At 39.3% G+C, this 108,204-nt stretch overlaps 1 protein-coding gene across 1 annotated transcript; it reads right to left on the reverse strand.

Moving 5' to 3' along the window:
* Positions 1-14,947: 14,947 nt before the first annotated feature.
* Rasef (RAS and EF-hand domain containing) lies at positions 14,948-102,148 on the reverse strand. The gene is made up of 17 exons (XM_004653073.2): positions 101,832-102,148; positions 54,607-54,753; positions 52,754-52,844; positions 43,724-43,819; positions 43,506-43,583; positions 39,283-39,398; positions 36,032-36,100; positions 33,882-33,966; positions 32,369-32,454; positions 27,779-28,019; positions 27,359-27,496; positions 27,111-27,258; positions 26,104-26,185; positions 24,664-24,778; positions 20,856-20,975; positions 19,283-19,359; positions 14,948-17,003 (listed from the first exon to the last, which is right to left on the reverse strand). Exons 1-17 carry the CDS (start codon positions 102,146-102,148, stop codon positions 16,901-16,903), a joined length of 2,109 nt encoding a protein of 702 aa, XP_004653130.2. The 3' UTR covers positions 14,948-16,900.
* Between the last annotated feature and the right edge of the window lie 6,056 nt (positions 102,149-108,204).

Genomic DNA, 108,204 nt, shown 5'->3' on the forward strand with positions numbered 1-108,204 from the left:
GTATTTTCTATAATTCTTATACCCCAAAACGAAGATTAATAAATTATTCAGGATAAATTCTTTTGTGAATTTTTACCAGTAAATATACTACTTTTGTTCCTTTAAAAATGAAGAAAATGAGCCCTACCTAAGAGTGAGCAGTGACTAAACCTGTAGAGCTGCAAACTGGGCCATGTGTGCCATCCTGTGGTGGGAGCTTCCTTGTGTAGGTCTGTAGCATTGCCCAGGACTGCTGGCAGAACCACTTAGTCCCAGACTGCAGCTATGAGGGTGGCTAAGATCCAATATTTGAAATGTGAGCTTTCCTTTTAGTGCATGACTTGGCCAACTCTGTCTAAGGGAGCACAGTGCTCTTCCACCTGAGGCAGCTGGGAACTGACCAGGTTACTCGAGAGCTGCACAAAACATCCTGGTCTCATGTTACTGGCTTCTTTCGAGAAAGGAAGAGTCCCCTGTGGCAGGTAAGGACACCAGCTCCAAGCCAATCTGGACCCCAGGCTTGGGGCTGTTGGGACCCCAAGACGTTATAGTCATTCCTGCAGACAGCTTGCTGTTGGTCTAGATTTGGTTAAATCTGGCTATAACAGGGGGAGATGCCACCAAGTCACTTCCTTCCTCATCTTTTCTTGAAGTCTGCAGGACCTTACCTTTAGTGTTCTTACTTTTATTTTGTGTTTCAAAAAGGTGACCTTCTAGATTCAGTTTATCTAACTCAAGAGTCAAACAAAAGACAGGTGGTCAAAAAGCTTCCTACACACTGGGTGCCTGTGGTCCTCTACTGCCAGGGGTGGTGTGACTCACAAGATAGCAAAGCTGGTTTCTGTTGCCATGGGGTGAATGCTCACCTGAGGCTTCTCCACAGTTCACTTTCTGCTCCAAGGGAAACTCCACTTGGAGTTTTGGAAAACATTGATCATGGGCCAATTTTGATTTCAATCTTTATCTTGCCAATTTTTGATTGCTTCCAAGCTCAGGTCATCATCCTCATCTAGAAATGCCCCCACAGAGATGGTATTGCCATGTTTCTTTCCAATGCCAAAAGGAGAGGCTCTTTCTTGAGAGAGTTTCATTTCCTCTTGCTTCTTGCTGAATCTTTTTGTCTATTTCCTCCTGGGAGAAGATATTCTTCTAGCCTTTGCAAGCCATCCTGGGAAGACAAGTCAACAAAACAGCCTAGAAACTCCTGATATTCAATCAGAAATACCTAGCTCGTGAGCTAGTTGTCATCTGGCTCTCTCAATGCCCATGTCGGCCTCTGGGCCAGACTTTCTGACACTGTGGACTAAGACAGCTTTCTCTCGAGGTGGCTTTTCAAACTTTGCAAATATCTTTTGCCTTGGATGGACTCAGGGGCTCTCCAAAGACCCTCAAGGTTAGCACAGAGTCTCTGGGGATGCCACCACATTCGGCATGTGGTCTGAGGACCACAGCTCTCCAGTGACCAGAGAAGTGTCTTCTGCTCTCAGAGGTGGCACATAGAAGTGACCCATTGGGTATTCTTTAATATTCTGATTTAGTTGCGTCTTTCACAAGTTACCTCTTCAGTTGTTTAACCATATTTATTACTTGGGTTTTTCACAATCAAATGATGTGAAGAAAGCCCATTGATCACATCCACATTCCCAAATTTACAAGCAAAATGCAATGATGAGATGATTTTCTTTTAATTACCCAATAGGTTGGGCTACTCTGTTTCCATAATAAAATTTAAATACCTTATGTTTGGGGTCAAAGTAGAGTCATCTATCCTAAGAGGAGTACATCTGTGACATACATAACTGCCTAGTCTCAAGAGGTGACTTGTGATTACTGTTTCTGTCAGAAAAATAAATAAGCACATGTATGTGTGTAAGCCTACAACCCCCCACCACACACACACAGTAGGGGTGGAAAGACACAGACAGACAGAGTAGATAGCACCTTGCAAAACAAAAGAAATTCCAGTCTGTTGTCCACGTCTTTGCTTTATGAAGGCCCGAGTGAGCAGCTCAGCCTCTTTCTATGTCCTGGCATGCCACACCCCGTGACTTTTCCCATGCTTGCTGCCGCAGTTCAAAGTTGCACTGTGAAAAAGAGCTAGGCGAGCCTTCAGCAGCTGGGTAGCACTTGCAGACCCCCATTCTTACCCCTGAAATCCTCAGGCTGTGGCCATCACTCTCCAGGGTGGTTCTGTGGCATGCCTGTACTCCACAAATCCGATAATAGATGTCTTGTTCAAAATCATACCATTCTCACCATTCTCAGAAGTAGAACCCAGTTCTCCTGTCATTCAAGGGGTCTTCATTCCAAGTTGACACTACTTTGCATGGCAAATGTTTCTCTGAATTGCACTTATTTTTCAGTGGACATACAGAGTTTTAGGTCTCATTATTTCATTTTTAAACAGTTTGTCTTAGTTGATTCTCCTCCCCCAACTCTCCATCCTCCCACCTCTTCTTGGATTCCTCCACCCATTTTCTATTTACATGTCATGTGCACTTTCACCTTTCCTCTACTCCCTTTCTTGTCTTCTTTTATCCGCTCTTGGGTCACCATGCTAGCTCTTTATGTTTTAAGTTTTAACCCATGTTTGCCTATACATACAAATATTACAAGATAGGATCAACATGAGAGTGACCATGCACTTTTGGGTTTTCTAAGTTTGGGTCATCTAGCTTAACATAATTCTTTCAAGACACATCTATATTCCTGCAAATTTCATAATTTAAATTTTCTTTATTGCTGAGTAAAAGTCCATTGTGTATGTACTACATTTGCATTATCCATAAATCTGCTGGTGTTGGGGAGGGAATATCCCCAAGTAAAATGGAGATGGGGACTGGTGCTAAATCCATCGTTTTTTTTTTTTACTAAGAAGAAGTTTCTCAATATATTTTCTCTGCTTCTACAAAAATATTTTCAGAAATTAATTCTTAAATTTTAACAAAGACATGCTCTGTGATATGGTTAATGAAACAGCAAGCTATCATTGAGTCATAGGGCATTTCACTATGATAAAAAAAGCTATGAATTACCCAAAGCAAAACAAGTCCAACTGTGTGTCTTTGCATGCTACTTCAAAGCTATCCAATCATCAGAAATCAGACTTTTTAGGAAAAAAACAGCAGGCTACAGAACTGAGGCCCCAAGAGTCACTTTAAGCCTCTCATAAATGTTCCCACCCCAATGGCAAACTTTGCCCAATCAACATTTCTAATGGGAGGGCAGAAAAGCCTCTAACTACAACAGTGTGCCACATGATGACCTACTTCTTTTGATTGCATTTATCTTTAATGATCATTTCATTCTGATGCCAATCCAACCTCTGTTGCCAACCAGGAAACATGGAGGTGAGCTGAAGCCTGAGGTCACACTGCCACCTAGTGCAGCTGGTAAGGAGTTGGTCTCCTGCTATCAGAGGAGGCAACTTTGAATTTAAAACAAGATTTTCCTTCTAGTGCATGCAATTGGGTGGAATTCAAATTATTCATCCACTGTCTATTAAACAAAATATATAGTGAAACAAAATATTCGTAAATGTAGTGAAAATTCTTATTGTCTTCAAATGAGAACTCTTTTAAAGAATGTTTCCAAGCTGCAAGTGAAGAAATGCATTCTCTTTCATTACAAGGGTTAGATTAAATTTGCCATTTGGAGTGAATTCACAGAAATGGAAATCCAGTGTTACAAAAGTCTGGATGAGTCCATATGATTGAAGTTACAATCTGATTACAAATACAAAATTTACTCAGAAGTTGAAATCAAAAGCACCAGGGAGAGAAGGGGCAAGGCCAGCAACAACTTGTACTCTTATGTTCTACAAAAAAGATTTAACCATATTTTTGATTAAAAGCCATTATTTTAGGACAAGCTCAAAAATATTGTTGACAAGACTTTCACTTTATCCTTAGTCAATGCCAACTTGTTCACAAATACAAAGCACTTTAGTAATCAAGAAGAATCTGCATTTCATGATAAGTTATTTCAAAACTGTTAATTTAGTGAACACACATTGTGGAGGTTTGATTTAGGTGGCTCCCATAAACTTAGGTTTTCTGGATGCTAGGTTCCCCAGCTGATGGCATTTGGAAATTAAAGCTTCCTGGAGGTGGTGTATTGTTGGGGGCGGGCTTATGGGTGTTACAGCCAGTTTCCCCATGCTAATGTTTGGCACACTCTCCTATTGCTGTTGTCTATGTGATGTTGGCAAGGGGGTGATGTCTACCCTCTCCTCATGTCATTGTTTTCCCCTGCCATCATGGAGCTTCCCGTAGAGTCTGTAAGCCAAAATAAACCTCTTTTCCCCCCCCCATATGCTGCTCTTGGTTGGGTGATTTCGACCAGCAATGCGAACCTGACTATAACACACATGGTCAAGGAATTGATAGCATAGGTAGTCTTTGAGAATATAATGATGTTATTAACCACTGTTTTTGATAAGAGAAGAAAAAAATATTTTATTTGAGAAAGAGATGCAGGAAGAGGGAAAGAAAATGGAGACACCAGGGCCTCTAGCCACTGCAAACTACAACAGACGCATGTACCACCTTGTGCATCTGGCTTACATGGGTACTGGGGAATCTAAGTTGGGTCCTTACGCTTTTCAGGCAAGTGCATTAACCAATAAGCAATCTCTGTAGCCTGAGTAGAACAATTTTTTGAGACAAATTGTGTAAGATCGGTACTTTCTATGAATCTCCTTTTTCATAGGGAGCCAATATGATGGATTCCCACTTGAATATATGAACATTCTATACCACAGACCTTTGTTGGAATAATTTCTTTAAATAAAAACATATGTGTAAAGAACAGCAGAACAAAGCCATAAAACAAGGGGGAAAGCATTTTTCAACACAAACTCTTACTACCCACACAAGCACAGAATCTAAAACTAGATAAATTCATACCCTATTCTTTAAGAAATGTCTTATTTTGATGGGCAAAACTCCCCACCATTAAGATAACTGTTTGCATTTTAAATACTAACCATGGTTCTAGCACTGACAAAGGTCTTGACTCATATAGTACTCAAGCAAGCTTATGTGGTGAGTCATACTGACATGGGCCTCCTTGAGTGAGTTGGAGCCTTATCTCAGCTCTTTACATGGGCTTAACTCAGGAATTAGGGTGCTGGATTCTCAACAGTCCCCAAAGCTCTTCTATCAAAGGCTCTGGGTTATTTGTCTAACAAATTCAAGAATGGATCTCACACCTAAGTAGGATATTTTAAAGAGGAAATTTACTGCAGAAACAAAGAAAGTTTAGAGAAAAGGCTTGTAATAAGTTTATTGAGAAGTAAAAGCAGCTAAAGTTTAAAGAAGCTCTCTGTATCAGCAGAGAGAGGCCCTGAACAGCTTGCCAAGTAGCACTGTGGATCACAGGTTTATATAGTGAAATACAAAGTAATTTGATTGGCCTAAAGGAAAGCCCATCAGAATGGATAGGGCCCTCAGTTACATCTGGAATCATCCCTCCCCTTATCCTCTTTCAGATATCACACTGAATGGGCTCCCCATAGCCCAGGTCCAGGCCCAGGCCCAGGGCCAGCAAAGCTCCTTAGTAAAACAGCTGCTATATACTTCCTTGAGAAGATGCTGCAGAGAAGAATAACCCATGCAAGCTAGTTGCTCACATTCTGCTTATCCCTGTCACTAAATGTGCTCTCCGTTTCTTTTTATTTTTAAATATTTTATTTTTATGTATTTATTTATCTTACAGAAAAAGAGGGAGACATAGAGAGAGAGAGAAGGAGAGAGAGAGGGAGAATAGGCACGACAGGGCCTCAAGCTACTGCAAACAAACTCCAGATGCGTGCACCCCCTTGTGCATCTGGCTAACGTGGGACTTGGGTAATGAAACCTAGGTCCTTTGGCTTTGCAGGCAAATGCCTTAACCAATAAGCATTCCCCCTGCCTGCATTTCTTTTGATGTTCTGTAAATAGTGGAGAGAAGAGAGACAGAGCCTACAAATGAGCTAGAAAGAATGTCTCTGGTTCTGACTAGGTAACAATCAATACGTGAAACATCTGATAATTGTCAATATAGATGGGATGGAGGAAGAAACTAAAACTCATGTTAGGTTGTGTAAATTGTCCACGGAGACAGAATTAGAAAATTAGAACTTCTCTGCAAGGTTTCTCAGATTACTATGTAACAATACAGGGTAGCAGTAGTCTTTGTCCCAGTTCAAAGATTCTTGCACTGATAGAGTCACTTCTTATGTAAATTACGGACAGGGACATAATACCCCCATGGGGGAAATTGTTACAATATAAGATGCAGGAGACCTCATTTCTTTAATGTAGCATGCACAGGCATGTACAGACTACATAAAGAGTTATAGAATATATTTCTGGTAGTAACATTTCATAGGGGAAGACAATTAGAAAGTGTATCTTTAAAAAATATATAGAGAGAAATGTATCTATAAAGGTGGGATAATAAAAAAAAAAAAATCAAAGGTACTGAGGCAGATGTGCCCAGGGTAGGTCTTTGGGGCCTGGGGCTGCCATGAGGTCACCTAGTTCCCCTATTTTTCTCTTTTTTTAGACGTAGGAACTTCTTTGGAATAAGAATTGTTCAATATTAAATTATCAACCATTGAGCAATTTATTTTAAAATTGTGTAACCCTACTGAGTATTTTATGAGGTTGAGGTTGTAAAATAATCAGATTAGGTTGTACCATGCTATGAGGATAACCTGTTGAAGTGTCCACCAGGTCGAGGTAGGATGGCTGCCACCATTTGATAGGTGCAAGCTGCCTCCTTATTCCTGCTTCTGCCAGTTTTGATGTACCCTTCTTCATTCATTTTTCCAACTGTATTCTAAAAAGTCATAAAAACGAACACATTTTCCCTAGGTATACATTTAGATAGACATTTATTACCTTTTGCTACTTGATTTCTTCAGGCATCTTCATTCTGAATCAATGTGCAATAAAAAAGTCAAAATAAAACCCTAAGTACCACTGCCATTCTTTAATAATTCAAATGCTGGCATTCAATTTTCTAAGACTAATCTCAACTGCCAGAATCTAATGGCTATTAATTTTTTCTTTCTTCTTTGTCTATCCTGAGATTGACCCCTGCTGCAAAAGTGTAACATGCAGATGTCATCGTTCATGTCATTTGTCCCCTGTTGCAGCTCTGAAGGACTCTACTTGTAGGTGGTTTAGGGATCACTGGAGTTGCTGATTTTACTAGTTGGCTGTGAGATGAGATACTAGCTGGTGTGAACTGTGGCATATTGTTGCAGTCAGGTTCGCATTGCTGGCAGAAATCACCTGACCAAGAGCAGCTTTAGGGAAAAAAGGATTTATTTTGGCTTACAGACTCAAGGGGAAGCTCCATGATGGCAGGGGTAAACAATGGCATGAGCAGAAGGTAAACATCTCCCCGCTAGCCCAGAATATACATTCATATCCATCTCTAGCTCCGTGGACCTTCATTACTCTACCAAAATCATGCTGACTAAGAGACCTGTCATGAGATCCCTTAATTTAATATACTAAAGTAGCACCAACATTTATATTCACAGAAGAAAATCAGAGGCAGTTTGAGATAGGATCATACTGTACAGCTTGGCTGGTCTGCAACTCACTGCATAGAACAGGCTGGCCTCAGGCTTTAGATATCTTCTTTGCTTCTCCATCCAAGTGTTGCAATTCTAGGTAAGTGCCATTGTGTTTATTTCTCACAAAACCATGTTATGATGGAGACCATAGCAGATTTGAATAGAGAAAAGGACTTACTTCTGACTGGAGATTAAGTTCAGCTGCTGGTAGAAAGAAGTCTCTGAACTGAGGTATGTGGGATGTGCAGACTGAAAAAACAGGGTTTCTATCAGGAAGAAAACCCTGAATATGAAGGTGTCATTGGTGTGCTATTTCAGAAATGTTAATGAACAAATTTGTGTCTTTTCACAATGCCAAAATTTATTGAACAATGATAAACTCACAAGATACAACAGTTTTACTGGCAGTAATATGCCAAGTAGTTCCAGTTTTCTTGATAGACTTGGCCAATAAAAACACAAGTTCCTTCCTACCTATCTTAATATTAACTCAGATCACATCTTGCAGATCACACAGTAAATATGTGTGTGTGTACATTATATATATATGTTATATATATATAATATATAATATATATTTATATGTTTATAATTATATAAATAATATATATTTATATATTTATAATTATATATATAATATATATGTATATTTATAATTATATATAATATATATATATATATATATATACACACATACATACATACATAGATATAATGTATATTGTGTTATAGAATGGCTGAAGAGGAGCAAGAGAAAGAGAACTTGATGTAGTCTCTGAGGTGGGCAAGTAAGACAAAACCTAACAGGAGGCCTAGAAAAGCTGCTATCTCAGGGCTGTTTTGGGCCACAAGTGGGTTTAAGCAAAGCTGCAGAATTGAGTCCAGCTGCAAAGCCTAAAGGGTAGGAATTGGTCCAGATGAACAAATAGGTAGATGGAAGGATAATAGATTTAGATGAACAAACCAGAGGATAGGCAGAAGGCAATTCAAGTAGCCCGTGTTAACAGCAAAGACTAACCTGAGATAAAGCCCCTGGAAGTCTTAATTTCTTTGCAAGGCAGTCCATAATACACATGACACACACACCAAGTTAGATGACAAACAGATGTGACTGTCACCAATGTGATGTTAAGTGTCCACCTCCCTTTATAGGGATCACATGTGGGACATACACACTTAACTCAATATGGTGTATCTGATCAGTTTTTAAGCCTTATTTTCCTGGTATGATTTTAATACTCCTGTGTGACCTAAGTCATAATTTTCATTGATAAATGTATAGGGTGACACCCTTTCTACTCCCAGGAATGTCATTTATCAGTCTGTGCAGCATAAGTGGTACTGGGCAGATGGTGCCATTCACTGTCCACCCAAGTTTTCCTCCACCCTCAAAAAAGACTTAAAAGCTGCTTGTAAAAATGCAGTCCCTCATGGCAAGGCATAATCTAGAAAAACAAAATAAAACAGTTTTACATAATATAGAGTAAAGTAAAGCAGGATACAACCTAATCTTAACAAAAGGGCTGGAGGCAAGACAGTATGGAGTGTCTGAGTCAAATAGATGAAATCAGTGTACACAGGCAAAGGCCTTAGTCCCCAGGGGACATACGCTTTCCAGGTTCCTTATATAAGGTTCCTCATATACATTTAACAGTACCACATGGGTGGTTGCAGGAAAGGCAGTATCCTGAAGAAGAGACAAATCAGCTTTGACTTGTACCAGAACTGGATTGCAGTTCCATTCCAAGAAAGAGATGTGGTCTCCTCACCTTTTTTTTTTTTTTAATATTTTTTGTTCATATTTTATTTATTTATTTGAGAGCGACAGACACAGGGAGAAAGACAGATAGAGGGAGAGAGAGAGAATGGGCGCGCCAGGGCTTCCAGCCTCTGCAAACAAACTCCAGACGTGTGCGCCCCCTTGTGCATCTGGCTAACGTGGGACCTGGGGAACCGAGCCTCGAACCGGAGTCCTTAGGCTTCACAGGCAAGCGCTTAATCGCTAAGCCATCTCTCCAGCCCTCTCCTCACCTTTTATGGGTCATTTTCATATATTGTATATTTCCTTCACATGCACAGTTGTAATTCATGTCGCTAGACTTCTTCTCAGCATGTTCTTTCATATTCTTATCTATGGAGAGTCCGCCTCTATTTCCTATGTTCCTCTCTCATGAGGAAACTTCTTGTGTCTGTGAAGACTTTAGGAGAAGTAACAGAATTTGGATATTATGTAAGAGTTCACAGGTTTATTGCTGTAATACCAAAACCAAATATTTATCTCTATAATCTCAATTCTACATTGAAGCTCTTTTGGGATGGGAAAGTCTAAACACACACACACACACACACACACACACACTTCCTTAACAGAGAATACTATACCCAGAGTTTTAGGGCAAAAGCCTAGACTTAGGCACCGACAATAGGAGAGGCTCAACCACTAGCCTCAGTGCCAGTGAAAGAGATGAGTCTGAGGGCTAAAGAGAAGGCTTAGTGTTTAAGGCATTTGTATGAAAAGCCTAAGAACCCAGTTTTGATTCCCAAGAACCCACGTAAGCCAGATGTGTATGGTGGCACATGCATCTGGAGTTTGTTTGCAGTGGCAAGAGGCCCTGGTGCACCCATTCATTCTCATTCTCTCTCTATCAAGTGAATAAATAAAATATTTAAGAAGATGAGTAAGAATGAAAAGCAGAGAGGAGGTGTTGCCATGGAAGGAAAAGCAGATAATGGGGCCCAGTAAACTCATGACCATCTTCAGGGTACTGATATGAGATTCAGGTTTAAACAGAGAAAGTTCTGAGAAAGAGCAAGGACGCTTGGTAGTCAAGCATGCCTGGCCAAGGGTACTGTAGTTCATCATTTATCACCTGAAGTTCTTCAAGGTACTGAGGAAGTCCTTAGTGCTGACATTGCTGGGGGCACCGCTCTGCTTCCAACAAGGTGAGGCTGCACCCTCACAGAGGATTGTTCTCATCTGAAAGTAACCTGCTTTGGGAAGGTTTGGTCTTCCTGTAGTTCAAGGTAATTGAAAGTTTAGAACTATGACAAAGTCAGGATCCTGGCAGGAATGAAAATATTCTAGAGAGACAGTTATGCCTCTCCAGTTATCTCCCAGACTATTAAAATAATAGCCTTCAAGAAATTGAAATTTCCCCTTGAATCTCGTGCTGGAAGAAGCATAGTACCATCCAGAAGCAGATCTTGTCTCCTATACAGTTGGCAATAATCACTCTACAGGACAGGCTGGATTTTGACCAGGACAGCTTACTTATGTATACATCTTGGCTTTTATTTAAACCTGATCTCATATCAGGACCCCAACAATGGACTTGGAAAAAAATGGAATGGAACTTGGAGGGTTGATGTCCTTTAATCTTACTTTTCCAGTGTGGCCAGACTGAATATTATCTCCTCTCTCAGCCTTTCATCATTGAGAACAGATGACCAAGCTCAGCTTGTTAAGGCTGTTAGAACCTAGGATTTCACCCAGTAACTCTAATAACATTAATTTCTATCCCTCCATCCTTGAGCAAGGATGGAATAGCTTAGTAGACAGGCACTCCTTCAGTGGTTAGCATGCCTATGTAGAGTCAAGTAGGAGTCTGACACAAAGTAAAAGACACAGACAAAAAAAAAAAAAAAGAAGAAGGTGGAGATGCCAGGCTCCCATTCTACATTTAGTCACCTGGTGGGCCCAAGTGAGGAGTTGGTGCTTTTGAGTAAAAGCGGGTTCTAAGTTCCACTTATAAATCAAGGCAACTCAGGGCTCAGGTCCTCTTACCTCTAGGAAAGTAGCAGCCAGCCTATTTTGCACCTAAATTTATGTATGTTCTGGCCTTTGTCTCATGGCTTTCTACAAATTTCAAGATGGAAACCAATGGCAAAGATAAAATTGGACTTCTTTGCCCCTCCCCTGAGTTTGCCTAAATGGTAACCCATTTGTCTTTACCAATTTCTGTTTCATAATTTCTTTGCAATATGAGAAAACTGAGGTGGCAGGTTTAAAGACCTAAGAAACCATTAAGACCACCAGTTTTTAGAACAGTATTCAGGAAATAGAAGCTCAACAAAGTTTGACTGGATCAGTGCATGGACAGGCAGGGACTAGGTTACAGACATCATTAGACACCATAAGTTGTTTGGATTTTCTCTAAAAAGCTAAGTATCTGTTTCATGAACAACTGAGCACAGAGAGGTCTATGGCACATTTGTGAGCATTTATTTTACCCACAAAATCACACTGAATTGAAATTGGACTCCAGTCCAGTCTGGGCCACATAAATATAAGCCAGGAACCAAATCTTTAAGCTTTGTTAAAGCTTTGTTTAAGCTTTGTATTTAGAGAACCAGCAATCTGGAAAGTCAGAGAGAAATCTGCCCACCCACATACTGTCTTGGTAGCATCCTTTGTACAGGACCGGAACCAGACAACAAATATGTAAAAATTTTCAGTCTTATTTCACTTTCCCTTACTTATCAAATACATTTATTTATTTATTACAAGAGAAGGTGTGTTGGGGTATGCACCAGGGCCTCCTGCCACTGCGAATGAATTCCAGACACATGTATCACTCTGTACATCTGGCTTTTTGTGGGTACTAGGGAATCGAACCTGGGCCCTCAGGCTTTATAAGCAAGTGCCTTTAACCACTGAGGCATTATTCCAGCCTCCCTTCTTATTTTTTTAAATTTATCTACATGCATACTTTGAGGTATTCATGCTCTCCTTCCACCTTGGTTGAGACAAAGTCTCACTTTTTTTCCCCTTCCTGCTAGGAAGACCAGATTAGCTGTCTGTATCTTTGGGATTCTGCTGGCTCCACTCCTATTGCTATAGGTGCACTGAGCTTATAGACACAAGCGCCATTTTTTGCTTTTGGCTTTATGTGGCCTTGGGATCTGAATGTGCTAGCCGGGCTGTGGAGCAAGTGCCTTTAACTATGGAACTATATTCCTAGCCCTAGCCTTTCCTCATTTTAAGTTGCTCTGAGGTATTTTTGTTAGCCCATTATCTATTCAACAATCAGTACTATTAAAAGTTCCAAGCACTGTGCACACAGAGGGAATGTGGCAGCAGACAAAGTAACTTAGGCAGGGCCATGTGATATGTCTAATTACGCAAAGAGAAGGTCAATAAAGAACTATAAGCAATGAGAACAGGAAGCCTCATCCTAGTAGGGTTCAGGGAAAACTTCCAGAGGCATTAGCTAGGAAGCATGGGATGTGCTTGAGACTGAGTCCCTGCAGTTAGCTGGAGAGCAGGGGAGGAGGTTGAGAGACTGACTGCCTGGAGTTAACTAGAGAACAGATTAAGAGACTGTCTAGAGTTAGCTAGAGAGCAGGGGAGGGAGGTGGTTGTGAGACTGTCTACCTAGATTTAGCTACAGAACAGGGGAGGAAGTTGAGAAACTGATTGCCTAGAAGTTACAAGGAAGGTCAGAGTACATCCTGTTACGCTTCACTGATCCTAGGTACCAGGTCTCTCCCTGGCTTCCTGCTACCCTATGGCTGTGCCAGGCACTCAGTCTTTTCTTGAATGACCAGCTTGGTATGACCAGAAAAGACAACTGCAGCATGCAGCAAAGGTGAAGTCTCATGCAGATACACCCTAGATGACACCTGCTTAAGAGTGCTCACAGTAAAGCCAAGGAAATCACTGAAAGGCCAAAAGAAGTACATTTTATTGAATTTACAAGGCACAAAATATTTGTAGTTCCTCAGACATTTGCACTGCTTTAAATTTACACCTTACAGTATAAATGGGTTGAAGAGAAATAAATAGTATAAGCAAACTATGGCTCAAACTATGAAAATATAAACATGATAAATCAAAATCATCACAATGATTCAACTTTCAGATGCCTACTGAATATACATATATGGAATTTCACACACACACACACACACACACACACACCTCAAAAAGTTATTACTCTGAAACCAATCACTGCATAAAAATAAATCTTTATCCTTAACTTCAATTTTATCTTCAGAGAAAGGTGAACAGCTTAGATTTATGAAAAATCACATCTAGTATTAAATAATCAAATATCACATATATCACATAAAGTATCAGGTAGAAAAATAAATTATTAAATATAACAATGCTTTAAGTTACCAGTGAAAATAATGCCTCCTTTCCCAACAGTATTTTCCATAAGAAGTTAAAACATTTTTCCATGTCAGGATACAAAAAATAGGGGTGTAGTAAAATTGTGACTTTAAAAGCTCTCAAAGAAAATAGAGACAAGATGAATTACAAATACAGAAATATGCAAATGTATCAAAGTAAGCTCAAGCTGAAAACATTGAATATTTTTGTCCTTACTGAAAATACTACTTAAACTTCATAATATCATCAAGAAATCAAAATGGGATTTCTCAGCAAGGCAGCTAACAAAACGGTGTTTTTTTTTTGTTTTTTTTTTTTTTTTTTTGGTTGGGTCTCACTCTAGCCCAGGCTGACCTGGAATTCACTATGTAGTGTCAGGGTGGCCTTGAACTCATGGAAATCCTCCTACCTCTGCCTCCCGAGTGCTGGGATCAAAGGCATGCACCACCATGCCCAGCTAACAAAAGTATTTTTATTGACAAGTTTATTATATGTACATAATGTATTATGATCATAATCCCCTCCCATTACCTTCTCTTGACTCTCCTCCTCACTCCCCTTCAATTGAACCCTTTCTGCTCCCCAATTAGTCCTTCTTCAACGTTGATGCCTCTTTCTTATCTTTCTCTCTATCTGTGTGTGTGTGTGTGTGTGTGTGTGTGTGTGTGTGTGTGCACATGTGTGTCCTACTGGATTATATTAGGATACCCTGTATGGGTTAGGTGACATTTCTTTAAACAAGTGTGGATTGTGGATTGTGTTGCCAAAATATTTATGTACCTTCGGGTCACTGAAGATGGTTCGTTTGTTCTCAAAGGCACTTAGGTAATTTCCTAAGGCAACTTGAGTGTGTTGTCAGTGCAATACAGATGGAAAGACCAAGACAGCACATTGGTATTAAAGGTAAATTCTTATTTACAGATTGTAAGAAATACAGAGAGGCACTTTGGAAGAAATAAAAACAGAAACCCAGCATGTGTGCCATTTGTCAACTACACTGAGGCAGACCAGCAAAGGAAATGCCTTTGTTTAACCAAGTCACATGACACAAAAATAATAACGATTCCCACCTCCCATTTGTTTTGATCATTTCTCCCAAGGAAGGCTTTCTTTTTCGTCAGAAATGTAATATTTTTGTCTGGAACCCATAACCAGAAAATATAAAACATTATTTGTAAGTAGAGTTACTGAGACTCCAGTTTTCTAGTAATTCCAAATGTCTTCACTATGGAAAAGAGGCAAGCTCTGAACATTAAATAATAATGTGGCTACTTTTCATCTGTGTGCACCATGTATACATTTAATTTCCACTTAGAAACGAAATGAAACATAAATAAATGTAAAGTTTTCTCATAAAAATGAAAAGCATAGAAAGTATTGCCATAAGGAATTATTTTAATTTAACAAAAAGACATGTTTGGGATTTACATCATATAATAAATAATAACTATTCTTTATGTAAACTACTTGAAACTTGGACCTATTTGAACCCAGGTATATTTAAATATCATGCTACAAACAGCCTGTTTCAGGATACAGAAACTCTGGTACTTCTGGCCCACTTTGGGTCAGGCAATGATGCCATTAGCTGTTATAGACATCTCAGTGGGGAAGTCTTGGAGACGCTGTAGGCCCTAGGAGGAGTGCAAGACCAATCAGGTCAAGAGTAATGAGGTGTCATAAGTCACATTTTCCAAAGGACTCTGAATACTTTCTTAAAGGGAAATTTCTCCTTTAGAGACTTCATTTTCCAAAGCAATGCATAACTCTTACTGTTCATTGTTTAAGGAAGTTAAGGCTTAAAGTTAAGGGAGGAAGGGACTGGCATTATATTATAGATTAGGCTAAAGGGTGGAAAGGTGTGAAATAACATGAACATTTTCATTTGGAAAAATATTAAATTATTGTAGGTACCAGTAATATTTTATGAGGTAATTCATACTCATAAAAATTTATCCTTTCAAAGGACATAATTCAGTGATTTTTTTTTAGTTTAGTTAAAATTACCACTAGTTTAAGTCTAACATACTTTTGTCATCCTCCAGAGAAATCACCTGTTCACTAGCACTCACTGCCAATCCCTCTTCCCTCAGCCTCTGGTGGTCACTAGATGGGCTATATTTTTGTGTCACTGTACTTTCAGTGGTTTACAGGTTATACATGCTTTCATTAAAAATATTCACACAAAATTTAAACACAGAATGAGCCTTGTAAATATCTTGATATTATGAATTATTCTCTTATATGCAGTTTTTTAAAAAACATACTTTCTTTATACATAAAAAATAGAGGAAGCTCTCGGGAGTTTAAATGAGCCAATAAAAAATAACAATCATTAAAACTGATTTTATTTTCAGTGGACCCTAAAATGTTGCCATTTTCCCTCAATTATGTTCTGTTCTTACTTCTGAAGTAGGAAAAAAAATAAACAAATTCCTAAGTGTTAAAAGACAGGAATCACAAAAGTCCTTAGTAACTGTGGGTCACCAGTTGCTTAAAGTACTATAGAATCTGAGAGGCGAGGCTGCTTGTTTTCCAGAGTGGAAACACATCTAACACCTCTAGTTTAGGTAACAATAAAGCTGTCATAGCAAATGAAAGTATTCATGCAATTTCACACTGCCCATGGTTTAAAAGATAATCTATAATATAATGTCTATCTCTTCATCCCTAAGCTGCAAGTATTAATTTCCTTAACTAATGAAAGAATTAGTATGCTCTCATGCTCAACAGCTTAAGCAAATATTGTTATGGTTGACTACTTAGCTACCTCAAATGTAGGCTGGTGACATTCTCCAGATCACTAGGCTAATTAACAGAAACATTAGATAACTCTTTCACACAAATGGTCTTGTGACCGAAATTTTAATTAAGCAGTGTCGTGGGGTTAACTACAAAAGTCAGTTATCCCATGAATCTAGTTATGTCAGTGATTTCTCTTATAGCTTCAAGATGCATGTGATTGTATTTTTTCATGTGATTGTATTTTTGTCACATTAACAATATTAACACAATATCTTTTAAGATACCATAAGGACCAGAGTCCCAAATAGCACATTGAGATATACCAGAGAAGACCTGAAGTTCTAGAGGGATGGAGAAGCACAGCTCAGATTTGCCACACGGTGACTCTTCACAACCACTGTCCATCAGATGCACCACTCCATTGAGTACCAAAGCCACAAAGTCAGTATTCTGGAATGAGAACTTTGTGGGCTGAGGATAGTTGGGATTTAACCATTGCAACAGTTCATCTGTACTGACTTTTTGGAACTAGACCCAACTAGACTGGTGATGGATTTGCTGTCATCCTCTTCTGTCCTTTTCTTTACTTCCCTGGGGATGAGGAAAAGGATTACTCAGATGAAAAAGCCACAAATAACTTTGTAGAAGTAAAAATGCCAATGTTGAATATGTGCATGTGCCATGCACACATCACAAGCACATATAATAAATATTCTACTAATGCATCCTCACAAGCCTCACATCACTCTTTTCAATAAGATCCAAACAGCTTCCTGGCTCTAAGCTTTCATTTTATTCCCTCTAATGATGAGGCAAACATTGTTAAACCTTCACATAGATATTAAGGAGGAAATAGACACCTGTACTTTTTATCTGGCCTCCAGTTTCTTTAATCCACCAAAAATGCAGACATGTTCCATTTTGAGGAAATTAAAGATATAATCTTATATATCTAAGACAGGTCTAAGGGTGGTAAAAGTAAGCAATCTCAATAAACATTACTGCTTGCTTGACAACTTTACTTTTATAAAATGTATAATTATGTATCTATAAAAAAATAAAACAACTGCTTGATAATGACTCAGACTTATGGACAGATTTAATTCCAGGAGACTCAGCTCTTGCTCTGGGCTGACATATCTGATGTGTTATTTGTACTTCTTCAATTTTAGGCTATTTCTCAATTAAATCCCTGTTATATTGAAATCTACTATAAACTGTTAAGTCTGGTATTCTGATGGTGGCAAAGTGATTTACCAAGGGGTCAGTGGTTATGAAAGACAGACTAGAACCACTATAGGAAAATGGCATTTCTGGAAGAAATTTTGTCTGGGGATTGAGAGGTTTTACAAGAAAAGCATAGCAGGTTACTGCTAATGAACAACATGTGGTCTTTTCTGCAATGCAAATTCTATCTCACTAGTTCAAACTCACAGTCTCCTAGTTCACATTTTAGGATATTATGTGGTGAAGGGACCATTCTGGGAGCTAGGATGAGCCATGAGTTTTAAATAAAGAACAATTTGTTTTGCATAATATGCAATCTTCTAAAAGGCTGGAAAACTTTTTAAAGTGATAATTCTACCTGTGGAGCCAATCACATTTCCATTTCTGAGTCCTCTCACAAGCAAATTTGAATGCCCAGCATCAATCAGTCTTCAGGTATCTGCTCTATTTATAATTTTTATATTTAAAAAATGGCTAATAAAATTAAGAGGCCCCCACAAAATCAAATGTAATAACAATTTCTTTAGAAAAACTGATAAATGATTCACAAGAAGTTTGTTTAAAGAAATAACTGAGTTGACCATTGCATAGTTAAGATGACTTTATTATCAGAATGCCATTGTACACGAGTCACTTAACAAAGTAAACACAGCTATATTGTAAATGATGCAGGACAACCAGTAGCTCAGATGGGACCAGATGGTGAGAAGGCAAGCAGCAAATACCTCTCCCATCTTTATGATGCTGTAAAGAAAATTGAGCCCATACTTTGGGTGTGACCAGAGAACTCTATCCATTTAACTTAAGATCCCATAAGACAAGTGAGAATTAAATACTGATTCCACTGTTCAGTGAAGTGTAGGCCATTACATATAAAATCATAGACTGCTAGTACTGGAAAGAACCTGTGCGCTCACTCTATCCAGCCACCTTCTTCATTATACATATTAGAGATGTCCACAGTAAAGCTAGGACTTGTGGGACTCCATGGTTAAACAGGGCTCAATTTAAAAATGAACTTTATTCTTTGAGTTCTCTTCATATCATATAAATATTTCATCTTTTAGAAATGAACTTTGAGAGGCTATGAAGAAGGTTCAGTAGTTAAAAAAGAATTGAGCTATCCATTTATGTACAAATTATCTAATAATATGATTTTCAGTATAATACACATGCCAACACATGATATTACATAGGAAGAAATTTACAGAATGATTCCAACAGCCATATACAGTATACAATTGGCTATGTTGGTTTTCTTTTCCATATTTACTCAGAAAAATGATCACATGAATACTTAAGATTCATAATACTCTTTTGTATTTAAAATCTGGCTCCTGGAGATGAGTCATGTAAGTCAAATGTTTGCCTTTGCTGGTGACAGTTTACACAAATATCAATTATACTGTAGATACACTAGTTTTGTTTGCTGAATGAAGAATTGTCCCAAGTATTCATGGTGATCAAGCAGAATCCCCAGTTTTAATATTATACACATGAGTTGTGTCTAGTCTACGATGGACAGGATCATGTCCCAAAGCAGATACTGTAACTAAATGTTAGAATCAAGGAATTTGTCACATCTGTTTACTAACTGAAAACTCAATCCTGCACCATTTTCCAAACACAATGCAAAACTTTACCGAGCAAGGTGGAGAACAGCTTCTACCACATTGGAACCATCTTTGGCACTAGTTTCACAGAACAATGCTCCATAGGTCTGTAGAGAAGTATACACAATTAAAAGATGCTTTTGGTTAGATGCCGTGAAATTCTCATTATCAGAGTAAAAACAATTTTCCTGTTGAACATACTAAGAGTGAATAATAGCTCAAAAATTGAATTCAGAGTTTCAATACTCAAAAGGAAAGAACCCCCAATCTCACCCCCCCCCAAAGAAAACAGTCTGAGCTCTAGGCATGATGATGGAAAATGCCTATAATGGAACTTGGGAGCTAGAGGAAGGAGGATCAGGAATTCAAGGCTATCCTCAATTACATAGCAAGTTCAAACTCAGCCTGGAGATCTTGTCTTAAAACAAACAAAAAGTCTGGACATAGCAATTCTAAGATTGTTTGCTTGTAACAATCAAGTAACTGCTGACAAAAGTTCTCTTAAAGTAATCTGAGAGAGATAAAAATGATGGCTTGAAGTAGCCATTCACACAGAAAGTAAACAGCTATCAAAGGTGGGTTGCAATCCCAATACTCAGGAAGCAAAGACAGGAGGATTTTGAGTTCAGCAGCACTACACTTGGGAAATCAGAGTGTGAAGACCAAAACCAGCAGTGGCCAGGCATTCTAGGTCTTAAAGTACCTGTGTGGAACAGAACCTGGCACATGAGCCACACGAGTTTAATATCAGGACGCTCTCTCCCAGGAGAGAATACAAGAATGAGCCTCTGACTTATTCTCTGATCTTTACTCAGCATGTTGGGAGTATCTTTCATGTGGTATTGCATTTCACTGTCTACTTTAGATGTTTATGGTATTCGGTTTACATTTCTGAAAATTAAAACTCAATTTTCCAAGTTAAAATAGTAAAGTGAGACTTGTTTCTGAATCTCAGGCATACATGTCAGAGTAACCTTTCTTTGCCAATATCAATATCAAATCAGGATGTCACTGGGAAAACTCGTTTGGCTCTGGTGTAAACATTTCCTTGTTGGGTAAGAAGCAGCTAATGAAGCCAAAGTTTTCAAATGTAGAGACAGTGACAGGAAGAAAGCACTGCCCACACTTACAGTTAGCAAAGGAATGAGATTAATTATGAACAAAGGCATGACTCCTCAATAATTTCAGACAATTCTCTTCAGTCATACAAGACTACAATACATTCTACCCTTGGCACCCTAAGGAGTCAAACCCAACCTCTCAAAAATAACACTCAATCTTTCCTTTCAACTCATATCCTGGATAAGGGAAAGATTCCTGGGACTGAGAGAGGCTGTGAAGGAAGGTGAGAGATTGTCTGTCTCATGTTTGCCAGTGTCAGTCAAAGAGCAAAAGGGTGATGAAGCTATCTTGCATTCGTGAGCATTTCCTCCTTACACTTGAGCTGAAACCAGGAGATCTAATATAGAGGAAGGACAGATGCCCCATCAGAAAGGATGGAGGTTTGTCAAAGAACATCTTAAGCCAAAGTTGCCAAAAATGAAATGCAATGTCACTATTCCTCTATGACATCCCCTATTTTGGACTCACTGTCACCTCTTACCATGGCCAGTTTTTCTCCAATATACCCTGGGACACATTTCTGTCCTGCTGCAGCAGCAGTGTCACGAAGATCAGCTTTATTTCCTATCAACATGACAGGAACAGTCTTGTCGGCTGCATCCTACCAAGAAGGGAAAAAGTAGGCATATATCAAATAATGACTGGTTATTATGACAACAGTGACAACAATCAAAGAAGCTGTCATATTTTCCAGTCATTCCTGGATGTCAAATGTTACAGAAATGTAAACATACTTTTGTTGCCTTCACAATCCTTTTTAGTCAAGTTTGAATAGAACAAAATGTAATTAATTATCATGGTCCAAGTCTTACTGCCAGTTGCAATAATTTAAATGACCCACATTACATTTACAATAATATCTCAAAGTATCTCAAAATGCAACTATAATTTCCCCTCATTTGCAAATGATAAAACTGAAAATCAGTGAGGTAAAACAATAACATGTAATCCCCCTGCAAAATAATACAAGCTATTGCTAATCTCTTAGTTGCCCACCTGAACTACACGGTAAGACCTGTTGCTAAAGATATGTTTCGGTTGCAGGACACTGAGGACTCAAGTAGAAATTGAGTTGGAACCCTTCTCCCTCCTGGCTAGCTGTCATAGTGATGCAAAGTGTTATGCAAGCTGCTGAGAGAGAAAAAAATGTCAATAATCTTACCTAGTAGTGGATCTTGACAGCTACATAATTGATCAGCTAGGCAAGATGTACCCACTGGAGCAATATTGGCATAACTGTGAAAGGGGTAACCATCTGCTACCTGATTGGATTTGAGGCCAACTTCATGGGAGCAATTTCATGCATGTTACTAAAAGGCTAGTTTAAAGACTATAGATGGGAAGGTCAAAAGGCCTGGGGGCAGAGATCTACTACTGCCATTTAGCTAAATGGACATGGTGTATCCATCAAAATGTCCTCTAAATCTGTACATTCATACCCATAGATTAGTGGTGCTCACACTTTTGATGAAAGAAACTTCTTTTCACAGATGGTGCTAACTAATAGACACAAATCTCATAAAAGTGCTAAGAATATGTAACTGTTGAGTACTAAGCACTAACTGAGATATATCTAACATCTTTATTGTGCTCTCCAAGGTTCAGGATACATTGTGGAAGAGGAAATGGAAAAAAAAGTCAGAAGCTGAGAATGGGGAAGAGTGCTATGAAACACTGTCTTCTGGATATCAAATGGCTGTTGTATTTATGACTTCACAGTAATTGTCATTACCTGAACAAGACTTGCATAATACTGGGACAAATGAAGATTTTATCATGGATGATGTGGAAAAGAGAAAAAAGACATCACAATAAAAAAGAGATAATTGGAAAGAAGAGCTTCTTGAGAAGAGGGATGAGTGAAGAGGAATGAGAGAAGGACAAAAGACAGCAAAAGGAGGAGATTTTAATGTGTAAAAATACATTATGCACATGTGTGAAAAGTGCTAATAATAAAGTAAAAAGTAACAACAACAACAAGTAGAGGCCAGGGCCTGGGTCCAAAATGACTGTACATCTCCAATTATGCAATGTGCCCTCCTTGAGTAGCCAACAGGGTAAAAAGTGCTGGGATTAGTCAGCTCCATAACAAAGGAAACATGTTTCCTAATTTCTTATCTCTAGAGCACTGCACTCCAGTATGCAACTAAGATGCATGACCACAGAATTTTATTTGACTTGAGTGTCATATGTTGTTTGGCAATTTCCTCTGCAAACAACAGTGATTCTAAGTTAAGGGTATTATACTACCCAACGTGCAAATCACAGGTCATTCTTTAGTTAGCATGACAAAACTGAGGTCCATATGCTCCATGCTTACTGCTCTCTGGTTTACAACAAAAGTAAAACAGGTAAGTCCTCTGTTCTACAAACACAGATACCTCTCCTGTAGGGGTTACACGTGTACCTGAGAATTTCTTTCTTGTCATTAAGGCTTACATTGTGATTCTGTTATTTACTCTAGTGATTTACCAAAAAAAAAAAAACAAAAACAAAAACAAAAGAAAAGAAAGAAAGAAAGAAAGAAAGAAAGAAAGAAAGAAAGAAAGAAAGAAAGAAAGAGTTAATCAGGAGGTTCAATCTGAGCCCTCACCCACACTAAATATTAAGCAAATGCCAGCAAATGCTATATACTCTCTATACCTCAGATTTCTCATAATATGTGAGAATGTTTCTAAACTTCTCTCTCAGACAAAAATGATTATAACATATTTTGGTGGTTTGATTCAGGTGTCCCCCATAAACTTAGGTGTTCTGAATGCTAGGTTACCAGCTGATGGAGATTTGGGCATTAACGCTTCCTGGAGAGAGTGTATTGTTGGGGGTGGGCTTATGGGTATTATAGCCAGTTTCCCCTTGCCAGTGTTTGGCACACCCTCCTGTTGCTGTGGTCCACCTTCTGTTGGCCATGGGGTGATGTCCACCCTCTGCTCATGCCATCGTTTTCCCCTGCCATCATGGAGCTTCCCCTCAAGCCTGTAAGCCAAAATAAATCTCTTTTTCCCAGAAGCTACTCTTGGTTGGGTGATTTCTACCAGCAATGTGAACCGCACTGCAACACATATGAAAAATTTCATCAAGTAAAAGTATTATATATGGCTGGAGAGACTGCTTACTGGCTAAGTGCTTGCCTATGAAGCCTAAGGATCCAGGTTCAAGGCTCAATTCCCCAGGACCCATGTTAGCCAGATGCTCAAGGGGGCACATGTATCTGGAATTCATTTGCAGTGGCTAGAGGCCCTGGCATGTCCATTTTCTCTCTCTGTCTGTTACTGTCATATAAATAAATAAAAATTAAAAATTAAAAAAAAATTATATAAATGTGAGTAACTTTTGTTGCACTTATAATGATTTTAAGATGTTTTGGTAGAATAAAGGGCATATTTACTTATCACTGTTGAAGTCTTATTACCAGGTGCAATAGTCATTTTCCTCATTACTTCTTTAGTTAAAGAGAGAACATTAATTCTACAGGCTAACTTGAGATCAAACTGCACTCAGTTCTTCCTGTTCAGTTTAAAATTATAGATGTGAAACTGACTTCAAAAGTTATTTGGCCACTAGCTTATATCTTCAAGAGAACATGCTGAAGTATAGCTTGAATTATAGTTTTTATGTTGATAAATAATGGTTAGGAACTTATTAAATGTCAAAATAATCTCCTACCTTTAAATTTACAATGATGTGAAAGCACATTAGAGGAAAGATACCATTTTATTTAACCCAGACTGTACCTACTTGACATGTTAAAAATGCTATGTCTTAATTCAGAGAAACCTTACATTCTAAAGGTCCCAGAAAGACCAGAACTAGGATGAGAATATAGGTGCTGCATACTTGGAACTCTGGCCCATGCTCACATCCTAGTGGTTCTCGGCTATATTTATAACACACATGGAAGTCCAGACACCATAGGGCCCACCATACTACACATCCAATCTTATGAACTTCATTTTTATACAAGCTGGGGTTTTAGGTTATCTGCATTTCTATTTAATTGCACAGAGTTTTGATTTTATCTGTAAAAGAACCCAGAAGGTTTTGTGTGTGTGTGTGTGTGTGTGTGTGTGTGTGTTTTCTGGGAAGCTACTAGCAGAAGTATCCTTGGCTCCTGAGAAACCTGTAAGCACCTCAGGAAGAGATCAATGCAGCCAAGCACTCTTGGAAACTGTCAATCTCCCAGATAGCCTCAATTGGAGCTCCTAATTATGATCATTCCAGAAAACAGACTTTTAAAGTCAGCCCAGACTCCTTGGCATAACTGTCCAGTTTTTTACTGTGATACTTACCTCAATCATGTCTACCCACTCTCGCACATTAAGAAAGCTTTTGTCACATGTAACATCATACAGTAACAAAACACCATCTGCTTTTCTGAAGTAAGACTTGGCGATACTTCTAAATCTGCAAAAGAGAAAAGCCCATCACAACCCGTTAACCGGGGCTGCCTCACTTTTTAATTTCTCACATTCGCGTGTTCCTTACTTCTTACAATCAGCCCAGTGGGGAAGAATCCAACAGCCACACATTACTGTTTTATATCTTTAAGGTCTCAAAGGTTTGGTGACTGATCAAAGTCAACCATTTTCTCTACCAAACAATCCCAAGAATGTCTCTTAATCCCAAAGCATAACCACAACAATGATGAAAGTGATAAAAGCACAATTAAAATCAATTCAACCCCGGCTACCAGAACGCAAAGCAGACTGGAAGGAGAAGAACTGGTGGTAGACGGAGGAGTTAACAAGTGCAGAACGTCCCAATGCCAGAGGCATGGAGAAGGAAGATGGGAAGTATATACTTCACTGTACTCGTGTCTGAATTCCAAACCAACTTTATAAATGTTTTAATAAGGGTCATTGTTAATCACAGATATATTAAGATGTTGAAACTCCTGAATGCTAGAGAAACACATTCCTGCCTAATCACTGAATCTCAGCACACTTAATGGTATCTGGTATAGAGGCAGGAACCCCAAACCTAGTTATTGTACAACTGAGAAGATTCCGTCCTCAGAGGGTTAAAACCTATACTTTATGCTTCTTGTCATCAACAAAGAAGAAAACACAATGTATCAGTTCTGTATGGTGTCTCTACACTTAAACCAAGGAGATCTGACACTATCTCATAATCAGTATTTATTACCACACATCTAATTAGCAGTCACACTGTCATTTCATTCAGGAATTTTGCATCACCCCATCAGCAAAGTATACTCTTTTTTCCCAACCAAACATCAGTTCAAAAGAAGCTTAAAGGACCCTCATCTTACATGACTGTGTGCGTGTGTGTGTGTGTGTATAGGAGAGGATGTGGGAAAAGATGAGAATTACTATTATTAAAATACATATAATAATTTTAAATGTAACACAATTGATAATTTAGGTGCTAGAGAGATGGCTAAGTGGTTAAAGACACTTGTTTACAAGGCCTGCCAACTTAGGTTTATTCTCCAGTACCTACATAAAGCCAGATGCACAGAGTAGCACATGCATTTGAAGTTTGGTTTTAGTGGCAACAGACTCTGGTATACTAATGCACATGCACACAGAAACATACACTTTCTCTATCAAATGAATAAAAACACATTTAAAAACAAAAATAATTTAATTATAATATATGCAAAGTTATAATAATATCATGCAATTAAGAATATAAATAGCATCAAGCATCCTACCAGTCTTGTCTTTGTAAACCCAAGCAGAATCCAAAGCATGAAAATAACTTGCCTCTCCTGCCCAGCTGTATCCCAGAGCTGGAGAACTGTCTGTTCTCCATCTACAATGAGAGTTTTCATCTGGAAATCAACCCCTGCAAATAGAAATATGAGAGTGGAGAATATGATATAAATGACTGCAGTAGTTTGTGACTTAAGCCCCTACTTAGATAAAATAAACTAAAGCTCATGAGGCAGTAAGGAATGGGCATGGCTCTCAAAGAGAATGACCTCCTAATAAGTCAGACCACACATGTGTATGTAGATGCACCATCCATAGACTAGCTGGCTTGCGGAAAGACTTAATCTCTGCTAAAAGGAAAAACTCTCTCCTATTGTCACAGATAATTAGATGAACTCAGTCACAGGTGTATTTATATAAAATGTGCATGTGTTTATGTATATGTATACATGTGAGAGGATATTTATATGTATACCACATGTATGCATAAGTATATATGTTATGTGTTATATATATATATATATAACACACATGACACAGGTACACACACATGCATAAAAATATATAGGTATATTATCAACATTAATTGATATGCTATCATATGCTATCAGAAAAGCTTTTCCTGGCCATCCTGAATGCATCTTTTTCCAAACCTCATTGTTTATATTTTGGTTTTGTCCATTTCTTTCCAGAGGGTATAAATTCCTTCAAGGCTGAGATGAAGTCAGCTTTCTTTATTATGCGGCCTTAGCCCCTACAATCATATGTGGCTCTAAATAGGACTCAAGAAATATATACTGAATAAAAGAATATATTATCTCTGGCTGGAAATATGGCTTGCTTGCTCTGACTAGCTAAGCAGATTGATATCTTTCATCAGTTTTCCCTTTGTTAGACTTTCTACGAAGGCCCACTGTATAGACAAGCAGGGCATACATATATGTACAGCATCTTCATACATACATGCATATGGAGATGTGTCTATCTGTGCATTTGTGTATATTATCCCTAATGAAAAGAAAATCAAGCCATATTATCAACTGAAATAGCAGTCATACCTAGGGTAGCACTTGTGTTTCCTCTAAATTCATTTTTGCACAGTCTCATGAGGAAGCTGGACTTTCCCACTGCAGCATCCCCAGCAAGCACAATCTTGTAAGCCTTCTGAGAGCTGAGAGGTCTGGAGTTGTCATCCGCCATGCCGACCTAGGGGGAAAAAGCCACAGTAGATGAACATGGAGGTGCCAGTTTTCTTCCTATTAAGTCATATGATGTAGAAAATTCACTGTTTGTGAAAAGTACCTACCTGAGGTAAAATTGCTGAGATGGGCTTTCTGGAGGAACTGACAGTGCTGCCTTCACTGACAGACCCTGGGGGTTTCCAGTCCAAGACAGAAGTCATGCCGTCAGTGTCATATCGTTCTTCATCCCTAAGATCGGGACCCTGTGAAAATGTGTTGACAATTAAAACCTAAGTCTCTGACATGTATCAAAAAAGAAAGAAAAATAAAACTGTGCAATTGACTCTACAATCAATATGGTTTTGGAACAGTATATCCCTTCAAAGATAATCCCTGAGAGTTCTTTTCTAACTTGGTAGGAAAATAAAAATCATTCTGGTGACTAGGCTTCATACTCATGACCACAACAGATTTTTATGGGTGATACACCTCAACCACAGTGATTTTAACCAAAGGAAGGCCCTGACAATGGTTTCTAAGCTCACATCTGTGTCTGATGCATTGTCCCCGAGGCTCTGCAGGTGCTGGGCACCCTGTGGTCTCTGAAATCCCTTCTGGTGTTTGTACTCCATTTCAGAGTCATATTCGTTGGAGTCTCTCAAGGTAGACAAACCACTATCGAAGCAGCTCTCAGGCAGGCTGTCAACTTCATAATTCATCCTCTGCATAGGATCACAGAGGGCCAATGACTCACAATCTTCATCAACATAAGAAGAACGGGAGGACCTGGTGAAGTGAGAAGAGACAGCTTTACCTGATGTTCATGACCCCCAAGAATACAAAGGTAACAGATTGTCATGATTAGGGTCAAAGGGACCAATGCTGTCATTGGCTCAGAGACACAATGTATTTCAATTATCAAGGAAGATGAAACAATCAAGGCAACAATGGTTCATTCAGTGCAAGAATCAATTACGACAAAATCCCTCAAATAAAATAAATATAGTTTAATTATTCTTGCTATTCCTTACACAAAGAATATGAGATTCAAGACTGTTATTAACACAATCTTAAGATGTTTTAATAAAAATGTATACAAAATATGTAAGCTATTCCAGATTATATTCTAAATACTATGTCTATTTTTAGATAGCAAGTCTTCCTTTCTTCCCTCCTTACCACCCTTCCTCTATCCCTACCTTCTTTTTTTTTATTTTTTTTGTTCACTTTTTATTTATTTATTTGAGAGTGACAGAGAGAGAAAGAGATAGAGAGATAGATTGAGAAGGGGCGCGCCAGGGCCTCCAGCCACTGCAAACGAACTCCAGACGCGTGTGCCACCTTGTGCATCTGGCTAACGTGGGTCCTGGGAAACTGAGCCTCGAACCGGAGTCCTTAGGCTTCACAGGCAAGCGCTTAACCACTAAGCCATCTCTCCAGCCCTTCTTTTTGTTTTTGAGACAGGATTTTGCTATATAGCCTAGAATTATTCTCAGACTCACAATGTACCTCAGGTTGGCTTTGAACTCACGATCCTCCTGCCGCCACCTCCTAAGTTCTCTGATTACATAGGTGTGTGCCACATTTAGGAATTTATACATAACATTTCTACTTAAAACGGAGGTGGGAATCCAGATGGGACAGGGAACTTCAGTTATAGGAGAATAGTTCAATGTACTTGACTCTTAATGCTTTTATTCTTGAAATAGTCTAAGAGCTGGAACATGAATATAGCCTTCTCTGTTGCAAGGGTAAAATGTGGGCCATGTGGCAAATTTTTTCTGTTTTCTTATCAACATGGTTAAATGAAAGGCAATGGGAAATGCAGACTCATTGGTCTGACATGAAATGAGTTCAAGACCTTTAACTCCTGATTTCCATTTGTGAAATCCCAAGAATGTTGTGAGAAAGAAGTTAACAACAAACAAGTGAATACAAAAGAATGGCCATACTTGCAGGGCTTGGTGGTGCACACCACCCTTGAGAGGCAGAGGTAGGAGGATCGCCATGAGGTCAAGGCCACCCTGAGACTACATAGTGAATTCCAGGTTAGCCTGTCAGCCTGAGCTAGAGTGAGACCCTACCTCAAAAAAAAAAAACAAAACATTGCTACTTCATTTGTGTTGCTTTTCAATTTTCTTAAAAATCTAAACTTAAATTGAAATTTTACTTTTCACCTATACATACCCAACACTCCTATCCCCTCTGCACTCTTGATTTGTTGCAAAGGGAGAATTGACAGTATAGGTCTTCAAGTAGGATAAATTAGATATTCAAATGCTTACGGGAGAGTTATCTTAATGTAATTTAAGTATAAGCCATGTACATCTGAGAAGACCAAAACATTTTTGAACCATTAACAAATGATTAAAATTAACTAAAAAAATTAACTAAAATTAATTAAATTAAAATTAACTAAAAAAAAGGTGATTTTTACTTCTCTCTGTGTACCTCCTTCTCTATCTCTCTCTCTCTCTCCTTTCAATATCAATTGGGAAGTGTTTATTCCAAGTCATAAATTTTATTTCATAAACCATTTATGTGGTCAACCAGGCATTTGTGTGTGTGTATGTGTGTATGTTTGTATGTATGTGTTTTAATAAGACAGCATAACCACTTCATCTTTGTCTTTACTAATGCTCAAAAGTCTTTCTGTTAACTTTTAGTAAGGGACACAGAAGTGATATTCAATTAGGTATCAATTCCATGAATATTTAGACTCTTGGAAAAATATACCTGCAAGCCAGGCATGGTGACACACATCTTTAATCCCAGCATTTAGGAGGCTAAAGCAGGAGGACTGTCGTAAGTTCAAAAACAGCCTGGAGCTACACAGTGAATTTCTAGTCAGCCTGCAGATTACATTTTTGCAAACTCAATATATATAGAATATATAACCTTTAAAAGTCATGTTTAAATCTTTTTATCAGCCCTGATGGTTTTATTTGGAAATTACCAAACAAGTTAAATTTTTGTCAGAGTTCTTTAAAAAATAAAACAAATTTAAAAAGTAAAACTAAACAAAGTTATACAAACAATAAAACTAAGTATACAGAATGCTTTGATTATGTTTTTATATGAGCATCACAAAGTAAACATCATATTAGCATCATGTGTCAAGTGAATCACCCCTTGGAAGGAACATCAGTGAAGACCATGGTGGCCTCTAGTTCTGGTTCAAAATGACTAGCATATAGATGCTACATTCTTCTAAACCCTCTCTGTGACCCTGGTGATGTGATGACACTGTCCCTTAGGACATACTGTTGAGGAGCTCCTAAGTCTAGTACAAGAGCCTTTCTTACTCATGGTGTCACTCTTTCAAGAATAACTCATGGTAAGATTTCTAGAGTATTTTTATATTGTAGGCATTTCTCCATTACTTGTTAAAGCTGATCTTAAATATTAGCCCAGGAAAATCAAATCATATCCATATATTTTTAAAAATCCATATTGATCAGTAAGACAGTAGTCAGCTGCCTTTAAATTAATGTTGTTCACTTTTCAATTGAATGAATCAGTGAACAATAGTCAGTATAGTGTTTTCTTAGAAGGGATCTTCAGTGCAAGACTTCCCTAATGGGAACTGAGCACTTGCTCTCACCAGATGTAGTAGAATGGTGTACCTGGAGTAAGAGAGCCATTTCTATTTTGAAATCACAAGCACTATGATCATCTGTAGGAGACACTCAGAAGACTGGGTCTATTGACATTCCTTCATAGGACAGGGAAAAGTCATCATGCCTCAGCCAAGATCATAGCCAGTTACTCTCTCCCATATGAACTGCTCAATAGGATGCACGTAATCTCATAAATCTTTACTAATCAGAATTCTATTTGTTCTGTAAGTTTCCTTTGGCTGTGAAGTTGCTCATGTACTATGTTGACTAATGAAACGATGGCAGATCACAACAATAGTCTCAACTTCATATATCATACATAATGTAAAACAATATGTCATGTACCTATCATGGAGTTCAAATCTTAGAAACAAGACATGATGAGGCATATGGTGTAATAGTTGTTATAAATATAAGTAATCAGGGCTGGAGAGATGGCTTAGTGCTTAAGTGCTTGCCTGTAAAGCCTAAGGACCCTGGTTCGAGGCTTGATTCCCCAGGACACCCACGTTAGCTAGATGCACAAGGGGGTGCATGCGTCTGCAGTTTGTTTGCAGTGGCTGGAGGCCTGGCGTGCCCATTCTCTCTCTCTCTCTCTCTCTCTCTCTCTCTCTCTCTCTCTCTCTCTCTCTGTCTCTTTCTCTCTCTGTCACTTTCAAATAAATAAATAAAAATAAACAAAAAATTTAGGGCTGGAGAGATGGCTTAGTGGTTAAGCACTTGCCTGTGAAGCCAAAGGACCCCGGTTCGAGGCTCGATTCCCCAGGTCCCACATTAGCCAGATGCACAAGGGGGCGCACGTGTCTGGAGTTCGTTTGCAGAGGCTGGAAGCCCTGGCGCGCCCATTCTCTCTCTCTCTCTATCTGTCTTTCTCTCTGTGTCTGTCGCTCTCAAATAAATAAATAATTTTAAAAAAATTAGAAAAAAAAATATTTAAAAAAAATTTAAATAAAACTAATCAGGGGATTTTAAGGAAGAAAGGGCTCTCTCTCAAACATTTTTAGCTTCCATTTTCTCCAATTTCATATTTTAGAACGTTAAAATAAGATTATAAGAAATATATATTGGTACTCAGATATATTTCTGTGGCTGGCGAGATCACTCAGTGGGGAAACTTCTTGTGAAAGTATAAGAACCAGCATCCACATAAAAGCCAGTCTATTAATTCCAGCACTAGGGTAGGTGAAGATAGGAGCATCCCCAGATCTGCTGATTACCTAGTCCTGCTGAACTGGTGAATTTCACACTCAGCCAGAGGCCACATCTCAAAATACAAGTGGAGAGTAACTAAAAAAACACCTAATATTTATCTCTGGCCCACCCCCCCGCCCACATAGTTCCACATTTGTACCCATATGCATGTACACATACCACACATGTAAGATATATTCATATATAAATTATATATAAATATATAATCCTTATTTTAACTCATCTCCAATACAACTTACCTGTACCTTTTTTTTAAAATGTAAGCTAGAATTCAAATAATGTAACAAGCAGATGTTAACATACCTGTCATAAGCCAGTGGTTGAGAATGACCATTAAATTTTGGACTGCTTCTAAAAATTGTATTCCCTGGTGATACATTATTTATGCGCTGTAATATATAAGTGATCATTTGATATACCATGCAACCATTTTATACATCCCCACATAGGTTATGGACATGCACATACACATTCATTTTAACTCCTAATGTAAGAACAACAAAAAACAATGGGATCCTACATGAATAAAGGTGAGCACGAAAGTCAACTGGAATATTTTAGCCAAGATATTTGACCACAGTTCTCTCTCCTCATCATGTCTTAGGACCAAATTCTACTGCATAGTTCATAAAAGAATACCTAGTGCTTCAGGTATGTCCATAATTTATAATATCACTTTCCTTGGACTTATTTCTTCTGAAAATATAAATTAGTTGAGTAACTCGTCCACACTCAAATTTGACATTAGATACTAATGCTGGAAGCTGAGCCCCAGAAGTATGATAAGATGCTTCATAGCAAATACATTCTAGGGAAACATTTCTGTAATGAGGGGATGAATCCAAGGCATTCATTCTAATAATGACACTACCTTGAAGAATATGCATGTCTCTAAACTCATACCCAGCCAGAAGCACTCCTACCTCTTCATGACTTGCAATGCAACATTTTATTTATCTGTGAATGTGTGTGTGTGTGTGTGTGTGTGCGTGCCAGAGAGAGAGAGAGAGAGAGAGAGAGAGAGAGAGAGAGAGAGAGGGAGGGAGGGAGGGAGGGAGGGAGGGAGGGAGGGAGGGAGGGAGGGAGGGAGGGAGGGAGGGAGGGAGGGAGGGAGGGGGAGAGGGAGAGAGAGAGAGAGAGGGAGGGAGGGGATGGTTGGGCATACCAGGGCATCAAGACAGTGCAAGTAAACTCCAGATTGTATGTGACACCTTGTGCATCTGGCTTATGTAGGTATTTGAGAATGGAACCTGACCCTGGGTCCTCAGGCTACATAGGCAAATGCCTTAATTGCTAAGCCATCTCTCCAGCCCCCAATATTACATTTTTATCACCACAGGATTTCCACTTTCTCTTGTATCATTTCTCTTCATCTATATACATACTAATGCCACTTATATCATAAATTCTCCAGGAAAATACTTAGATCTAATGCATCTTTCTGTAGTTTCTTAGAATGTCTAACTTAATATTTGGCATTTATTTCTGAAGATGGGAAGCATATTTTTAATTTAGAAAACTAGTTTTTCTATTTTTAGGAAAGAACATAATTAAAAGATCCACATGGCCAGGCATAGTGGTGCACACCTTTAATCCCAGAACTTGGGAGGCAGAGGTAAGGGGACCACTGTGAATTTAAGGCCAGCCTGGGACTATAGCATCCTAGGCTACAATGATACTCTGCCTTAAAAATAACAAACAAATAAATAAACAAAAAAAGATTCACATGAAGTTAACCTTTAAGGTTATATATGGTTTTCCTCACCTCAAAAAGAGTCAACCTTTAGAAAGTATATTATGAAATGATATCACTTACCAAGGATCTGTTGAACTTGCTATAACTGTTTTCCAGGGCACTCCTAAGGCCATCATTACTGTCATGCAGCTTCCGGTTAGCTGTTCTGTACAATAAAAAAAAAAAAATAGACAAAACACAGTGTATCAGTGGAGAATCAACATTTCCACTTTTTCTTAGGCAGTGACTTTTAGAATGTGTAATTATTACCCAATTTAGCAAACTTCTACCACTTCCCTTCACACCTCAAAATATGATTATTATTACCTAGTCCAGGTACCACTGGGTTACCTCTCTTACAGGTATGGAGGCACTTTAGGAATAAACTAGCTATACCATGGAACTTAGTTTTCCTGGGTGAATAGGCTTCATGAACCTCTTTATTCCCCAGATGCTTGAACCCAGCAAGCTGGTTCACACAGCTCAGCACCAGGCAAGGATGCAGTGCAGTACAGCATGCTGCATCCTTCCAGAAAATCTTGAGTTTTATCTTGCTCATGGCCTCGTGGGATATTTGTACCAAGCAAACCTTTCACTACAGATCACAGACTGAGTTTAAAACCTAAATCAAGAAGTTACTTCTTGTGATGTCATGGAAGTTATTTAACACCAGTTACACCCTGGCTATAAAACTAGTGTAATTAACAACCTTTGCCTCACCAAGTGGCTAATTTTTCCCTGTTTATAGTGACTTCATCCTTCAGAAGTCAGCTCAATTGTCACTCTACTCAGGAGTAATTCCTTGATCTTCTTGACTAGACCAAGGCTTCACACTATCTCCTCAGTTAAGGTCCACGGAATAGATGTTCCTTAATTTCATCATACTTTTCTCACTTGGAATTTTGTATTTATTTCTATAACTAATGGTAAATTTCTGCCTTTTTCCTCTACACTAGCCCTATAAAGTGACAGATTCTGTTTCTCCTGTTCACTACTCTATCTTCAGTGGTAGATATACCTTACCCATATAAGGTTCTTGCAAGAAAAATCCATCAAATGAGTTAATGGGTGAATACATTGATGGGATAGTTGTAATAAGTGACTGCTTCATTTGCCATATCTGAGACATAATGAACATTACAAAATAGTGAGGAGGGCTGGAGAGATGGATAGTGGTTAAGTCACTTGCCTGCAAAGCCTCCGTATTCATGTACAAATCTCCAGGTCCCACATAGCACAGTGATGCAAGTACACAATGTCGCACATGCACACAAGGGGCACATGTGTCTGGACTTTGCAGCAGGCTGAAGGTTCTGTTATGCTCATTCTCTCTTTCTCTCTCTTTCTGTCTGTCTCTCTCCTTCTTCCTCTCTCTTTCAATCATTAAAAAATAAAAATAAAAAACGTTAGGAGAGGCTGTATGGCTCAATTGTTAAAGGTGCTTGCTTGCAAAGCCTGACAGCCTGGGTTTGGTTTCCCAGTACCCATCTAAAGCCAGATGCATAAAGTGGCACATGCATCTGGAGTTCGTTTGCATAGGCAGGAAGCCCTGGTGTGTCCATACTCTCAATCAATCTCTCTCTGTCTCTCTGTCTTTCCCCTATTTCTCTCAAACAAATAAATAATTTTTTTAACTAAAAAAAAAGAAAACAGTGAGGGAAAACTTGTTAAGCCTGCTATTATTTCATTTAGTGAATTAAAAGTAGAAAAAATATTGTGTAAGTGAAAGGAAGGAGGGTTGAAGGTTTTGTGGAGACGACCCTTCAGGATAGGACTACTGCACCTTGGTTATGAAGTCAACAGATCAGGTACAGGATTTCTTGAGAAAAAAAAAATCCAAGAAAAAAAATACCTTTAGTAAACATCACAGACTGAGAAAGCATAATGGCTTAAGCACTGTCCTATGGCACTCACACATGCAAGGAGCCTGACAAGCTCATATGCAGAGCTGCAGAGAGAGCTGGGGGGTCAAGGCTGTTATTCCTCATAAAGGCCTAATAAAGACATGATAGACATGTCACCTGACTTGTGAATACTTGAATTGGAATAATTTATTTAGGGTTAGAAGTATCACAAAATGTAGTGGATATACTAAATACACTACAGTGAGAAGAAACATACAGTGATCTGCAAACTGGACTTTAGGATATGGCAGCTTATGTCACATGTGGCACATGTTTTATTAACAAAAGGTAGGTAAAATGTAATGAGTATCTTATATGAGAACTTACTGGAGGATTTCAATTTGCCTCTCAAGACTATTGCGATCTTCCGTGTATTCTCGGATTATTTCCAGATCCCTGTAAAATTACATTTTATATTTAAATGAGAATTAGTGTTGAGTCCTGTCTTACCTGATTCTACTCTCCCAGGCCTTATTTTACCTTTTCAAAAAATATGTTTCCTTTGTGCTCAGCACTAAAGAGGAGGAGATGGGAAGATCGTAAGAACCAGAGGATATGAAGGAGTACTTAGAAATTCTATCTAAACATGAAGTGACCCTAGCATTTATGACCTCATGGTAACTGTCATTACCTGCACAAGATCTACATAATATTGGGCCCACTGACATTTCATCATGGATGATGGAGGAAGAGGGAAAACATACATCAAGATAAAAGAGAGACAATTTGAAAAGAAAGAGATTCAGTTGAAAGAAGATTAGGGAAGGGAGCCAAAGAGAAGGTAATGATAAGGAGTTATCATCAAAAACATTATGTACATTTATGAAAAATTTCAATACATAAAAAAGTTAGCAATGCTCCCAGTGTATGCACTGAGAAGAAAGAGACATGCAGACACAGACTCTGTATAGCTACTAGTCATAAGACGGCAGTTTTCTATCCAGGGCACCTTGTCTGGGACATGTGCATGGCAAGGCAATTGCTCTCCATCCAACACCTCAGGGCTCTCTACATGGAAGGCCAAGTTGGCACAAGTGTAAAATCATTCTACTCAGCTGTCTGTTAATTTTAAAATGATGATCTTGACCAACCCACGTTGCCATAACTAGTTTCTTGAAAATCGGTGGCTCATTTTAGTCTAGTAATTAAAAATAAAAATTTCATATGTTTATACACTTTTCCTTCATAAAAGTCATGCACTTTATTAAAGGAGTCATCACTGCACCCAGCAGCTGAGGGGTCAAGAGTCTGAAAATCCTCAGTTATAGACTAAGGGTAGCCAACGTGAGAAGACCCATGAAAGGAAAGATCTCACTATCAGCTGACTGCTGCTCTGTGATTGGAAGGACCTGGGATGTCTGCTAACAACCAGATGAAGGACACAATTACTCCCTATCTCCTCATGTAAGGTTATCTCAGGACAGTTTCTGTGGTATGGTTCAGATTTTTCTCATTGTGCTTTGTCTGAAAAGCAGTTGCAATGGGATGGTTAAATTCCATATGAGACTTGGAACTGCCTGCTCCAGGTTTCACTCCAGAAGCTATGCTGAAGGTCATGAGTATTGGATGGAGTTAAAATTAAAAATGCTGCAAATCTACTTTACTTTGTATTAAACTTCAAAGAAAACAGACCCAGGGCTGAGGATGTAGCTCAGTGATACAGCGCTCATTGAACATGCATGAAGTTCAATCCCCAGAACCATAAAAAAAAACCAATATTCTCAAACACCAAAATGACATATCTCAATATTCTCTAAAATAAAATTTTCTTACAACCCTCCCCCCAAAAGGTTATGTGCCCTTGACATTTTTTTTTCTCTCCCAAGCTCTACCCACATCTGATACTACCACTGTGGATGGAGCTCCTCCTCCCACACTGATTAGCTCCTACCCACCCATCCTGCCCTGTCCTGTCCCATGTACCTAGCTTTGTACCTCACTGGGACTGAACCAGGATGCACCAGAATCCTGTCTCCCAGGCGCTCACCTATAATATCCTTTCATTTCTCCCTTCTCTGTTCCCTCTAAATACAACAAATACCCGCTCCATTAACTTTTTCCCTTTCTTGTGACTCCTCCATCCTCTACCCCACCCATACTTGCTCACTCTTCCCTTTTCAGACTAAACTAAAAGGGAATCCACAGAATCTAACCATCTGGGCTTAAAGAAAATTCATGTATCATTCCTTGATTGGCTGCACTAGTAGAGGGTCCCCGGTTTCCTCTTTAAAGCCTATACTCAGAACACATGTCCCTTAATTCCAGAACCACTGTTGAGCAGGTGAATCCATCACTAACTCCCAAACCTCTTAGACTATCCAGTTGCATCTGTAGAAACCTGTCAATTCATTCCCTAGATATAATAAAGCTAAAGTTTCTCAACTATATATAGAAATTTAAGCTTTGCAACCAAAAATTATAAGCATTGAATATGCTTAAACTAGCTTTTAAACTTCTTTTTGATTCCCCATTCAAAGTATCTTTTTGACCCATAATCTGACCCTCTTTTCCTATGGCCTTTCCTCTGCTTTGTTTGTTCCCTCACCTGGGACATCTCTGAGAGCGTCTTTTCCACCTGTGGAACAGAGATTATAAACACCTGACAGTGTTCTGTGAACAAAGTAGTAAACGCTCATCATGTACCAAGGGTGGTGTCTGGCAGATGGCAGTGGTACCATCTTCAGGTGATATTGCTGTCACCCATGCCTCCCGTCCCTCACCAACCCCACCACCACTCTGCACTCGTGTCCTGTGTCCTCTTTAACAAAACCTAGATGGAAGGGAAACTGCTTCTGTTATCACAGGACAATTAACCCAGCCAAGACACTGCTGGCAGCATTATTTCTGACCTCATTCAGCTCATGCCACTTATCTCTGTAATCTTTTATTCTGGCTTTCTCAATTAACCTTGAAGTTCTCAGAGTAAAACCATGTAGTTTCTTTTTATTTATATTCTCTGAACTCATAACTCCTTATCTAGTTCAGAGACTCAGACATAGCATATGTAGTAAGTGTTTCACTGACCTTAATTCTGACTGAAATATTCAAATAAAAAAATCATTCCCTCCAGTACACAGTTACAAGGGTTATATTTATTATTTCTCTGTTAATATCCAGGTATTTCTCTCATGTACAAGTGTACGTCTCTGCTCATATGATATTCTGTTATGAATACCATATGGTAAAACCAGAGCATAAAATAATAAATGATTCTCATTCTTATATTTTAAGCCAGGATGATTATCTGTTAAGCACTGTAACAGACGTCTACTCCTGACATTAGTATCATCTTCCCACTGCCATTGAATTCAACCACTTTTACTCCCTGCAGCCTCCTGGAAGGCCAATAATTAAAACAGTTACCCTGTCTTAAAAAAAAAAAACACAAACAAAAACAAAAAACAAACAAACAAAAAAAAAAACCCCACAAACACAGGTAGGAAATCTGCCACTGCAGATACCACCTTTAGAAAGCAAAGGACATACTGCACAGTTAGTGACTATTTATTATTACATACTCAAACTTATTCCCATGGAAGGTTTCCCTAGGTTAAAAAGCAAAAGACAAGTTTTCATACCGTTCAGAATTCAAAGTCTGGTCAGCGTAATCACTTTTCAAAGCATCTAGTTCACTCTGAAGAAAAGCTATGTTTGTCTGTGCTTCTAAAAGCTCTTTCTTGAGTTTCTGATTTTCCTAGAGAAAAAAAAAAAGAGAGTCATGAAAACATTAGACCCAGAGTTTCTCATTTTTGCAAAAATTGAAGCAGTAACCATACACTAGTCACTCCTATCCTTCCCAGTTTTTCAAGTCAGAAAAACAAGCAATCTGCCAGGCATGAAATACCCATCAGTGCATAGAGACTCATAAATTACAGGGGTAATCAACTATTCTCTGGATATGAGGCCAATATAGTAGGAGGGACTTCATGCCTGGTACTAAGAACCAAATCAAAAGTCTATGGCCTAGGAGGTCAGTGATCACAGATAGAAGCTTCAGTTCTTAGGCTAAATGCACAGAATATATACACCAAAAGGCCTAAATACATGTGTTGCTTAACCCTGCTCTCACTCTTACAGAACCTTCTTTTACAGATGGAACACTAGAAAGACTCAGTACTTGTCAAGGTGACAGGAAGAGAAAGCCAAGTGCCTAATACTGGAAGAGCCATCTTGATCACACCTACTAGGGACCACTACAGGAAACACTGCAAAGAAAGTGGGGGATTGAATATGAGTGCTGCTCTCCTAATAGCCAAAGAACCTTCTCTACAGAGATGGGAGATAATGAAGAGACTCAAAACTCATTAATTTAGAAAATAAGGGGCTGTCATGACTTCAACACTGAAGGAGACTACCACATCCTTCAAGGCTCATGGAATACTACAGAAGAAGTGAAAGGAAGAATGTAAGAAGTCACAAGGTGAAAACACATACTGTAGAGCACTGTCTTCTGAACATAAACTGGAGCATTCATGACTCCACAGTGATTATGGCTCCTCTACTGAGGAAGCCACTCAGGACAGGGGGCAGGGGACAGGGGATAAAAAATAGGAAAATCTCATGGAGCTATGACCAATTCATCGTATATTCCTATATTACCATTCTCAATAAAAACCTAAAAAGGGAATAAAAATAAAATTGGCAGAAAAATGGTTTTATCTGGAAAAAAATCATTTTAAGTGAGGTAACCCAGGATCAGATTAAAAAAAAAAAAAGAACATGTTCTCTCTCCTGTGTAGATCCTAGCTTCAAAGTTTTAAATTTTTATATGAATTAGAATAGGAGTCAATAGAGGCCAAGAAGCTAGAAAGGGGCTATAAATTTTTTAAAAAGTATGAAAATAGCATTATGATCTGATATCATGCAGGGAATTATGTCGATTTTCCTAAATATGTGGAGGCTGTCTTTGTGGCCCAGTATATGGTCTATTTTAGAGAATGTTCCATGGGCTGCTGAGAAGAATGTGTAGTCTGTGGATTTGGGATAGAAAGTTCTGTAGATGTCTGTTAGGTCTAAGTGCTCTATGGTTTTGTTCAGCTCTCTTACTTCCCTGTTGAGCTTCTGTTTGGATGATCTGTCTATTACTGATAATGGTGTGTTAAAGTCCCCAGCTATTTTGGTGCTGGTGGTTATTTCTGTTTTATTGTCAAGTAGGTTTTGTTTTATGAACTGTGGTGCCCCTGTGTTTGGTGCATACAGATTTATGATTGTAATATCCTCTTGATGGATTATTCCCTTTATAAGTAGGAAGTAGCCTTCTTTGTCTGTTTTGACTGTTTTTGGTTTGAAGTCAACCTTATCTGATATTAATATAGCTACACCTGATGTTTCTTATTCCCATTTGCTTGGAATATTGTTTTCCACCCTTTCACCCTGAGGAGGTTTCTGTCTTTAGTGGTAAGGTGGGTTTCTTGAAGGCAGCAGATTGAGGGGTCTAATTTTTTGATCCACCCTGTTAGCTTGTGTCTCTTGATGGGTGAATTAAGGCCATTAATGTTTAGGGTGATGACTGTGAGATTTGATTTGATCCCTGTCATGTTGTGGTGGTAGAGGTGTGTTGGCATTTCCATGGAATTTAATTTTTTTTTTTCTATCTTCTCTGGGTTTGGTTGCTGTGATCTGCTTCTTGTAGGCATTTGTGTTTGGTTATTTGTTTCTTCTCTGTGGAGAATTTCCTGGAGTACTTTCTGTAGGTTTGGTTTTGTGTTCATATAATTGTTAAGCTCAGTTTTGTCATGGAAAGTTTTCCTTTCATCATCTATTATAAGGGAGACTTTTGCCGGGTAGAGTAATTTAGGTTGGAAGCCATAGTTTCTTAGAGTTTGGAGAGTTTCATTCCAGGCCCTTCTAGATTTCAGGGTTTCCATTGAGAAGTCTGAAGTAATTCTGATGGGGTTTCTTTTGAAAGTGGTGTGCTGATTTTCCCTAGCTGCTTTTAGGATTTTTTCCTTGGTGTCAATGTTTAGAGTCTTAATGATAATATGTCTTGGGGAGTTTCTCCTTTGGTCTAGTTGGTTAGGAGTTCTGTTTGCTTCTTGAATCTTGATGGGCCTTTCTTTTAAGAGACAGGGGAAGTTTTCTTCAATTATTGTGTTAAATAGGTTCTCCATGCCTTTGGTCTGAAATTCTTCTCCTTCTGGTATTCCAATGATTCTGATATTAGGACGTTTAAGTGTATCCCATAATTCTCTCATGTTCTGTTCACAGGAACTTTTGAACTTACTGAAATTTTTGGACTCTCGAACTGTTTCTTCCATCCTGTCTTCCAGATCAGAATTTCTATCTTCCACTTCGCTGACTCTATTCTTGAGAGCCTCTAGTGAGTTTTGGACTTGTTCAATTAAGTTTGCATTTTCTACTACTTTCCTATGTATCACTTCTATCACTCTGTCCAGCTCCCTTTTTGCCTCATTTTCTGATTTTCTTGATGATTCTTGGAAATCATCCTTGCATTTCTTTATGTTTTCATTTAGTGTGGCCAGCTGATTTTTTTTTTTTAGTTTTTCTAATCTTATTATATTTATTTATTTATTTATTTATTTATTTTTATTTGAGAGCTACAGACACAGAGAGAAAGACAGATAGAGGTTGAGAGAGAGAATGGGCGCGCCAGGGCTTCCAGCCTCTGCAAACGAACTCCAGACGCATGCGCCCCCTTGTGCATCTGGCTAACGTGGGACCTGGGGAACCGAGCCTTGAACCGGGGTCCTTAGGCTTCACAGGCAAGCGCTTAACCACTAAGCCATCTCTCCAGCCCTTATTTTATTTTTGATATATGGTTTACTCTATCCCAGGCTGACCTGGAATTAACTCTGGATTACAGGGTGAGTAGCCAGCTGATTTTTAAGGTCCTCTTTTTTTTCACTCTCCCTCAACTCTCTTAGCTCTCTTTGAATTCCTTCCAGTGTTTTATCATATTGCTCTAGCTTAGTGATGGTAGCATCCACACGATTATCTATCCTTTGTAGCTTTCCTGCCAGTTCTAGCAGTAGTTTGGTCAGGGTTGCATTGTTCATTGCTTCCACTTGATGTTCTGATCCTAAACACTCTTCTATGTTTTGGTTAGTTGTGATCCTTGTTGGACTGGGTGATCTGTCTGGATTTTCTTGCATTTTATTTTTCACGTTATTTCTTTTGTGCTGTGGTCTACCCATGTCAGTGTATGGGCAGGTAGGTGGGTAGATCCACATTAAAACATCTTTATTAGCATATTCAAAATGCAATTTAGAAAATGAAGAGAATTTGAGCAGAAGTACCCTGCATGGGGGATAATGCTGTTCTCAGATACCATGTTATTATGGGAATACCTTAGTGCCAGCAGTGAGATACCTTCCAATAAAGTATTGGTCAGCAAGTGACCTGAGACTCCCAAAACATTACTTGCTATTGCCACTACTCTTGGTTGCCCACCATAACTAGATGGTAAGATCCTGTTGCTGAAGACACTAAATGCTTTGATTACAGGACAATGAGAAATTAAGTGGGAACTTAGCTGGAAGATTCCTCCCATATGACTAGCTGTTATAGTGCTAGAAATACAATGCAAGTTGTGTGGGATTAACCATCGAAGGTAATCTTGTTTATTACTTTAAATAAATATTTTTAAAAAGCCACCATTCATAGTAGTTGACCTATCATTAAAGGAAAACCCCCTCATGTATAATACTTATTCAAAGGTGTTTTAAAGACTTTATAGCATCAATTTATTTTTAAGCTTCTATTAGTGGAATATAGGAACACCACCACAAATATCATTTAACAAGAAGTATGTTTCTGACAGTGAAAAGGAGGTAATTCTTACCAGTGATAAATCATAAATTTGTTTTTTCAATGCTGCTACATCTTCCTTTTGACTTATATGTCTTGATTGTTCTTCAAGCTACAAGAGCAAATAAAAATGGTACATTTTCTAATAAACTGAATTGCTTTTGTGAAGTTATGGATATGCAAATTCTACAAGTTTTCAATTTTCAACATTATGGCTTGGAGTCCTACACCATCTAGAAGTTGTGTACTTACCTTTTTTAACTTCTTAATGGTCACCTGCAGGTCTCCTACTTCTGTTTCATACTGTCGCCGGAGGTCACTGAGTGCTTCTTCAGCTTTCCGTTTTTCCTACAGGAAAAATGCACACAAGTATTGATTTAAACAGGTTCTGCTTCCTAAATTTTTAAGTATTACCCCATAGTTGAGAAGCAATCTGCATTATACTAAGTTGACATCAACTCTCCTAAATGGAGAGGGTAAGGATGGATGGCAGAGGAGAACCAGATTTGGTGTGCAGCAGTATTGGAAGTGAAACCTATGAACTTGGAACAGCTGCAGAATCACAGAGGCCACATCGACACATCACCCTGAAATGACATCTCTAGCACTCTGACACTGGGAGATAATACCAATTAACTAGTTAATTATGATTAATCAGAAGATATGACACAGTTAGGGAATCCAGTGTCTGCCTAAATGCTATTAGGTCTAAAGACTTGGGAAGGCACATTTCTTATACGTTTTATCCCATAACTTGTATATTGCTTTTTTTTTTTTTTTTTTTTTTTTTTTGGTTTTCAAGGTAGAGTCTTACTCTAGCCCAGGCTGACCTGGAATTCACTATGGAGTCTCAGGGTGGCCTTGAACTCATGGCGATCCTCCTACCTCTGCCTCCCGAGGGCTGGGATTAAAGGCGTGCGCCACCACGCCCGGCCTACTTGTATATTGCTTTAATTCAAACCTTAACACTGTAAATTCCAGAAACTGCAATTTTCTATGCTAACTACATAGACTTGAAGATTTAGATGTTGCTTAGCAAGGACAGGGTCTCACAAATGTGTTATTAGGTGATAAGGGCACTGAATGACCATGATAAAGAACATTTTGCACCCTGTACCATGGCCACAACATCAATGGTATCCTTGTCATACTTGTAGCTGAAGGTATCAATACACAGCATATGATTGATTTCTCAAGTTCAGATGTGTTCCTTTAGTTTCTTAGGGCAGAAAATGACAGGCCCTCAGGAGGCCCAAGACTACCATTCAGAGCTCCCATGGGTTAAACTATATAGTTTTAAACTTCATAGTTCTCTTAAATTATATCACTATCCTGGATTCAGCCCTATAAACAATCAGTAACAATCAGCCTACCATCTACCATGAATGATTCTAGGCAGCAGAAGTAAGGAGACAGAGAATACAAGCTGATGCATTCTGGGTGGGGAGAGCTGATGAGAAAGGAGAATTTCCAAGAAATGACACTAAAGAATCAAAATCTAGGGAGAAGTGATCAGAAGCCAGGTAGGGCCTCTGCAGAAGTTATGCTTATACATCTGAATTCTGCCAGGGCTCAAAGGTTTTACTAACCACTTATTGGCTGTTAAGTTTTAGCAAGTTGCTTATGTCTCTATTTTATTTTCTTTATTTTCCCTTCTCCTGTCTCATCTCTCATTTCCTTTCTGATGTAACTGAATGTGAAATGCCTCCAAAGCCTCACTTTGAACACTTGGATCTCAGCTGGTAGCACTATTTGGGAAGGTCATGGAATCCTTATGAGTTGGAACTTTGCTAGAAAAAGTGGGTCCTAAGGGTAAGTGTGAGATATGATAGGCCAGGCCTGCTTCCTGTTCATCCTCTTCTTGTTGTATGCTGATGTGATCAGTTATCTCTCTAGTCCTGCTGTGCTTTCCCTGCCAAGATGGAATCTACCCTTTGGAAATATAAGCTAAATAAACTCTTTACTCTCATAAGAAGTTCTAGTCAAGTACTTGGTTCACAGCAATGGGAAAATAACTGATATCCCCCCCTTTTTTTCTTTTTGCTTTTCTCTTTGAGATAACATCTTGTTATATTTCCCAAAGAAGTTTTGAATTCATGATCTTCCTGCCTCAGCTTCCCAAATATTATAATTATAGGGATGCATCACCATGCCTGGCTGTCTCCATTTTCTGATTGGATGATTGTGAGAATTAAGTAAGCAACATAAAGTAAATAATTTCGATAAAATTAAATACCTCATTAAATAAACATGAATACTAAATACCCCATGAACATTAAATAATTCATACAAATTATATAATCAATATGAAATTCCTGGCGTAAGAGCAGCATTTCGTTAAAGGTTGCCTTCTCTTAAGCAGCTGTCCTGTCTTCCTCCAGCTTTACAGATGAAGCAGTAAGAACTGCCCATGTCACATTTGTACAAAGACACTCATGCCTCACAGTGAGGTACTGATTCCTACAACCTTGGTGGTATCACAGTCAACTGGATCCAGGGCCACAAACTCAAACAGAACAATTTATCAGGCTTAAAAATATTTTATTCAGCTGGGCATGGTGGTGCACACCTTTAATCCCAGCACTTGGGAGGCAGAGGTAGGAGTATCACCATGAGTTCAAGGATACCCTGAGATTACACAGTGAATACCAGGTCAGCCTGGGCTAGAATAAAACCCGACCTCAGGAGAAAAGAAATTACTCAAAATGCAATAAATGAACTTATAACTAATTTATGTCATTGCTAATCTGCATCATATAGATGCTGCAAGATCAGATAGGAGATTATAGTAAATACAGGTGAGAAATGACAGTAGTTCAAATCAACCCTACACAAACATAAATGGAGGAAATAGATCCCAATGTACCCTTTGAGACTAGTGTTAGCTAATACCCAAATTATAGAAAAACATAAAAGAACCGTAGAGAAATAAAAGGCCAAAAATAAAAAGCAAATCACCCACTCTTATTTTTAGACTCTAACTGCTTAGAATCTGACCCAATAACTTGCCATACCTTGTCACTATTAGTGCCTAATGTTTCCTCATGCCTCAAGCCAAGGAGCCAGTATGAGGAAGGACACATATTGCTATAGCATTTACCATCTCATAAGAAAGCAAGCTGCCCACTTCCTTCCTACTCCAAACAGACCCTACACAAATGGCCCTTGAGACAAGTCCAGGTGTCTTCTCTTGGCTGGTGTGAAAGGATCCCATTTCCCCTCAGAGATGTGATTTACATACTCATTCATTCTCTCTCTGAGTTTACCTGCTATGTTCAAGCCTATAGTGTAATTCTTTATTAAAACTTTATCAGTTAGGGTCTAGTAAATACCACATACCTTGTGCTTCTCCTTCTCATCATAACAAAAACTACAGAATAATAACTCCCATGACTTGTAAATATATACCCACAGATAAAAATTCAATCAATAAAATTCACCAAGATGAACTCAACAATATATATAATAATATACCAAATCAAGTAAGGAAAGAAGCATCAGCTAGGTCAGAAGGGAAGTAAAGTTGTCTTTATTCATTCATTACATTACCATCAGCCTAGAAAATCAGATGGAATATATCTAAAGTTACTGAGTATAAACAATGCCTCTGAATATAACACCACTAGTAAAAGAAACAAATTTATTCCTATAGATTCACTAAGATCAAAAATCAAAACTTTTAAACATTTTCAGGAATACCAAAATATAATCCACTTAGGAAAAATCTGATAAAAAGCTAGAAACTCTTTAGATCTTATAGACAAATAGCCTTTTCCACAAATGGTACTAGAATATCTAGACACAGACACACATAGATGAGAGACAGAGAGAAAATAATGATCCACACTTTGCATCATACATAAAATGGGTCAAGAGTATAAACTCAAAAACATCAAAACTTATCAAAGGGAAGTACTGAAAATCTCCCTGACTTGGTCAAATATTTTAAAATACGACAGGAATGGTGGTGCAAGCCTTTAATCCTAGCACTGAGGAGGCAGAGGTGGGAGAAATGCTATGAGTTCAAGGCCACCCTAAGACTTCATAGTGAATTCCAGGTCAGCCTGAGCTAGAGCAAGACCCTTCTTCGAAAAATATATATACATACATACATACATACATACATACATACATACATACATACATATATATATATATATATAGATATGTATATATATGTGTACATATATAGTTTTTCAAACAATAGGAGGCTGGAGGATGGCTTAGCAGTTAAGTAACTTGCCTGGGAAGCCTAAGGACCCAGGTTCAATTCCCCAGTACCCACATGCCAGATGCACAAGATGGCACATGCATGTGTGTCCATTCTTTCTCTATCTGCCACTTTCTCTCTAGTCCCATCAAGTTCACAATAAAACTCATCTGTCAAAGACTTCATCAAATTATTTTGTTTTCGATTCTTCAAAAGTTTGTTAGGATTATGTCCAGTTACCATCTGAGTGAAAAGATTTTACCAATCAGGAATCTGTTAAAGGACTTACATTCATAGTATATAAAGAAATCTCAAAACCCAGTACTAAGAAAATAACCTAATTTTTAAATAGGGCTAGAGGGATGGCTTAGAGGTTAAGGCATTTGCCTGAAAAGCTAAAGGACCTAAGTTTGATTCTCCAGGACCCACGTTAGCCATATGTACAAGGGGGTGCATGTGTCTGGAGTTCGTTTACAGTGGCTGAGGCCCTCATGCACCCATTCATTCTTTCTCTCTCGATCTCTCTCTCTCTTTCTGTCTCACTCTCTCTCCCTCCCTCCCTCCCTCCCTCTCTCTTTCTCTGTCAAATGTATAAATAAATTATTTTTAAATAACCTGATTTTTAAATGAACAAAAGATTTTAATGAAGAGAATGCAAATAGACATATGTATGCATATAAGACAAATAGGCCCATGTAAAGCACCTCAACATGAGCAGTCACTAGAGAACTGCAACTGAAGCCATACCAGGTTCTTACACATGGCTACTGCAATGTCCAAGGAAATCTTTACACTGCACATCCACTCGGGGAAATCAGTTTGGCAGTGTCATACAAAAATAAACACCAACGCACAGAGGATCAGGTTACTATACTTGAAAAATTCACTGATGAGAACTCAAAGTATATGTTGACATATATTGTCATATGTGAATGTTACTAGCATCTTAACATAGCATCTGAAAACTGGAAAGAACTCAAATGTCCTCAACATATGCATAGATAAACACTGTGACAGATGTATAGAAGGCAGTACCATTTCACTATTAAAATTGTGCTGGTTTGAATTAGGTGGCCCTTGTATTCTGAATGCTAGATCCCCAGCCGATAGCAATGTGGGAAATGGAGCCTTGCAGAAGGTGGTGTGTTGTGGGGACAGGCTTAAGTCATTATACCAGCTTCTACTTGCCAGCATGGGAGCTCACTCTCTTGCTGCTGTTTTCCATGTGCTATGGCAAGGAGGTGATATCCAGCCTCTGCTCATGCCACCCTTTCTCTGTCACCATGGAGCTTCCCCTCAAGACTGTAAACCAAAATAAACTGGTTTACTTGCTTTGGGTCAGGTGTTCATCCCACTTTCACAATAGTAACTGCAACAAAAGTAAATGGATACTGATACATGACTATGTCACAAAGCAGAATATTCCAGAAAATAAATAATACACACTAAAAGATTCCTTTTACAGTCAATTATAAAAACTTCAAACAAACCTATAGCGACAAAAACCTGAACAGTGGTTGCCTGAAAAGTAGAGACAAAGAAAGCAAGAAAAAAGATACAAAAAAGAGGAAATGAGAAAATAAATTATGATCTTGTTTGCAAAGATGTTTTCACGGTATGTCAAATGATCCAACACATTCTATAATTTACTCATGTGTAGTTTATTTCATGCTCACTACATATCAATAAAGGTACTACAGTAAAAAAAAAAACAAAAAAAAAAAACACTGGTCTGGAGAGATGGCTTAGAGGTTAAGGTGGTTGCCTGCAAAGCCAAAGAACCCAGGTTTGATTCCCCAGTACTCACACAAAGTTAGATACACAAGGTGGTGCACATATCTGGAGTTAGTTTGCAGTGGCTAGAGTCCCTAGGGTTCCCATTCTCTTTCTACTTGCCTCTTTCTCTCTATGTCGCTCAAATAAATAAATAAGTGAAATATTAAAAGAAAACACTGGGGGCTGGAGAGATGGCTTAGCAGTCAAGCGCTTGCCTGTGAAGCCTAAGAACCCCAGTTCGAGACATGGTTCCCCAAGACACACATAAGCCAGATGCACAATGGGTGCATGCATCTGGAGTTCATGTGCAGTGGCTGGAGGCCCTGGCATGCCCATTCTCTCTCTCTCTCTCTCTCTCTCTCTCTCTCTCTCTCTCTCTCTCTCTCTCTCTCCCTCCCTCCCTCCCTCCCTCCCTCCCTCCCTCCCTCTTTCTCTCTTCATTGCTCTTTAATAAAATAAAACTATACAAAAAAATTAAAAAGAGTTTATTAAAAAAATAAAACACTGAAGCAATGCAATATACAATCTATGTAGGAAACCATGGCTAGATAACTAGGGGAGGGAATCAGGGCAAGGTGGAGACTTTCTCTTTTTTCAGGATTTAGGAAAGTAGAAGGGAGTAGGGTAACAACACCAAGTCAAAGAAAATAGTTGGAATAAAAGCAGACAGATGAGCAGTGATGCCACTGAGCCAGCCAGTGGAGCTAAGACTCTGGGGAACAGAGGGATAACATGGTGAATGGAGGAAGTCAGAGAAAACCTTCAATGAGCCAGCATATATCATTCCAAAGATATGATGATTAGAAGGGTGCAAGGAAGGACGGATAAGCAGGTTTCCTGCTGGCAGTGAGGTCCTGGACTGGCATGCTGAGGCCATATTTTAAGCAAATTTTATGCATGCATATGAAGTTAACTGGCCAAATATCCAAAATTGGAGAAATTCTCTAAGAAGCTGTGGAGGCTATAGGTTTTTCATTTCCATACTGAAGCTAAATGCCAAGAAGATGTTGTCATTAATAAAACATGAACTTCGGGCTGGAGAGATGGCTTAGCGGTTAAGCGCTTGCCTGTGAAGCCTAAGGACCCCGGTTTGAGGCTCGGTTCCCCAGGTCCCACGTTAGCCTGATGCACAAGGGGGCGCACGCATCTGGAGTTCGTTTGCAGAGGCTGGAAGCCCTGGCGCACCCATTCTCGCTCTCTCCCTCTATCTGTCTTTCTCTCTGTGTCTGTCACTCTCAAATAAATAAATAAAAAAATTAAAAAAAAAATTTAAAACATGAACTTGTTAGCGTGAGTGATGGTAGGTAACATCTTCATTATGAACACCTAACTTGGAAGGCAGTGGAAGAAACAATGAGATGTGATGATATACAGTTATCACATGGACCTGAGAAGTGATTTATGAATGAGTGGATACCCAGATTAAATAAAATGAAGATTTTTGTAAGGTTAAAAGTGATTTATTATTTCTAAACACAATGGGACCATGCTAGCAAGATAAGACAAATTATAATCACTACTGCTAAGCCATTAACCCTGACCCATGTATCCTTAGGAATATGAACTCTAAAGATTTTTCAATTTGTTAGTATGAGAGAGGAACCAGGCATGGTGGCATACAACTTTAATCCCAGCACTTGGTAGGCAGAGGTAGGAGGACTGCTATGAGTTCAAGGCCAACCTGAGACTACATTATATTCAAGACCAACCTGAGACTCATAATGAGAAAGAAACAAAGTGACTCAATATTGTATGTGTGATAGTAAAGACATTTAAGGAAAAGAATCTAAAAGGAGGCAATAAGGAACTGAGTCATGGAGTACTTACAACACTTTTAGGCACAATGCTGGGAACTTCATATAGATCAACATGTTAAATCCTCACTAAGGCTGGTAGGTGATTGTGAAAATTTGAATAGATGTCACCCAATTGATTCAGGAGCTTGTTAAAATTTGTAATTTAGATCTCTAGCTGCCTGGCTGAAGAAGGTGTCACTGTGGACAGATCTTAGGGTCCAGCCCTAAGGTGTGGGGGCAGACTTTGAATGTCTAGCTAAAGATACACAAAGTGCCAGAGTTCTGCCTGAGTTCCAGAACTGTCCTTGCCTGTGGTGCTGGTGGGGGTTGTCTGCTCTCTCTGTGTGGACCTGTGAAAGGGACCAGCTTCTTCCACCATTATGGAATTTCCCCTCCACCTTTAAGCTTCAATAAATCCCTCCTCCCATAACTCTCTCTGGTTTGGAAGTTTATCCCAGCAACTGAAGCTGTCTACTACAGTGACATTAACTCATCTTAAAAATGGAATGTCAAGGGCTCAGAATGAAGATAATTTTTTTTCCAGCATTATCTGGCCTTGATTAAGGACAGATCCAGGATGCATACTAAGGACTATGGCATACCAACACTCCATGCATTCTTCCTGCCTCTCAGCATCACTGGGACAAACAAACACAAGAAAATGGAATTTTTAATCCCAAGAGTAACTACTTTTGCATTTAGTAAATATTTTTTTTAATTTTTTATTTATTTATTTGAGAGCGACAGACACAGAGAGAAAGACAGATAGAGGGAGTGAGAGAGAATGGGTGCGCCAGGGCTTCCAGCCTCTGCAAACAAACTCCAGACGTGTGCGCCCCCTTGTGCATCTGGCTAACATGGGACCTGAGGAACCGAGCCTTGAACCGGGATCCTTAGGCTTCACAGGCAAGCGCTTAACCGCTAAGCCATCTCTCCAGCCCGTAAATATTTTATAATGAAAAAACTACAGTAATTTTTTAAAGGAAATCACCAAAGGTAGGAAATAACTTTCAACTCAACAAAGAGTTCTTACAATAATATTGCATCATGAAGCACCACATATGTGAGGCAGAATTTTAATTTCATTGTAATATTGATTCAAATTTGGTCAGTAAAACAAGTATGTAGAAATTCAGCCATCTTCTCTACCAAATATAGCTCTGCAAATTCCTGCAATCCTCCATCTCATGACACCTCTTTCAGAGAGGCCTCTGACTTCCAACCTAAGTGTTTTCCACTCCCTGTTTATCACTTATGCTGTTTCTCTGCTGCATGTCACAATCTGAGAACTACATTCCTTATTTATTTATTTGATTAAATATTTAATTCTCCATAACTCATCCTCAAAAATCACCAATGGTAAAATTATTCATTGGTAGTCTCAAGGAGCTCACGTCAGCTGTCCCTAGGCCCTGACACTGAAACATATGACCACAGCCCCAAACACAAAAGGAACTCCATGAAACACTGCTGCACCAACGGCCAATCCTGCAAACTCACATCTCTCCGGGTCTCATTTTCTGCTGCCTGAATCCTCTGATCCATTTCTTCTTCCATCTCACTCAGCTGTATGGCTGCCTTGTCCTGGGCTCTGAAATTCAAAAGGAGACACAATTTTTATGATAAACCTGGACTAAAAACATGAAGAAAGAGTGATCTACCTTGAACCGCAGTGTATGTAGATAAGGAGAATCACATGATTCTAAATGATATGCCCCATTTCTTCCATGTAATAAAATAAGAATGGCAATTTGACCCTCTGGGTGTATAATGACATAAAATCTGCATACTAGACAATTAAAATATATTAAATGACACTAAATTGTGACAAACTATAGGTTAAAATAGCAAATCAGTGGGAGACTGTCAACAAATTCTAAAATGTATTGCTGCTACAACTGAATTACAAACCTGGGTTAAGTAGGGAGGGAAAGAGGAAGAAAGGAACAAAGGAAGAAAGGAAGGGCTTTATGGCAAAGAGGTGGTATGATTTAATTTTAAAATACTATTATATAAATCTTACAATATAATATGTTAAAGTTAGAAGGGAAAGAGACATCTCATCAATTATTCCTAATTAGTCCCCTGTGGTTGTAGAATATAAATAAAAGTTATCTTCTAGAAAACTTCTGTTTCTTTTAGTAATGAAATTAAGAAATCAGATCTGTATGGAACTAGGGTACACTGATTTGATAAAAAATAGTTGGAGATATGAAAGTTTCAGTGACTGGAACCCCAGAGTTTATTTCAGTAGCAATTTACTCATATGGATATGTCTATCACTCTGCAATATTTGAGGCATCAGACTAAAACTTGAACTTTTATTTTCCATGAACTTCATGCCCAATGACTTTTTTCCTACATATGAGAGTCTTCACTCATGATGTCATCTACTGAGTCTCAATATCCCAAGAGTATATTTCATCCTCATTTTGAAGATGCAAGACTGAGACTCAAGGAGAATAGGAAATCTGTCTGTGATAACTCATATCTGTGAGTGGAAAGATTAGGTTTCAAACTGTCCTGTCTCTTTCTCCCCTCCTTGTGAATCTGTTCTGTACCTGTCAAATGACTACATATAAGATCCATCTCTGAATGGCTTTGGGAATCATCAGTCCTAAAGAGTTGATATCACTGGACCACAATGTACCTACTACTTGATCCTGTAATTACTGCCAGATACAGCTTACCCTGTGTGGTGGTTTGATTCAGGTGTCCCCCATAAACTTAGGTGTTGTGGATTCTAGGTTCTCAGCTGATGGAGATTTGGGAATTAATGCTTCCTGGAGGATGTGTATTGTTGGGGGTGGGCTTATGGGTGGTACAGCCAGTTTCCTCATGCCAATGTTGCTGTTATCGACCTTATGTTGGCCAGGGGTGATGTCCACCCTCTGTTCATGCCATCATTTTCCCCTACCATTATGAAGCTTCGCCTGAAGTCTGTAAGCCAAGATTAACCCTTTTTTCCCCCAAAGCTGCTCTTGATCAGGTGATTTCTTCCAGCAATGCAAACCTGACTGCACAGAATGTGTGGATTAGTTTAGGAAGCTCTCATAAATGAAGTCCATGAAGTCCACTTATTTGTTTGTTTTATTTTTTTTAAGAATGGCTTCTTTCTAACCTAAGATGACCTGGCTCTCACTCTGTAGTTCTAGGCTGGCCTTGACCACACAGAAATCCTTCTATCTAAGCCTCCCAAGTGCTGAGATTAAACATATGTGCCACCATGTCCAGCCTATGAGGTACACTTGTATCATAAAGTCATAGGATAGTGTAGTCAGTTCATTTGCCACCCAGGTCACAAAGCAAGTGAAAGGACCTTATATGTCCTTAGAAAAGAATGACCTTAATACCTTTTCACTGCAATGGCCAGGTTTTCCATTTCTGTGTTTTGAAGTTTGATCTCACGAATGAAGTTCCTTATCACATGCTCATAAGGCTGAATTAGTCTTGGTTCCACTAGGTTGATGTTTTGATACAAGGTACTTGCTTGCTCTTTCCTGTCAAAATATTAAAATTAAATTCAATCAATTAAAAAGTAAAACAGAAAAAATGCAAATACATTTAGGAAAGAAACATAACTAAAGAAACAGGGATAGAAATATCAATAGATTGACCCAAAATAAAAAGAAGATAAAATTCAGAGAGCCAGTTGTATTTTTCTCCACATAAGAACATGGTGACCCGGAAGGCCAGTGGAAATGCAAAGCAAGGAACCATAATGAAAGGATTCTATTTTGTCAGCAATATGAGTTTGTCTTGAAAATATAAATGTACAGAAAACTAAATTATCTAACTCCATGTTTCACCAATCTCTAATAAGGCATGTTAGTCTTTAAACCTATAAGAGTGGTAATATCTACTACTTTATTGTCAAATAATGTTACCTCATGAAAATTCGTATTTGTGGGTGGGTGTATTTACATGATTTTATTCATAATTCTTCAAACATGGAATGTGTGGATTTTCCTTACACCTATCAGTTTTCTAATTTTCTAGGTACCAATCAGGTGACAAATAATTTAATTCTGATATTGACTATTGAGAATTGGCACAGACCCCACAGGCTCAGGGCTCAGATGCCAAGCACCAATCTCACAAAAGCTATATTTCTAACAAATCAGCAATAAGTCTGGCTTGCATGCTCCCAGCTTAGGTTTGTTACTTTGCTAGAATGCCTCACAGATCTCAGGAAAGCAATGTACTTGCACTTAATGTTTTATTACAAAGGGCACAATTCAGAATCTACCAAATGGGAGGGATGCAAAGTGGGGGAAGTATGAGCAAATAGCTGTCATCCCTTCTATTTCACTTGCTCTCTCTACACCTTTAGGTATTTACTGACCTAGAAGCTCCAAATTCCCTGGGACAGGTTTGAAAGAGATTTCAGTGCATGAGTATAACAGGTTAAATCACTGACAATAGGTGATTAACTCAACATTCAGTCAAGTCACTCACTCCTCCCCAAAGTCAGGAATGATTCTGACCCAATAATCATCCTTCACATCTTTTGGGCAACCAGACTCCATTCTGAAAGAAATCTATGGGCACAGAACCACCTGCCATGTCATTATCATACAAAAGATTGAGCAACCAACCTTATAAAGGATAAAGGAGATGGTATAACAGGATAGTGGGAACCTAGCCTCACAGATTTGTTAGACATGCTGTAAGTGGAATTTGATGAATACCTAAATAATATCCCATATATGTATCAATGTATCCTATGGCCCAGTTTAGATTTAATAATCACTCCCCTTCATATCCAAAGTGTCTCAACCAGTATAAATGAATTGTATTAATTTTCATCAGGCCACAAAATGTGAGGAATAGTTAATACAGGGAAACTAGACACTTTCACGTGTTGAATTACTTAAAAATCATGACCAAGGTACTTGGATTATTCAATGTTCAGTGATCTGCCACTATGACTTTATTATTCCTATGACAATTGTATCAATTTTCCCATTGCTGAAACAAAATGCCTAACCAGGGGCAGCTTACAGAAGGAAAAAATATTTAATGCATTTCACAGTTCCAGGTGGTAGAGTCAATAATGAATGGCACAGCAGACCAGCAGATGGGAACAGGAAGCCGGTTATGACATCATCACATCAGTAGACAGGACACACAGAGAGAGAACAGAAAATGGAGCTGGGCTATAACATTTCAGAGCCTACTCCAGAAGGACACATTTCTCCCAGAAAGGCTATACTTTTTCAAGGTTCTACAAGCTTCCCTAACAGCACCACTAACTGGTGATTAAGTATTCAAGTGCATAAGCCAATGGGGGACAGTTCACATTTAACACACAACCAAGCAAAAGCCATCTGTCTCCTACCTATAACATGAAGATAATACTCTTTTAAAGGTGCATTCCTTACTCTGGAAAAGCCACTGGGCAGGCCACTATAGGAACCAGGATACCCAAGAACCAATTTTGCTGATGACAGCCCTTTTACCAATCTTGTTTATCTTTTCAGATGACCAATTATTTATCAATTGCTTTTAATATGGTCCTTATTTGATTTCTGCCCAGATCTTAATATTCCTTTTTGTTTACAACTTTGGTGTTTGGCTTGTACTTGTTTTATCAGATGTGGTGGTTGGATTGAGGTGTTCCCATAAATTTAGGTGTTCTGAAGCTAGGTTCCCAGCTGATGGAGATTTGGGAGTTAATGCCTCCTGGAGAGAGGGTATTGTTGGAGGTGGGATTACGGGTGTTATAGCCAGTTTCCCCATCCCAGTGTTAGGCACACTCTCCTGTTCTGTTGTCCACCTGACATGGGCCAGGGGGTGATGTCCACCCTCTGCTCATGCCATTGTTTTTCCCTGCCATGGTAAAGCATCCCCTTGAGCCTGTAAGCCAAAATAAACCTCTTTTTTCCCACAAGCTGCTCTTGTTTGGGTGGTTTCTACCAGCAATGTGAACCTGACTACAATATTAAAGTGGTACTGAGGAGTGGGATTGCTGCTAGAAACCTGACTCTACAGCTTTGACCTTTTGGAGCTGATTTTCAAGAAGAATATGGAAGAATTTGAAACCTTGGCCTAAGAGATGACTTGCAGTGCTATAAGTACAGCTTAATGGACTATTCTGGTCAGAGTTGAAAGACCTGAATGCAGTAAGAACTATGGACTGTGAGGTTTGGCTTATGAGAGTGAGAAAGAGCTTTGCCTAGACTAGGCTAACAGTTTGTGTGGGAAGCTTGTTATGCCTGGGTTCTGAGAAGTTGTGCAGGGTTGCTTTGCGTAAAAATGAAATAGTGAAAGAGGGATATGGCACAGAAAGAAAAATCTTTGGGTGAACTGTTGCTCATTCAGCTGCAATTGAGAGATTACAACCTGTGAGACTGGGCTAGCTGACCTGCACTGGGGCAACAGGGAGAATGTAGACTCTTTTGGAGAGGTCTGAATGCTCAAGAAGTGTCCTGTTCTTCAAAGCCTGTTTATTCCCCCCTGGATTAAAAAAATGGCACCCTACTTGGTATTGTGAAGTATGAAAAATGCAGGAGAGGGTCATTGCATTTGCAACACAGTCTTGTGTTTTGGAAATGGCCATGGGAAGCGTCAAGCAGGTTTGCTGGTTGCCTGCATGGAAAAACCATGGGGCCATAAGGATGAACCATGGATTGCAGTGGAGACCCAGAGGAGATGCCAGGACTATGATGAAGTTTTCCAGGACTATGGGTAGCCTAGCTGGAGGGGCGGAATTGGAATACCACAGACTTGTTGCTGGTTAGTTATCAATCTTGGAGACTTGTCACTGGCTGCAGTTGTTGGACTTGGAGCTACAGAGTTTGGTGTTTGCCCTATTTAAATTGTATATTGCTTGAGTATTTCTTTGCTATGTCCAATACCATCTTTTGCTGTGTGAATGTTTATTCTGTGCTGTTATGTGTTTTGGGGGGGATTTTTTTGGTATTATGGCTCATTTAAAAGACCCTGGACTATGGGGTTGTATTAACATCATTGGGATTAAAAAGTATATATGGGGACTTTTAAAGTTGGACTGAATGCATTGCATTTTACATCATGGATGGTTATCAGTTTAATGGGGCACAGGGGAGAATGTGGTGATTTGATTCAGGTGTCCCCATAAACTTAGGTGTTCTGAAGTTAGGTTCCCAGCTGATGGAGATGTGGAAATTAACAACTCCCGGAGAAAGTGTACTGTTGGGGGCAGGCTTATGGGTGTTATAGCCAGTTTCCCCTTGCCAGTGTTTGGCACACACTCCTGTTCCTATTGTCCACCTTATGTTTTCTCTGCAATCATGGAGCTTCCCCCTCGAGCCTGTAAGCCAAAATAAATCTTTTTCCCACAAGCTGCTCTTGGCGATTTGTACTGCAATATCACAGAATTTCACGTATATCACTAAGTGATTTATTTGAGGTCTCTCTGTGCAACGTAGGCACTCAATGTTACAAACCTCTCTAATGATTGCCTTCATTTCATCCCATAGTTTCTGGTACATTGTGTCTTCATTTCTGTTTAGTTCTGGGAACTTACTGATTTCCTTCTTGTTTACTTCAACAACCCATTCATTATACAGCAGTATGCTGTTTAATCTCCAAGAGTTTATTTTATGTACTTTATCTTGTCGATTTCTAGCTTTACTTCATTGTATCTGGTGGTGGTTTGATTCAGGTGTCCCCATAAACTTAGGTGTTCTGGATGCTAGATTCCCCAGCTGAAGTCAATTGGAAGTTAAGCCTCCTGGAAGCAGTGTATTATTGGGGGTGGACTTATGGGTGTTATAGCCAGCTCTCCCTTGCTAGTGTTTGGCACCCTCTCCTTTTCCTGTTGTCTACCAGGTGTTAGCCAGGGGGTGATGTCCACCCTCTGCTCATGCCATCGATTTCCCCTGCCATTGTAGAGCTTCCCCTTGAGTCTGTAAACCAAAATAAACCTCTTTTTCCCACAAGCTGCTCTCAGTTGGGTGATTTCTACCAGCAATGCAAACCTGACTGTAACATAGCTGTATAAATTACAAGGAGTTTTTTCAAATTTCCTATATTTTCTGAGACTTGATTTGTGCCTTGATACATGATCTACTTGAGAGAAATTTTTATGGGTTACTGAGAAGAATGTTTTATAGTGTTTGGACAGAATTTTTGGCAAATGTCTATAAGGTCCATTTAATATGTAGTGTCATTTAATGTCAATGTTTCTCTTTTTAAAAAACCACATAACCTATTCTCTACCAAAAGTGAGAGTAGCATTTATTTTTGATTTATTCATTAGAGAGAGGGGGAGAAAAGGAGAGAGAATGGATACGCCAAGGCCTCTAGCTTGTGCATCTGGCTTATATGGGTTCTGGAGAGTCAAACCTAGGTCCTTAGGCTTCATAGGCAAGTGCCTTAACTGCTAAGCCATCTCCCTAGCTCCCTGCACCTCCTTTAAAAACTCAGCAGTAAGCATCCTCCAGAGACACTTCTGTAACCAGTGAATGTAATGCATGTTCCTTCCTTCCTTCTTTTTCCCAACAGACAGAGGGCATGTCCAGCAGAGCTCACCCACCATGTTGGACTTTGTTCTTCCCGTGTAATGCCCAGGCACACACAACCACACACAGAGATCCTTCTTGCCACTCAGACCTACTCTACTTGTCACCTGCTGGCTCTGCCAGGTGGTTAACTGATTCTCTGAACTCCTGTATTTTGTTTATGCTCACATAAGGGCAATGACTGCTTTGGTAATTTACATATCTATCCATTTGTCTTCCTCAGAGACTCTGGGCTTGAAAAGGAGGAGGGTCCATGTCTTCTTCATCATCTACTATGACTAACAGATGCAAAGGTCAAAAAATCTTGTGTGTGAAAAAAGAACTAATGTGTGAATAAATCACTTTGGCTTGGGGTTTAAGCAAGACTAAGCCATTTCAGTGTTTTTTTGTTTTGTTTTGTTTTGTTTTTTTGCAATAGAGCTTCCTCTTTTTTTAATTTTTTTTTTATTAATTAGTTTTGTATTCAGCAAATACAGTCAGTTCAGTACCATTATAGGCCATTGCTGAGGCCCTTGGTGTCCCACCAGGAATCGATGGTAAGACCCTATTTCTGAAGACTCCACCTACCTGAGCTGCAAGGCCACTGAGAAATCCTGCTGGAGCTGAGCTGAAAACCTCCTCCATGTAGGCCAGCTGACAGAAAGCTGGAAAAAGCCATGCTGCATGCAGTTCAATGGGAGAGAGAGAAATCACCAGTGAAGATACCCAACAGTGGATACTGCAAGCCTTATATTTGGCCAGCCAAGCCAAATGAGCCAACTGGTGCAATAGTGGCACATCTGTTATAGGGGAAACCAACCATTCTCTAATTTGACTGGAGGCCTGCTCCATGGGAGGGAATACATCCCTGATAAGGAAACCTACAACAGGGGTAGTCATGAGCCCTAGAAGTGTAATGTCTGCTGCTGTCTTACAAAAAGTATACTATGCTCACCAAACTGCCCAGTAAGCACTTCACTTAATGTTCATGACCATATATTAATACTACTCTCACTTTTAGTTACAGAACCTTCTCTTTTCAGATGGCAATGACCTTGGGATGACTCAGAATGCACCACGGTGCTCAGAAGAAGTGACAAAGGAGTACTTAGCACTGAAATATCTCTATCACACCTTCAAAGGCTCAGGTTCCATTGTGGAAGAGGTGGTGGAAAGAATGTAAGAGCCAAAGGAAGGGCAGGACTCCTTACAACATGTTCCTCCAGACACAAAATGGCCTGAATATCCATGATCTCACAGTGCCTGATACTACCTACACAAGACCATCATAATAGGAGGAAAAGATAACGATATCAAAATAAGAGAGACTGTTTGAGAGGGGGAGGAGATATGACAGAGGGTGGAGTTTCAAAGGTAAAAGTGGGAGGAGGGAGGGAATTACCATGGGATACTGTTTATAATCATGGAAGTTGTCAATTAAAAAAAAGAAAATACCAGTTCTGCCATGCTTACATAGATTCAGCTAGATGCTGCATTCTGTATAAGCAGCTAAATTATCTGAGATTCTTGAAAAGTCCTGGTGATCCTGTTTCATGTGGATATCAGTCACTGTCCCCTGATAGCTCCTGAAGTCTAAGGTTAAACAAGCAGAGGCTTACAAAAATGGAGGCATACAGCTCTTCTGGACCTTACCCACAGCTGGCCACATTATTGGTGGGAAGGGTGCCAGATAGTGGCCAGTGGTCAAAGCACTTTCATTCATGACAATCTAGGGTCTCATCTAAGGCAATTACACTCAGACTGATAAATACCATGGAGACTTGTTTATAGCTGGAACTGACAAGCACTAGGTAAAAAGCAGATTCCACTTCTGTAATGAGAGAGCCACTAACTTCAACAGCAATCTAAAGTATGTCTTGGGTATCAAATGAGTGCCAGAAGGGAAAGAAAGATGTTCATGATCTTTGCCTGTCTGTCTTCTTGTTCAGTGAATGGTATGAACGACAGTAGTAATTACTGATTACTGGTAACAGATTTACAGCTTAAAATTTAAAATTATACCTGTGAAATCATCATTTTTAAATATAAATATTTCCATTGAGACCAAGAGGGAAATTAGATGTATTCAAAAGAATAAAATGTAAATTTTTCAATTTCACACAAGTTTCATAAGACCAGCATGTCACTGAGACCGTGTACTTGTTTTTGTATTTGCAAAGTATTATGGCTATATTTAGAAGTCTTGGGTGCCCTTCTGGCTTCAGGACACTCCTGAGGAAAAGTAAAATACAGATTAGCACCACTCATTACCAAAGAACACAGTGGACCAGAACTGTTTTTAGGAAAATTAGCCCTCAGAGTCCAAGCCTTGCTGCTTTAAGACATTGGAATGGAAAGCTAATCTAGTTATTCAAAATACATATTTTATAGATCCCAAGGTGCTTTTTTGCATGTGCGTATGGAGTGTGTGCATGTTTGGGCACATGTGTGGCAAGATGAGCACAGGAAGATCAGAAGACGTCCTCAGGTACTATATTCCCTGCCTTCCACCTTTTTTGGGATAAAATTTCTCTCCCTGTTTGCCACTGTGAATGCCAGCGACTCCACCTCCATTTCTATAGGCCACTGGGATTGAAGCCTAAGGTGCTACTTGTGACCAGCTTTACATGGGATCTGGAGATCCCAACTCTGGCAATCAGGATTGCCAGCAAGCATTTTTAACCACTAAGGCATCTCCTTAGTCCCTAAAGTAATCTGTGTACAAAACCCAACTATTAAACTCCTGTATCTTCATCTTTCTATACTATGGAATGTCATAAGGAAAGAGGTTATAATTCTAACATCTGCACACAGGAAATTCACATTCGTGCTATTCAAGGAGTACCATGTTAGATCCTGGAAATAAATGCTATAATCAGACTAAATTACTTTGCTGTCCAGACAGATTTTTCTCTGCCTGTTATAACCTGCCAAGCCAAGCTTACTATTTTTGGATATGTTTTCCAGGTATGTTCTCACAATAGGCCTCGTTAACTCATCTCGGAAAGGTTATCTAGCTTTCCATTCAACAGAAAAATGCACAATTATCTCTTCAAAATGACCCTAGAAAGATGAGCCATGCCAGTGGGCTGGACATCTGGTCTCTGCTGTGTTGCCACCTGACCAGAGGAGGCTCTGGTCCAGGTATTAGACCAGTGCCTCATCTGAGCCTTTCCCAAATGTATCTAAAATCCTTTCCAGCTCAGTATCATCCTGAATCACATTTTAATACTTAAGTACTTATCTAGGCCATATTGTTCCAAATGTTTAAGATGAAAACTTCCTGGAAGACAACAGAAGTAACTAGTCACTCAAAATCTAGGAAGAATTCAGATTACAAACTGCTACATATTCAAAACTGCTGACATTTAGCATTGGGAGTTTGCCAATGAAAGCAGGAAAATAGAAAGAATAGGAAGCATTGTACTTCAGGTTTAGAGAAGGGATGGCGTCAAAAGAATCAAGAGCTTCTACAGCCATGAATAAACGGTACACATAATTGCATTATGGGCTGACCAGACTAAATGCATCCTCTATCCTATCTTAGCTTCATATGCAAGTACCAACCAACACTTAGCCTTTTATGCTTCAGTTTCCTCAAGCACACATTGCAATGGTGGGTAGAGCAGTCGAAACTAGCACTTAGGGTTGCTTTGAAGCTGAAGTGTTACCAAACTTCACTAGGCCTGGCACATGGCACACTTATCAGCATGGGTTAGCCTCTGCAATGGGTTAGCCTCTGCAATGAGCAGCCATTACTCATGACTCCACTATCCACTGAGTTACAAAGAAGCAGGTGGCTGCTGCCTGTCTGTTCCTTTGTTATGCTTGAGGGAAGAAAGTCTTGTGGTATGAAAGTCCTATGGTATAAAAGGTCTTGTGGTGGCTTGAATATCAAATGTTCCCCATAGTCTCTTGTGTTTGTGATTATGCTTCATACTTAACCTCCAGCTGGTGGATACTTTGGAAGGTGGAGCCTTGCTGGAAGAGCTGGGATTTTATAGTCCAACCATGCTTGCCAGTGCTAGCTAGCTACAGCTCATTTTTGCTGCTTCCTCCCTGCTGATACTGATATGTAACAATATAAGCCAGCTTCCTGTTTGTGTGATTCTTCCCAGTCATGATGACTTACTCCTTCTGACTATGAGCTGAAATAAACCCTTTCCTTACATAAACTGTTTTTGGCCAGGTGTTTTGTCCCAGCAACGAGACAGTAACTGCTACAGATCTCCTGGGCACCAGAGCTCTGAACTCTCTGGAACTGAAAAATGAGACCTGAGTCATTTCTGAAGTTGTAAAATAATTACAGTCCAATGGTGAGAAAATATTTTCTGTAAAGCAATAAATATGAAATGTTTTAGGCTTTTCAGGCCAGACGACCTGTGCTACAGCCATTCAGTTCTACCTTAGAGGAGAAGCTAGTCCTGAAAGACACATAAGAGTGAGCTTGGCTCAGAACAAGTAAAACCTATTTACCCAACCAGGCAAAAGGCCAAAAGGACCTTGCTTTGCTATCTCCTGCTATAATCTAACATAAACCCCTGAGCACAGGACAGGGAGGGACATGCTGACTTCACCCTTCTTCTTTCTTTTTTTATTTGATTATGTATGCACACACACTAGTTGACACATGCCAGGGTCTCTTACTTCTGGAAACAAGCTCCTGTCTGGCTTTACATATATGGCTGGAGAATTGAACTTGGGCCAACAGGCTTTGCAAGCAAGTACCTTTAACTTCTGAGCCATCCCTGAGCTCCCTTACCCCTGGGCAACAAGGAAAATAGCCTTTTGTTAATATTCTGCCCCTGAATTCAGATCAACTCTTTTCCATTCTATAGATGTCACATAATTAATATAGAAGTGTATAAATTAGAAGGCATCTCCAGGAATTACTTTATGCTGACATGAGTCAACTATTATAGTCATTGTTAATTGAAAATTTCTAGTTAAAAAAATTAAAAAAACGATGGAGATTGAGGAAAACAACAAAGATCACACCATCCCTTTAGGTGACATCTGTCACCTTCCAAGGGTTGCCTGGGACAACCCTAGTTCATGCTTCTTGTACTACATCTTAATCCCTCTGTATTTATCCAGAAATTTCCTGTTTTAACAAAAAAAGTTAATATTCAGGTTATTAAATATGCATTTAAACCTATCACAGTTGCACTCAAGGCAAGATGAGTATATGGGTCTCCACTTTCATTTGGAAGTGTATGACACACTGCTGTTTAGCAAAGACTTCTCATTCATAGGTGGCTTAGAAGACAATCACTGGCAAGCCCACCTCTCCTTTCCTGACCCTTCTCAGGTACACTATAACTAAAACTTTCTTTCAGGAACAGGAATACTTGCTCATAAAACTAAATTACATCTAGACAAGAGAAGTTGGAGACAGATAACTCCTTCATCGCTGAGATGATGGTGGAGAAAGGGCTGGAAACTGGTGCCTCAGCCCCCACCGGAGAGGCAGCAGCTGTCTTGCTTCCTGGAAGATGCACACCGATACCAGGAGGCCGATCACTGCGAAGCTAAAAGTTATAGTTGTCATACACAGCAACAGGAACAGGAGCTAGATAACTGACCTTGAGAAATGGAGAAATACTAATAGGGTTCTAGCTAGAATGATTTAAATGGCTTTTACATTTGCTGAATGTATGTCACTTTTTAAAGATGGCAATGCTTTTATATTTTGTAGTAAACTCCTGTGTCAACAATAAACTCACACACACAAAAAAATAAGAAACAGAAAGAAAAAGGTGTCTGAAGCCCCTGTGAGCTTCTAAATACTAGCATTAGATAGTGAGGTGGGGGCAGTGACAGGAGAATTTTGCAGAAGCTTGTGGACCAGTTAGCCCAGTGAACACAGCAGCAAACAAGAACATGAGACCCTGCTTCGAGTGAAATGGAATACAGGACCCACAGACCTACAGACCTACACTGAATGTTATCCTTTTACGTCTTCATGTGCATAGTGTCACGTGTTTGCCCACACTTGCACACACGTATCATACACACACATCAAAATGTATTTTTTTAATTTTTAAAAATAATTATTAAGAATAAGTTTCATTGTTCATTTGTTAATGAAAAATTAGGTACTGCATCGCCTTTCCTCAATAAAGTTAATAAGAGCATAACCCATTCCAAGGTTTAACTGTTACAACCAAGAAGAAACTATGGAGGAATAATTAGCAAAATGCAATATGGTAGGTATCCTGGGTAGAATGTTGGAACAGAAAAAGGACACTAAGGTAATGTGGAAAAAAATAACATGTTAGTAGGCAATAACAAATAAATATCAATTCATTAATTGGAACAAATATACTATATCAAAACAAGATGTTAGTATTAAGGGAAAGTAAGTATAGGTATACAGGAACTCTACTATATTTCCATATTATCTTTATATCTTGAGCTAATAAAAAAAACTACATTTAAAAACAAAAACTTGTTCAACATTTACCCTCCACAGGTATAGGCTACAATGGTAGCCCTGACCGCATGGAAACCAGAGATATAAACTTGAATAGGCAACAACGTCCAAGTCTTTCAGAAAACTGTTCAGTCTACAGCTTTATTCATGCAGCTGCAAAAAGTTCATTTATAAACATCAGCAAAATGTGACTTCCATTAGATCAGAGGCTGCCACATCAATTAATTCGCATTTGCATTCCAAAATATCTTGTACAAATGCAAAGAGTAAAGTGACAGCTATTTAGGTTTTCCCTAACAGAAGAAACTTCACAAAGGGAAATTTACTGGTTTTCCATTAGTACCACAAGATGCTTCAAAGAAGCACATGTATGAAATCCAGTAATGATTTGATTTTTTCCATCTATTCCACAGAATCAATGTAAAGCTTTCAGAAGTTCATTCTACCAAAGGCAAATATGCAATCTTATTAGAAATGTTATAAATTCAGTAAAAGATAAAATGGTAATCACTGTGGTTAAAATCGTATTTCTACTAAATTAAGAAATCTATAAGAGAACATGAAATGTTTGTCTTTTTCTAACTCACTGGACTGAACACAATGGCCTCTGCATTTTCCAAAGGACAGGACTACATTCTTTATTATTGCTGAATAGTGTTCAACTATGGACATCTTGCTTGATCACAAATCCTAGCTATGTATAGTACACTAACAAACATTGTATATGGGGAGTAAGAAGAGAAATGGTCATAGACAGAAGTTAGATAACTGGCACTCAAATACAGTGAGCTAGAAGTATTAAGCTCCAGTGTTCACAATAGAAAGGCAAAAGTTTACAATAACCTATTTTATAAGTAACCAAAAAAGAAGAATTTGAAGGTTCCCAACAGAAAGTAATAAGAAGATGGAAATATTGATTATACTGATTTGATCATAACATTTACATATATTAAAATATACAAGACTTCAGGGTAAGATGGCTGCATAGGAGTCATCCCAAACCAGCCTAGGGAGGCATGAAATGCTTCACAAAGATTTCAAAAAAAAAGAAAGAATTTCTCTGTACTCAAAGAAATCACAGGAACCAAGGAAGAAAACAAAGGAATTAAAGAAGAAAACAAACTCCTGAAGGAATTCCAAGAGAACACAGAAAACGAGCTTAACCAAATAAGGAGTCATTACAAGACATGAGTAAGGAAATAGAAGAAAATCAAGGCAGAAGTACTAGCACTGAAAAGCAAAGTAAGTCAAATGAAAAATTCTGGGGAAAGTCTCACCAATACAATGGATGAAAGAGAACAGAATGTCTAAACTAGAAGACAACATGGGAGCTTCAATACAGTCCAACAAAGAGAAAGACAAGCTAAAAATAAGGTATGAATGGGAATTTCAAGATATGCTGGACACTATAAAAGATCAAATATAAGAATTCAGGGTATAGAAGAAGAAGAAGAAGAATTTCAATCCAAAGGTATATTAGTCATTTTCAACAAAATCAGTGAAAAAAAATCCCAAAATTGGGAAAGAAATGCCAGTGCAGATACAAGAAGCTTTTAGAACACCAGACAAGACCTGGAAAGAACCTCTCCTCACCATGCTATAATATAATTAAACTACTAAACATGCAAACCAAAGAAAATATATTAAAAGGAATTAGAGAGACAGAGCAAGTCACCTATAAAGGCAAACTCATCAAGATAACAGCAGATTAATCAACCCAAACTTTAAAAGCCAAAAGGGCTTGGAATGATGTATTCCAAGTTCTGAAAGATAACAAGTGTCAATCAAGATTACTTTATCCTGCAAAGCTATCTATCCAAATTGGAGGAAAAATAAGGACATTTCACAACAAAAACAGGCTAGAGGAATTTATGACAATTGAGCCAGTGCTACAGAAAACACTTGATGGAATCCTTCAGGCTGAAGAGAAAGCAAAACATACACATGAGGAAAAGGGAAAAAATAAACCACACTCAAATAACAGTTAAAACAAGAGAGTAAAGGGATATCAGGAAGCACTACAAAACAAGAAGAATGGTGACCGTAACATACCTTTCAATAATGAATCTTAATATCAATGACCTCAATATGCCAAACAAAATACACAAGCTTAGAGACTGGATTAAAAGGCAGGATCCCGCTATTTGTTACCTCCAGGAAATTCATCTTTCAATAAAAGATAGACACTGGCTTAGGGTAAAAGTATGGAAAATGGTACTTCAAGGAAATGGCTTAGGAAACAAACAGGGGTTGCTATCCTACTATCTGATAGGATAGACTTCAAACCAACATTAGTGAGAAAAGATAAAGAAGGTCACTATAAACTGATTAAAAGAACACTCCAACAGGAGGACATTACAATCCTAAACATATATGCACCTTACATGGGGGCTCCCAGTTTCATCAAACACTATTAGACTTAAGGTCACAGATAACACCAAACACAATTGTAGTGGGTAACATCAATAGCCCACTCTCATCAGGTTACAGGTCATCCTGGCAAAACTTAAGCAGAGAAATATCTGGATTAAATGATGTCATGGAAGAAATGAACCTAACAGATATCCATCCAAATGCTGCCGAATATACATTTTCCTCAGAAGCACATGGAACATTCTCCAAAATAGTCCATATATTAGTACACAAAGCAAATCTCAACAAATACAAGAAAACTGAAATACTCCCATGTATTCTATCTGACCATAATGGGATTAAACTATAAATCTACAGTAAGAAAAATTACAGAGCAAACAGAAATTCAAGGAGACTAAACAGTACACTATTGAACAATGAATGGATCATTGAAGAAATAAAAAAATCAATAAATTCATAGAATCAAATGATTATGAGAATATAACATACGAAAATCTTTGGAACACAATGAAGGCAGTCCTAAGAGGAAAAACTATAGCGCTAAGTGCCTATATTAAGAAATTAGACAGTTCACAAGTAAACAATTCATTGTTTCACCTTAAGGCCTTGGACAAAGAAGAACAAGGCAAACCAAAAATCAGCAGATGGGAAGAACTAATAAAGACTAAGACAGAAATTAATAAAGTAGAAACCAAAAAACAATCCAAAGAATCAATGAAACAAAGAGTTGGTCCTTTGAAAAGATAAACAAGATTGATAAACCCTTAACAAATCTGACCAGAAAAAGAGAGAAGAGACAAAAGTTAATAAAACTAGAGATGCAAAAGATACCATTACAACAAACATCAAAGAAATTCAGAAAATCATAAGGACATACTTTAAGGATACATGTGCCTATAAGTTTGAAAATGTGAAATAAATGGGTGACTTCCTTGATTCATATGACTTACCAAAATTAAATCAGGATGAGATAAACCATTTAAATAGACCTATAACCAGTATAGAGATCCAAACAGTTATAAAAAGTCTCCTAACTAAAAAAAATAAAACCCAGGTGCAGATGGATTCACTGGTGAATTTTACCAGACCTTCATGGAAGAACTAACACCACCACTTCTCAATTTTTTCCATAAAATAGAAAAGGAAGAAATTAGGTAGTAGAAGCTCTGGAATAAAACATAATAAATTACAGCTCAATATACAATTTAACTCTGAAACTCAGTCATTATGATCAAAAAAGTCTTAACAGGAAAAATCTTTTGTTCAGTGTCTTATCTTTCACTGTCTAGATTTATATTCTCCAACAGAACAGGATGAGCATGAAGAGGCCAGCAATTCTAAAACATCTAAATATGATAAAATATAAGAGACATAAGTGAAGACACTTTCTGTGCCAAGTCTTCTCTTATAAAGTTCAGATATGTGTCAAAGTATTTGTCAAAGTAAAGTACTTTAAAGCCAGGCATGGTGGTACACACCTTTAATCCCAGCACTCGGGAGGCAGAGGTAGCAGGATTGCTGTGAGTTCAAGGCCATCATGAGACTGCAAAGTGAATTCCAGGTCAGCCTGGGCTACAGTGAGATCCAACCTCGAAAAACCAAAAACAAATCAAAAGAGAAAAAGTAAAATACTTTATGGGCTGGAGGGATGGCTTAGTGGTTAAGACATTTGCCTGCCAAGCCAAAGGACCTCAGTTCAATTCCCCAGAACCCACATTAGCCAGATGCACAAGGTGGTGCATGCATCTGGAGTTTGTTTTCTGTGGCTGGTGGCCCTGGCACACCCATTCTCTCTCCCTCTCTTTCTCCCTCTTTCTCTTTGTTAAATACATAAATAAAAATAAACTATTTTTTTTAAAAAATGTAAAGTACTTTAAAGAGAAACAAAAACATGGAAGCGGTGACAATCATGGGTTAAAATGTTCACACATGTTAATATGAGTGTCAGTACCAAAAATGAAAAAGAACTGAAAATATCCTGTATTTACTCTCTGACTAAACTGAAACAGGAGTATTTTTTTAAAGTACAGAGAATACTCAAGTGCTAAAATCTATTATTTCAAATTTAATAATCATAAATGCAACTAGAAGAGTATAAACAATATTATGAAAAACTAAAACATAATAGGAGCATACTAAAAGATATATTCCTCAGAAGAGTATCAGATACATAAAAATATGGGAAATTTGCTGATTCAAATATGAATATGTACCAAAACAATTCTGTTTATTCAACTGGCATGATGTCACATAAATGAAATAAAAAGGTTCTTGGTCATAATGTACATGAACACGTACTTACTTCCAATCCTAGGGATTGAACTCAGGGAGATTTTTAAGTATGTGAGGCAAGCACTTCACCATGGCTGACATCCCAAGCCCTTTGAGATAGCATCTCACAATTGTACAGATAGGCCCTAAATCCACTCCATATGCCAAGCTAGCCTCAAGTTTACAATTCTCTTGCCTTGTTCCTTAGTAGCTGACATTACAAACCTACACCACCAGGTCTACTTGTTTTTTATATTATTTTAGAAATAAAAATTTAATGTTTAGTAAGGCCACCTATATAAGAAAAGTAATTTTCAAATAAGACAATTAATATGTTAATAAAATCATGTAATTTAAAATATGCCACCTATCCTCATTTTAATTAAGCAAGAAATCATCTTCTATGACCACATAGCTTGAAATATCTATTTGTATACATGGTTCTGTTTGCTCAGTTACCATCCAAAGAGATATAACTTTTTAAAATCTATTTTCCCTTTAAAAACCACTTTTTTCTGAAGGGAGAGATGGCTTAGTGGTTAAGGCACTTGCCTGCAAAGCCAAAGGACCCAGGTTCAATTCCACAGTACCCACATAAGGCAGATGCGTAAGGGGGCACATGCATCTGGAGTTCATTTGTAGCGGCTAGAAGCCCTGGAGTGCCCATTCTCTCTCTTTCTATTCCCCCCCCCCTTTTCTCTCTCTCACTCTGCTTGTGAATAAATAAATAAAAATTAAAAATAAAAACACTGTTTTCTCTCTTGCCTTTGTTGCTACCTCTTTATCAAAAGAAAAAGAGGGCTAGAGAGATGGCTTAGCGGTTAAGCACTTGCCTGTGAAGCCTAAGGGCCCCGGTTTGAGGCTCGATTCCCCAGGACCCATGTTAGCCAGATGCACAAGGGGGAGCATGTGTCTGGAGTTCATTTGCAGTGGCTGCAGGCCCTGGCACGCATTTTCTCTCCCTCTCTCTCTCTCTCTCTCCCTCCCTCCCTCCCTCCCTCCCTCCCTCCCTCCCTCCCTCTCTCTCTCTCTCTCTCTCTCTCTCTCTCTCTCTGTGTCTGTTGCTCTCAAAATAAGTAAATAAATAATGAACAAATTTAAAAAAACAACTTAAAAGAAAAAAGAAAAACAGAGACTCGAGAGATGGCTTAGCAGTTAAGGCACTTGCCTGTAAAGCCTGAGATCCCAGGTTCAATTCCCCAGTACCTACATAAGCCAAATCCACAAGGTGGCACATATGTCTAGAGTTCATTTTCAGTGGCTAGAGACCCTGGCATGTCCCTTCTCTCTCCCTCTCTCTCTCTACGTCTTTCTCTCTGTCTCTCAAATAAATAAATAAAGTATCTTTTAAAAGAAAGATAGATAGATAGAAGTTATCCATATGATTTAAATAAGGATGCAAATATAAAACCAAAATGCAATTTGTCATTGAAACTTCTTACAAATTTTATTAATTTCTGCTTTGAAATAAAATGCTGCTGACATCTGTAATCAGGCATTTCAACAGTTAAAACTACTAACAGGGTTGGTATTGTATATATGTAAGTACAATGCTTGAGAATGGAATGTCAAAGGGGAAAGTGGGGGGAGGGTATTACCATGGGATTTTTTTTTATAATCATGGAAAATGTGAATAAAAATTAAATAAAAATAAATTTAAAAAAAAACAACTAACAGGGTCATTCACAGTTGCCCGAGGCACATTTTCCACAAGGAAGCTTCCTGAGCCTCCTCCAGTGCCCACTTACTTCCTCACTTACCTTGCACCCTACTAACAAGTCTTGATAGGAATTAGGAGTAAGTAGTCCCCATTATGGAGGTGGCCATCAGGGTTACAGGGCCAAAAGGAATAAATAGATATCTGTATGTCCTGGGAGAGCTAAAAAGCATGAAGGTTTTATAATAAACTGTGTATCACTCATAATAAATCTAGAGAACAGAGCCTGGGGACAAAAAGCCTTGACTAACTCACCAAAATGTAGGCTGACCACCAGCCTCTTCTTTTCCTTCTTTTTTTAAAACATATTTTATTTATTTATTTATTTATTTGAGAGACAGAGAAAGAGGCATATAGAAAAAGAGAATGGGCAGGCAAGTGCCTCCAGCCATTGCAAATGAACTCCAGACACATGTGCCCCCTTGTGCATCTGGCTTACGTGGGTCCTGGTGAATTGAACCGGGGTCCTTAGGCTTTGCAGGCAAATGCCTTAACTGGTAGGCCATTTCCCCAGCCCCTCTTTTCCTTCTTGAAACACTATAGCAGGAACCCATGCTCATTTGACTAAACTCATCAACCTACCAAGAACATCTATGTATATTTCAAATAATCAACCCAACCCACCCTGATTTGATCTGATGCTGAGGGGTATAAGGACCCCCAATCCAAGTCACCAAGCAGTTATCAACTAGAGATCCCTCCAGCTTGGCAATATTCTCCTTTACATTCTAAAAATAAAATCTTGCTTAACTTGCCTTCCTGCCATGTGGCAGCCAGCCAGCCCAAGAGCCTCTCACTGAGGGAGTTTCAGTGGCCATGGAGTGTCTGACACTGTAACCCTTAAAGTTAAGCTCATCTAGAGCTAAGAGAAGGTCCATTGCTCTCAAAACTTACAACAGTCTAATTTTTTTTTTCATTTGGTTTATTGAAGGGAGGAAGGGTAACTTTCTGGAATGTGCTTTAAAAATTCTAATAAAAATCTGATTTTGTTTATATAATGTACAGGAATCAGTAATTCTGAAAACATGTTCACATTTGAACTCCCCAAACTCACTAAAACACCCTTCAGATTTACAAATACTATTTACTGGACAAATCTGATCTCAAACCTCCAGAAGAAACAAAGAAAAAGAAACACCTGTCCCTCCTTAACTGATGCATCATCTCAGTTCATCAGATAAAGATAAAGCAATTCCAGTGATCGGTGTGCCTTTTTCCATTTTCCTCAATTCGAATTGTTCAACCCCTCATTATCAGTTCTGTGTCCTTGTAGTCTTAGCTGCACTCTTTTCACCTATTTGGAAAGTTTTGTTTCTGGGCAGTAATGATGGTACAAGTTTTATTAAACAAAATTGAAATAAATGATTAATAGCTGCTTTAAATCAATGTTTTAAAGGGAACTATAATAAATTATTGTAGTGATTTGCTTGAGTGCATGAGAAGAATCCACAGAGCAGTAGTATCTGTCTAGTGGTGTACATGGCTTTTAAGCACTCCCACAAGACCTAAAATTGGGATAGAAATAATTTTCCAAGTATTAAGGTTGTGGCCCACGATAGGGGTAAATTTCCATAGATTTATCTCAGCATAGGCTCTGCACCCTATAGATAAACACTCGCTTCATAACCTGTATTTATAATAATATAATGTCATGCTCTGGGCTTATCTTTCCAAATGCCATAAGTTCAACAACAATAATTCAGAAGTATAGTGTATAAAATCCTGGTACCTAATATCACCAGGAACCCAAAAGTCTTCCAAGGTCAGAAAATAATAAGGAGAGGTCCCTGCCACATGCTACCCTGCTCTCAGAATTGATTTTGGATCTCCCAAACCTCCACAACCCTGGAAATCAATTCCTTAAAATCAGTCACTCTTGCCTTTATGCCCACCACATACATGTGTGCATGTTTACATGTATACACATACATACATGCACGTGTGTGCATACACACACACACATACACACACACACACAAACACACACACATACACACACACACAGGCTCCACTGCTTTTTGAAAAATTTTAAATGGCTTAAGTCACTGCCTCCTTACCCAGGTGTAATCACACAGAAACATGTACCTCCTTCACAGTGGGTATGTGCTAACATTGACTACAGGAGCTAGCTAAGAACCTTAATATATGTTCAGTAAGAATGTTACTTCAACCATCATTCAACAGTCAAGGTCATGTTCTAAGGCTCCAATGTCAGCTACACTATCCTATTTTAATTCTAGACAGGGGTCATTTTGACTATAACAAGGTGGCTAATAGATTTGTGAAACTTGTGAGCTTAAAGAATATTAATCTGAAGACATATTTACTAAGTTCTCTTGGGAGACAGATAATGTGTTGTCCTTTTAGACCAATACAACACCTCAAATGTTGGGTGAGATTTTAGTCAAATACATCATCTGCCTTTGTGCCTTGCTATACAGCCTCTCATGAGTTTGTATCCAGACTTAGAGCCACTCTGCTATGGTGCAAGTCCCTTTGACATAAATTAGCACCTTCCTAAAGCAGAAATCAATCTCTCTCTTTTACACACACACACACACACACACACACACACACACACACACACACACACACACATTCCTCTAAGACACACAGAATGCAAGGCCACAAATAGCTGGCTGCAGCACGTTGAGGATGAAGGCAGTCCTGGGCACAATGACTCTCTTCACTTGACTGGCCCCTCTCTTCTCAGGGTGCTTTCAGAATTTTGTGTATTTTGTCCTTGTCACTGTAAATAAGAAGCCACAACTCACATGCTCCTTCTATCAATCCATTTTCATTTTTTATTAATTAGTTTTGTACTCAGCGAATACAGTCAATTTGGTACCATTATTAGGCTCATCCATTACCTACCCCCTCTCCTTGGTCCCTCCTTGTTGAGGTATACATTTATCCTACCCATAACAGTGGGCTAACCCCAGATTGCATGACCCATATACCTCAAGCCATCTTCATTTTAAGAAAAAAAAAAAATGACTACAAAGTCCTATACTTTCATTTTATAAAGTTTATTTGTCTAGACTATTATGTTTTCTATGTTAACAAGTTAACATGACTTCTTTATTGTACCAGTATTTAATTAGATTATTATTGTTTATTTGCATATTCTGATTCCAGAACTGTACAGATATGGTCTGCAGTAGTGGCAGGAAAGAAATACAATGGAAATTATGGGGACATCGGAAGGAAGGAAGCCCATTGCTCCAGGGGCTGGTGAAGGTTCTTACCAGCTGTCAAGAACTCTGGCTTACTTGGCATTTGCTGTGAATGGTGCTGGCAGAGGCAACACTGCTTTTATGTGAAGGTATTTCAAATAAGAATGTAAAAAAAAGCTTAAGTTCTAAGTGCATATGGCCTTTCTCTTTTCCAAAATGTAATCCAGAAATTTTCTAGGAATCTCACCAGAAACCCCGTTAACAGTAAAATACACATGTTGTTAATCCCCTTGTGCAAACCTTATGACCCTCATTTTATCTTATTATAATCCCATCGAAAGCATCTCTGGAGCCACACCGCGATCTATTTTTAAAAAAAAGTGGAGATAAATATAGAAGGGAGGTTCTTAACAAGCCCCTAGTGGTAACATGAGAGCCACCAAAAGATATGCCAGTGTTGAGACAAAAGAGTGACTCTCTTTGGAGAAGCTCATACCCACACTGTCAGGAGTGCTAAGTCTTTTTCACCAAACACCTTTCTTTCTGTTTTGAATAAATTACAACTCTTCTTCAGACTGGCTTGTCCTGAAACTCTCTTGTGCAGGGAGGCCAAGGATTGAGCTTCAACGGGGTGGCAGTCTCCTGCTGCACTGCTGCCAGCACAACCACTGCCACGCCATCTCCTCCTGCATTTTATGTGCGCTGTCAGAATGGAAGACTTTTCTGCAATGTATCCACTGTTCTAGAGTAGAATTGGGTATTAGTTACCTTCTTTTTTTTTTTTTAATTATTTATTTATTTATTTATTTATTTGAGAGCAACAGACACAGAGAGAAAGACAGGTAGAGGGAGAGAGAGAGAATGGACATGCCAGGGCTTCCAGCCTCTGCAAACGAACTCCAGACGCGTGCGCCCCCTTGTGCATCTGGCTAACGTGGGACCTGGGGAACCGAGCTTCGAACCGGGGTCCTTAGGCTTCTCAGGCAAGCGCTTAACCGCTAAGCCATCTCTCCAGCCCATTTAGTTACCTTCTTGCTGATAAAATAAAATACCTGACAAAAATCTATTTAAATCCAGGTACAATGGCACATGCCTTTGATCCCAGCACTTGGAAGGCAGAGGTGGAGGAATCACCATGAGTTTGAGGGCAACCTGGGACTACACAGTGAATTCCAGGTCAGCCTGGGCTGGAGCAAGACCCTATCTCAAAAACCAAAAAAACAAACAAAAAAAAAAAAGTATGATATTCTACATGTAAAAAAAAAAATCAGTTTAAGACAGGAAGTATTTATTTCAGTTTACAGTTCTTTATAGGCATGCAGTAAGAACTTAAAACAGAGCTGGTCCATTCAGCCCACACTGAGTACCAGATAGTGATAAATTCTGGTCCTCAGCCAGCTCTCTCCTTTTCATACAATCCAGGATTGAGCCCATGGAATGGTGTAGTCACAGTTAAAGGTGGGTCTTCCTACCTTAATCAAGATAGTATCTCACAGGTATTCTCAGAGGCTAGCCTACCATAGATAATCATCCATAGGTCATTCTAGGTCCTGTCAAGTTGACAATTAATATTAACCATCAAAAATTGCTTCACTGTAGTTCATCATTCATTATCATCCATGTGAACTAATTCTTGGAAAGAAACCAACCTGTGTTAATCATCCCACATCGATGAGGTGACTGTGAGGAGTTGGAATATTGCAGGTCCAGAGCCAATTTATTTTAAGCTATCATATCCCCTTAAGTGATAATTTACTGCCACCTCTGTGTCTTACTAACATGATATGACTATTAAGTAAATCTTTTTGGAATATACAACAGACCCACAAAGCCAAAAGCTAAGACAGTTATCAGAGAGGCCTGTTATCTGAGGCCTGTAGCAGATTTCCCAATGTATTTGAGAACAGTTTTGATATATGAATTTCTTTGTTCTGCTACTATAAAAACTTGATGCTGGGTATGGTAGCACATGCCTTTCATCCCAGAACTCAGGAGGCAGAGGCAAGAGGATGCCATGAGTTTGAGGCCAGCCTGAGAATGCATAGTGAATTCCAGGACAGCCTGGACTAGAGTGAGACCCTACCCCCATAAACCAAAAACTAAAATAATAAGACTTCATGACTGTTACCATGTTTGAACATGGATTTGAGGTAACCTAGAGCTGTGTACCTGAGCTGAGTTGACTCATATTTGGCACCAAAATAAACTAGCATTTGTTCCCTTTGAGGTGGGAGTTGTGATTTTTTTTTGTTTTTTTTTTTTGTAAAAACATTCCCAAGTTAACCATACATGGCCAGTCTTATGTATAAGCTAAACCATCAGATACCCAATGAGAAAAAATAAAATATTTTGCACTGTAAACACTACATGTAGTTTGTGGTTTATCTGTCAGAAAACATGACATAGCTACAGCCTAACCATTGGTCTCCTAAACATTCATGGGCTGGCACTTTTGGAGGTTTGCTTTAGCCCACAGCAGACGTCAACTATTTTGCAGAAGCAAGATCTCAGAGGTTCTTACTTGGGACTACCAAGTCTGTCCACTTTTTCTGGGTTTGTAGTCTCATAAGATAAAGAAGTTTCAAAAGGGACTTAGGGGCTGGTGAGATGGCTTAGCGGTTAAGCACTTGCCTGTGAAGCCTAAGGACCCCAGTCTGAGGCTTGGTTCCCCAGGTCCCACGTTAGCCAGATGCACAAGGGGCGCACGTGTCTGGAGTTCGTTTGCAGTGGCTGGAAGCCCTGGCTTGCCCATTCTCTCTCTCTCTCCCTCTATCTGTCTTTCTCTCTGTGTCTGTCACTCTCAAATAAATAAATAAAAAATGAACAAAAATATTTTTTAAAAAAGGGACTTAGAGACTTCCGGTTAAGATGGCGGTGTAGGTACCACGCCAAAGCAGCCTAGGGGGGAAAAAGACCAAAAAAACTCAGCAAAATACACACTTTTACTAAAAAGTGAGGTGTATAGGAAATTGAGGCGGCAGCGGAGAAGTAGAAGAGTTATAGAGCATCCAGAGCCTGCACAGGCGGGAAAAGCGGCTCCGGCAGCTCGGCCAACCGCTGCAGGCGCGGCGCAGCAGAAAGACGCTAGACTCTCGGCTCGAGCAACAGGAAAAGCCAGGTGCGGGATTTTCCCCTCACACAGCGCTCTCCGCAACTCGGGAAACGTGAGGGGAGAGCGGCAGCGAGCAGCAGAGGAGAAGACCGCGAGGTAGAAGAACACGTGGAACAGTGAGACAACCAGAGCAGCCGTGGCTCCCTCCCCTCCCCCAACGCCTGAACCCAGCTCTAGAAAACACAGCAGCGGCCCGGGACCCGGCCACGCCAACTTGGGCTCACAGCAGGACCCAAGCAGGAGCAGAGTTCGGCAGCAACTTCAGCGGCTCCAGCATTGGTACCAGCGGCCCCAGCAGCAGCGGACCCAGGAGCGGCAGTGGCGGCAGATCCCGCAGCAGCGGCTTCGGGGGGAGCAGCGGCGGTGGACACGGCAGCAGCAGCTTCAGCAGCGGTGGTGGCTCCGGCGGTGGCAGCTATGGTAGCAGCAGAGGCGGCAGCAGCAGAGGCGGCAGCAGCGGCTCAGTTTGCCCCGTAGGAAAAGCAAGTGCCCAGCTCCAGAAATCAGAACAGCAGCCCGACAACCCAGGCAGCAACTTGACTGAGACCAAAATCACCCAAGGTAACTGGGATTGCACCAGGGAAGGGTCTCACTTGGTCACAAGCTGACTTGGATCCCTCAACAGACCAGAAATCTAAACCTCTTTGTTGATAGAGGATCCGGTCATTATAATAACTACTCTTGCATACATACTCAGGGCTGTTTTTGATTGAATGTGTACAGTGTTTAGTTAAATTTTAGAATCTACCTGTATTTTATTCCACTCAGCCTGCTTGAATACTCCTATAGCAGGGAAACTCAACCCCTAGGAACATCTTTGTAGATACTCTGAGAGTCTTAAGAGCCACACCTAATACCTTAAGGTCCTACCCTGAAAATATATTACATCAAATCAATTGATACAGCTAAGAATACACAGCTAGCTAGAAAATCCAAGCATTAACTTAATCCAAGATGCAAAAATATATACATTATAACACAAGAAACACTAAAAAGCAACACAATATAAATCCACCTAAAAGTATTAATGCATCAGAAATGTTCTCCAGTGAGAAAGAGCTAGAGGAAATGCCTGAGAAAGAGTTCAAAAGAATAATTATAAATATGTTCAAAGAGGTCAAAGAACACATGAAAACAATCAAAGAAGAAATCAAAGAGGAAATCAAAGGAATCAAAGAAGAGGCAGGACACCAATTTAATGAAATAAAGAAGGCAATACAAGACATAAATAGGGAAATAGAAATAATAAAGAAAAACCAGTCAGAATTACTAGCAATGAAGAACACAGTTAATGAAAGAAAAAACTCTGTAGAAAATCTCACCAGTAGGATGGATGAGGGAGAGGACAGAATATCTAAGCTAGAAGACCAGGTGGCAGACCTAATGAAGTCCAACAAAGAGAAAGACAAACTTATAGAAAAGTATGAGTGGGAATTTCAAGATATTCGGGAAACTATGAAAAGATCCAATATAAGAATTCAGGGCATAGTAGAAGGAGAAGAACTCCACTCCAGAGGCATAGTAGGCATCTTCAACAAAATCATAGAGGAAAACTTTCCCCTAATTGGGAAAGAGGTGCCAATACAGATACAGGAAGCCTTTAGAACCCCAGCCAGACAAAACCCAGAAAGAACCTCTCCTCGCCATATTATAATCAAACTTCCAAACACACACACCAAAGAAAAAATATTGAAAGCAGTTAGAGAGAAAAATCAAGTTACCTACAAAAGCAAGCCCATCAGGATTACAACAGATTATTCAACACAAACTTTTAAAGCCAGAAGGGCTTGGAGTGATATATTCCAAGTTCTGAAAGATAACAACTGTCAACCAAGGTTACTTTAGCCTGCAAAGTTATCCATTCAATTAGATGGAGAAATAAAGACATTCCATGACAAAAGCAGGTTAAAGGAGTATTTGAAGACAAAACCAGCTCTACAGAAAATACTTGATAGAATCCTCCATGCTGAACAAAAGGAAAAGCACACATATAAGGAACCTAGAAAAAACAAGCTATATTCAAATACCAATTAACAGAAGAGAGCACAGGTAGAACCAGTAACACACACACACACACACAAATGGCAAACATAAATACATACCTTTCAATAATATCTCTTAATATCAACGGTCTCAATGCCCCAACGAAAAGACATAGATTTGCAGACTGGGTTAAAAAGCAGGATCCTACAATTTGTTGTCTCCAAGAAACTCACCTTTCTACAAAGGATAGACATTATCTTAGGGTGAGAGGTTGGAAGACGGTGTTTCAAGCAAATGGGCCTAGAAAACAAGCAGGGGTTGCTATCCTAATATCAGACAGGGTAGACTTTAGTCCAACGTTAGTCAAGAAAGATAAGGAAGGTCACTTTATATTGATTAAGGGCACACACCAAGAGGAGGACATTACAATCCTAAACATATATGCACCTAACATGGGGGCTCCCAAATTCATCAAACAAACACTATTAGAACTAAGGTCACAGATAACACCAAACACAGTGGTGGTGGGTGACTTTAACACCCCACTCTCATCAACTGACAGGTCATCCAGGGAAAGAATTAACAGAGAGGCATCTGGACTAAAAGAGGTCATAGAAGGAATGGACCTAACAGATATATACAGGACATTTCATCCAAAGCCTGCAGAATATACATTCTTTTCAGCAGCACATGGAACATTCTCTAAAATAGACCATATATTAGGACATAAAGCAAATCTTAACAAATTCAGGAAAATTGAAATAATTCCTTGCATTCTATCTGACCACAATGGAATTAAACTACAAATCAGTAGCAAGAAAGGCTATAGAGCATACACAAAATCATGGAAACTAAACAATACACTACTAAATGATGAGTGGGTCAATGAAGAAATCAAAAAGGAAATCAAAAAATTTATAGAGTCAAATGATAATGAGAACACAACATACCAAAATCTCTGGGACACAATGAAGGCAGTTCTAAGAGGTAAATTTATAGCCTTAAGTGCCTATATTAAGAAATTGGAAAGGTCGCAAGTAAACGACCTACTGCTTCGCCTTAAAGCCTTGGAAAAAGAAGAACAAGGCAAACCAAAAATTAGTAGACGGGAAGAAATAATAAAGATTAGGGCAGAAATTAATGAAATAGAAACAAAAAGAACAATCCAAAGAATTAATGAAACAAAGAGTTGGTTCTTTGAAAGGATAAACAAGATTGATAAACCCTTAGCAAATCTGACCAAAAGAAAGAGAGAAGAGATACAAATTAATAAAATCAGAGATGAACAAGGTAACATCACAACAGATTCCAGAGAAATTCAAAAAATCATAGGGACATACTATAAAAGCATATACTCCACAAAGTATGAAAATCTGAAAGAAATGGATGATTTCCTTGATCTATATGACCTACCTAAATTAAATCAAAATGAGATTAATCACTTAAATAGACCTATAACAAACATGGAGATCCGAACCATTATCAATAATCTCCCAACTAAAAAAAGCCCAGGCCCGGATGGATTCACTGCTGAATTTTACCAGACTTTTAAAGAAGAGCTAACACCATTGCTTCTTAAGCTTTTCCAGGAAATAGAAAAAGAAGGAATTCTACCAAACTCCTTCTATGAGGCCAGCATCACCCTGATACCAAAACCAGGCAAAGATAGAACAAAAAAAGAAAATTACAGACCAATCTCCCTCATGAACATAGATGCAAAAATTCTCAACAAAATATTGGCAAACAGAATACAAGAGTATATCAAAAAGATCATTCACCCTGACCAAGTAGGCTTTATCCCAGAGATGCAGGGATGGTTCAACATACGCAAATCTATAAATGTAATACATTACATAAATGGGTTGAAGGACAAAAATCACATGATCATCTCATTAGATGCAGAGAAAGCATTTGACAAAATCCAACATCCCTTCATGATAAAAGTCCTACAGAGACTGGGAATAGAAGGAACATATCTCAATATAATAAAGGCTATTTATGACAAGCCTACAGCCAACATATTACTAAATGGGGAAAAACTGGAAGCTTTTCCACTAAAATCAGGAACAAGACAAGGGTGTCCACTGTCCCCACTTCTATTTAATAGAGTTTTGGAAGTCTTAGCCATAGCAATAAGGCAAGAGACACACATAAAAGGGATACAAATTGGAAAGGAAGAAATCAAGTTATCATTATTTGCAGATGACATGATTCTATACATAAAGGACCCTAAAGACTCTACTAGCAAGCTGTTAGAGCTGATCAAAACCTATAGCAATGTAGCAGGATACAAAATAAATACACAGAAATCAGTAGCCTTCATATATGCTAACAACAAACACAAAGAGGATGAAATCAGAGAATCACTCCCATTCACAATTGCATCAAAAAAAAATAAAATACCTTGGAATAAACCTAACCAAGGAAGTAAAGAATCTATACAATGAGAACTTTAAAACACTCAAGCAAGAAATTGCAGAAGACACTAGAAAGTGGAGAAACATCCCTTGTTCCTGGATTGGAAGAATCAATATCGTGAAAATGGCAATCTTACCTAAAGCAATCTACACATTTAATGCAATCCCTATCAAAATTACAAAGGCTTTCTTCATGGAAATAGAAAAAACAATCCAAAAATTCATTTGGAATCACAAAAAACCTCGAATATCTAAAATAATACTGAGCAACAAAAAAGAGGCTGGTGGTATCACCATACTTGATTTTAACCTATATTACAGAGCCATAGTAAGAAAAACAGCATGATACTGGCACAAAAACAGACATGTAGATCAGTGGAACAGAATAGAGGACCCAGATGTAAGCCCAAGTAGCTATAGCCACCTGATATTCGATAAAAATGCCAAAAATACTCATTGGAGAAGAGACAGCCTCTTCAGCAAATGGTGTTTGGAAAACTGGATAAATATCTGCAGAAGGATGAAAATAGATTCTTCTCTTTCGCCATGCACAAGAATTAAGTCCAAATGGATTAAAGACCTTAACATCAGACAGGAAACTTTGAAACTGCTAGAGGAAAAAGTAGGGGAAACCCTTCAACATATTGGTCTTGGCAAAGACTTTCTGAATACAACCCCAATTGCTCAGGCAATAAAACCACAGATTAACCACTGGGACCTAATGAAATTACAAAGATTTTGCACCGCAAAGGACACAGTGAAAAAAGCAAAGAGGCAACCTATAGAATGGGAAAAAATCTTCACCAGCTATATATCTGATAGAGGATTAATATCTAGGATATACAAAGAACTCAAAAAGTTAAATAATAAGGAATCAAACAAGCCAATCAAAAAATGGGCTATGGAGCTAAATAGAGCATTCTCAAAGGAAGAAATACGAATGGCATATAAGCATCTAAAAAAATGTTCTACGTCACTAGTCATCAGGGAAATGCAGATTAAAACTACACTGAGATTCCATCTCACTCCTGTCAGATTGGCCACCATCATGAAAACAAATGATCATAAATGTTGGCGGGGATGTGGAAAAAAAGGAACCCTTCTGCACTGCTGGTGGGAATGCAATCTGGTCCAGCCATTGTGGAAAACAGTGTGGAGGTTCCTAAAGCAGCTAGAGATTGATCTACCATATGACCCAGCTATAGCACTCCTAGGCATATATCCAAAGGACTCATCTCACTTCCTTAGAAGTACATGCTCAACCATGTTTATTGCTGCTCAATTTATAATAGCTGGGAAATGGAACCAGCCTAGATGTCCCTCAACAGATGAGTGGATAATGAAGATGTGGTACATTTATACAATGGAGTTCTACTCAGCGGTAAAGAAAAATGAAGTTATGAAATTTGCAGAAAAATGGATGGACCTGGAAAGTATTATACTAAGTCAGGTAACCCAGGCCCAGAAAGCCAAGCGCCACATGTTCTCTCTCATATGCGGATCCTAGCTACAGATGACTGGGCTTCTGCGTGAGAATGAAAATACTTAGTAGCAGAGGCCAGTAAGTTGAAAAGGAGACATAAAGGGTGGAGAAAGGAAGGGAGGAGGATACTTAATAGGTTGATATTGTATATATGTAATTACAATGATTGTAATGGGGAGGTAATATGATGGAGAATGGAATTTCAAACGGGAAAGTGTGGGGGTGGGGAGGGAGGGAATTACCATGGGATATATTTTATAATCATGGAAAATGTTAATAAAAATAAAAAAAAATAAAAAAAAAACAAACAACAACAACAAAACTTGAGCTAAAACAGCAGCAACAATGCTGTCTTCTGACTGACACATGAACTTCAGCAAGGGGGCCGGCACAGTGTCCCAGGTCAGCCTGTTCAGTGCTGTGACTGCAAGAGTGGAAAGCAGATGGCGGGGGCGGGGGGCATTTTTGGGGGAACAGATATAAAAATTCCCAACTTAACTCCTACACCAAGAATGGTCACACTTATTGTAGACAAAGTCAGAAGAGAATGAAAGAAAATAATAATTTAGCCAACCATTAAGACACCTTCTGCATCCCTGATAACTGGGTGATTTGTTATGTTTATGGTGGTTTTAGACAGGTAGGGTGGTAGGCTGGAATTGTTAAATTCCTGAAATGTGACATAAAAGGGAGTACAATTTAGAATGCTAATGAACGGATTTGTACTTGGAAGGTATTTGCAAAAACCCAATCAGTATCTTATATTGTGAAGTCTGAAATAGTGTTTTTTTTAAATGTTCTTAACTATTTGTTAAAAATTAAATCATGATTTTAAAATTCGTCTAAAATAACCTATCCATCAGAAGATTAACTAACTTGCTGACCGTAATCATGGCATCCCTGGTATGTTGTAAACATGCAGGCATGGCAAGGGCTCCTTACCATGTTCTTATACAAGATGGCAAGATGCTTCACTGTGTACGCCAGGGAAGGGTGGTCCGGAGCCAGCGCCCGTCTGCGGATGTTTAACGCGTGTTGGTAAAGCTCCTCGGCCTCGCTGAACTGCTTCTTCTCATTGCACAGCGCGGCCAGGTTGTTCAGGGACTGGGCGCAGTCAGGGTGCTCTGCTCCCAGGATGCGCTCCCTCATTTCTAAGGAGCGCTTCGGAAACTGCTCAGCTGTTCTAAGTGGAAAACCCCGAAAATGATTTGAACAATCTGTTCTCTTGAGGTCCGAGTCCTGGGCCCAAGTCACGCAGAGAACTGAACCGCTTAAAGTGACGCGTTTGGCCCAAACCCACCCCGCAGCTAGCGTCTCCTCCTGCCCTTGCTTTCCATGTAGTAGCTCAACTCACCACCTTCCAAAGGAAAGCCAAACCCACAAACACAAACACTTTCAGAAACAACCTTTTATAGGTTTACACTGATTATACCTAGGTCAAAGCAAAGACTTTGGCATTCATTCTGTCTGGGCTCTCTAAAAAGAAACTTCTCTGAAGGGGACTCATTTTTTTATTTTTGCATTTTTCTGAAGTTTTAAATTTGTTAGCTGTTTCTGACGTCTAAAGAAGTCTAAAAACACTTATTTTCAGAAAGCACAGGTGTCCCTTGAGTCTTTTATGTGCAAATAAACTAAATAATAACACTAGAAAAAAATAAAAATAAAAAAAATTTAAAAAAAAGGGACTTAGAGGAAAGTTCAAGGACAATTTTATTGAAGTCTGAGATGAGGAAAAAAAAAAAAAAAAAACAAAGCACCAGGCTATAGCTCTCAGAAACTTCCAGAAAGAAAGAGATTGATAAGAGGAGGAAAGAAAGCCATGTTTTTGGAGCTACATGTCCAAAGGGCAGCCTCCTTAGCCATAGAAGAAGCATGAATCTTTACAGGGAGATAGTGAATGCCCAGTGTAGTCAAGCTGCCTTAGGATTTGGATGGTATCTGAATCCAACAAAGAGAGAGCCAAAAGAATAGCTATGATGTTTTTAGTTAAAACTCACAAAAGCAGACAGGCTTAGCAGTGAAAATCTATAAGCAAGTGCCTTGAAGAGGGATTCTAGGTACATAAGTATATATCACATTAGGGAATAAGCCTCTTCTTAATATGACTTCAGGCATTGTAGACAACATTCCTGAGGGTGATTTCCCATCCAAGTGACTGACAGACCTATTTGGATTAACTGTTAAAGGAGGAAGCAATAGTATGTTACAAGGTTTAGGTCTGGCACCCTAACTACTGGGTTAAAAGCCCAACCAAGAGTTGAAAAAAGCTCCAATGTCCTCCAAGACACTCCAAATTCCCATATCAGTTGAGCCTGAACAGCAAAATAACTCTGAAAAGTGCACTGACATTCATTAGCCAAAAAGAAAAACCCTTTGGATTAAATGCTATGACCCATATGTAAGGCAAGAGGCACCACCACTCAAAGTTCTCAAGCCCTAAGTCTATGAAATTGAAGCTCAAGTCCACACAGATCTTCAAAATGAGATCATACTTGACACTTAAACATGCAGGGCACAGTTAGAGGAATCCAAGTGTACAAGTTGGAAATGATACCTTCCTTGCCTACATTGTTTGATCTTCACAGCACATGCAGAAATATCTACTTAAAATACAGGATTGTGGGCACCACTGTTTCAGCATTGTTTATGGCCACAGCTAGTTAGACCTGAGAGTTGTAGAATTAATTGGGCCTGACCAAACGCTCTTCCTGGACACAGACTCCAAGCTACTATTCAATGTTACTAGTCATTGATGCTTACCACAAGGTTCTCCTGGTTTAAAAGTCCTGTTTATTCATCAGTCAGAGCTCAGGAAGGTTAAGAGTAAAACAAACTCTGGGATCTTCTGAAAAAGGCCTAGAGTCTCTCTCAAGGCAGCTATAATACCATCAAAGAAGTCAAAGAGTTAACAGGCTTTGTCTCTACCACATGAAGGAATCACTTCTCCAGATATGTGATTCCTGTCCACCAGGGAGAGCTGGAGCCAGGCCATCTCCCCTGTCTTTTCCTACCCAATATCCTTTCTAGTACTGTCACTGTCTGGATACTGAGAAAGTTTGATTTTGCCAGGATATGGTTTTTAAGTACATGGAGGCTGTATCAGGTGCACAGTTATAAAAATTAGTTAGGTGAAGAAATGAGTAAATGAATTTAAAAATCATAGAAAAAAGTTAAAGGGTTTCATAATTAGGAAAAAAGCACTTTAAGATTGGGTCATTTAAGAGAAACATCTCTTACTGTAATCTGCCCTCAAATTATAAAAGGAAGTGGTATGTGATTTTTAAAAAGGAAGAGGCTAATATTTCTAAACTATTGTGATATGAATATAAAATACCTTGCCTATAAATTCATGTGTTTGAACACTTGGTCCCCAACTGGTGGTACTATGTGGGAAGGTTGTGGAACCTTTAGGAGGTGAAGCTTTGCTGGAGGAAGTGATTCAGTGAGGACATGCCTAGAGGATTTTTGGCCTCCTGTCCCTGCTGTCAAGCCTTCCACAACATTAATAGGATGCACTGCCTCAAAACTGTAAGCCAGAATAAACCATCACATTTTTTTCTGATGCTGCTTATCAACTATTTGGCCACAACAATAAATAGAGTAACTGGTACACATGCCTATGCAGCTCCTCAGAAGTTCAGCTTTCTTTAGAGTAGTACCTCTCACTTTTCATTTACATGTAGACCTAATAGCTCCTAAGGATCCCACATTTGAGTTTGTTATCTTGATTTTTCAATTATTAACTATGAACATGCATATATGCTCCTTAAACTGATAGCTCCAATACATGTGTAAAACCAACACATTACAAAATGGGTACATTCAGAATTAGGATTGGCCAGCTAGTCTGACAGAGGAAGCATTTCTACTAAAACTGCCACACCAGAGCTAATGCCAGTGTTCTGGCATCCGTATGTGACTGTCTCAACACACTTCCATAAACAAAACCTGTTATCTCACCACTTTTCTACTGAGAACACAAATTCAAATGTGTTGTCAGTCACCTTCAGTTGATAGGAATGCAGCCATACACCAACCAGCCCCACTCTCTGCCTTTCTTGCCAGTCCCTTACAATCCACACAGCGCCATATACACAAAAGGTAGTTTTTGAAATTATATAGTAGAATCTCTAATTTAGTAGTCATCTAAGTGATTCTGAATATGTTTACATTAACTTACCACATATTCCCATCAGAACAAAACCAAGGATGCTTTGTCTGTAAAATCCATAACCATCCAGGTCAATACTCCAAAGGGTCTACGGCCCTAATTTGGAAGATATTATGTGGATCACCCCACTTCTGCAGTGTGTAGTGCTTTGGTATGCCAGGAGGGGTGTTTCACCTATTACTCTGCCCTCCAAAGAACCTGGGAATTTGAAAGGGTAAGACCATGAGCTCTCCTGAAGGCCAGGTATAGTAGAAGCTTCACACCACTGGGATGAACACCAGGCACAGCTATGGAAAGAAGGGCATTTATTTGAAGCTTACAGATTACGAGGAAATTCCATGATGGTGGAAGGAGCTGGCCTTCTTTTCACAGATACACACAGAGAGAAACACCACCACCATCACCATCACCATAATCAATCACACTCCAGGAACCCAAGGCAGAGCTCAAGCACTCTGCATACATTCTGACTAGATTTCCTGATGTGACCCTTCACTTTGGGGCTGGACCCCAGGATGAACCCATAGTGATACCAAATTAAAAGCTTGAATAAAACTCCTGAATTTATTGGAGGATATCCATTCAAATTACCAAACCAGGGTTAGTACAATGTACTCTCAATAATAGCCAGAAATTAAGGAAGACAACAGTGAAGTGAAAAATTAAATAAATACATTTTTGTTACTGCATCAGTATATCTTGTTTCTATAAGATGTGTAGAAAAAAAAATCTTTCTAGACTAAATTTCACTTTTCTTTTTTCATAGTTACTCTGACAAAAACAATCATCAGTTGGAACAAGCTAGACAAGGAACTTGCTTGAAAAAATAATTCCAAAGAAAGTATAAGTAACACATGAATTCTACCCTTATAAGTTTGCTCTGGGAGCTAGCCAGAAGCTAAGTAGTCTCTTCCATCTCTTCCTTCCAACTGCATGCTGCTGTCAAATGCAACCCCAGTGGAGCAAGTTATGCATGAAGCAATGATGTGCATTGTATCTACCCACTTCTGATAAGAAAAGAAACATATTTGAATTTACCCTTTCCTGGCCTCTTAAAAGTTGTCCTTTCAATTCATCAGCTTCAATTCACTTCCATTGAAGGCACACCAGCATGATGCTGCTACTTCCATTTTTATGCATAGAAAAAGACTAGGTAACCTAGGCAGAAATGAACTAGGCAAACAAAGACTAAGTGTTCATAGTGAAAGGAGCAGCACAATCATGAATTTCAACAGCAATTTGAGAAAAGAGTGAACCAGTGCAGTTCAAACAAGAGCTAAAACCAAGACTGCAGGTAGCTCTTAGTCCTCCCAGTGTGACTCAGCTTTATACCTTCTTATTTTTGTCCAAACTATTAAGGCAGAAGAAATTTTTTTCTCTTAAATTCTGAGAGTAAAGCTCAGAATAGCTAGTGAGCACTGGAGAGCAGAGTTGGCCACTGCCCCTGAAGTCAAAACTGAAAGTACTATGAGGAACAGAAAGAGATTAAACTCAAGCTGCGGAACTACAAGTAAGCACCACCAGCAAGCAGAGGCACCAAACCTCACAGATTCATGAGGCCAAAAGGAAGCCCATGGTTAAAAAGTGAGCTGAGGTTTGGACACCTTTCCCCACTCAACAAATGAATAATACACATAATTGTACTCCAAAGATTATTAAAGAAAAGGAGTTTCTGCAGGAACTCCAGAGAACCCTAATAAATAATGTGGTGATTTGAATCAGATAAACCCATAAACACGTGTGCTTTGAATACTTGGCCCATGTCTGGTGGCAGTTTGGTAGATGGAGCCTTGCTGGAAGAGATGTGTCACTAGGGAAGACCTTCAGGTTTATTAGCCTCTAGTGTGCTTTTCCAGCTTAGTTCACTCTCTTACTGCTGTTTTCCATCTTCTCTGACAGAAGGTAAAGTCCAGCCTCTTGGTACACCATCTTTCCCCTGCTATAATGAAGCTTCCTTTGGAGAGTGTAAACCAAAATAAAACTGTTCCTGCCATTGCTGCTTTTGTTGTGTTTTGTCCCAAGAATGTGAAGGTAAGTATAACATAAAATTGGTACCAGAGGAAAAGGATCTTACTGTTAGAAACCTGACTATGTGGCTTTTAATCTTTTGGAACTAATTTTCAGAACAAATATGGACGAATTTAAAACTGGACTAAGAGATGCCTTGCAGTGCAGTAAATGGAGCTTGATGAGTGGCGCACGCTTTTAATCCTAGCACATGGGAGGCAGAGGTAGGAGGATCGCTGAGACTTTGAGGTCACCCTGAGACTACACAGTGAATTCCAGGTCAGCCTGATCTAGAAGGAGACCCGACTTTGAAAAATTAAAAAATAAATGAATAAATAGGGCTGGAGAGATGGCTTAGAGGTTAAGCACTTGCCTGTGAAGCTTAAGGACCCTGGTTCGAGGCTCAGTTCCCCAGGACCCATGTTAGCCAGATGCACAAGGGGGCGCACACATCTGGAGTTCATTTGCAGTGGCTGGAGGCCCTGGCGCACCCATTCTCATTCTCTCTCTTTCTCTCTCTCTCTCTCTCTCTGCCTCTTTCTCTCTCTGTCGCTCTCAAATAAGTAAATAAAAATAAATGAAAAAAATAAATGAAAACTGAAAAAAAGACTTAAATGCAGAAAGAACTAAGGGCTACAGAGGCTTGGTTTATGAGGGAAAAGAGAACTTTGACAGAACTGGGTTAAAAACAGTCTATATAAGAGGCTACCTGCATTCTGCCTGTGTTGTGAGAACTTGAGTATCGGTGATTTAGAAGAAATAGACTGGTGTGAAGAGATGGATATGGCATAGAAAAAAATAAAAGTTTCAGGTTGTAGACTATAGCCCTGTTCAGCTGCAACTGTTTGAGAGATTACCACTACTGAGGTTGGGCCAAATGTTCTGCACTGTGACATTAGGAAGAATGCTTACTTTCAGAGTAGGGACCTGGCAGAAGAATGCTCAAAGTTTCTGCTTCTCACGGAGGAGGATTTACTCCCCCTTCCCCAGATGAACAGCCAGGCAGTTTAGCCCACAAGGTACAGGTTATGGAAGTAAAACAAATGCAAATGCAGGGAAGATAGGGTCATTTGCTTTGAAGTATACTTTTCTGTTGTTCTGTTTTTGAATTGTTGGGCAGGGTTGTTGAAGTCCCTATGCCCTGTGCCCTGTGTCCTGTAAAACCATGGCATGGAACCATGGACTGCAACAGAGACACTGGGAATTTAGAGATGTGAGGACTACAGAACTGCTGCCAAGAAGAGCTTCTGGCTCAGGACAGAGTTGTCACTGGGCGATAGGCAGACCCACCGGAGGGACTAAACTGAAATCCCAGCGATAACATCACAGGTCCCAGATACCAAACCTGGAATTATTAAGACTTGATATTGGCCTGTTTGTTTTCTATGGTTGCATTGGTTCAGTATTTCCTTGCTATGCTCAATGCCATCTTTTGCAGTAGGAATGTTCACACTGTGCCATTATATGCTGAAAGTATGTAACTTGTGTTTTGATTTTATAGGCTCACAGTCAAAAGACTGTTTCAGGTGAGACATTGGACTTTGAAGCAGCACTAAGATTGATTTTCAAAGAGTATAGAGACTTTTTTTAAAAAAATTTATTTATTTGAGAGTGACAGACAGAGGGAGAAAGTGTTTGAGAGGGAGACAGAGAGAGAATGGGAACACCAGGGCCTCCAGCCACTGCAGACAAACTCCAGATGCGTGCACCCCTTTGTGCATCTGGATAATGTGGGTCCTGGGGAATTGAGCCTCCAACCTGGGTCCTTAGGCTTCACAGGCAAGCGCTTAACCACTAAGCCATCTCTCCAGCCCCAGTATAGAGACTTTTAAAGTTGAACTGAATACATTTTTTTTATCATGAGATGGGAGCCAGGAGTGAAATATGGGGTTTGAATCAGAAATTCCCCATAAATTCATATGTTTTGATACTTACACCCCAGCTGATGGCAGCTTGGGAGGTGGAGCCTTGCTAGAGGAGGTATGTCACTGGAGATGGACCTTGAGGCTTATTATTCCTCAGTGTGCCAATGCTAGCCCAGCCCACTCTCTTGCTAATGTTTTCTAACTGCTATGGCAGTAGGTGATATCAAGTCTCATCTTTCCCCTACCATCATGAAGCTTCCTCTCAAAACTGCAAACCAAAATAAACCTTTTCCTCCTATCATCTGCTTTTGGCATGTGTTTAGTCCCAGCAATAAAAAGGCAACTACAGGTAACCATAAAACCCAGAAAAGAAAAAGAATAGTACTCATCACATAGGATTGAGTCATGAAGTTTTTCTTTTAAAATATCTCCTTAAAGATTCTCTCCTTTCTCAAACAAACAACAACAACAAAAAAAAATCTAAAACCATCACCTCCCCCTCACTGTGCCAATTAAAGCCTGTTTCCTTTTGGTTCTTGAGCCAAAGAAACAGCTCATCTCTGAGTACTCTATTCCTTAAAGTTAAACTTACAATGATTATGTCCCAAAGCTAGAAAAAGAAATGCTACCTCCCTGCAGGAAAATCAGATATTACTGTCCATGCATCAGTATTTATTTTATGTATATGTTCATTTATCCTTAGACACCACAAACATACTCCAATTTATCAACATGCTCACATGTTAAAGATACCAAAGAGCTGAGATCAAGGGAAGTAAAGGAGATCTATTTCTCTCATCTCAAGTTGGGTCGAGGTTGAAATCTCACTATACCTGCTATGGTGACAAAAAAAAATAACTGACCAGTAGCAACTCAGGGAAGGAAAGGGCTGGTTTTCAGCTTACAGTTTTAAGGGGATATAGCCCATTATGGTCCAGAAAGCATGATGACAACAGCAGAAAGTCATTCATCCCACCTACAGTCAAGAATCAGAGAAGGATCAGGAAGATGGACAGGGATAAAAATAAAATAAAATAAAATAAAAACTTTACAACCTCCAGCAAGACTCCACCTCCTAAAGATTCTACAACTTTCCTACACAATGTCATCTGTTGGATACTAAGTGCTCAAACACATGAGCTTATGGGAGACAGTCTACATTCAAGCAATAACGAAAGGGAAACTGAAGCATGATGAAATCAATCAACCTCAGTCCCTTTCCTCACCTTTCTGTATGTTGTCCTCCTTAGCTCTCTTACATTGTGCCCTCAATCCCTAGCTCACTCTCAGGTTGCCTCCATCTTTCCTCTCCTTTCCCGCTTTGACAAGCACCAGACAGTGTAAGTTAAGTGAGCTGATGAAGTAACTGCGCCATTACTAAAGCAGACAATCACACTGCAAGAGACTCAAGTGGGGTCCAAGAAACAGATGTACAAAGAGAACCCAGACCAGTAAAGAAGGTCTGTCTCTAATTTTTTACTAAGTTTTCACAATTAAGTAGCACTGGTGTGCAGTTTTTGAGCCTTGCCTCTTAAGTTCAGTAATCATCATTCTAGTTATAGGGTAAGCTGAAGTACATAGATAGTATTTTCTCAAGTTTCTCAGTTTTGCAGGGCATAGTGGTGCACGCCTTTAATCCCAGACTTGGGAGGATTGCTATGAGTTCAAGAGCAGCCTGAGATGCATAGTGAATTTCAGGTCAGCCTGGGCTATAGTGAGACCCTTCTTCAAAAAAAATCAAAAAAAAAAAAAAAAAAAGAAAGAAAAAAAAAAAGGAAAAAAGTTCCTTAGTTTTATTGTTTTGTTTTGTTTGGAATTTATTGTTTTTCTTTTGTTTTCTTTCCAGTATTGAGGTTGAAACCCACAGCCTGGTATATTATAGGCAAGCACTCTACCCCTGAGCTACTTCCCCAGCCCCAAATTTCTTATTTCTCAATTACTGAGTTTTTAAAAATACCATAAATCATATGAAAGAGCTAACCCCAAAGGACTGATTTTGGTGTCTGAACAAATTCTTCCTTCCCCACCCAATGGATCACCAATGCCAAAACCTGTTAAAAGGCAGGCACCAATTTGAATGTGTCCCCACTTTGGCCAGTTACCCTCTCTTGATCCTGTTCCTGATAAAGTAGTGTTCTAAGTTAAATTACCAAGGAAACATGGTCATAAATACACTCAAAATTGCTACAGATAGAGCTGACAAAAGTCTGGTCTGATCACACGGAATAACCTACTTTCTAATCAACTGTTCTCCTTGACAGTCTTCTATTAAATGCTCTGAACACCAGCACCAGTTCATACCAGTAAGGCAAGACAGAGTAGGGTTACTGAGCCTTGCATAAAAACTGCTGCAGGAAAGAAATCAGTTAGCAAGCAAAGAATGAAGCTGGGACTTTCTCCACCAGGCTGGCTAAATCCAGCTGCAGGCGTGAATGTCTACCTGTGACCTATGATTCTTTATAGCACAAAAAAGACACACTGCCGGGTGTAGATTTAAGATGCTAATGAGACATAAGATGCATGAATTTTTATGTAGAACTACACATAATGTGGGTTTTCTGTATATTAATAAGACACATAGCTATTGATATGTTTTGTTTTACCTGTATTTTTACTATTAAGATATAAGGTACAGATTCCTTCTTTCAGATTCAGCTTCCTAAATTATCATTTAAAAGTACTTCTAATTAACTTGCTGGGTTTTTATTTTAAAAAGATATAATGTGTATTTCTGACAAGGTTAAATAAAATATTGAAAGTTATTTGGCTAGAGGGATTGCTTAGTGGTTAAGGTGCCTGCCTGAGAGGCCTAAGGACCCATGTTCCACTCTTCAGGTCCCGCATAAGCCAGATGCACAAGGTGACACAAACGCACAAGATCACACATGCACACAGGTGGCACACGTGTCTGGAGTTCAGTTGTAGTGGCTGAGGCCATGGAACACCAATTTTTTCTCTCTTCTCTTTCTCATTCTCTCTCTCATAAAGGCATATGCCACCATACTCAGCCAAAAAAAAAGTTTATTAAATTTCTGGCAAGGTGCACTTGAGAGCTAAGCTGAAAAGGTGACATGGTTATTTAAAACTAGGTTCATTATTATTAAAGGTTATTGAGTTTTAGGGTTAGGGCTGGAGATATGGTTCAGCTGTTAAAGGCTTATTTGCAAAGCCGAGCAGCCCCTGGTTCAATTCCCCAGCACCTGTGTAAAGCCAGATGCACAAAGTAGCACATGCATCTGGAATTCATTTGCAATGGCAAAAGACCCTGGTATACCCATTCTCTGTATAAATAAATAAATATGTAAAAATTAAGAAATTCTAGGATTAAATAAAAATTATATTAAAAGTTATTAAACTTCTGGTCAAGGTATGCTTTATAGAACTACAAAAAGTTGAGTTAGACTAAAAATGGTTTTAACTAAGTTCATTATTATTAAAGATTATCAAGCTTCTAATGTCAAAATTCCAATACTCTAAACCTAACATCTGATTCTGTTAATTACACTAGATTTTCTTAAATACTGTCCCACTTTAAATGTTTACAAAAATGGTTTACAAGGTCTTATTCTTCCTTTTTTATTAAAGAGATATGTAAAACCTATGATTAAATTATACCCAAATGCTAATCTTGCATGCTTTACCATTAGTTTGTTAAAAAAAAAAAAAACTCGCATTGGAGAGATGGCTTAGTGGTTATGGCATTTGCCTGCAAAGTTAAAGGATCCCCATTGACTCTCCAGGATCCATATAAGCCAGATGCACAAGGGGGTGCATGCATCTGGAATTTGTTCGCAGTGCCTGGAGGCCCTGGCATGTCCATTCTCTCTCTCAAATAAATAAATAAAATGTATTTAAAAAAAGAGAAAAAGGCATATTTTAAAAATAATAGATGAAATCTGGGCCTATTACACAATGTTTCATTATGCCTATGATCTTTAAATCACTTGCATGTTAAATAATTAAAATTGTCCAAGGTATTCCAGATGTTGCTTGATAAATATTGATATATATTCCTAAACAATGTATTATATGTAAATGTCATGTCAGATGCAGGAAAAATACATATAATATTAATATAATATGTATATACATGTACATAACCCAGATCATAACTGCTATAAATTTATATAAGCCAGGAGTTCCTTTACAATGGCTATGTAGGTTAAATTATCTCTCTCCTGATGAGCTGCCTTCCTCCCCATTCAGCCTCACGAAGTGAGCCTCCTAGCACATGGCACAACACTTGCCAAATGCTTAAAATGTGACAGGAGACTGTTGCAGTCAGGTTTGTATTGATGGTGGAAATCACCCTACCAAGAGCAGCTTAAGGGAAAAAGAGGTTTATTTTGGTTTACAGGTTCAAGGGGAAGCTCCAGGATGCCAGCAGAAAACGATGGCATGAGCAGAGGGCGGACATCACCCTCTGGCCCATATAAGGTGGACAACTAGAACAGGAGAGTGTGCCCAAACACTGGTAAGGGGACACTGGCTATAATACCCATCAGCCCTCCCTGAACAATACACTCTCTCCAGAAGACGTTAATTCCCAAATCTCCATCAGCTGGGAACCTAGCATTCAGAACACCTAAGTTTATGGGAGACACCTGATTCAAACCACCACAGATGTCTATCCAAAAGGTAATCAAAAGCCCAGACACTCAGAAGCCAAACCTGCATTATTAAAACTACAACTACCAATGCCAGCAATTGTGCAGAATTAAAAGTTACAGGTCCTGAGCCAAAATTATCTTAAACTATGTTAGTCTTTTAAGACAGCCAACTTGGGGGCCGGAGAGATGGCTTAACAGTTAAGGCAGTTGCCTGCAAAGCCAAAGGCCCTTAGTTTGATTAACCAGGACCCACATAAGTAACATGCACAAGAGGGCACATGTGTCTGGAGTTTGTTTTCAGTGGCTGGATGCCCTGGCACACCCATTTTCTCTCTCCCTCTCCCTACCTCTTTCTCTCTCAAATAAATAAATAAATAATAAAGTTTTAAAATTGCCAACTTGGGGCTGAAAAGATGGCACAGAAGCTAAAGAAAGACACAAGCTTGCAAGCCTGCCAACTCCCATTCAGTGTTCCTCAAAGCCCATGTAAATGCAGACACAAAGTGGTGTGCACCTGTCTGTTAATTCCAGCACACTGAAGGAAATGGGAGGGAGAGCCAGAAGATTCCAAAATCTCCCAAGCAAGAGAGACACTGTCTCAGAAAATGTGGAAGGATGTTGTTCTCTGACCTCCACACATGACACATACATATAAATAGTAAAATAGACAAAAATTTAAATAGCCAATTTGGCTCTTTCTGTGTATGACTTGACATTTCTACAAGCAGCTGAGATATCCTTCATTCTGGGTTATAGTTTTTCTAGACATACTCTTTTTAATCTAGTCATGTGTGCAATCTTATTTCCTCTAAGATTAAAAAAAAAAAGCAACAACACTCTGTTGGGCTCACATTTACTGAGCCTTTTCTGTTTTAAAATGTCATGAGTTTAGACAATTCTTTGACCATGCCAGTTCCTATCATTAATTTGTGTATCTTACACAAAACATTGCAATAGTTCTCATTTCAAACGATTTTGAAAACTTCAGTTGTTACTTCCACAAGAAGCATTTTGTTATGTCCCCCTTTCCCATAAAGTTGTCTCTCTGATCTTCTTTTTTCTTTAATGTAAATAAAAGAGCTGTAACTTAAAGTGTCCCAGAGCTTTCTCCCCAACTCCTCTCTTCTTCTTCCAAGCTGGCCAGGCTCAGAGTAGGCTGGGGATTCTGGAACCATGTCCTGTTCTGGTAATTAAGGATACACCTGGGCTAAAGAGAGAACTACCACTGTAGGGGAAACTTCCCCTGGGAAGATGCAAACACCATCTCTACTACGAATAGGGCTCAGATGACAGGCAAAAGCACAATTGGACCAATACCAGTTCAGTGAACCAGTGAGTTTATTGGGGTTACTTAAAGAGCATTGAGCGGGGTTTATAGGAAGGTGGAGCTCATTAAGCAGCCACTTTGATGGGCTCCCTCTGTCAAGATACTCCTCAGATGCTCCATCCTCAGCCACAGAGGGGGGCTTACAGGGCATGGGGACCCCAGAGCAACTACACCACTGAAAAGTTTCATCCTACCCTTAATGACGACTTCCCTGTGGCTGCTTCCAGAAGCTCCGTGTCTATATCCTGCTTCGGGTGAGGGCTTACTTACACAGCATGCAGAATCCAAAATAACTACCTCGATGGAGCTCTTTGTTCCTTGATCTTTTGCCCTCTATCTCCTGCTGAGGTCATAGGAACTCATGCTATTGCATACAGCTAGCATAGGGTACACCTGAGATCTCAGGTGGAGGCCCTGTGACTCTGCCCATGCCTGCTCTCATGAGTTGTCCCAGCGGCTTTTGATAAAACTGGCAATAGTGGTTCGCTGCTATTAATGCGGAGGAATTTTGCCATACACCAGCTACTCTCTCAATTCCCACTTCAGCACATCAGCCAAGGCCCTTCCATCCCAGAAAAGTTTCTTGGCCTGGTTACCCTCTTCCTTTCTGAATTTTCTTACATAAGCACCTTGCCTCACCTCCCATTCTGGTTTCAATCTGCTAGAGGTCGTTATTTTCTTATTAGGAAGTAGTAAAAGCCCATCTGATTTTGGAAACCTGCCAGGAGCAAGGTAACAGATTACACCTTGGGACCCTTGCCTGGCCAGACTGTTAGGGAAGTGGTCCCTCAAGTCTCAGAAAAAAAAAAAAAAAAAAATCCTTTAGAACAACCTTCCGATTCACAATAACCATTTTTAGCCCTCCACAATGGAGTTTTATTTCCTCTCTAATTTTGTAATTATCATGAACTAGAGAGTTCAACTCAAAGTCACTTTCTGACTGAAATATATTTGAAATAGAAACCCTATTAGCACTTCCATGCTTTGTCTATACAGGAAGGAAACGTTCTTACATCGAGTATCTTTTCTCTCAAACTGGGTATAAGTACATTCTGAAAGAGGCATAGAGCACTGTGCCACCAAGTGAGATAGAATGTAGGTTGGCAGCTGTGCCACAAGCTCAAACTCCACACCTCAGAAGAAAATATAATATTTTATATTAAAATAAATTCCAAGACTTTAAAGGGAAGTACCACTTGCAAAAGTGTAAAATTTATGGAGTTTCCTATAAATAAGCCTCATGTCTAAGTGTTATTTAAGATAATGTTTGAGAAGTGTTTGACCCACACAGTGGGCTTGCTGAGGATATGAGCTATATCTTAGCCTTGTCCTTGTCTCTGGGAACAACAGTGCCTAAGATAGTATTTGGCACATGACAGACACTCAGAAACGTCTGTGGAATCAATTTGACTGAAATAATGACATCAGCATTATCCATAACAAAAGACTGTTCACATTTGGATGGACAGAAAGAAGGAAAGGCGAGCAGCTGTTTGAGGAAGTTGGGTATAAGCAGTCCAATTTACCAAAACAGCAATGGCTACCATGGTAACAATCAGAGGATCAACTGAAGTTAGTTCTTTTCCACTTCTCCTGGGCAGGGAGGGAGGCAAATATTGTATTTGTTAATCTCACCTCAGGAGGTGGGGCCCAGGATTCAAGTCTACCAGATGACAAAGATGTCCATTAAACTTAATAACTTCTGAAGGTGTTTGGGAAGGCATTATCATTAAGTACTGTAAAGTCCTGGTTTGTTCACTGATCAGTTGTCAATATAAGCATTGAGAGGTTAAGGATCAAGTATCTGCTAAAATTTCATAATGTAAAAAGACTTTCTCTCCCTCTCTCTCTCTGTCTCTCTCTCTCTGTCTCTCTCTGTCTCTCTCTCTCTCTCTCTCTCTCTCTCTCTCTCTCTCACACACACACACACACACACACACACACAAACACATATATTTATTAGGGTGGGGGCTCAACTTACTCATTCTTAAATGGTCACCTTTCTTTTTAAACAAGCTAAATTACACTTGAAAGATGACTCAAAGAAAGAACAGATAGCCTACAATTTAAATTTTTGTACTTCCTTGGTAGAGATACTGTTTTAAACAATCACTTGTAAACAGAACGGATGGGTGTCACACGGATTCCTCTACGCAATTCCCCTTATCCACAGTGAGTCACGCAAGTTCCATACCCAGTCTCACTCCTCCCTCCAAAGTGGAGGGAGAAGCTGGAAGGAGGAAGAAGTGTGAGAGGTGAGGCAATATGCTGGCACTTTGCCATACACCCTCTGGGGGCTATTCCATGTCAAAACTAAGTCTCAGATATGCAAACTATCATTTAAAATGCCGCCTTTCTGATCTTAATAATGACTGCCTGTACCCAATAAAATTTCAGTTAAAACAACGCAATAAAAGAAAAGAAAAAGAAAAACAAGTTCTGTAGCAATTGTTGGGAGTGTTTGAAAAAAAAAAAAAAAACAGGGTAGAAACTGCACAGGAGAAACAGCTGGACTCCAAGGATTGGACTGATGCAATCAATCTCAACAAAAATCTCCAGTCCCGGAATCGCCCCCTACACACACTCCTTTCCTCAATGAGAATTAAAGTAATAACTTGGTATTAAAGTAGTTCTCTCAAATCCATAGAGTGGGAGAATATAGTGGGCGATTGTGTCATTTTATTTTATTGTATAAAAACGAACTGTCACTTCAGGATATCTGAAATCAAATCCCTGTCTTTACTTAACTGGGCATGCCTCTTGAGGCACGTCAGTCGAAGTTTATTCTGCTACGTCTGTCCTTCAGATATAGACAAATCTACCTCCCAGGATGTTCCCACAGCGGTGCTTCAGTGCCCAGCGCACACTAAGCATCCCCGAATGGAACGCGCAACCTAGCAGCTTCCGTTCCTACCTAGTGTCCAGCAAACAAAAAGCGCAAAAAGTATTCCAGGCGATGCCAAGTTGGCCGGAAGCCCAGGCCCGGGGTGCAGCTGAGAAGGGTGGGTACCGGTGAGCCGGTGGGGCTGGGGGGAGCGCTGAGGCTGCCTCGCCAGAACGGTCGCCGCGGGACTCCAGGCTTTTCCCCCAAAACCCCCCAGCAGGGGACCGGGAGAAGCGCGCGCCCCTCCCCAGCGCACGCACCTGGGGATGAGCCGGGCTTCGTCCCCGAGGCGCGCCTGGAAGTCCAGCCACGCGGGACTCCCGGGGCTGCCGGGCTCCGCGCCGTCCTCGCGCCACGCGCCGCAGAAGCCGCTCGCAAACTCCTGGAAGGTGATGGCGCCGTCGCAGTCGGCGTCCAGTCGCCGGAACACCGCCTCGGCCTCGGCCGGCCGCACGCGCAGCTCGGCGCACAGCGCGCGGAACTCCTCGCGCTCCAGCCGCCCCGAGCGGTTCGCGTCGCAGGCGGCGAACACCGAGCGCAGCCGCGCCAGCTCCTCCGCGTCCCCGTCCGCCTCCATCCCGCCCCGCGGGGACTCGGGCGGAGAGTGTCCCCGGGGCTCAGCGGCGCGCTCCGCGGGCAGCGGGACAGTCCGCGCCACCTGCCGCAGCTCCCGGCCGGCCCGGAGCAAGTCCGGCGAGTCGGGCAGGTTCTGCCACCTATCCCTGGCAGGAGAGCGCGGGCGGGGCGTCGGGCTGGGCGGGACTGGGACGGCTGGCACGCTCCCCTTTGGCCCCGCGGCCCCGCCGGCCGGGAGAGGCCCACCCCGCCTTTGGCGACAGAAGCTGCACCCTGGGTGACCCACTACTGGACACCGCGCCCTGGCCGGGCTCCAGCCCAGTGTAGCTCCGCCCAACCGAGGAGGGGACACCGGGCTCCGCTTCCCACGCCTGCTTGCTTAGGTGCAACCTGGCTTCATCTTTTCTTTCTCAGGTAAAGTGCTTTTTGCTCAGTTCCCCCCACCCAGATGTGGCTGGCGCCTGCATGAGCTTAGAAAGCTAGTTGGGAAGGGGAAAAACTTAGTAAGAGTAAGATTTCAAATTGATCAAAGTTATTTACATTCTAATGTCTTCTAATTCCAGAAACTTGGCACCTTCGTATATAAGTTCACTGAAATATCAACGTTTTTACATACAGAAGACCCCATTCTGCAATTTCACAGGTTTCATCACAGCATTTTCAGCAAGCGCCCTTAACTTCTTCTGATCGAAGCATTTTCATGTAACTTTCCATTATTAGATATAAGTATCATATCCCCCAATGTATGGTTCCTCAGCCTTAGAAAACATTAATATCAATATCACTTATAGGCAGCATTCTTTCAAGACGGCGTCAGATGTTAGAGGTAAGTGTTTGCAAGCTTGCCAACCCAAGTTAAATTCTCAGTGACCTCATTCAGGTAAAGCTGGATCCAATGGGAGGACAGCCAGGAAAATCCAGAAGCCAGCAAAGCACTATCACCTAAGAAAGAGACAGAGAGAGAGAGAGAGACTAGAGTCTCTCTTGTCTCAAAAGAAGATGGAAACAGAGGAGAAACACCCCAGGTTGTCCTTTGACAGCCACACGTTCGCTTGCATGCCTGTACACACACATCATACACATATATACACGTACTTATGCATATCTAGAAAACTTCATTCTCGTCCAACTCGGCATGGTGGCTCACCCTGTAATCTGGGGTCTGGAAAGGCTGAAGCAGAATTGTTTTGAATTCTACTTTCGTTACATAATGAATACCTGACTAGTGTAGGCTACACAAGACTCTGTTCAAAATAATAATATAAAATGTCTCTTGTCTTTCCATGTTCAGGAGTATAGCTGATTCATATGCCCCCACAGGTAATACTAATGGCCTATAAAAATACACTTGGATTTTTTTTTACTTTGGCCATATTAGACATTCCCTCTACCTTTTAGGTTTCCTCTTGTTTTGTGCCATTTCTTTTGGCTGTAACTCTAATTCCCTTTTCTCCCATGCTGGATTAACCTTATTGTTACTTGGATTTTTTAAGGACTATTAATCATGTATGGAATTGTTTGACACATTCCTCCCAGGTGACTGTTCTTAAACATCTGAGGAACAATTTCTTCTTAAGTTGTAAAATAAATATGATCCAAACTCATAGCACCATTCAAGCTGTAAGTAAAACTGATACCCTTCACCCATAAATGTAACCGATAAATTATGAGAGACATTCCATTAGAAACTCTGGTCGCAGCCACTGAATTGCTGAGTGAATGTAGTGCTATTTAGTCAAACACCTAATTCACTAAAATGGGCTCTGTCATTAGTGCAGTACAAGCTGTTATTGGTTTGGGGGTTATGTGCTTTCATGTTTATTCTAAAGACTGATTTCCCCTATAAAATAAAAGTTACTAGCTTGGTAATGCCTGAAATGCTTTACAAATGTACTTACTAAATTGCATCTTTTAAAATGTTATGCTGCTAAACATTAATGACTGTGTTTTTAAAAACAGATGAGTTAAATTTTCTTCACTGCTTTGGCAGAGTGAATGTTCAGATGTTATTCCTGAATTTTGCCTCTGAACTTTATGCTCATTATTTCTGAATGTTTATCTTTGACTTGCTTTCCTTTTTCCCTAGTCTCGCCACTGAAAAGTCATCAAGAAATACATGTTATTCCAAATGTCTTATGCACACATCTTATTTGCACTGACACTAATGTACTCCATAACTGCTACATTAGTTACATATCATTGCATAGCAACATAACCAACACACATTGACTTAAAACAGCTACCATTTTCTTTGTTCGTAGGTGCTTTGTCATCTATTTGGGCAAGGTTCCATAGGTGGTTTTTCTGCTCTCTTGTATGTGACTGCTCAGTCACTCAGGTGGTTCTAGTTAGGTGATGACTTGATTGGTGCTGGCTCATTGCTGGGCCATGTGCTTACCTTGGGCCACACTGGCTTTCTTTCACATGGTCTCTGTATCCAAGAGGATAAGTCCCTGTGAACAGGTGCTTTTCAAATTTCAGCTTATGTCATGTTTGCTGACACTTTAGAGTCATGAGCAAGATCTAAGTCAATGTGGGAGGGAACTACACAAACCTGTAGGGAGAAGTACTTCTTTGAAGGTCCTTACTGTAACAGCAGTCCATTCTGCAGGTGTTGTAACATATTTCCTCCATAGTTCTTAACAATAATTATTCTGTCATTCCCCAGTTCAGTGGTTCCCAGTCATTTGTTAATTTAATTCCCCGTGGAACATTTGGCACAGCCTGGTAGAGACATGTTTTGTCTACTTTTAAAATACTTTATTTATTTATTTATTTATTCATTCATTCATTTATTTGAGAGAGAGAAGAAGAAGGAGAGAGAGGAGAGAGAAAGAAAATGGACACTTCAGGGCCTCCAGCCATTGCAAACGAACTCCAGATGCATGTGCCACCTTGTGTATCTGGCTTACAAGGGTCCTGGGGAATCAAACCTGATGCCTTAGGCTTTGCAGGCAAGTGTCTTAACAGCTAAGCCATCCCTCCAGCCCATGTTTTGATTATTTTTGTTTGAAATGGGGAACATGCTACTGGCATCCAGAAGATAGATGCTAAAAATGATTCTTATTTTCTGATGCAAAACTAGCTCCTTCCTGGTCAAAAATGTCAATAGTACAAAGATTTAAAAAGCACCCCAGCATAAAGCCTCCTGCAGTTTTACTACTAAGAAGAGAACCCAAGATAAGCTATTCAGCTGAACATTCAAAGTCCTCTACCATATATTTCCACCATTATGAATCCATACCTTCCTCTCTTTAGCCACACTTAATCATATGATTGACTAAACACTCTTTATTGGGATAAAATATAAACAATTCCTTTAGCTTTGTCTGTCCCAATTAACTAAGCCATTTCCCAATGTCAGCAGAATGGAATTCTGACTTTCCTATCAGAGTTTTCAGTTTCATTGTATTCTGATCCTTACAAAATACATCACTTAGCATGTTCTTATCTCAGTTCAAGGAAGAGGCAGCAGAGTGTTTTTGAATATCTCTTAACAATGCTTTCAGGGGAAAACTAAAGTTTGACAATCTGTCTCTTTTTTTGTTTCTTCAGAGAACAGATGAAAGGAAGAAATAGAAGTTCCTCCTTTTCTATTTTAGCTCCCAAAAGTGAGCCAGGATTTGGAGATAACAGTGGAGCCTTTGAAAGCTAGTGAGTTGGAAGGAAAAGAATTTGCCCAGGATAACCACCATAACTTCTAGAAACATGGGCCTGGCTGCTCCAGGAGCTTAAAATCAGAGATCATTTTGCTAGGTCATTTTTCTCAAAACAGGGAAAAGATTTCCTTGGAAAGGATCAGATATGTTTATAAAACACAAATAAATTTGAAAAAAAAAAACACTCACTAAAGTCCTTCTAGGATGAGATAAAGAAAGCTACTTAATATTTCCTAATTGTATTTTACTATGAAAGCCTTTAGTCTAGGGGTTTGATTTTCTTCTAATTTTAATGATTCCTCACAAAGCAAGTGAGAAAGCGCTCTTAAGAATATTCTTGGAAAAACCTTATATTACACAAAGTAAAGAGTCAACGTAAAAGGGAGTCAGATAGCTTTGTTAGGCAGTTAGGGTGACTGGGACCATAAAAATAAAAAGCCTGAATGTCTTTGGGCTTTTCTAGAGATCAGAGTAGAAGCTAGATTCTCCTTATTTCTTGCCTAAAGGAGTTCCCTAGATCTGTTTTTCCACAGATAACCTGATCCCTCCTGGGATTAGACTTTAAATATGACCCTGATGTTATGGTTAGTCAAATTCATTCCCCAGTTCAGCCAACATCATGGCTGTCTCATGAAAGAGGCCCAGGTCTATCAACTTTTAATCTGGCTTATGTAAGCCAGAAGATAAAGCCCATTCCAGTAAGGCAATACATATGTAGGAGGACAGCGCAAGCTCTCTTAGCTGCCAATTCATCACTCCTGAACCTCTAGGTTCTGGTGAGTCTCCCCTGATACTTCCTATCCACTCGTGCCCACCACCTGGCAGGATCTCTCTACTTTTAAATCTCTTTTCACATTTCTTCTCGGTGCACATGGGATCTCACACCATGTGAGTGTATTCATTTTCCTTCCCTTGGGTTTGTACTTTCCTAAATAATTATAGTAATTTACTAATTATCTTTCTCAGTTTAGTTTGCCCAATTCATTATTCAAATACAAACACAGACCTAGGGTTTGGGGTTCAAAGACTTTATTCCTGAACTACTAATACCCCATAAGAAATTACCTTTTGTTGCTACATAGCAAATCACCTTCCCTTCCCATAACAGTAAGGAGCACCAACTTGGTAACCTGCTTTCCACCTGGCAAGTAAGAGCTTTAAATGGAAGGATGTTGTAGTCAATCATGTGGGGTTTTCATCATGTACAAGAACCTTGTCAGAGAATTAATTAACTCTGCAATTACTATGACCCAGATTGATTCAATATGCCACTTACAATGGGACTATACATCCATCCATGTAATAGCTCATCACTAAGGGACTAATTAGTAGGTTCAGGAACTCTCTTTGAAAGATGCATCCCTGTTTGGTTCTTATTTATCATGAATATCTGTTCATGCCTTACAATTTGGTAAGAATTTAACTTCCTTCCAAAGGAAAATGTTGAAAACTTTGCACAGAAGAATATTTTAGCAACCTTTGCAATGATACATTTAAAAGCATGATAAAATAGACAATAATTTAACACTTATACATTTCCATCAAGAACTATCAAATTTAAACATTGCATAACATTTGCTTCAAGTCTGTTTTTCCAAAAGAATACTTTTGTAATTAATAATATATTGTTACCCAGGTGTGGTGGTGCACACCTTTAATTCCTAGCACTCGGGAGGCAGAGGTAGGAGGATGGCTGTGAGCTTGAGGCCACCCTGAGACTACACAGTGAATTCCAGGTCAGCCTAGGCTAGAGTGAGACCTTACCTCAAGAAAAAATAAAAATAAAAATAAAAGATCCATAAATAAACCTATAGTTATTTTTTTTTCCTGATTTTTAACAAAGGTATCAAAAACATACATTGGAAAAAATGCAGCCTATTCAACAAATGGTGCTGGTAAAACTGGATATACATCTGCAGAAGAATGAGTTTAGACCCACATCTCTCACCCAGTACAAAGATCAATTCAAAAAGAATTAAAACATGTATGTAAAGCCAGAAGTGCTGAAAGTACTATAGGAAAACATAGGCAAACACTGGAAGCTATACATACAGGTAACAATTTTCTGAAGGAGTGTCCAATAGCACAGGAAATAGTCCCCAAAATCAACAAATGGAACTCCACGAAATTAAAAAAAACTGCTTCATAGCATAGGACTCTTATCAGCAGAACCATCATAAAGGCTACATAGTCAGAGAAGACATTTAGCAGTGATTCCTATGACAAGGAAATTGAAGAACATAAAAAGTAGTACAAAATTAAACAAAGAACAAAATTGCCAATTGTGGTAGTTTGATTCAGGTGTCCCCCATAAACTTAGGTGTTGTAAACGTTAGCTCCCCAGCTGATGGATATTTGGGAATTAATGCCTCCTGGAGGGAGTGTATTGTTGGGGGCT

Source organism: Jaculus jaculus, chromosome 1, assembly GCF_020740685.1.
Source record: "Jaculus jaculus isolate mJacJac1 chromosome 1, mJacJac1.mat.Y.cur, whole genome shotgun sequence".
In the NCBI taxonomy this organism is placed as follows: Eukaryota; Metazoa; Chordata; class Mammalia; order Rodentia; family Dipodidae; genus Jaculus; species Jaculus jaculus.

Bases quoted from the DNA above. Each gene is read 5' to 3' on its own strand.
- Rasef (XM_004653073.2), bottom strand. From the start codon at position 102,148: ATGGAGGCGGACGGGGACGCGGAGGAGCTGGCGCGGCTGCGCTCGGTG. The intron at 54,754-101,831 runs GTGCGTGCGCTG...ATATTTTGACAG, and splicing joins GAAGCCCGGCTCATCCCCAG to GAAAGAGCAAGCAAGTACCT. The intron at 24,779-26,103 runs GCAAGTTATTTT...TCTCTTTTGCAG, and splicing joins GATACAGCTGGGCAGGAGAG to ATTTAGAAGTATCGCCAAGT.